Source organism: Brienomyrus brachyistius, chromosome 15, assembly GCF_023856365.1.
Source record: "Brienomyrus brachyistius isolate T26 chromosome 15, BBRACH_0.4, whole genome shotgun sequence".
Lineage (NCBI taxonomy): Eukaryota > Metazoa > Chordata > Actinopteri > Osteoglossiformes > Mormyridae > Brienomyrus > Brienomyrus brachyistius.
In genome coordinates, this window is record NC_064547.1 from 2,305,833 (window position 1) to 2,427,728 (window position 121,896).

Below are 121,896 nucleotides of genomic sequence, written 5' to 3' on the forward strand. Positions count from 1 at the left end.
TAGAATTTGTGTTTCAGTTTTACTATTTGGAGTGTTTTACTTAAAGCTACTGATGGTTTCTAATGTGTTTTTTTTTTTTGCTGAATGATAAAACATTGATTTTGTTATAAAAACCAATAAATGTGCAATATTTTTGCTGAAACAAGCAAGTGTCCCAAGCCTTTGTGACCACTGTATGATAAACTATTCCAGTTATTTGAAATCCCCCTCTTGATTTTTCGTATTCCTTCAATCAAGTTCCATGAGAATGAGAAAACAGCCCTGATGTGTGTCCTTAGCTTCTTGAAGGAAATCCTTTCAAAACTTGATTTTTGTGTCGTAATTTTGCTCCTGTTAGACTGCAGCCTCACAGAGGGTACCGAGAGACAGAATATGGCTTAGAGCCTCTTCTTTCATGCCCTTATTGCCTACCATTAGCTTCCTGGTAAATAAGCACCAGGGCACAGTTTTCAGTTAGCTACACAGCATATGAACCTGAACTGGAGCACTGCGGTCAGCTGCAGCTGCACTGCATTCTGGGAGTTGGCCCAGGAGCTCAGACTGCGCTGTGTGCCTTTATCGCTGTGTCTGCGTCGCCGGTTCTGGCCCTGAAATGTGTATCGGCTGGGGGCAGGCATTCTCAGGAAGCATTACTGGGCGTAGATTTTTAAAAAGATACATTTCAAAGGAAGAGCGGAGTGAAGAGCTGCCGCTCTCTGCGTATGGTGCAAAACATGCGTAGGTTTATCCATTTGGCTGCAGTATCCCACTGAATGCAGTAGGAATTTCCTGTTTTATGAATGACATAATGCAAACATACAAGGCTGTGGTGAAACACAAACAGGGAAAGTACAAGGCATGTTTACATTCCACCCTGTGTATTAATCCATACCATACATCAGTCCTGGGGCATTTGTACTTTATACTAAACAATAGTAATTCAGCAGTGTTTAATAGTGTTACTTTTTATTACCTACACAACATTCTGGTGCGTTGTGAAATAACTGTATTGTTTTGGTAGCCATGAACAAACAGCACTTGTGTTTGTTACAATAAATGAGACTTAATATGGTGGATAGAAATGACAGAGCTTATTTTTAAATATAGGTAAACAGTTTTACCACTGCAGAATTGGGCTGATATTTTGCATTTAGTCTTCCTGTTAGCTGTTCTCCTCTCTCATTAACAAGGTGTCTTTTGTCACAAAAGTGATATTTACTTGCCATTCATGTTTTTTGCTTGTCACACCATTTTTTATTATTATTTTATTTTTTTGTAATCTCCAGGCACTGTACTAAATGAAATTCCCAGGTGGGAAGCTGTTTCTGGGATGCCGGAGCCACCGGGAATCACACCAACAATCATATGCTCAAAACCGTTTAGATTAGGCGTCTTGTAGGGCTTAGCTTGCTGGTTGTATTCAGTTGCTGTTTAGGGTGGCAAACTGTTTGCATTAGCAAGCAGGTGTAGCTAATAAATTGGCCACTGAGTGTAGGCCTACATTACACAACATGATGTGAAAAATGAAAACCTCCAGCCAGATGTCATCTCATTGTCCGCTAGCAGACCGCGCCTCCGCTCTGTTTTCTCGGGGATCCAACAGCAACACCGTTCCTGCTCGCAGCGCCTTTTATCAATGGGGGGTGTTAGTGAAACAAGGGGGGGAGTCACTCGTTTTCGACGGTGCGATCGGCCGCCGGACTATAATCCCACTGGGAAACCTCTGTGGCTGCAAATGATTCTCCCTTTAATCCCAGAAAGGCGCGTAAAACAAAATGATAATTTTAAGCAATTCTGATTGCTTATATATGTATATATGAGAAAATACATGCTACTTAAGACTTGTATTGCGTGCCATATTTTTGTATTCACACGATTTAGTAGAAGCGGAAAAAATATTTAAATTAGAGCAAAGTGCTTTTAAATGTCAAAAGTTAAGACTACGTCGTTTTTTTTTTTTTTTTTTTTTACAAATGCAATGTAATCCTATAATTCCATGACGTTCTTCATACAACAAAATACAAATTAAATATACAGCTACGAACTACAGAGAAAATGCAAACAAATTGTCCCTGTCAGTAATGAAAAATAGCAGTAACTTCTCTGGTATTTACAATCACGACGTTTTTGTATTTAAATGGAGTATTGCATTATTGTAGGATAAAGCACTGTTTAAACATTTTTGTTGCTAACATTATTATTGATGGGTTTGGGGGGGGGTAATTAAATCCTTTAAGGGGTAAATTATTTTTTATAGTAGTAATTTGAGGTCGCTGAGAGTTAGATGTGCGGAGATTTGTATGCCATATACAGACATACTGTCCCCGGATTTCCATTGCTCCCATTTAGGAGTCCACTCCACACTTTCCATGACACCCTTCATCTGACCCAGCTGACTGGCAGTACTTGTTTACTGGTGGATAGAGACAGAAAGAGACGGAAAGGGGGGGAACCTGAGAGTGAGGAACCATAGACAGTCGGTATATAACTTTTTCGCTTTTAATAGTGTCGCGCTGTCGATTGCAGGCTATTTATCGTACATTGGAGATATTTCCTAAAACAAAAACCGAAACATCAAGACACCTTCCGGACTGGGATTAGTTTTCTGGCTAATCCCAATGAAACAGATTATGCTCCTTGGACTTTTCCGATTTCGAGGCACTGCGTCGGAGGCTGTACCTTTTTAATTTTATTTTTAAGTGATCCACGATTGGATTTCTCGTGCTGATCTTTCCCCCTTCGTATTACTGCGGCACCCTAGCGAATGACTTGAGTTAGCATTAAACCGAAAAGGAAAGGCATTTGCGGGATATTTCCCCCCTTAGCCGACTCTAAGGACTTCCTATCGTGTGCTTATTTTTTTTCCTTGGCGATCTGTACCGTGGAATAACTTCATGTGATATGCAAACCAAGGAGAAAGCTAAAAAACGGCGACCTGTGGAATTAAATTAAATGCATTCTACCTTTGTTCGGCGTACTGGGGATTTCGAAAGAAAAGCAAGACTGAATAACATTATAACGCAGGTTTTCCGAGATATTCTGAATAATTGCATGGATGTGCGTTGTCTCCCGAATTGTTGAATGAAATTGGGATCATTATTATAGAGGAGGATTCGGCTGGGAAGGAGCGCATGAGCGAGACACCGCCACCCCTTCGAGCACCTCCTTACTGGCGGTGTGGGGTTTCTTTTTTGTCGACTCCAGAAGGATTTTGTCAAACAAACTTTAACAGATTAAAGTGGAAGACGACGCCTTATAACTGATTTGAATATGGGACTGTTCAGCGTCGCCGGAACCCGGGGTCTCGCCATTTAATGCAGGATTTATTCTGCCGGAGATGAGAAGTTGAGGCGCTGGGAATATTGCAAACAACCACGTTGGACTCCTCGGCCCCTTTTTTCTGGGGGGTGGGGGATAGGTGACAGATCGCGTCATTTTTAATCAAACGTACTTTGTATAATTAATTAGCCAGGTATACAAAACTCAAGTGTGAATTGAACTTTAAGTATTTATATAGGTTACGGTGTCTACGTTTCCGTGGATAACAAACGCTAAGGACATAATCGGATTCAAGATGCAGATGGGGACTTCGGCGATTGTTTTGGTCGCTTTTATCCACGTCCTATGCAATTGCGGGCTGACGAATGGAGAAAGTAAGTACTCGGATAATACATTATTTTCCACAGCAGGGCTAAAAGTCACGTTTTGGTTCTCGCTTGCTGCGGCAGTTCGTATTGGGGAAAATGAGAAACAATAACCAAATATATTTCTAATAATGTATTGCTTGGTGTGTTGTCTCGTCACTGATATCCGTGTGAATTTATTATCTTCTGGAAAGCTATTGTGATTGAAATGCAAATGTATTTTTGGCACGATTTCATGATAGGATTCTTATTAAGCTGTGGTGATCATATTTTTGCAGGCAGCAGCCAGAAACGCGCACCCAGGCACGCATGCATGTAATATTAAGCTACGGGGCCTTGTGTATTTACGTCAGCCTGAAGGTTAGATTAGTTGTGATTACTGAGCTGGGGTGGTCTGATGCAGTGTGACTAAAGCGAAAATTGCGGGATCCGTTTGCACACCGAGGCCTCTTCCCAATCCTGCCTGGACGGCATGTAAACAGCTTTTTACCCGATTCCCCCTCCGCATCTCTGCTGCATTAAGCCGCGCGCTCTCCCTCGCGCTGCAGCCCCGCTAGCCTGCTAGCCGCCTGCTAACGCGTGCTTCCTTAGGGCTGCTGCCTGGCATGGCATGGGATGGCATGGCATGGCATGGGATGGGCGCTTTATTTGGTTACAGTAGCGTCAAATTTAACGACGTGTTTTACATTTTGTAGAGGGAATCCCTGTAACGTCGACACAGTAAATATCAGTTTTCTCACCAATCAATGGAAGCACTTATGGCTGGCTGGCTGGCTGTTTCTTCTTAGGTTTTGTACCATCATGTTATTTGAAATATTTTAAATTGTATGATCATGATAATCTCAATAATCTATACACACATAATTCACGGATGCACATGAATTGTCCAGCAGTACTTAAGGGTGGTGCGTTTTTGGTATAAAACTCATTCTTACGTGGCATTCCTAACAAAACTTTGATGACCTGGGTGCAATAATGCTTTGGATAGACAATAGAATAGCCCTTAAAGCGGTCACCAGTAATGAACAATAATCTGAAGAGTGTTTGTTTTTGTCTGAATTACGCTTGGTAGTGACTAAGAGTCTGTAAGTGGGAGAGTCAATTAACTTTAGACTATTTGAAAATGAATTCATTTTGTATACTTTGTTAAACTTCATGAGCGCTTACCCACATAAACCGCATTAATGTTTTCTTTGTAAGTATGGACTCCTTGCTCAATATATTGTTACCACACTTTACGGTTCCGTAATCTGCAAATCGGTTTGAATTATCATTAGACCTGTTTCCAGCTAGCATTAAACCACAGGGAGCATGGCTGATTTTTATGATTAAACCTGTACCGTGAGCATTACTTTCAATGTGCTTGTTATTTCTGCCTCTTGTATGTGAAATGTTGCGCAGGTGTGTGTCTGAGCCGTAAGTGGCTATGGATCAGCGGCTGAACACGGGAAGATGTTTGCACGCACACATATACCAGCCAGCTATATTTTCAATCATTCAGCTGCGAGAGGAGCCGTGTAAAACATTGAAGAAAGCCAGTCCATCTCGCTGGATTTCTTTTTCATGTAGTACCAGTTGGTTGTTGGTAATTTTAGTGTGTCTGGCCTCAGCTAGTGATCATATCGTCACTTTTTTTTAGTTTGACATATTCTGATTTGTTAATTGTATATGCGTCTGGAGTCTGCATCTAAAAAAATGTTAAGGGGGCGTCTGTTATGGCATCAATTTTCAGACTGTTTTCGTTTTCAAATGTTTTTCAGCACTTTGACTTTTCTTTTTTTCCATTTCACATGATTTTTGTCAGAAATGGTAAAAAAAAATGTGCATGTGTTTGTTGACACCAGGCGTTTTGGTCACCCAGAAGTAGAATGTTTTCCACTGCTTTTTAATTAGATGTTTGTCTGTGTATGTGAGGTGACCAATCAGAAAACAATGTGGATTTTCATGAGATCTGATTGGTTGCTTTGTACAGGAAAGGGTGAGTTAAACTATTCTGCTAACTGAATCCCAAAGCCATTTTAACTTGTGTAATCTGAATTCATAACATCATCTCTCTTCAGGGTCTGGTGCGGTCGCTTTAATGTCTAGTTTATTTTTCCTGCTCGGATATTTAATTTAACATTGATAATATTCAATGGGCAGTTTTCCACCTGCTGCTATACAAAGTCCCATGTGGGGGGGGGGGGCACATAATTGTTATTTATATTGCCAAAGTATGATTACAGATTTAAAATGTGTTATGGCCAGTTAGGGGTTCTGTTATAAATTGAGCCGTATCACTGTATTTGCCACACAATGTGAACTGCGGCACTGCAGACGTGTTAAGAGATGCTGATTGACTCGGAAGCAGAGGTCAGTCCTGTTCGTTTGAGGGTTGTCATCGCTCCTCCTGGTTTTCAAGCGGTGTGACATGGTTTAACCTGCGTTTTTGGATGTATAATATCGAGGGCCATTCATTTCAAATGTCTTTACAGTCTGTTTTCTGAATGGAAAAGGTCAGTCTGCAGAACGCACTCAATGCCCCCCCCCCACTTTTCACTGAGGTTTGCTTTTTTTTCTTACATTTTTGCCCGGCCGCCTTACACTTGGCTGCCTTTCAGTTTGGTGCCCGCGATGCCAGCGGAGAGCCCATTGTGGGGGTCTGGGCGCTGTGGTAGATCCTAATGTGACCGTTAAGCTTGGTGGAGCTTTAATTGAAGCGCAGTGTCTCTAAGCCACTGCACTCATCGTGCTGCTTCTGAGCATAATGGCTTGTGAGCTGAGATCGGCTGCGGTCGGGGGCCTCCCGCGATTAGCTGTGCTTTTCCTTTTTCCTTCCCCTGCCCCTCCTCTTCAGCCACTCCTCCTTTCTGTTGCTCATCAGTTAGTAATTTGTTTTTCGGTCCTGGGCTGTGGACAGGGAGACTGCAGAATTTGCTGGCATGTCTTACAGCGGTGGGTCGTACCGTGAGACTCATCGGGTGGGTTCGAGTTTCAGGTGCTGTCCTTGGATTATTATTATTATTTATTTTTATTTTTTGATCTTGCACGCTTTCGTTAATGTGTTGTGATTGTTTGCATTCGTAATTATTCAAGTCAAATGAATCGTAATTGTCATACTATCCATATACAAGTATATGAAATAAAGTTTCTCCAGCTTAACAGTGCGAAACAGGGCGGCTGGACACAAGGGTTTATGTACTTGGTGTCGTTTTGTTGTGTTGCTGACCTGATTTGTAAGAGTGGCCACGCTGGTTTGTAAGTCGTGACGATGATGGGCTGTGTTGACCTCCCATGGACAGGCGGGTTCTACACTCAGGCGATAAACGCACCAATGGGATGTGCCCGCTTTGGGCCGTGTATGATGCGATATCCTGCCCAGTGTAACTGGAGAGCGGGACGCCATGCATGTTCGTGGTGAGTTCAGTCAGCGGTAACAGGAGTTGTCCTGGCACCTACATGCATCTCTCAGAAGATGAGCTTCGGGAAGGAGGTGGCCTGGCCCTCTAAAGAGGCTAAATGTATTAACACGAATTTTAAGCTCTGCTTTGTTTAGCGATTGCTGCACTATTTATACTACCTGAGGTATATGGGCCAGAGCTGCTGGGTATAACCTTGTTATTGTTGTCATCATCATCCTCATCATCCTCATCATCTTCATCTTGCGTAGATGGGTCATTGAAGTAGCTGAGTATTTTTGTGGGTCAGTTACCTCAGGCGAAGATTGAATGATATTGATGCCATTGACTTCCAATGGCAACTGAACTTGTTAGGTAAAACCTATCCCGTTTCAAAAATATGTGTATGATGGAGTGTAATTGTATCGGCCTATCAGGATCTGCTTTGAAGGTTTTACGGGACTGCATAAGATGTGTAACAGGTAGAGTGTAACATGAATAACGCAGAACTTTTTAGATTTTTCGGTTTTGGATGCTGCATGGACCCCAAGCACTTTGACTGTGATGGCAGATATCTATGTTAAGAAACTTTTTTCTTTTTCTTTTTCATTTGAACCCCAAACATGAGTAGAGTCTACTGAGCTGTTTGTTTACGATTGTCGTCGTCCGTTCCACTCCTTGTGCTGACGAGCGTAAATCCCTTGGCCGTCAAAACAAAATCGTGAGCGGGATTAAGATGTCACGGTGATGAGAGGGGGCGCCGAGGAGCAGTTAAATTTATGGAAGTGCTGTGTGAGGTAACTGTGTGGCCTCGCGCTTTTATATGGGAGTTAAAATTCATGAGCCGCTAACAGGAGGCTTCCCACATTGGCCGAACGCGCCTTGCAGATCTCTCTCCCTCTCTCTCTCTCTCTCATTTTTTTTCTCAGCACAGCAAAAACGCATCACGGTGAATTGCAAATAAACCTGACCTGCTCCCCACTGTGGAAGAGCGGAGAGAGGGGGCTGTCTCTCCACAGAACACTATTTATCTTTACTTAGTTAGTGTTTGTATTTATGCTGTTGGTCGCTTTGCTCTCGTAGGAAATGCAGGCTGGAGACCGATTATAAAGGAGGATTAGAAGAGGTCGACTCAGGTGGACCGTCGCTGACTTGCTCTCCCCTTGCAGCCCCCCAGCTTCTCCTCTTCTTAATTTATACTCTCCAGAATGAATATTTACAAGTCAAATTATAATGTGTAATTAGAATGTATTTTTGTTGTGAATCAAACCTCTAGATGATTAAATTATTGAATGTGTGTTATGCTCATAGACTGCCTTGTCTGTGTAAGTACATATCTTATGCTGCTCTGAGTAGTTTGTTAAGGGTAAAATTACTTGCATGCATGTTCGGGTCTGAACTGAAAGCGTTTAATAATTACATCATGGTTTGGCTTTGTGTCTCCATTAGCCCTCCTTAGATTTCTCACTATTAATAGTTAATATTAACATATTAAAATTAACTGTGGTCGATAACTACAATAAACAGTGGTTTGTGTTAAGGCTTTTACTTAGTTGAGTGTTTGTTCTTGCGTGTAATTAAAGAATGGAAAAGCGTGATATCTTGCCAGGGAAGGGTTTCGTCAATATTTATTTTTGTTTTTTATTTATATGTATTGTTTGTGAAATTCATGCTGTTGTGTGTAAAGTTAGCCGTTTTACAATTTATGTAGTTAATACTGACATCTGCCCAGGTGGATTGTCACGGCAGCATAAGGGAGTGAACATTGGGACCTTTTAGTCCAGTTACTAACCATGTTGCGGTTGGTATGGCGACAGTTTTGCGTTCAGTTTGACGCTGTGAACTCCATGGAGTGCATTTTTAAAGACGTATTACAGCTGAAACCCGACACAGTGTTTCAGGAGATGGTTGTGAGTGTGTAAGGGGAGGGAAGAGAGTGAGGAGAAATGTATTTATTTACTTTTTTTTTTTTTTAAATGTAGCGAATGGGAAGTCGGGCCCCCTCTGTGAATCGGCGTCTGTGAGGAAGGCAGAAAAGGGTTCTTTACAGATCGGGAATGGGGAAAAAAAAACCGTCCTCTAGGATGGACGCTGTGGCCAGAATGCAGCCATTGAGGCTGAATGCTGAGTGAGGTCGGCCGCTGCCTGCGGGGGGGCCCGAGTGCCGCGCTCCGCCCGACCGGCCGCTGCGTGCGGGGGGGCCCACCTCTGAAAGCAGGAGTGCACTCCAACAACAAAACATTGACGAGCATGTCCTGGGTGTGAAGACCCCAGGGAATGTGTTTGAAAGCTTCCTGATAAAATGTGACATGGACGTTGCCTTAACATGGCGTTTAAGCTGTGTGTGCGTCTGTGTGGGGTTTTTTTGTGCTGCATGGAATACTAAGGCACTCTGCAGCAATCGGGGAATTGTGGGAAAATACCACTGATTGTGGAATGTGTTTGAAGTGGCCCACCCTGTAGGTGTGGGGGTGGGGTGGGGTTTTAGTGCACTGTCTACTGACTGCAGTGGTAGTCGCAACTGACAAACCCCCCCCACCCCTCCCCCCTGGTCACATTAAATGTAGCAGTCTGGGCAACGTGCGCCAGTAACATTAGCAATTGCAGTATTGCATTAATACTCGACTGCAACTTTACATGAAGTCAGCATTTAAGTGAGCTGGTTTTTAATAACTGACCAGTACAACACAATGGTGTTAGCCTGCCATTTCAAAAAACGAATTTGTTTAGCTTTTTTTGCGTTTATTTTTTACTTTCAAACTGAAACGCCGCTAGATCTGCTCTGGATTGAGTTCTCTAAGGACTCTGTAGGCGCTGTCGGGTCCTTTGAACGCTTACTTCTGTTATCGTTTTTTTTTTTTTATTTTGTTTTTCCCTTGAATAGCAAGGCCCACATCTGTCTGAAGCCCTCAGTGTGCTATAGGGTCCGTCATATGACTAGAGACTGAACCTTTTGTCTCCAAAATGGCTTCCAGTTATTTATCAGGCACTGCCAGAAGGCCTGTAGCCTGGCATGATTAATTACAGCGGTAAAACATGCTAAAACTTCTCTAAACTGAATAATGAAATGAGTGTAGAAAACAAATCATTTTCAGGTATATTTTAGAGGCCTGTACCAAATACGGTTTTAAAGCCATTGTAACCGGCCTTTCCTGTGCCGTTTTTGATGGTTTTGATGTTGGTCATCAGACTACAAATTATTATTAATGAAGACTGCATCTGTGCAAATCACCCGAATGCCAAAGCTCTGCAGAATCCGCATGCAGATGGCCCAGGCTCGGCGCGAGCTGCATTCGCTCTCAAGCCTCCGCGGGGGTTAGAAGCTGATATCTCTGTATTGATTTTCTTTGGTTAGTGGTGATGTTCTGGTTTTTGGTGTCCAGAGGAAAGCGGAAGGAGAACTTAAAACTGCAGCGCTTGTGCTGTGTAACCAGCAGGGGTTACAAAATGTAAAATGTAGGTGACTCCTTCCCTTCTTGCTTTCTTTCTTTTTATTGCTCACGTGGAGCTCTGCTTGGAATAAAATTTTTTCTCTCTTAAACATCTTGCTTTTTCTGTAACGCTCCAGAAATCGCCTTCTCATGCACTGTCAGTGTCCATGCTGTGTAGTTGTAGCTTTTGAGTGTTTTAGAAAATGCTGTCTCTCCCCCCTCCAGCCTCTAATACAGTCAGGTTTGACTAAGTCTCCTGAACTAGTAGAGAACAGCCGTCTATTGTGCGTTTGGCCCTATTGATTCTGGTAATACAATATGAGCATTGAAGGAGACTACCTTCGGTGGAACGTTTGTTCAGGGCATTCCTGGAAATCAGTGTTTATTAATAAAACAATAGCCTGAAAAAGCACTAAAGGAGAATCAAAGCATAGTGGGGAAAAAAAGACGACAGTTTTTACTTGTTTAGCAGCTTCTGGGCCCAGTTCTGGACGTCCGAGTCCAGGTGGATGTAATAAACGGGAGGCGCTTTCGAGGTTTGGCCTGCATAAACGGTAGGGAATATGAGCACTGGAGTGGCTGGGAATGGTCTCCAAATGGCACTATTTACGAGAGCGTTCAGGGCACGTCAATGGCGCGCTGCCGGGCCCTGGGGACCTTTTAAAAATGGGGTTTGCACACAGTGTTGCTGGCCCACACTTGACCCTGGCCTCAGTGGCACTGGAGTTTGCTGCTTGACGGTGTGCCCCTCCGGGGGGGGAGGGGGGGTGCTGTCCAGAGCCAGACTTTAACCGCGTTTTACAACGCCGGTGCCAAACCTGTAAATCTATCATTAATTACTCAAAGTGCTTCAGATCTTGCCTCATTTCCATTCTGTGTCCCATTCGTACTGAAAATCCGAACTGGTCTTTTAATGTGAGGTGCCGTCAGGGGAGCGCGTGCGTGTTTACAGAAGTGTGTTGCCGTGGTGATAAAGGAAGTGTTCCCTGTAATACCCGCGGAACACGTCCCAGGAACTGGGCGATAAAATCGATGGTTCCTGCAGCGTATGCAGCAGGATGGATGGTAGTTATGGGGGGGGGTGGGTGTGGCACAGTGGGTTAGGGATCCGTGCCAGCGATCAGAAGATCACTGGTTCAAATCCTGTGGTTTGCAGAGTGGGATCTTGATCGTGGCCCGTAACCTTCATCGTCCCAAGGACTGCATGACCATGCTCAAAAAAATTAAATAAATAAATAAAGCATCGTTTTGAATAAAACTCTCACCACGACTCGCTCAGTCCGGACGTAGTCCAATGAAGAATTGTTCTTAAATTTCCAAATTACTCACTGAACAGAACTACATGCAGACACAAAAGTCACATCACCACAATCGCAATAGTCAGCTGGGTTTAGATTAGGAAACTGGAACTGGTCACCGAAAGACATTAATCTTCTGCTGTATGTAAATATTCTGTATTCATTAGGGTGAATATCGAACAAAAGCAGGTGTTGTGCTGACAAAACACGCAGCATCCGCGCCCACTTACTCGAGGGACTCTCTGGTAGATCAGTTTTGTTTGGTTCTAGTTTTGTTTGAGGTAAATTTTCAACTTCTTTTTTGCTATATAAATACTGTTCTATTTATCCCAAATCAAAAATCACATTTTGATAATTGAAAATCTTCCAATATTGCGCAGCCCTGTCACTTGCTCCGCGCAAATGTTCTCAAATTTATCCGATGAACTGTGAGTTTTGGAAATTTGCTCTTCGGTTATTGGTGCTTAAGCACCTTGGAGTCTGATCAATAGTCCTGGATCGTCCCAAAGTCTGAGTCCCTTCGAGCTCTGCTGCTTTAACCACGAGCCGGAAGCCAGCAGTGAAGGTCTCTGCCCTGAAGCTCCACTGCATCAGGTACCGTATTACAGAAAAGTACCATGAATCATGTTTGTGTTTCACTGGTGTAAACACTGGTACCGGCGCTGAATGATATCGAAAGGCATAACTTTGGGGTGAACATCGGGGGGGGGGGGGGGGAGAAACAGGGTTGTGGTTGAGGTCTCCACCCATTTAGGTGGGTCCAGGGGAGTTGTATTGGCCAGGTTTGATTATTAGAGGTGGGTTTCAACCTACCCACCCCACCGGAAGTTCACATCCATGATGATACCCGGCCTCGCATTAAGATGATATCTTGTACCGATTTTGAAAAATGGCTGCAGTGAGCATGGCTGGGTCATGTGCGATGTTGGTATTAATATCGCATGTCATGCACATGCAGTCGACCATCGCAAGGACCGAGAGCTGGTTTCCCATCAGGCTTATTTCATGCTGTACGGACACTATAGCACAGCGGAAGTTTTGCCAACATGTTTTTAATCTGTTATAGGAAACAAAACTTAGCAAGTTACTTTTCATCATTTTATCTCGCATACGTTTTAAAAGTCAATGTAAATGTTAGTTGCTGCTTTTGCATGAGCTCTGCATGTGTATTGAGCCAGTTGTTTTCATTCTTTCTGTTTAAATCATTCCTAGATGGCTTTGTGAGAAATGTATTTTTAACGTCTTTTTTGCTTTGTAAATCTGATGCATTGCAACAAAATTGCATTGCAAATGTGCAATATTTGAAATTGTACCAATACCGTGCTGTATTATAATTGAAGATGTTACTCTAACCCAGTCTCTTCATTTGTCCAAGCGTCCATTATTACTGCCTATTTATTTCTACATCATTTATCATTGTTTTCAGGGTTTGTAACTAGATAGCAGATGTATTTTGTCTTTCCGAGGAAGGTCATTTGCATAAACAGAAGACATTAAATGCATCTGCAGGTCCCAATACCAAAAACTACCCCGGCTGCTTTGAAACTCCTGGTGCTCGACCGGAAGTCAAAGGGAAAGTACCGAATTTTTTTAACCAAAAGTACAGTGACTTGTGCAGTGGAAAAACACCGTAAGTGTGCTCTCTGTAAGCAAAGCTACACTTCCTGCTCCTCGACAAGGTACTCCCCCTGGCCTGTGCTTCCGGGTGGGGGGGGAGCGTGCTGGTTCCCGGTCTCCAGTGGCTGCCAGAGGGATTGATTTTCTGACAGACAAATTGTCTCCTAAAAGTTTGATGTAGCACTTTTTTCATCTTAGGTAGACTTTTTATTGTCAATTTTAATTTAATCAATAATGTTGATTAAATTTGTCACGTATCGAGTGAGGCTGCGGACACAATTTCCGTTTTTTTTTTTTTCTCCCTCTTCTGAATTCTTCTAGGTTTTGTGCTATTCAAGCCAACTCTTCGGGGCAGTTCGGTTATTCACTGATAAAAGCTCGCCTGTTAATCCATGTCAGCTGCTCCACCCTGTCGTACGCAGCCTCAGCTGGTGTAGCGTGCTGTCCCGCCGCTGTCTTACGGTGTGCCTCTATTCTCTCTCTTTCCTCAACTTCTTGGGCTATGTCAGGAATGCCAGTTTGTCCTGGAGTCATCTACTGATGGGAGTTTGGCAAACGCTTGCTCCAGGAGGCTGTGCTTGATGCGTCCAAGATGGGTGGTGCCTTTAAATCAGGATTTTTTTTTTCAAGTTCAATATTGAAAGTGCAGAAGCGGTCAGGTGGACACGGCCCAGTTAAACCCGTTAATTTACGTATTAAGATTTCCGCAGCCTGAGTTTTTCCTCTCGACAGCTCTGACGATACTGATTTTACATCTTTTTGACTTTTTTTTTCTTCCGCCAACCAGTCTCGTCAATCGTATGGAAGAGAAATCGCCCCAAAGCTGCTCTGACTGTGATCCTTCAGCACCCTTTGTTTGGGTGTGTAAAGTAGCCCGGTGGTTAAAGACCTGTGTGCTGGCCCCCCCTTTATCTGTAAGGCTGGTGTCCCAAACAGTAACCCGAGTCTAATTATAAATAGGCCCTCTTTTGAATGGTTGAGTGAGTCAACCGCAAAGCCAGGTTGGAGGGATCTTATTGGTCGTCCCGGGGATAATTGATGTCAGTAAAACTGAAGGGGCAGTGAATTTTTCGGCCTGTACATGACGCTTAATCTGACTGAATACAGCATTTAAAATATTAGCAGTAAGTTACCCCTCCACAACAAAAAAACAATGGATGTTTTATTGTTATTAGCTTAATTATTCACATACATTCTTGGTACTTTGTGATACAGGGGTGTAGGAGAACGTACGTGTGCTTAGAGAGTGTAGTGACGGTGGCGTGTGTGTCCTCAGGACGCTCTCCGGCCCCCGCGCTGTGACAATCCCGCCGTCGTCGTGCCGGTCTTGGGCGGCCCTTTCAGGGCCTCAGCGTTCCAGTTTCCGAGTGCTGCTCACTGTCGGAGTCGTATTAAATTCTCTGCTGGGAATGTGGGGCTAAAAATAACACGGGGGGGTGAAGCGTGTACACAGCACGGGGGGGGGGGGCAGAGCTTTGCTTCTGACTCCCGAATTAACCCGGCAGCCAGCGTCTCCAGTACAGCCCCCCCGCGCCCGTCTGCTTTAAAAGGCATTCTACGCTCTGCTGACACCGGGCTATCAGCAGTCTCATTCATGCATGTGACGTCCTGGAAGCTTTACGTCACCCACACGGGGCGGGGGGCGGGGGGTGGGGGGGGAGGCTCATGTTATTTCAGAAAAGTCTCCTTAAGCTGCCCTCAGCTTTTTTTTTTTTTTTTTAAATAAATGAAACGCACTGTCCAGTCCCTCTCAGAAAGACCCATTGTACTTTTCCCACAATGCCTTGCCTGGCCTCAGCTGTTGCTTTCGGTGCTACCTCCCTGAGGCTGCAGTTCACTGCAGGACCTCTGGGGCTGTCCTACTTCACGCCTGTGTGTTTGTCGGCTGCTGGAGCCCCTTGAGGTTCGGCATGTGGAGAGCTGGTCACCACACCGGCCGCTGCTGACCGTACTGTGTGTGTGTGTGTGTGTGTGTGTGTGTGTGTGTGTGTGTGTGTGTGTGTGTGTGTGTGTGTGTGTGTGTGTGTGTGCGCCCTGCGATGGGCTGCCAGCCTGCCTGGGGTGTCCCCTGCCTTGTGCCCTGTGCTTCCTGGGATGGGCTGTCAATTATGGAAGATGGATGGATAATGTGGTATTGAAGTAAGAACACTGTGGTTACCGTGTTTGTCTGCTGCAGTGCTGCTTCTGATCAGTCATGCACAGTGAACTCCCCTCCTCATCCTCTTCATTTTAATGTAAACAGGCTTTATTAAAAATGAAAATCCTTCTTGGAAGAAATGATCTTGGCAACCGAAAATTCTGCATCAGGCAGCATTTGGCCCGTTGACTCGTCTCGGTCTTCGTCTGGGTTTGGCCGCATTCTGCGCGGGTTATTTGCCGAAAAATTAAAGAGGGTCATTCTGCTGCCGTTCTGCTTCGTTCACCGGCGAGCGGGAGGCTTTCGGCCTGTTCGTGTGGCGGCTAAAGCGCGGTTTCACAGGCATTACAGCGAGCAGCTTCTGGCTGCGGTGTCTCTGAAGATTACATGGAGGATTTTTTTTTGTTGGAGAAGGTCTTCAAGTGGTGCTCGGCGAACGCTGGTCGGTTAAGCCAGACGCACGGTGATGGAAACCTCTTCCGTTTCAGGCTGGCTGTCGATTTCCTCACCTGTGTTTGTTTTTTTTTTTTTGGTTTGTTTTGGAAAGAGATGTTTAAGTGGCTTGCGATATGTACTTGTGATGATGCAGTACAATGAGCTGTAATTGTGACTTAGCAGGTCGTTTAGTGGGGTGGGGGGGGTGTCCCTCCATCCTGGGTGTTAATGCATCAGTGCTGGCCATGGGGAGGGGGTTTGTTACTCTGTGTTCTTGGAATCGTCTCGTCTCGCTTGTGGCAGGTTATGTATATTTTCTACTCCGTTTTGCTTTAATGTGAGAAGTCGCGCCAAAACGAAAGCTTAGCGCTCGGGCTGTACGTGGTGGCTGAAGCAGATTCTGGTTCTGCTGTCGGTGTTACTCTGCGTTTCCCGGGAAAGTGCTTCTAAGTGCTGGTGCCCCCTCAGCCGACACGGTGGCACAGCTGTCCGCGCTCGGGAACCCGCCGGCCCCCGGGGAGGCGAAGGTATTCCTCCGGGAAGCCGTGACCTCTGATCACGTTGGTGTGGCCGAAAGGGGGGCCGACGGCAACGCTGCTCCCGAAAGATAGAAAACGGCGAATAGCAGAGCAGCGCGGGCAGGGGTCGGTCAGCTTTAGAGGTGACCACAAAGAGAAGTCGCGTGTCGGTCAAACGCGATCCTCCGATTCCGCATAGAGAGATCGTGTCGTAAAGCCACCCTCCATCTTTCTCATGGAAAGTATTGCATTAGTAACATACTCGACTTGGACAGAGTAACAGTAACTTTTTTGTTTTAAAATGTAATGTTTGGCGAAGGAACAATAACAGTGACAATGGTACATTGTTTTAAATGCTTAAAGGCATGTAAATGCATTGAAAGTAGCTATATCAAATGGCTCATTATTAAACTTTGAATTATAATTTTAAATACAGTTCTGATGGTACTGAGTTTCCGATCTTGGCCCTGCGAGGTGGATGGAAAGTAGTTGTGTCTTACGAGCAGAACCTGGTGGTTTCTGATCATCTCGGGATTCTGGGATGTATCGGGCAGTATCATGCCGATTTTTATTTCACTTGTTAATCATGTTAGCATCTCGCTAATTATGGTTGTGGTAATCAATCAGTGGACCTCTCTGATACATTCAGGTCACTGCTTCCTATTGGTATCAGGTGAAGCTGTAGTTTTGCGCTTTTGTGTCTTTCATTTTGCCTAGATGAAAAATCTCTTCCAGGATATTCGCACGTTTGACAGTTTTAAGCCAGGCATGTTTTAACAGATCCTGAGGAGGTCCGTCTCGGAAACAACGTTTCGCCATAAAAAGACGGTGAAAATGGAGCTTTGTGATGCAGTCATGTTCAAGGGCTGAACACACAGCCGATGGCTTGCTGGCACGACTCTCCACTCCACTACAATGGCCTCTTTAAATGGCCCGTCAGTGTCTAAGAGACTGATCCGTTTGCGTTTGTTGATGCCGGTTGCTATAGCGAGGCAATGATTTATTATGTTGGCTCTTAAGGCCAGAGGGACGTGATGTAACACTTTCTTTATCTCGCTTTTTCGTGCTCATCCCTGGACTGAGTTGAGGCCTCTGCTTTGGCAGCTCGGAGTCTGTCGCAGGTATTGTTTCACGGTGACGGATCTAGTTTAAGCACCGCTGGACGCTGATAATCACTAGCGACTCCGTGAAGGTTGGTTTCCTGTTGGGAAGGTGTCGATGGCCCCAGGCCGTGTGCGTTGGTGAAACTCTACCCTCGGCGTGTGTTTCTGCCAGCTCGAAGGCATAAAGTGCATTGGAACATAGCTTTGGTATTATATTGCTTTTAATTAAAATCATGCAAGTCCCATTACAGACCCCTTAATGGCTTCCAAAGTTGGATACACCCAGACTAAGTGGCTGGATATTGAATATTTATTTTGTTACTATTATAAGATTGTTGAACTGGTTGAAAAGTTGTATCATTGTGTCAATGGCATAAAATGGTCTTAATGACAATATCATTTATCGCAGTTATTTCTGGGACAGTATATAGTCCAACAAAAAGCCGTTATCATGACAGGCCTTATGAAATTGATTGGGGCTGCATTGTGGCTGAGGTTCAAATCCAAATATGGAGTCCCATGTTCTGGTTGTGGCTCCCTAGTCGCTGTCCAGATCCTCCGGTCGCCTCCCATTGTCCAGCGCCGTGCAGGGAGGTTATTTGGCATCTGGAACAAGGTGTCCCCATACCCTGGACCTCCTAGAATAATCTGTTTGCCAAGTTACTGTATAAGCAGTTAGAGAAGACGGACAACAATCATTATGTCATCCGTTATCTTTATATTGTCGTTTCTAAACTAGGCGTAGCTTAAAATAGCGAAGCAATGATGGATCTGATGAGGAACTGACTTTTACCTCTAACTGGTAGTTTTTTTTTATTCCTAATCCTGACTCCTCTTCTCTCCAGTCTGCCCCAGCAAAGACATTCGGAACAACGTGACCAACCTGAGGACGCTGGAGAACTGCACCGTGATCGAAGGCCACCTGAAAATCCTGCTGATGTTCAAGACGCGGCCGCAGGACTTCCGCGGCTTGAGTTTCCCGCGGTTGGCGGTCATCACCGACTACCTGCTGCTCTTCCGCGTCTATGGCCTGTCGAGCCTGAGCGAGCTCTTCCCCAACCTCACCGTCATCCGTGGCAACAACCTCTTCTTCAACTATGCCCTGGTTCTCTTTGAGATGCTCCAGCTGAGAGACGTGGGCCTGCGCAGCCTGACCAACATCACGCGCGGCGCCGTGCGTATCGAGAAAAACCAGGACCTCTGCTACCTGTCCACCCTGGACTGGTCCAAGATCCTGGACTCCGTGGAGGACAACTACATCATCGCCAACAAGAACGAGCGTGAGTGCGGCGATGTCTGTCCCGGAGCAGCTAAGGGCAAGACCACGTGTACGCAGACCACCCTTAACGGGCACTTCGGGGAGCGATGCTGGACCCAGGAAGACTGCCAGAAGAGTGAGTATCACACCAAGGGTTTGTCTGCGAGCCGTTACCCCCCGAGACGACAATCTGAGTGGTTACGGGGAGCAAGAACCACGTAACCCGGGGGGGTGGGGGGCATGTTATCCTGTTTCTCCTGGCAAAGCTATAATGCAGAGCAGAGAATGTGTTTATACTCAAGATCAGAAACACTCTGTAGGTTGGTTAGCTGGGTAAGTCTACAAGGGCTACTCGACTTCACGAGTCATTTTGTTGGCTCTGTTGCGAGGAGGTCAGTCGGATATTATGAGAGCTATGCATATTTTTTAAATCGTTACCTAGCAGATAGCTATTTTGTTCCTAAACAGTCTGCATGAAAACGCCGCGGAGGGTGACAGGAATGTTTAGAGCAGAGATGTGCGCTGGACTCGCTGTTCCTGCAGCCTGGCACGTGGCAGCCTGGCATCCAGGTGGCTCGGAACACACGGTGCCCACAGCTGTCAGGGAACGAAGCTGCTGTTTGACCTTTAGGGGACGAGCCTCACGCGCCTCTCACGGTCAGCAGGCAACACCGGTGTAGGTGAAGGGTGCCCCCTGTGGGCGGCGTCTGCACTGCAATCTGAGGGAGACCCAGGCAAGAAAAGCTGGGGAACTTTTGGGTGCCGCGAGCTTTTGAAACCCACAGCCGGGTGTGTCCGGTTTGCAGAGTGAGGAGGGAAGGGCGACTCCCCAGGATCTGAGCAGGGGCATTCAGAAAGAGCGTTGTGGAGTGTTAACTAACCCGCCGGGTTAAGGGTGATCTCTAAGGCGGGTAGCTGGTTGCGCTTCAGCAGCCGGCTTTGATGATTAAATCCCGGCTGATTTGCTGTGCCGACGTCTTTGATGCCTGGGATGACTTCCACCCAAAACTCGTTATCAGTTGTTAGGGGGGAGGTGCCTGCGATCGAAAGGTTGTTAGTTCGAGCCCAAGTTTTTGCAGAATAGTCACTTGCCCCCTGAGCAAGGCCCTTAACCCCTCGAAATGCTCCATGGGGGGGCGCTAGATAAACAGCTGCCCCTGCAATCTCGGACCTAAAGCTGTGTGTGTGTGTGTGTGTGTGTGTGTGTGTGTGTGTTGCAGTTTAGATTGTTTTAAAAGTGCAGGCTTGTGTAGTGACCGGAAGGTTACTGGTTCACATCCCAGGTGGATCATCTGAGGGATGCTGTAATGATCTGCTATCCAGACTGCCTTGTGAAAAACGAAACCCTCATTACTGTAGCAGGTGCTGGGATGGAGGAATTAACTTGCGTCAGACTGGAGCACACGAGTGTAGCTTAAACCTCACGCGGTGTTTGGAAGCTGCTCTGCTGCTTCACTTTTTTATTAGTAAATATGCTTCCTGGTTTGTAATGTTTTAATGGGGCATTGTGTGGCTCAGCAGGATATGACACTGTGCCTGTGATCTGAAGGTTGTTGGTTCAAATCCCTGGGTTGGCAGAGTGATGTCACTGTTGGACCCCTAAGCGAGATCCTTCACCCCCAGCTGCAGCTAAAACTGTCTGATCCTGCGTTGTCATTTTGGATAAATAATTGTTAATTATAATTCATACTCGTCTAGAGAAAACACCCTATACTCTGATCCTGAATATGAACATTTCGAGCCGCCTGATGGATGGCGGGCTTCTCCGAAGGTGGGGGCCTTGGCAGAGAGAAAATGTCACTGCCAGAGATTCTGATTTCCGATTTTCACTGGCCAATACTGATTTTTTATTTTTTTTACCCATTCCAGTTTTCTTTCCAAGAACTATAATTGACTGCATATACAAAAATCGTTTTTTTTTTTTCGATGCAGATTTCTATCTTCATAGTAAAAGGGATTGTTAAACTTTACTTAAACAAGCCTCAAAATACAAAGTGCTGGAAAGATGCAAATAAGAATTAACTGGAAATGAGCTGCTGTTATGCCCAACTGTATCAGATGATTTAATTTGCCAAAGAAGAGCAGGTGCAACAGATTTAAATAACAAAACAAATGTCAGTTACTTACATCATTTTCCAGTATCATTAAATTCACCAGAAAACCACATTGACCGTTTCCCCTCTTCTTAAAATGAAGAAGTCCATCGGTTACTCCGCCTCCAAATAACACTGAAGTTTACTATACTCTCTCAAATAATAGGTGCAGGGCGATATTATTAATACCAACATCGCATGTTATGCACATACAATTCTTACATCGCTAGAAGGCTGGATTAAGATCAGCCTTTTCCTTACCTTCATAGTGAACGGACATCATAACGCAGGGGGTTAAAGTTTCACTAAACCATTTTTACTCTGTCATAGGAAAAAACCTAGCTAGCTTTGCAATTTTAATGATTATTCCTTTTCAAGATTTATCTAGTTTATGTGTAATAATCAGTTTAAAGTTTACCTCAAACGTTTTACCATGTTTTTATGGTGTTTCCCCCCACGGTTTCCATGTTTTCAGTGTGCTCGGTCTCCAGTCCGCACTGGAACATGCTAAAAACCGGACGATTCTGCTCCCTGGCCAGTTGATCGGTGCATCTCTAGTCTCCGCCTCACTGGGGAGAAAGTTCCAGTGTCTGGGGGCTCGCAGTGCCCTTGGTTCCAGTGTCTGGGGGCTCGCAGTGCCCTTGGTTCCAGTGTCTGGGGGCTCGCAGTGCCCTTCGCGAGTCACCAATGCAAAAATAAGGAACTCCTGGTGGTTTGAGAAACGCTGCCTTACTGAGTTCCAATCGGTGACGTTCTCCTTTCTTACAATCCACAAATATGATGCAATACGGGAATCTGCTGTGTCTGACGGAGTATCAGACTGAGCCTGTTAGCAGTGAGCCGCGTCTGTCTGTCTGTGTGGGTGTCTGTCTGTCTCTGTCTGTGTGGCTGTCTGTCTGTGTGTCTGTCTGTGTGGGTGCCTGTCTGTCTCTGTCTGTGTGGCTGTCTGTCTGTGTGTCTGTCTGTGTGGGTGCCTGTCTGTGTGTCTGTCTGTGTGGGTGCCTGTCTGTCTCTGTCTGTGTGGGTGTCTGTGATATTGGAAGGGAGTCAGATCCATCTCGACAGCCCGACCTTCAAGCCCAGGTTACCTACGATGTTCGTGGACCTCATGATGTATCAGATTTGAATTTTTGTGCGTTTCCCATGTTATAATACATTTTTCTTCCTCTGATACTCGTGCTAAGAAACCATAGGAAGCATCTTTGATCACAAATGGGTCCGAACTGCTGCATTTGTCTCAGGATCCAATGAATGGTGGCAAGTGGGGTTATTTTAGATCCAGTTTCACTGTAATTTTATTGGTCTTGGTGCATCAGTCGCCGATGAAGACGGCCGTGTGGTTTCGATTTGAGGAAGCTGCCAGAACGAGCCGGGTGCTCCCGCGCCCGTCCGCTAGCCCCTGTGCCCGCCCGCTAGCCCCTGTGCCCGCCCGCTAGCCCCTGTGCCCGCCCGCTAGCCCCTGTGCCCGTCCGCTAGCCCCTGTGCCCGTCCGCTAGCCCCTGTGCCCGCCCGCTAGCCCCTGTGCCCGCTGGCAAGGCGCTTCGAGTCTCATACAGTGTCGGACAGAACTAATTTTAGCGCCAAGTTTTCTGTACTTTTCAGAATAGTTCTGGCCTTCTTCCATCCTGGACAAAGCAAACTTAATTCTTTCAGCCCTTTCCTGGAATTTTGGGCTTCTTGCTGTATTCAGAACTTCGATTCCCCCACCACCCCCCCCCCCCCGTCACCCTGAGCAGCGTGGGTGCACTTGCCCCGCCCCTCTCCCCCCAGGCTCCTGCCCTGTCAGAGGCACAGACCTGTATTTCCTGCGAGCTCCTGCCCGCTGACTGTTTCCGCCTCCTCCTACCCCCCCCCCCCCCCCCCTTCATGGAATGGTGGTGTGGGGGGATGAGGCGGCAGACGGCCGCTGCTTGGAAACTGTTTCTGGGCACGTAATGGATGCCAGATGGCCGTCGACAAGTGGCTAATCCCGACAGGGCGTCCGCGGCTCTGCCCTGCGGCCTTCTGGGGGATTTCTCGGACTCACGGTCACGGCTTGACCTCGACCCTCTTCTTCCAATTCCCACCAACCGCCCCCACCAACCCCCACCAAAGGTCATAGTGACCGTAGACATGCTGATATGATGTTTCTGTATCCAGGGAGAATTTTTGTCACAACCTGAAACGCCCTCCCTTTAGCGAGCCTCTGGATGTAATGTTGAAACGATGCCATAATGAACGTTCCGGAACCACGCACAGCCTTTCTCTCCTCTTGCTTTGCTTTAGGGCCAGCGGTCGGCTCCCTGATTTGGTGATCCCCCCCAGCCCGTAGGCTTACAGCAGCCTGCTAGCGGGAGTGATTATGTGTATTATCACTCGCGTTGTGCTACATTAAACATCTTTGCGATGATGCCCATTGTACGTGTATTTGAAAGGTAAACTTTGTGTTCTGTCTACTTGCTGCCCCCCCCCCCCCGTCCATTAAAATCAGAGGTGGCCAGATGAAAGACTTGGAACACAAACAGCCGATCTCCCGTGTCGATAAGTGATATCTCTTCCCTCTTCCTCTGGCACACGGTGTGCCGCCCTGCGTGTTTGCCTCTGCTTCTTATTGCCGCGCTGCGACACGTTTCGCAACCTTGTTTTTCTGGGTCAGAGTTCAGCGGCGCGGCTCTCTGGTTTGAGCCGCCGTGGGCATTGACTCCGCACCCCCCAGGCGACATGCCCGCCGATGCTGCTGGCTTACTGGGGCTGATGGTAGTGCCAGTTCGAAGTGCCTTTTTTTTTAATAATGGAAAACTTGAGGTGGGTATCAGCTGGTGGGGGGGTCACAGAGGGTCACGGGGTGTAAATGGATCCTGTTGAAATGCATCATGAGCCCTGAGCCTGTAGGCCCCCACCTGCTCCCTCAGGTTCCCACCCTGCACAGGGTCCACTCTGCCCCCCCCACTCTGCCCTCCTCTTCCTCCATTCTGCTTGTTTTTCCCTGTTACCAGTCACTCACCTATCGCTCAGATTAATGTTTGCCCCCACTGCAGGGATACGGGAGGGGGTGCAGTGACATTCAGGGACCCCCCCCCACTGCATGTTGGCACCCATGCTAAGCTGGTCGTCTTCGGCTGTCCGTCTGGCTTTTCCCCATTTCTGCTCCGGCTCACTCCTTCCCTGCTTGGAAGGGGCCCTTTCTGGCCAGAACGGGGGGAAACTGGAAGAATGGCTCTTTTTTTCTTTCTTTCTCGTGCTGAAGGTGTATAAAGCATTATGTCGCATGTCCTCCGCGCCTCCTCAGGCTGTTGGGAGTCTCGGCTCCTCCTGGTCCTGTCCCTCCCCAGCCCCCGCATCCAGGCCTCAGCAGGTGTAAACTGCCGCTGAATCCCACCAACCCCCCCCCACCCCGGCCCGCCTCGTTCTCGCAGGGTCGTGGTGGAGTGGGGTTGATGGAGCCTCTGAGGGGGGGTCCTGTTCATGCCCACCCTCTACTGGTGGAGACTCTGTCTCAGTCTTGGCTCCATTCAGCTCTCCTGCTGCGAGTGTTTAAAATGTTAAAAATGATTTTTTTTTAAGCACGTGGACCACAAAAAAGCTCTCGATCTGCTTTATATAAATCAGCGTCTTTTAATAATAATCTAAATGTCAGAAGAACTGGTTGCTGCATTAGCCGCCAGTCACTAAGCTAGCCCTCTTCTTGTTCCAACGGTGTTTAAATAGCCTTATTTATTACAAAAATACTGACCAAGATCAAGTCCTGGCATTTAATGCTGGTACAGATTAAAGCGATTGTTTAATTAGATGCTCAGTTACTGTTGCTTGGTGGCTTGTTTAATTATGTTACTTAGTTGATTCAGAAGAGCTTTAATTAGAAGCTGCAGGACTGAGTCCCCTTGCATTGCTTGTCCTCTGGCCATGATCTGTGTACAAGATGCCCCCACGGTGTGGGGTGGCAGCATGGTGCCCTGGTGACGGCAGGACAAATGGGACCCCGGGAGTGTGGTAACCTGCAGGTGGGATGGAAGTTGGAGGGGGATTGTTGGCGGGTTGAGGCTGCTTGCCCTCCCCCAGGGGCTGAGACCAGCAGACAACCGCACTGGGACTCTGGGAGGGGAGGGGGTTAAAGATGGCCTTTTTGTTAAACTGTTACACTGACTGATTTAACTAAATATTTAGAGTCATCTTTATGTAATGGGTGTATTTGCTTAGTTTGTGTCAGAGGTGTGCTGGATTGCAGCTTTGATTGTCTCAAATAATATTAATTTTATAGTGATAAAGAGCCCCCAAAAACCCCCCCACACACACGGGCATACACGAAGAGTGTAACCTTTGATGCACCCCCCCCCCTCTAGGGGGCGCTCTTCCAGGCATGGGGGACACTGCTTGGCTTGTTTAGTATCGTTACTTCATGCCGTGTGGAGATGAGACATGTAACTGATCGGCCGCGTTCTGCTGTCACTGGAGCCCCCCTTTCCTAGCTAGAGAGACCCCCCCAGGAGGCGGTGCCGCGGTCTGGGGGAGCCTCTGTCCTCCGCCTGCTCTCTCATGTGTCTGTTTGGGCTGCTGCCGTGGTATAGTGTGAGAAATGAAAGCGTCCTAGAAGGTCGGTGCTTCAGGACCCGAGCGGCAGCTCCTTCAGCCATCTGCCAGAGCTTCTCAAGTCTCTGGGCAGGTGCCGCTCGTCCTTTCACCTGCTCCCATTAGTTCGCCCCCATTGTTCCGTCTTTGAAATGTTGTGTGAATTAAGTTTGCATCGTTTATTTAGGAATTATTCGACATTTATTCGACAGCCGAGTGCATATCTGAAGTCTGCGATATCTAAGAACGCCTACCAACTTGACGACTGGAAGTACTTTAAGGAGTCAAAAACAGCGACTCCACCCTAAAGGAACCTCGCGTCATGAGAAGGTGGCCAGTTTCGTCCTCATTATGTCACCTCCTGTCACATTGGTTCGTAATTCCGCTTGGCGTCACTCTTCCTCGCTGCAATTTTGCCTGTTGACTGCCAGTCTTGAGCTGACGGGGGGCTCTGTGGCCAAAGGGGGGCGCAGTAGCTGACCGCTTGCGAAAGAGCGCTTTTGCAGATGAGGTATTGTGGACGTTCCCCTGAAAGAACGCGGATCTCGAACAGAAATAACACTCTGGGAGATGTCTGGCAAACTGGGCGTGAAACTACTGATTTGGAGTGTCCTGCCAAGTGTTGACCGTGGCTTCCTGAAACTCCATGTGTGTGTTTATTCAAAGGCTATACGGTTAGATTAACGAACTTCCTCTTCCTCTGGCGGCATCCGTTGGCTCGCGGAGACCCCTCCGCTCCTCATTGTTGTGGTTGCGACACCCCCTTTGTGTCACCAGCTCTGCTGCGGGGGCCACACTCTTCTCTTGGACTCAGATGGAAGAACCTTCTGAAACATTTGAGTCTTTCATTCGATAAAGATTATAATTATATTGAAGAACTATAATTGTAATTATCCCATTTTTCTCTCAACCTAGATGTCTTTGGGCTACTATTGCCTTTAATAAACCCTTATTAAGTTGTAGGAATGGTGTTCCCCACAGTGCTGTTGATAGTTTTAAATAATAAAATTAGATGTCTTATACCTTGAATGTATTGTTTGGCTTAAATTTACAACAGCGGGACAAAATGAAATTGAATAAAATATCTAAAGTAGATTAGTGGCTTGATGGTGGTTTGTTCTGTTTGGCTTGTTTTTTATCGTGTTTGATCTTGGGGGCTGTAGACCCAGGACAGCCTTAAACCCGGCATCATCATTGTCTCTGTGTCCAAGCTGTGACCTCCTGTCCTGTAACGTCGTCTGCGTCTTGGCAGCTCACGTTTACGGCCTTTCCCCGAGGCCTCGTCTTTCAGGCCCGACTGACCTCCAGCTCTACATGCACCCATAGCCAGCCGTATCCCGAGGAGTCCGTGAAAACCAGCATAACCACGCTGAAGTTAGCCAATATTTTTACGGTGAACCTTTAACCCTCTTGAGTGCAGGAGGTAACGAGGGGGGGGCTGGACTTGTGTAACTGGACGAGGACCGGCTTCCTTCACAAGCTTCACCCATCCGTTCCCAAAGATTAGAGCCTTGGATGCTGGGGGGGGGGGATGTGGGGGGGGTTGTTGTGCAGGCAGACAGAGGTACATATGAACTGCAGGGAGGTGTCTTGTGGACTGGTCTTGTTTTTCCGTGCTGCTAGGTAACAGAGAGCAACTGTGCTTGTGGGAGTGTGTGTACATAGGTCATTCCCAGCTGAAGAGCTGGTCACCCCAGGGAGTCTGTCCGACTGAAGTCCCGCGTCTCCGTGCTAAAGGAAGCTCTGGCGCCAAATCAATCTTGGCGGAGGCGAGCCCTCATCCAGAAGGTACTCTGAGTGCTCTTCCCGATTATTTCCTCCAATTATGAACCAGCTTCCTCCTTGAAAGTTATGAATGGACCCTCTGGGACAGGCGTTGGATTCCACTGCAGAGTCACGTGACCAAGAGCGCGCGGTGGGGCTGGCGGACTGTGTGAAGCTGCGTTGCACCTGCTTGACCAAAATCTTTTGCGTTAACGTTAGTTGGTTAAGTGGTTAGTACGAGGTGAAGATCGGTTTGTTGAGTCGGAGTATAGGAGAAGAGCAAGACTGCGAGCCAGAAGAACGAAAGGCTTGTGTTGGATTCATGAGCAGCTACGAATCTTGGTTTCCCTAGAACCCTATTCTCCCTTCCTATCAAAAGGCTAACTTGTGCCTTCTCTAGGCTGTGTGCCACATACTTTCTTTGACTTTGGTCCTGTGGTTCTCTTAAGTCCCAAATTTTTCTATTTCAGAAACAGCTTGTCATTTGTTGTGGTATTCCGCGTGCTTTCCTCCTAGGAAGCACGCCAAGCATTTTTCTTAGTTCACCGTACTTTTAACACAAATCGCCCCTTCTGCTTGCCTGTTTGAAAATGTTTGTGTCTGTCAGTTTGCCTGACGAATTATGGGAAGGTGAATAAGGGGCCGAGGTGGAGCAGGAGTCCTGTTACTTTGCCAGAAGTGGTACAAACACCGCCGTCTCTACCAGGATTTGTACCAGTGTTCTGTGTGCTCCTGTGTTTTCCCACCACACAGTGCTGGCCTTCAGTGAAAAGGCTTCCAGCTGTTTTCTGAAAGACGTTTCCATAAAATAACCATTAGGAAAAAAAAGCGCCTTTAACTCGCTCAGCAGCATTTCTGTGATCTAAACAACATCCAGGTGCACGAAGGCATCCGCGCAGTTCGACTGATAAGACATCCGGGCAGTAACGTCGTCAGCTGCATTTCGATACGCATCAGAAATGTGCAACAGTGTTGTCAGCAAAAAAATGGTGCACGTGCATCGTACGGATATGAACTTAAAAGTGCATGATGGCAAAGATCTCCAGAATGTGCCAGTGTGATACCTGAAGGTCCACACTGAAGATGGGACACTCTGGAGAAGTTCGCTTTATACGGTCATGAGCATCAACCTCAACTTGACGGTTACCCAATAATATTAATGAGGATCTCGATTTGAGCGCGGACATCTTTGTCCATGCGGATCTGGGACCTGGCTTCCTCCGTTCCGTTTTGGGATGTGTGTAGGGTAAACTCTTCCATATATAGAAATCGATACTATGGAAGATGAGACTATATGACTTGAGCCTTTGGCTGACTGCAGCTGCTGACGTCCAGTGTTGGGTAGATCCGTGCCGCACAGATGTGAGCTTCCTCACGTCTTCCGTCCGCTGCTGGCACATGGAGAGATGTCGCAGGAAATGACTGCTCTGGGCGATCTCTGAATTGCTCTGAATGCAGCATTCACCATGCTGACGGTCTAGGCTATCTTCTCCTCATTTGTCCTTTTCGTATTTCTTTTAAAGTATTGTTTGCCGCAGCTGTGATGCCTGGTATGTGCAGAAGTGCGGAATGCGATGTTTATATCATCGTTCAGTAGTGTGATCGGGGGCTTCGGAGGTGAGAATCCACTGGGAGAATCTCCAGGTAATTACACAAGAATGCTTCAGAAGGACTGTCTGAACTTGCCAGCTCATGCCCTTGAAGAGCTTGAAGAGCTTGAAGTCTTGACAGCGGAGCAGCAGCTGTTTTCCTGCCCACCTCTGTCGTTCGCCGTAACTCAAGGCTAGGCCCCCCGTTTTCCCCTCTTTTTCAAGACGAGATCATTCCGACATTCTGTAGGAGTCGACAAGTGCATAGCAGGCAGGTTCAACGACTATGAGGAAGCTGCTGTAAATGTGGCCAAAGGCCGACGTCACGTCAGTCATTCAGATGAAGTCGCTTGTAAAGACGGGATTGCAGGTCATGTAGGAAACGACAGAAATCGGTTCGTGCACAAAATTGAATGTGTGCATTTTTTTTTTTTTTTTTTAGAATTTGTGTTTGAATTTGAGGTGGAGAAACATTGCAGTTCCTCCCTAATCCTACAGGTGGCGAGCTTTAATTCCCACATTGACAGGCAGCACAGAATCCCATGTAGTAGGGGCCAGTTGTTTTCTAACTTCGTTTAGCAATAACAATGGTGGACGACATAGCGGAGATTTGTGCTGCTCCTGCAGTTGAAATCCAATGTATGGAGGAACTTTTTGCTTTCAAAAAGTTCAGCATTGTGGTTATGCGAACATCGGCGTATCCTGCTAGACGTCATCCTGAACCGGTCAAGGCAGCGGAGAAGCATAAAAGCTCAGTGTAGTTTATGCTACGACGGCAGCAAATGTAACGTTTTGTTAGCGTCTAATTTTAAGTTAAAATTCACACAATTGTTTGTTTTTGTTTTTTTTTTTTTTTTTGCTGTTTTGCATTGTTTAAATGCTGCCTTTGGTTTTTTGAGGAGAAAAGCTATTAGGAGTGTGTGATGTTTATTCATGTTCAATACAGCTGTGCAGCTATTGAATAACACTGTATGATGTAACTCGGAATCGCAATATGTATCGATTAAGCAGATAGATATCGCGATAATATCGTATTGGCAGGTCACTGCTGATTCCCATCCCTACTGAATGGTGCCGTAACTCATGGTGAGCTTCTGTTGTCTTGGTGTCTTAAGGATCTTTAGATGTTTGTAAGTCTGCTTGGGCCCAGCTACTGCCCTACTTGCGTTTGGCTCTGGTTTCTGACTCTCATGGATTGTCGTGGAAGATGTTGAATTGGGTCAAAAACCGGAAACGCCTGAATACAATCAAGGGGTTGAGTCTTTGCGTTTTAGGGGGTTAAGAACTGGGTCACAATCTTGGCAGGAAGCCAACCAACAGATCAACACACCTCTGCTTCCCCATCTGTCACCAGAAAGGGCGCTAAGGTCCGTCAGACGGATCGGTTCAGTGAGGTTGCGATCTTGCTGTCGCGCTCGCCGTTGAAGCTGATGTCGTAAACTTAGCCCGTGCTAAACATAAATTTCCGATATCGTAAAACACAACAAAATGTGCAGTGAGAATGTCCGTTAGTATATTTGCATAATACCACATGGTAAGAAACCTCAGGCTGTCCGAAAATCGTGGGGTTGGGGCTGGGAAGGTTTGCTTCTCTAGCTGCCGAACCCACCCAATGCCAGTATAGCTCATGGGTTTTACCTCCCTGTGCCCCCCCTTTCTGAGCGGGATAAAGTGGGGAAAGTTCAGTTGGGGGGTTCGTGCTGCTTTTCACTTCAACTTTTTGGGGGGCGTGACAGTTTTACTTTTATTATTTATTTTTATTATTAATAACGATAATTTTCCTCAGGAAGAGAATGAGCTGTTTATCATCCATGCTGTACCAGAGTAAATACAGTAAAGCTGGAAATAACCCAGCAGGCACCTTTCAGCCGTGAAGCAGGCGGCGAACCTCGCCCATCTGCAACAGCCTCCCGTTAACTGAGCGCTTATCATTTAGTACCTCCAGTGTTATAAAATGTTAATGAGTTGTGTGCTTCAGATTTTTATTGTGTGTATATTCCCTGTAACAGATAGTCTGATGTAATAATGGCAGCGATAAAAACCTTATGAGTGTATCTGCAGCAGGAGGGAAAGACGCTGTGTGATGGGAGCCGCATTAAACATCAGTGTAAATGTTTCCTCTGACTTGTTTTGTTTGTAAAAAATATGCTTTCAAGTGAGAAGGTTTCTTCCCCTTTTCTAAGCCCTGCCTCCTGCCCCTTCCACCCCCCCGGAGGTATGCAGACACCCTGGAATTTCTGGGCTTCCAAATGATGGACCAGACTTGTCAGCCCTGACTCGTGTTACTTGGGAAAGATGGTGTGTGTTTGTTTGGGAGGTAATCCTGTGGGGGGGGAGAGCCGGTGAGTTTCATGCATGTCTCTTAATGGGATATTTAATTGTTTTTTAGAATTTCATGATCAGTGGTCATTGTTAACACACCACAGCGCAACAATGAAATGTGTCCTCTGCATCTAACCCATATGTGACATAACAGGGGGCAGCTAATTCAGCGCCCGGGGAGCAGTGCGTGGGGGCGACACCTTGCTGGTCGGGGATTCGAACCTGCAATCTTTTGATTACATGTGCGCTTCCCTAACCATTAAGCCACCACTGTGCACCTGTGTTTCATGTTATATACTGTACAGAGACGAGGCCAAAGTGTACGTTTGATTTTCAATATTCTACACTGGAATTTGTTTGAAAAGTTAGTTGCTGTTTTAATGTCTATCAGAATTGCTTAATTTTTTCATGCATTAAATTTTTAGTTGTATACTTCCTAACTTAAAAACAAGTATTTGTGTCCAATATCAACAAAACCGTTGTGGTTATGATGTCATCCTTTTGCCATCAAATTGATCTGAGCTAGTTGTATATTAGCAAGCAGTCATTCATGTAGTAATATACAATGTAGTTTTGTTACCAGCCTAATATATGGACATTCTCACAAGCACCACCTCACGTGGGGGTGGCGGCCTGCATGCGGCGTGGCCTTCTGGTTGGGGGGGGGGGCCATAGCTGATCTTACTGTCTGCTTTCAACCTGACCTGCATCAGGCAGTGTTGTCAAAACACGTTTTACAGCCCGTCTTTGAAATTATCATCTTGAATCTGACCCCCCCCCCCGAAAATCGCTGGGGCCGCTCTTTACTGTTGGGTGAGTAAATGTTACTGCTCTCCCGGCTCCAGAGGTGGGAATTTTAATGGCCTGCCCACGCGCTTCCACGTCCCCATTGGTGTATGAAGGCCTCCTGTCTGTCCTTAGCACTAAATAATTTCAGCCAGTGACGTTCTTAGCGTTTGCCAACAATCTGAACAGAGGAAGCTCCCAAATCCGTTGCGGGCCGGCAATCGGGGGCCAGCCTTTGCAGCATTTCATTTGTCTGTCTATTTGTCTCTCTGTCTGTATTTGTCTCTCTGTCTGTCTATTTGTCTCTCTGTCTGTCTATGTCTGTGTATGTCTGTCTATCCTATCTTCCCTCGTGCCCTCACAGGCGTTCAGAAGTGGCAGCTTACCCACTAGCTGAGCTATTCAAAGGCATCGCGATGTCTCTCCCCCCCCCCCCCCCCCGCCCGCCACTTAATATTTTGAATACTTGGATCTCACTTGCTGTATCTAAATAAGGTTCTGCTGGTTTGTTTTTTCCCTTCCCGCCGATACTCTTGCTGTTGACATATAAAGTCTTGAATGCCGCCTCGTCTCTGCTCACGCCTTTGCGATGCAGACACACACACTCACACACACCCCGAAAGGCTTTTCTTACTGTATGTACCTCCCTGGAGTTTCCTGTTTGTGGAATTGTTGTCCTGCTTTGTGTACACCCCCGCCTCTGCTGTTTATCACAGTCTCCATGCAGCCTGTCACGTGAGCCAGCATGACTGACATGAATAGGCAGCGTGAGGTCTGACGGGCTTGAGGCCTGGCTGCCACCGGTGTGTTATTGAAGACCGTTACCTTAAAGTGAGGATCTCTCCAGCTACGTGAGCTTTCAGTTGCTGACAGGCTTGTGTTTTTTGAGGCATTAGCCAAACAGATAAATGTAGATTTTGGTTTTTTGTTCCTAAACATTAACCTTCTGTTTTGAGAGTAGTGTCATGAACTGAGGGAAAAACAGACCTGGTGGATGTTTTTTTTTTTTTTTTTTTTTTTTGACCCATGCAACATTTATTATTTTTGTCTTTATTTTTAGACTTCTGTTTGAATACATATTATATGGACTACAAAATCTTCTATTTGAAATAGATATTACATTATTTTGTGTGAAATAAAACGGTGCATGCTGGATTTGGCTGGCGTTTCTTAATTTTGTCCAATTCCGTCTTTGACTCTTTGATTAGTTAAGTGAGATTATATGTTGTATTAAAATCGTCAGAAAAAATCCCTCAGGACACTGAAGGTTTTGGGAAATGCAATACAATCTCTCACAAGCAGGCCGGTGCGCTCGGCGTGACAGTTTTTGCTTATTTACATATTTACATTTATATGTTTTGTTTGTTTTTTTTAGAGCTGTTGTTTTTAGTCTGTGTGCAGACAAAACGGCAGCGGACACCTTCGTCTGGCTCATGGGGGGGCCTGTGAGGTGGTGCCTGCGAGAATCGTGGTGCGTGCGTGGTGCCGGTATCCTCCTCGGGGCACCTTCTCGGCCCGGGCCCAGACGCGATTCTGCGGGATGATGATGGGTGGCCTAAATAACAGAAGATGAGTGATGAGGGAGACTCTCTCGGTATCATACCAGACTCCCATGCTGCTAAAAATTTATAACTGAAAGATTTATTTGTTATTTGATTTACTAGGAATTGCTATTTTCAAGGTCTTGGAATCGCTCCTTTATGTTCGTCATGATGCTCTTGCTCCAAGATGGTAAACAAATAAGATGGAAGAGAGCCAGCTTTTTTCATCCTGTTTTTTTTGCAGGGGGAGGAGTGCAGCGGCCGGAGGTCTCAAGGCGGTGGGGAGGGGGGGTGTCCGAGGTGTTGGGAGCCCGAACTCTCAGGGTTGTGGGGGTGGAGCCGGTTGTGTTTTCTTGGCCCGACCTGGAGTTCTTCCAGAGGGCTGTTAAGGATTTTGGGGGGCGCTGTTTGTTGGATTCTTCAGAAGGTCATTGGTTCGAATCTCGGGAGCCGACAGACTGATGCCGCCATCGGGGCCCTGAGCAGGGCCTTTGGCCCCCCAGCTTCAGGGGTGCTGTACACAGACTGACCCTGTGCTCACCTTCTTGTCGGTCTGTGTGTTAGACCTAGACGGCGTAGGCGAAAAGAGAATTCACCCATGTGAATTGATTAAGTATCACTGTTCTTTTCCATAGTGTTTTACTCCATTAATTCTCACGCTTGGCCTGTCTCATAGGCCTATATGTCTGTTTATTTGGAATAACTGCAAATCCTGCTGGCATCGTGTATTTAATCCCGTCTCTGTACTCCTGCTCGAGTTCCTGCAGTGCCTTTCGTGGGGCCACAGATAGTGGCCTCCTGTGTAGTTCCTCCAGGAACCGAACTGGAACTTGGGCCGGTGTGGTTCCAGGACCCCGGAATTTTATAGGCCTGCTCCTTCTGAGCAGTGACTGTATTGCCTGGCTTGGTCTGGATTCAAAGCGTATCATGTCTGACCGTCTATCTGAGGTTCTCCTAGTTTCATAATGGCTCAGTCGCTCCTTCACTGCTTCAGAATGAAATCGCAGGCAGAAGTACCAACATTCAGCTTGTAGGCACGCCGATAGGCTCTGATTGAAGACGGGCCCAGAGGAACGAGCTGGTTTGGGTCCTAACAGCGTAATGACCAGTGCTGCCTCTAGGCAGAATAAACGTTGTCAAAGAACAGCCCTTTTAATTTCAGAAAACAAACAAAATGTCAGCCTGGGGGAGGTAAACCAGGACCTAGGATGACAAAAAAGTCCCTGTAAAACTGTAATTTCACATCATGGCTGAGTGTGGACGTGTGCGGCGCAGCTTTCAGGGGTGTGATGTGCAGCTAAAAATTGGGGGTAAGGTGTCACCCATCGGGTTGCGTGAAAGTCCTTACATTGCATTCTCCATCTCTCCCCCCCCCTCTCTGTGGGGAAAGCTACTATTTGCTTTTATCAGGAATATTTAAAGTGGCAGAGGATTATATCATGGCCAGCTGGGAAATGAAGTTCACACAATGTACAGAGGGTTCCCCTAATCCCCACTGCCATCAGCGCCCTATCAAAGCCCTATTCACTGCTTGCACGCAAAGCCTGATGGGTAAATGTCTGCCTTTCAGAATGCAGCTGTTTGAGGACAGATTCTGCTTTTTCTGGTGTCTGCTGGATCCGTGCGCCTCCGATATTCCTTTTGTTTTTGCAGTTCCAACTTCGTACAGCGTAAAATCAGTGCGAGCTGTTCCTCGGATGTTCTTCATCGGACGCAGCCAAGAATGTTTCGGGATGTCCTTTGAGGCGTGACCGGCCGCGGACGCGCTCTGTGCCCCCGGCTTGATCATTTGCGATAACTTAGCACTGACCAGTGACAGCGGACGTCCTTCCTGCATCCTCTGCAGGTCTTTCCCACAACCCTGGGAAATAAAAAGGTGTAAAAACAATGTGCAGACTGGCCGGTGAAAAGACCCCAATGTATCGCCAGCAAGTTGTTTGTCAGTCTCTGGTCAAGTTTACACGCTGTACCCCCAAGTAGGAGCTGATGCACTCCCCAAGAAATTGTCATTTGTTTGTGAAATTTAGCTTCTGCCGTCATATATGTGCATATGTGTGTGTGTGTGTGTGTGTGTGTGTGTGTGTGTGTATTTCTTCCTCCCATTAAACTGTTGAGTGTGTGCTGTGACTAGATTGGGCAGATTGATGGACGTCCAATTAGACACGGAGGACCTTCGTGGCTGTAAGCATTGTATCAAACACAAAGTCAGGTGCCAGTGAATCTCCCTGCAGCTGTCGCCAGTCTTACCTTTTGTCATTTAGGATTTATTATACATCACTATCTCTGTAAATGGGAGATCCACAGGGTGGGTCAAATTTCACTGACTTCTGAGACTGTACCATTGAACAGTGGGGGGGTTATAGTTTGTGGTAATCCCTGTGTTTCTAGGATGACTCATGTTTTTCCAGGGGGTGCTGTTGCTCATTCTGACGTACCACATGTTCATTCAGGGCTTATCCGTGTATTAAGGCTGCGTTGGCCATGGAGAACCGACCCAGGAGCTCAGCACTGACCGAGTCCCTGGCTTCCGTCTCCATGAGTCTTCAGGCAGTGATCTTTGAGAGGGAGACCCGTTTGACCGATCAGACACGCAGCTCAGCCCCCTCCTTTCATTTCGGGTAAATCCCACGATCTGTATCAGGATGACGGCGTCTAAGCCCTGCGATCTCCTGCGACTGCTGGCCCCAGGTGGCCTCCGCGCAGGCGTGAGGCGCGAGGCGCACGCTTATAAACGTGCCAGTTATCGGGACCTGACTGAGTGCCGAGTCTCCTTCAGGTTGCTGTTGTTATTGAAACACTCCGTGTTGGTAATTAGGCAGCGTATTTGAAGCCGAGATCTTAATTTGCATCGGAGCTGTGGTCTGATCCCTGGGTGTGGGTTGGGCAAAAATAAGGGGATGGGAGGATGGATGGATGAGAGGATGGGAGGATCCTGAATGTCGGTCCTGGCCTGTGTCTGGATCATGTGCATCTTACGTTGTAGGGACCAACTTTCTCTACAATGTGATTAAAAACCTGTTGTTTTAACAGTGTGGGGGCAATTTTTTGGTCCCCACAAGGGGAAACTCAATTTTATAAAAATCTGTAACTGCAACCAAAAAGCTAAAAATGCCAAAAGACTTGTATTGTGTTTGGTTACTTGTGGTTAAGGTTAGGGCTGTTTGTGTGTGTGTGTGTGTGTGTGTGTGTGTGTGTGTGTGCGCCCATGAGCAGGATGGAATAAGAGCAGGTGGGGGGGGGCACCAGGTCCCCCCTCCCCCCCCCCCCCCCCCAGTCACCTGTCTTTGGCTGATAGCTCCAGTGCTTCACATTTATGAGTCCTTGGGGGACTCCAGGCTTCTACCCTGATGGAGGAGCTCTCTGCCAGGACCAACGTGTGCTGAGGGCGCATGGACACACACAGACACAGACGGACACACAGACACAGACGGACACACAGACACAGACGGACACACAGACACAGACGGACACACAGACACACAGACACACAGACGGACACAGACACACAGACGGACACAGACACACAGACGCAGACACAAATTCTAATTTGCTGCACATAATTATGTTAACCACCCCCCCCCCCCCTCCCGATCTGACACACAGACACATGAAAGGACTCGCATGCTTAGAAACGCATCACGCATCATAAGTAAACTCATCGACTGTCTGTCGCCGGAACCTGTGGTTCTCTGCTCACGGTTCTCCTCTAACCTAGAGCTCGTAACTGATCGGCAGTATGAGTGTGATGGAGGCAAATAGATAAATAACAAACAGGCTTCCGTCTGCCTTGGCAGGTATTCATTCTTGGCAAAACAGAAAATTTACAGTCCTGCTTATTCCTTTAGTGCTGCCTGGTGCATTGAGCGGCGTGACTGTCTGGTTCAGCTGGAATTCCGTCACTCGCTTGCTGGAATATTCCAGCGTCGTTCCCAGGCTTTGCGTCCTGCCTGTTTGGGGATTATCGCATATCCATGTCGGGAGATGTCATTTTGGCTCCTAACTTAATGTGTGGATGGAATCCACACATTCTTATGAAGAACCACTGAAGTTCGGGTCTCCGTTCTTTGTGGAAAGATGTCATCTGGCAGACTATTCAAGCCATTGATTTAGCGCTGAAGCGCTTCTAGATGTTAAATTTTATTTATTTTTTTGTTTTGGACTTATGGTATGTTTCAGTGCTTCAGGTTATGACATTTTACCCGTTTTGTTATTCTCCTGCATTACATATGTAAGTGTTTTTAGGGTAAATTAAGCTGCATGGACACTTCCGTCTTTGCTTGGTTCGGAAGGTGATGGAGGGCGTCCCTCTTTAATGGCCAAGAAAGTCGGCTTCTCTTCTTTCCTTGACCTCCTCCCAGCCCCCGAGGCTGAAGTCATTGGTTTCATGCCCTATTCCCCTCTGCTGAGGCCAAGACAGTCTTGGCTTGGATGAGAGCAGAGTAGGACAACTGTGTTGCCTGTCCTTTCGCTTCCCACTGTCTGTAACCAAAACACACCCAGAATCCTTCTGTTTGATTAAACTTGACGGAACATCTTCCGAACTTCTTCCCAACGTTTTTCCTAGAAACACGACGAGGCATTGATGTATGTGCGGGAGGTGATTTGTTGATGGTCCCTGAAGGGGGGGGGGAATGAAAGGGGTGCAGCTGAGCTGGCTGTAGCGGAGGCCCGGGTCGGACGGGCTCTCGGGACGGATCTCGAGGAAAATCTGCAGCCATTGGCCAGAGGGTGCCGCTGGTCACACCTCCTCTGGCTGGAGCTCTGCTGCAAACCCAGGCAGTGAGTAGGAGGATGTGGCAGGTCCGCCGTCTTCTCCGGCTTCTCAGACTCTCGGAAAAGATCACTTGCCTCAGTAATTAGTTTAAAGTTGAACAAATGGGTGGCTGAACCAAAGTTTGTCTATGAACTCTCTGAACGTGAGTCATGGGCCTCTGGTGCAGCCTCCCAGCAGCTGAACTCGCTCAGTCTTAAGGACCCTGGGTTTCAGGAAGGGCAGTTTGCTAATAGGGTGCTTCCTGTACACTCACTCATTCCGTGTTTGCCAGTAGGCTGGAGGGGCCCTATGGCTGCTACCGGCTGGGAGTGGGCGGAGCCTTCGGTAATGGGGGTCAGGGCCGGAGCCGTCCTCTCCATGTCAGACCCACGGCTTCTGGGACGTCGTTTTCCTTTCCGACGTCGCTGCTCGTTCAGTAAGGAATAGAGCCTGTGTGGCCATAACCGTCAGTAGCCATAAAAAGCTGTAGGATTTTTGCTTCTTTGAGGGTCGTTTTCTGAAACCTTACAAGGGCCTACAGGCAGTTCGGGCAAAAATAGATCTGCATCCGGGCCGAGGGGCGGCGTGATCGTTTTAGGAATAGCTTCTCTTGGCCGATTGAGGCTATTTCTGGTGGCACAAACGTTTGTTTTGAAGCCGCCGACACTGCTGTGGGAGGGAGGAGCAGAGCCTTGCAGCCGAGGGCCCACAGCTCGAGGCGGGACGAGTAAACCGACCGCTATCTGCCTGGGTACCGCCGAGCTGCCCGCCTGCCCCTGGAGGCAGCTGGCAAACAACGGCAAAAGGAGACGGAGACGCGAGCTCCGTCTCTGCCACTCCCCCAGGCCTGCGGCGAGGTCCCCTCTCCGACCTCTGGGAGCCCGGCTTATGCCCTGTGCCGTTTCACCCGGCCCTGAGTCTCCCTGCCCGCGCCGCAAGCCTCCTCGTGCCGAGAAAAACCTCCCCAGCTTTCCAGCTGAGCGAGCGTTTATGTAAAAACCGGGTCTGTTGTGAAATACCGGCACTATATTTGGCCAATTTCCTCTTGAGGATTTTGCTTTGTCTGAAAACATTTGTCTGCTACCAGAATTAGGACTTCGAAGAAGTTCTGAGAAGGATCTGCGTGTGGTTCCTATTTGGCACAGTCTTCTTCCATGCTGCTCCCTAACTGCTGGGAAATGGTATGGGGTCATTAAGCAGAGAGGGCCCCTCCCCCACTGGATTTTCTATGAATTTCGACCCCCCCCCCCCCCGACCCCCCCACACTAATGGATCTACCACTCCTGTGGAAATATTCATGCATTGGCTCGGTCGGCTGCTTCATCGCTGCTGTTTGTCATCGATGCATCGACGGCACACTGGGCATGACACTGTGACCCATTTCGGTCCCAGAAAAATGACATCATTTGGGCAGTGTCTTACCTGGTAGTGATGTGGGTGGAACCGCGAGGGCCGTCCTGGACAGATAGGCAGCGGTGTTTTACGGATTAAGTGCTGCTGTTCCGGATTAATTTGGGCAAGGGTATCAGGCAGAGGGTCATTGTGTACGTCCGTGCCCACCCAGCGCATGCAGCAGCGAGGGTGAGAATACTCTAAGGTCACTCCACCCCTCCGCTTTCATTTCGTTGTGTCAACAGTGCATTCAAGTCCTTGCATGTGAGCGGCACGCAGGCTTAGGTGGGGCTCTTTTTTTGATGGGGTGGGATTCTGCCTGTGCTGTAGCCCCGCCTCCTGCCTCGCGCTTGTTGGAATACGCTTCTGCTTCATAGAGATGCTGTGCTGGGTCAGCGGTTATGAAAGTAGGTACCGGCAGGACCTGCCTGGAGGGAAAGTGTCAAAACTGGCCCGAAAACCTATACCTTGTCGTCATTTCTGTCGACAGCCAAGCTGATATTATCCATTGAAATGAAAGAAGCTTAGAAAAATCCAGGTGAACTTGGTACAGAAATAACGCTTGAAAAACAAGGTGCTTCAGGAGATTCGTAGTGAAATTCCACAATCAAAGGCATGGAAATAAGTGGGAAACCCTCACTCGTCAGGTCAGGGGGCAGCATCTCGCAAAAACCCTTAAAGATAGATTTATTTTGAAACCAAAAACACAAAAAATACTATCTTACTAAATCTAACATGGGCCTATTTTCAGTATTTTGCCAGCACGACGAAAGGTCCGGCTTGTTTTATTCCACTGCTTCCATGCTCTCGTGTGCGTTCGCTGCAGGGTTTGTGTTCCTCTCCAGGTTCAGCAGGGGCACACAGACTGATAACAGTAGTGTGTGTTTTTTTATTTTTTTCTCCCAGAAAAGCCTCCTAAAATAGCAGGGAGCCAGAGGCCAGCATCCTGTGGTCTGTCCGGCAGACATTTGGCCCGCCTGTCTGTGGTTCTGCTGCGGTACCAGCGTATGTTATGCGCTGCCTGCACTCCCCTTATGTTGGTAGATGGGGGGGGAGGCATGCGTCATCGCAGGCCGGCGGGAGGCGGGCGAGCTGGTGCCTGCGCCGGCAGGTGTGCTGCCAGGTAGCATGCTCCAGGTCGAAGGTCACTCGCTGTGTTTCCCTGGGAGCCTGCAGTCGGATCACAGTCTGGGCGCAGGGCCGTGTGGTCGGGGGCTTCCTGTTCCTGCTTTGTCTCTCCGGGTCTCGCTGGGGGCTCCGTTCGTCACCCCCGGGAAAAGCTGGGCCACAGCTTCCTGGGTTCGAGCCGGCAACCCGTAGAAGATGACGGCCGTGATCTTGGTGTTCGAATCTCTCGAAGAAAAGCACTACAGAAACAGCCATTAATACTTAATGTCAGGTGACTGAGCTCTGCTGCGTAATTGCTGTACCTTGGCTGGATGGCAGCTAAGGGTGACCTTTACATGCCTGGTGTGGTACTCTACACTGTGAGGTTTATTAAATCCCATCCCGACCTTCTGCCTCTGGGGACGTTCACTGGAGAAGGTGCTTAAAAGAGGGATGGACAGATTTATTTTTTAAGGTGTGGATGGTAGATGAATACGTTCCAAATGTTCTTGTCTCTCCGGTGAGTGGGAAGGTGACATCGTGCCGCTTACACTCCCCCTCACCCCCCAGCACAGTGATGCCGCAGAACGGAACCCAGGATTGGCCAGTCCAGTTAAAGCATAGACACCCTGGCGCCAAGCAGCCTATTGTGCAGCCACCGGCCCCTTAAATCCACCTGATTCACTCTCCATTAACACACGCCGCACTTGCCAGGGGTGAGCTGCAGAGGGCGCACCCAGGGGCCTGCCTAAGCCAGCCCCCCCCGTAATCCCCCATTAATTGGGGGCTGTGCCATTCAACTGCGCTCTGCGTGGAACACCATGGTTTCAGCCTATTTTGTGTCGCACCCCCCCACTAATTCCTTATTAATGAGCTGTGACTCACACGAGGTACGATTCTGCTTGGCCTGTACGCTTCTCAGTCGCCGTTAACGTGTCCCATTGTTTGATTGTCGGGTTGTGGAGTCACATCCACCAAATGAAAAGGTTCTACCTCCTACAAGTCAGAATCTTTTCTAATATTTTCAGATATTGTTGCAAGGGTGGCTGGGTTCATGTTTTCCCCAAACAGTCCCAAAAACATCTCCATTTGGCATCTCCAAAGCCCAGCTTGTGTGTTGCTGCATCTGTGCTGCATTTGTCTGTGCGTACAGATGGTTGCAGTCGGTGCATGCGTGCAGCAGTGATACTCCACAAGGTAAGAGGACTGTCAGTTCATTGCATGTGCACAGTTGACGTGCAGCAAGTCCCCAGAATCAGGGCACCACGTGCCCAGTCTGCATGACATTCGAGTCCCTCACCCTGCCCAGAGCATGATAGAGCACAGAACAGTTATGAACAGCACAGAAATGGGCAAAAATCATCTCTTCTGTTTGATTCGAGCATGTCGGGGGTGTAGTGTATCTGGTGACCTGGCACTCCACCCAGGGGGGGGGGGGGGGTCCAGTCTCTTATGCCATGTTCTTCCAGGCCTGTACTGGGTAAGAGGTGGACAGTCTGGATTGTACTGGTACAGAATGTTATGCCAGTTTCCCCGGGCAGTGTGTAGCTGTTGTTTATATCATCGATGTTATGCTGATTTGCTGTGTCACTGCGAGCATAACTTTTTCGTTTCACACTGGCCGTCCTCGTCGAAGCCACCTCTGGCTAACTTTAAAACAAACAAGCAAACAAACAAAACAGCAGCCTTGCTGTGTGCTGCCCCCGATCTCCCCGGATTACAGTAACAAGCCGTCACCTTTGTGAACGCGTCCGTCACACACACATCGCATTTCCTAAGCGGACCTAAACTGCGCCTGTCGGTGCTGTCGGTCCACTCCGGCCGCAAACGCGGCACGCCATGCCGATCTGCGTATGCGGCTGTGGAAGGCGGCCTCCTTTCACAGGCCGCCGGGAATCGCGCTGAGCTCCGCCATCCAGCTTTTCAGTGGGTCGTTTGTTTCATTTGCTTGTTTGTTGTGTTTGTATGTTTGCATCAGCGCCTGTTCCTTTTGCCGTTTTAAGCTCCCGTTTGTGACTGGAGGCTTGCTGACCTCCTCATATTTCATTGCTATAAATGTATGTTGTGCTGAACAAATCAGATGCTGTCTCGGGGGGGGGGGGGATAGCACACACATCATCAGCAGCAGCACCAGTACTGGACGTCGGATTTTGTTTTTTTTTTTTTTGTAAAACCTGTCACATGAGTGGGCATGAATGAAAGTGGGAGTGGTTGAAGGATAAACAACGTGACACCCCCCCCCCCCCCCCCCAATGGAATAATGAGAGCAGTGCTGTTGCTATCTTCTGCACTACAGCCTCAGCTAGCCTCTTAGCTTAGCGCCATCCGCCGTCTGGCTTTAGAGGCACGGGGCTGTCGCTTCTTGCCCCTATTTGGCACCCCGCGCGCATGTTCCCGCCGGCGGGCCTCGTCATATGCCTGCCCCCGGAGACGGGCCCCACGGTGGGAAGGTTTAACGGCTGCGAGGGCTAGCGAGCGGCTGCCTTCCGCGGCCAGCATGCGCATTGGTTTAGGGTGAGGGCGGATCTCCTGCTCGCCCTGCTCTCTGGCATGGACTTGGAGCGGAGCAGGAGTGCCTGAGCGCAGCGTGAGCGCAGTATACATGCAGCCGTGACCAGCGGGGAGGTGGGGGGATAGAAGGGGAGGGTGGGGCCTCGCAGAGGTGTTGTATTTTTTAAGCGTGCCCAGGCAGAGGAGAGGGAAGCTGGCTTGTTCGTTCGTTCATGTTTCACTCTGTGGTACCTGTTTGTTTTTATCTTGTTCCTCTTTCGGGCGTACGTGCATTTCTCTGTCCCCCCCCCTCCCTCCCCGTTTACACATGTCTCTCCCTCCCAATTTCGCGCAGGCAGAGTAGCGTCCTCCCTGCAATGCTCGGGGAGGAAGGAGAGGGGTCCTTGTTGTTTTTGCTTCTGTGGGAATGACAGTGTCACATGACGGGGGGTTGCTGGGGGGTGGGGGGCGGGGAGTTCAGCCCAAATGTCAAACAGATTTGTCGCTGCGCTGCCTTCACTGGGCCCCCCGAGTGGGGATGCGGTCAGGTGACCTCCCGCGCTGTCATCTTTCATGTTACGCTGCGGCGTGTCCTGCCTGAATATTCATGCTCTTCTCTGTTCAGCTGCGACCTGCTGAGCCGGCTGTAGTCCCTCTGTTTGCACTTCCTTGCTCCCTCTATCACGCCTTAGAGTCTCGCGTCTCCCGGAATAATAAACGCCACCTTTGAATGTTTGCCTTCCTTCGTTCCCTTTACCGCGTTTAAAGAGCTAGCTTATCCTGATGTCGCTCTTCGTGATCTTTGGCTGAATCTGTGGCTCTAGTGCTGGGCTGTTTCTCTTCCAAAAGCCGATGGACTGAATCAGAGTTGGAGCTGAAGCCCTCGTCAGACATGATGGGCACACTGTCCTGCAGGGCTTGGGAATGCGAGTGGCTGCTGACCAAACCTGCCTGCCAGTGCAGGCCCCCGCTTACCGGCCAGTGCAGGCCCCCGCTTACCGGCCAGTGCAGGCCCCCGCTTACCGGCCAGTGCGGCCCCCCTCCTACCGGCCAGTGCGGCCCCCGCTTATCGGCCAGTGTGCGCTCTGCGCCAGCTATGTTATTTTTAACTTTCTTGCGGAGTGGAACATTCCCATCTGAATGAAGTCAGCTGGTGGGAACGACACTGTCCCAAGTTGCAAGCGTTCGGTGTGGTGGTCACATGGGCCCCTCGATTGTGGATTGAAGTCTTTAACTGCACTTTGGTGTTAAAATGAGGGCCGGGCTGCCTGTCTGCCTATTGGGCCGGCTTGCCTGCATGTGGCCTGCCTGTCTGTTGGGCCTGCCTATGGTCTGCCTGTCTAGCTGTCGGGCTGGCCGGCCTGCCTGTCTGTTGGGCTGGCCGGCCTGCCTGTCTGTTGGGCTGGCCGGCCTGCCTGTCTGTTGGGCTGGCCGGCCTGTCAGGGCGGCCTGCTTGTCTGCTTTTTGGGCTGGTCTTCCTGCCTGTGGCCGGCCTGCCTTCCTGCCTGGTGCCTGCTTGCCTGTGGCCGGCCTGCCTGCTCTACAGAGGGCATGGAAATAGTTTTACCCAGCAGTTCAGTTCCAAACAAAAGCACCTTCTGTTTTTATTTGAATTATTGTTGTTGTGAATTACTTTATTGTGTTCCACCCACAGACCATCTTGTTATTCTCAGGTTTCTGAGAGACGTTTGATAGATTAAATTTTTTTTTTCCTGTCATCTAGGCCTGTGCGATATAACGATGCATGACAAACATTGAACGGTAATACAGCAGGATTTAAACGTTAAGCATGACACCGCAGTAGTGGCATAGATCCGCATATCCCCACATACATTACCAAGCGAGAATACCAGGGAGGTGTACCCAAAAGTGGGTTTGGGTTTAATCGTTAACCATGGCACCACGGTAATGTTGGCTTCATATTCAGTTTTCCGGCTGTAATATCTTTCAGCAAAAGCTAGCAACAGCCCTTCGTTTTCCAGGTTTCTTTACGGGCGAATTATTTACATTTCAGTGTCTGTGTGCTCACTCCACCTTCGATAGCCCAGCTGGCTTGTTTACAATCAGTTTTTTCTATCATTATTTTTTTAATGCAGGGATCTTATCGAGTTCTTATTTACAATATAAATGGTCCATAAATCCTGGTGTCCTGAATGATTTGTGCTTGGTTGCCCTGTGGGTCTCCGTTGGGCTCCTTCACACAGCCGCTTGACGGCCTTGGCACTCGCTCTCTTTCCTGTGCCTGTACACTGTGGGAGCTCTGTCCCGGTGCACTGCCCCTGGTGAGTCTCAGCTGAGACTGAACTAACGCCCACATCATTATTTTTTCTATCTTTTCCTTCCCAAAGTGCTCACAGGCAGCTCCGGGAGGAAAGTACAGCTCCTGATTTCTCCTCTCTTTTTTTTTTTAATGAATTTTTCTCTTTCCCGGATTGATGTACCTGCATTTGGGACTATCCGTAGGTAGATGGGTTTTAGTCATATTTCACTCCCTATAAACATAAATACATTTTTTTTTTTAGCTTTGATATTGCAGAAGTGTTTAATGCAGAATTCATCCCCAGTGATTGAATCTCGATGCCATATTATAATGACAGTCACGTAATTCATGGAAAGCATTCATGTAAATTATGGTTGTGTGTTTGTTTCTATGTTTGTACGTCTCTGCTTGCTTGTGTCCTGTGATGCACTGGCCTCCCATCCAGGGCGTCTCATGCCTTCTTTCTTAGGCTGCCTGTAATAGGTTCACTGTCACCCTGTTCCAGATAAGTGGGAAAATATGTATGAAAATACATTGCTGACTGGTTAAATCGAATGGTCATTTCTAATACTGCGATGCTGTAGCCAGTGTACGTCTCCTGGAAATGCGTGGGAATGTTCCATAAACATGCAGCCATGGTCACTTTGAGTTGGAGGCTCAGCCTGTGGTTTGTGGTGGATGATTGTAACTGTCATCAGTGTAGTGCAGTGCAGAGATCTGGCTCGACACTCAGCATGCCACTGCACAAGGAGCCTGGTGTGGGGGCACATGTGCGAAGAGACTGGTGCATCTCTACATGTTGTTATGCGGGTCTCGTGTTCAGCTTTTCCTTTGCTGGCTGCACGGTGAATAAACTAAAGTGCAAATTAACAATTTGGCCAGCAAATGAATGTGCTAACATCCAATTGAACGGATGTGAGAATGGGCAAATGAATGAATGTGTGAACCCCTGAGCAAACAAATGTGCAAATAAACAAATTGACAACGAGTGCAAACAAGTGAACGAATGTGCAAACATCCAAACAAATAAATGTGAGAGCGGGCTAGTGAATGTGCGGGTGGGCAACCAAACGAATGTGCAAATCACCAAATTGGCGAATGTGAAATTGAATGAATGTGTGGGCAATCGAACGAATATGCGAATGGCCAATTGAAGAGATATACAAATGGGCAAGTGAATGAACACATTTGCGATTGTGCAGACCGTGAGTGAACAAATGTGAGATTGGGCAAGCGAACGAAAATGGGAATGGGCAAGTGAACGGATGTGTGAATGGACAGTCGAACAATTGGTGGAGCATACAAGTAAATGATTGAACAAATGGGTGAACAAACAGATGAACGTAGCCACTAACCTATTCTCTCCTTCCGGCAGTTTGCCCGGCAGCCTGCAAACACCGCGCCTGCACCATGGACAACCGGTGCTGCCACGAGCAGTGCCTGGGCGGCTGCCTGGAGCCACACAGTCCCAGTCGGTGCGTGGCCTGCCGCAACTTCCTGCACGAGGGCGTGTGCGTGGAGCGCTGCCCGCTGGGCTACTACACTTTCAAGGGCTGGCGCTGCGTCTCCCTGGAGTTTTGCCAGAACCTCCACTTCCAGTGTAAGCAGAGCAAGGCGGGCGACTGCCACGAGTACGTCATTCACAACGGGGCCTGCATCCCTGAGTGCCCATCCGGCTACACCACCATGAACTCCACCACGTGAGTACCACTGCCCGTCTGGGCATCCTCCTCTGCTGCCGTGGGAGCATAAACCCCACAGTGCAGTTGGGCAGTTGTCATTTCTGCTTACTCTCCTGACATGATATGATGCATTATTCACACAAATTGGAATACTTCTTTTCATACATCTTGCTGCTTTCCTTTGAGTCAGACATACACACACAGTGTTAATATTAATGTCTTTGTGGGGACTCTCCATTCATTTCTATGGGCAGAACCCTAATCCCAACAATGAAAACCTTGACCCCCACCCAGCCCCAACCTTAACCATAGGTAACCAAATAAAATACAAGACTTTTTTTTAGCAGTGACAATAGGTTGTTGTAAAATTGAGGTTAAGGGAAAAAGGTTTTTATCACATTGTGGGGGGCATGTACTAATTACAAACACACACACACACATACATACATACACACACACAGACACACATGTTCTTGTTGTTTATCTGGTGGGGGCACAGAGCCCTAACCTGAATCCCCCCCCCTGTACAAGTAGGAATGTGCTAGTCCATATCTGGAGTGAGATGGAGGTGCTGAATGAGGCCTGTCCCTCACCACACCCCCCAACTTCCATCTGCTTGATGAACGTTAACGTCACACATTAATACGTACAATATGATAGCAAGTTTTTTTTTTTTGTAGATTTGAAAGAACTTCATATCCGGAGTTTGAAAAACAGACCAGTGGTTGAAATAATTGTAAAAAATTAACAGTGCGAATGATATGGGCCTGACTGCCAGTGATACGTCTGCCGTAATTCAGCAGCTGAGCTTAACTGCCGGCCTTCACAGCAGACGGAGAATTTACTTGTAGTGGTGTACGTTGCTCGAGAAATGACAAAAACATGGGATTGGACCAAAAAATAAACAGGGGGGGGGGTGTGTATCTGTGTGGGGTTGGTGGGAGCGGAGGCCACACTTAATGTCTTTGCCAGTACCGTGAGAGGCCACACACTGCACTGTTGCACTCGGATGGTTAGACGGGAAGCATTCGGCGTCTTTTCGAAACTGCTGCAGCCCGCATGTGTTTTACCTTCAGGAGGCCAGCAGGGGTCACTGGGGTTGTCCCATGGACAGTAGCAGCTCAGTGCCACTGACCATAAAGCCCTCGGGGGACGAGTAAGATCAAGGAGGCGGTTGCATTACCAGTTAGCGGGCAAGGGCCCGTCATTCATACCGTGTTGTAAAATCCCGCCACCATGTCATGCACCCTGATGCTCCTGGACACAGAATCCACGGCCCGCTCCTGCTCCTTGTGCATTGGAAATGTCCTGAGGTGCCCTGCTGTAGACCAGGGTCACTGGCATTTCTTGAGGACGATTTCTCTGCGAAACGCTCAAGGAATCTGGCGACGAGCTCCTGCCAGCCAGCTTTCCCAGCGGGCCGTTCGAACATCTCGGCCGTCTCCCAGTCTTCGGGAACATCCATAAACTCGGCGAACCCCTCCGACCTTCCACGCACCGCCGCTGTCCGTCCAGTTCCTCTCGCAGGTGGCCAGGCTCCAGACATCGGCTTTAGCCTGATGATCCCATTTAGCCTCACCTGACCACTTCTCTTTTCCCTCCAGGTTTTATAAAAAAGTAGAAGTAAAAAGAAAACACACGTGTGCTGGAGCCTGAGTGCTGAAGACGCTCGTGTCTGTCGTGGTTCTCTGACCCGGCCCTTGGCTGTTAAGCTGCTGCTGTTGCTTCTGACTGAATGTGGGGGTTGTGTTTGGTCATATAATGAAGAAACAAGAGTGTAATTGAGAAAATGAGGTCGCGAATGGCGCTTTGGGTGTAGAGTGACGCCGGCTGCGGGGAAGGTCTCTCACAGCTTTCCGATGCGGTTATTGCTGATGTGCTCGTAAAACGGGAATGAACCCAGCACACAGGAGGTCGCTGTGGTTTACCACAGACACACGGGACTTTGCTGCCCTTTGTCTGACCCCGGCTGGATTCATCCGTCCCCAACGGCAGGATGGAAAAATAAACTCGCAGTGACTTTGTATTCCCCGCGCCGAGGCCGCTGCTGTCAGGGAGCGATTAGACCCTTACCGGCTTCCAGGAATATTTCATTTGCGCTTGGGTGTAATTCGTCCCTTGATGTGATTTCGCATGTTGTGCGTGAGCTCGCATGTGCGGCTGCGCGTCTGCATGCCTCTTGAAGCCACGTGAAGGCAGCGGTCCGGGAAAAGGCAGCGGTCCCTCCTCCCTTTCAAGCCTCATTCGCGAGCCACATGACCGGCCAATGGGTGAAGAAAACCTCACGTAGCGTTTGAGGAATGAGAAGGAGCAGGAAGTGACTGGATGCAGATAAAAGGCTGGAAAAATCTGTAGACACATGGTGTGTGGGGGGGGGGGGGGGTGGAGAGAACAGCCGCCAGCAAATGTAGTCACTCGTCTTTCCTGAAGCCCGTCAGACGTGAGAATCCCGACTGATTATGACGGTTTGCTGGTCGGCACTGGTCAGTAACTCAAGTTACAATTACGTTGTTTATTTAAAGTTGATTTATTTCGCTGACGTTTTCCCAGCACAGGAAAATTGATTATATTTAGGGAGGCAGCTAATATGGCTGCAGGTGCTAGAGCTGATTTCATACCTCTTCCGATTTTGCCCCGTAATGTATCAACAGGTTAGTTTTGTAATGGTCATGAAACCACCATTTTCCTACTGTAACAGATATTTCCAAATATTTTCTTTGGTAACATTGGGCACAAAGTAAGTTTAAAAAAACACTCAAAAAAAAGTTAAGATTTTCGTATGTTTTTTTTTAAATTCCCTGCTTATGCTGGCACTATGGAAAATTCAGACTCAAATTAGGCTGTTGAATTAAGAGAATTAGGGAGCTAAGAGTTTGGCTTGGGCGATCATTTCAGACAGGCTATACTCCTGATGTTCACCAAAGCCCCTTGCGGCAGGTAAGTCGCTGTTTGTTGTCGTTGACAGTGTTACTTAGGCTGATTTCAAGAATTCCAGAGTCTCCTCCAGTAAAATTCCACCCTTGTGGAAGAATACAGTTGGCCCTGCTTGTTAGAGCAGCCGAAGTATTCATGGAATTTTGTTGAACTCCACAAAACCTTCAATAATTTTTTTTCTTTTTTTTTCTTTTTCCTCCCTTTCATCAACCCAAAAAAATCAATGTTGCTGTCCTTCTGGAGTGACTACCAGTAATGCACCTTTTGGTTCAGCGTTTGTTGCAAGTGAAACTGGGCGAAAAGAACATAAAGATCACTGCCTAAAGCTTAAGCTTTTGTTAGTCAGCAATGAGTAGCATTTTTGTTTGTCATCTGGTATGTTTCGGGAATCCTTCACAGTGTCCTCCACAATTACACACCACACCCACCAGCAGTCTCTTCCTTTCATCTTTCGTTTTTTAGTCTCTGCAATGTATTAAGAAATACCGCCTGTACGCTACGCTTCTTGCTGGACCTGGGGCCCTTGTGGGACTCCGCGGCAAATATTTGGTTCCAGCTGCTGTTTGTTTAAGCCGTGGTGCGGAATTCTGTCCTGACCTGGATTCTGGCTGCAGGTTGAACTGCACACCCTGTGAGGGCCTCTGCCCGAAAGTGTGCGTGGGCTCCAAGGTCGTGGATTCCGTCACCGCCGCCCAGGCTCTCCGCGGCTGCACCATCCTCAACGGCAGCATGGTCATCAAAATCCGCGGTGGGAGTAAGTGCGTCTTCCCTTATCACCACTCGTCTCGCCAGAGCTTTTCCCGAGTGAAGTCATCCTATAGTCGTGGTTGAGTATTAGTGCCGGGAAGCCAAAGAAAGGCCTTGTTAGGCATCTCATTGCTGTTTGAGTGGTGCCTGACATCAAGCCCTCAGCTGACTCCTGTCCACACCTGTAACTCCTGGTCTTTCTCCAGACAACATCGCCGCAGAACTGGAGACCAGCCTTGGTCAACTGGAGGAGATCACCGGCCACCTCATCATCCGCCGCTCTTACGCCCTCGTGTCCCTGTCCTTCCTTCGCAAGCTCCGGCTCATCCGTGGGGAGACGCTGGAAGTTGGGTACGAAAGCCAATAACTGGTTGCTTTCGTTCTTCGATGGCAGTCAGACATGCCCAGTATTAAGGATGTGTGTCCAAAACCGAACCTGGCTGCTTTCTAAATAAAGAATGATCTGCTGAAAAGGTCTGGGTCATAGTTACTTCTTAATGCGAGTTCATGCTTCATGGGGTAAGACGATAATTCTCAGGCTAACCTATTCATTTATGCTTTGGTTAATCCTAAAGGAACTTCTCATTCTACGCCTTGGATAACCAAAACTTGCGTGAGTTGTGGGACTGGTCCAAACACAACCTAACAATCCTACAAGGTCGGTTGTTCTTCCACTACAACTCAAAGTTATGCCTGTCGGAGATCCGGAAAATGGAGGAGGTGACGGGAACCAAGCAACGGGAAGTCAAGAATGACATTGCCCATAAGACTAATGGAGACCAGGCCTCATGTAAGGCTTAGGATATATGCTTTCACACATTCTTTGCCGATGTGTAGTAAAATGAAGTACACAAGATGGTAAAGCTACCATATTTACCCATTGTTGTCACCCTCTTGTCTCCTTCCTCACTCCTCAGGTGAAAACCAAGTGCTAAAATTCACCCAGATCCGCACTTCGTATGACAAGATCATCATTAAATGGCATCCCTTCTGGCCTCCTGATTTCCGAGACTTGCTGGGATTCGTGGTCCTTTATAAGGAAGCGTAAGTGGCGGGGCGAATGGATGAGGCCTCCTTCAGATGTGCTAGATGGTTCTGACCCATGAAACTTGACCTTGTTGACTTGTTGACTGAGTCATCTCCCCAGTGATGAGCACTTGAGCTGTGTCCATATGCTAGTACTTCTTCTCACGTCTGTGTACGTCACTGTTGTTGTTCAGGCCATACAGGAACGTCACGGAGTTTGACGGTCAGGACGCATGTGGCTCCAACAGCTGGGTGATCGCCGACGTGGACCCACCGCCACGTTCCACCGACAGCAAGGAGCAACAGGAGCCCGGCTTCCTCATCCACCCGCTCAAGCCCTGGACACAGTATGCTATCTTTGTTAAAACCCTGCTCTCCGCCTCAGATGACCGTCAAGTCCACGGAGCCAAAAGCGAGATCATTTACGTCCGCACCAATGCCACTAGTAAGTCTTACTACAAACTGAGCGGTACCTTTTTGTGCCTGGTGGTAGCAGCCCTGTGTAATTGATGTGTGTGAGTTTTAGGAGTGATGTTATGGACCTGTTAAAGTTGGGGATTTGGATCTGAGTGCTGGAAAACCCGCTTATAGTGCCGGTCTTCGGAAATAGCTCGGAGGACGGCTGCCAGTAGGGCCCAGCCCATCAGTCAGACTTGCTATAATTTTATCAAGTATAATAACATTTAGTGAACTGTGTAAATCATTTCCTGGGAATGTTTTTATTCTGAAATCTGCTTGTTGTCTCTCTATGCTGCCCAAGGTGTACGAAGACCGTTATTTATGTTGACATTCTGAAGCACTAGATACTGAAGATGTAAATGAATGCAGTTGTGCATCACGCTTTGCCTGCTTGCCAGTTTATGTCCGAAAACAATCACATTTCCTGGAATATTTCATTGAAAACAACTTTGATTGGCAGGTGTCTAAACTTGTTCTGTAAAACAATTGAATAGCTGTTTTTTTTAATGATCTCATTCTCAGCCCTTGGGCCTTTAGCATTTTTAACAGCCCTGTCTTGCGGGCAGCTGGCCGGTATATGCAGACAGCTGGCCGTACTCCCATAATGCAGTGCAGCACCAGACCTGTTCCCGCCGGTGTGGCTGTCCTAGTGACGTTAATTATAGGCATGAGGTGCCGCGAGATGTCAGCATGCTTCTGTCTTATTCTGATGTGTTTTAACAGCAGAAGGCGGTGCTCCTTAAGTTGTGGTATTCAGCCTCTTCAGTGAGCTAAATATTCATTGGCTGTGTCTCCTCTCAGAGCCCTCGGTGCCCCTGGACCCAATCTCCTCCTCCAACTCGTCTTCTCAGATTAGCCTGAAGTGGAAACCCCCCTCTGACCCCAATGGAAATATTACCCACTACCTGGTCTTCTGCCAGAAGCAGAAAGAGGACGGTGACCTTTACAAGATTGACTACTGTCAGAAAGGTGAGTGCGTTACGCTCCTGCTCCCAAATCCCCAGGCGGTGATCTCATCCGGCCCGGTCTGTGCTTTCCCGCGTCACCGCTAAGTGCCCGCCCGGACTGGAACCCCCGGGCTGGTTCGGACTGGCGTGACCCGTTTTTTTTCCCCGTGTGAACTCAGGGATGAAACTGCCATCGCAGACTCCTACACACCTGGACACCGACGAGGAGCAGAAGTGGAACCAGACGGACGAGCCCGGCCAGGGGGGGCGCTGTTGCGCTTGCCCCAAGACGGAGACACAGCTGAAGAAGGAGGCGGAGGAGTCCGAGTACCGCAAGACCTTCGAGAACTACCTGCACAACGAGGTCTTCGAGATCAGGTGCCAGGCCCCCCCCCCCCCTTTTAAGTTTCAATGGTGTCAGAGATCGTTTCACAAGATTAAAAACAGAGAGAAGGTCTTTGGAAGATGCGGCCTTGCTTTAAGCTTCCTAATGGAAACTAGTTTTCCATTTTTTGAAGAATATTTCTGCGAAACAGATTTACAGATTCAGTGATGGGAAAGGTGACCGGTCTGTGGGCCACATGAAGTCGGATGTTTCATGAATTTATTTAGTCGTCATTATTTTTGTTGTTTGTGCGTCAGTCCTGCTGCTTTCTGCACCTGATCTGTCAGTGCAGTTTTTGCTTGTGCTGCTAGAGCTTAAAAAGCTCACTGGGAGTTTGGGGGAGTGCTGAGATTTTGGGCAGGCAGTGACAGATGCATCCTCATAACTGGCCCCAGTAATTCCCAGCCCCGGTGCCCTCGCACAGCACCTCATCACCCCTTTTGACACACGGCACTGTGCTGGGTGTCTTACTTCACTGCGACACTCTGGAAGCGGTCCACATCTTTGCTGACCCACCCCCATGAAAGATCCAGAAGGTTAACAGTCTGTTAAGAGCTAGTGATGCATGTCAATGCATAACTAAGTAGCATTAAACTGACGCAACAAGAAAGTAAGGAGGAGACTTGACTGTTTCTATGGAGTCAGTTTTGTCAACTATGGGATGTTTTGCAGGGTGACCGGAGCGTATCTACGGCCGACAGCTAGGGTGGACTCGCGCCATCGTTCAGTTGTAGGTGTGACATGGCAGAAGGTCCCTCGACCCAGACCGCCGCCTTCCACACCATTAGGTAGCAGAAGTGAGCCTGTGGTATGGTGCTCCCTTCCAGTAAGGCGGCTGAATTGGCGTGGAGGTGTTGCCCGCCGGCAGTACGCTCCTTTGTTGCTGGGTGTCCCGTTGGCATGGCGAGTGGCGCAGCCGCCAAGTGCTTGGCAGTCATTCGGCAAGAACAAGAGAGAGTCACCTCACCGAGCCTTTGGTCAGCGCGTGCCCCCTGGATTATAAAGGCTGGCTAGGGCACCCTCCTGGACAGCCCTTTTGTGGCCGGGTCCTTTCACGGCGTGTGTTCTGGAACGCCGCCATTGCCGGGGTTGATGGGCTCCTGTCTGGGGACCTGAGAGCTGCAGGGCACTGTGGCTGTGACTCTTGTTGAGTCTGCCGGTGCCAGGTGGGCATGCAGATGTTCGTGCTGCAGTTGGTTCTCCTGCAGTCCTGGGGCTTTATTTATTTATTCATTTATTCATTCATTTTAAGTTTATTCTGGTCTGGAGCAGAACAGGGACCAGAAAACACCGCCGCTGATGCCGCTCTTGCCAGCCTCCCTCCCGTGTGGAAGGACCCGTCTAGCGCGCATTGGAAGGCTTCCCGGCCCTTCGCTTAATATCTTTTGCAGAAATTGTCGGCGCCTTGTGGAGTCCTCGCCGAAACGATATCTTCTGTAGACGCCTCGTAGACACTAAACAGTTCATGACCTCGGCCCGCTGGTGTGCGTGTATCTCCACAGCCGTGGCGTTTTTGCTGAAGTTACTGTTCCCGTGATATTCCAAACAGAGGAGTCTTAGGGCCAGAATCTTCTAGAACAACAGCACTCCTTTTGCTTTTGCCTGCCCTGTTGCAAAATGTGCTCAAGCTCCTTCTCTGCCTTTGCTTCGTTGAGGCTTGTTGTGAAAACACAGGTGTGTCTTTTCTTTATGGTTTTACTGTATTAGTTTACCGGTCCGCTCATCTGAATGGCTCATGATCGCCATCTACTGTTGGCCACAGAAAATGCAAGTTGAAGGTTTTTAACATCTGTGGTCTGATATTTACCCCATGACGAGAGCTGGATACTGGATAACTACCGATTTGTACATTCAATGTAGATTTTTTATAATTTTTTTTGTACTCTTTGTCTTTATGAAGGTTGCCTGACCTTTCATTTTTCTCTCTCTTGGTCATAATATAATCTCTCATTTCTCTTTCAGACCCTCTCGACGGCGTAGGTCTGCAGTGGGCGTGGCCAACGCGACCTTCCCACGCTTTGCTACGCCGCTGCCCAGCCTCCCCAATGCTTCTTCCACCAATAACCCGGAAGAGGACGGAAGCAAGATGGTCTTCAAAGTGTCCTCAAAGGAGTCTGCTGTCATCCCCAACCTGCAGCACTTCACCAGCTACCAGATCGAGATCCATGCATGCAACCACCCCATGGAACCGGGGCGGTGCAGCATGGCCGCCTTCGTCAGCGCGCGGACCATGCCGGAGGGTACGCCTCTCTGCCATGCCTCCCATGCTCCCCGCCTCGCAGGCTCCTCCCACGTGCCCCGCCTCGCAGGCTCCTCCCACGCGCCCCGCCTCGCAGGCTCCTCCCACGCGCCCCGCCTCGCAGGCTCCTCCCACGCGCCCCGCCTCGCAGGCTCCTCCCACGCGCCCCGCCTCGCAGGCTCCTCCCATGCTCCCCGCCTCGCAGGCTCCTCCCACGCGCCCCGCCTCGCAGGCTCCTCCCACGCTCCCCGCCTCGCAGGCTCCTCCCACGCGCCCCGCCTCGCAGGCTCCTCCCACGCGCCCCGCCTCGCAGGCTCCTCCCACGCGCCCCGCCTCGCAGGCTCCTCCCACGCGCCCCGCCTCGCAGGCTCCTCCCACGCGCCCCGCCTCGCAGGCTCCTCCCACGCGCCCCGCCTCGCAGGCTCCTCCCACGCGCCCCGCCTCGCAGGCTCCTCCCACGCGCCCCGCCTCGCAGGCTCCTCCCACGCACCCCGCCTCGCAGGCTCCTCCCACGCGCCTCGCAGGCTCCTCCCACGCGCCTCGCAGGCTCCTCCCACGCGCCCCGCCTCGCAGGCTCCTCCCACGCGCCCCGCCTCGCAGGCTCCTCCCACGCGCCCCGCCTCGCAGGCTCCTCCCACGCGCCCCGTCTGGACCACTTCATAGGAGTTTTGGTGGAGGCTGCCTAATAGAGTTTAGACACAATAAGAAGATGTTTTAGTGGGGTGGTAAGGATGGGCAGGGACTGGTGTCTAGGGTTGCCATCTCAGGTCCATGACATCCTGGACAGCCAATCACTGACCAGAAATATTGCCCATAGCAACGACGTTTCAAAGGCTTGTATGTCTCTGCTTGATAGGGGCATTGATAGAGACATTTGTAGGGACATTCCATGTACATTGATGGTCCCAGGAAATCCTGGACAGGTGGCCACCCTAGTGGTGCCTGAGCTCATGACTCGCCTGCATTTCGTTGACATTCGTGTCCCTCCCCCACAGAAAAAGCCGATGACATCGTGGGCCTCGTCACCCATGAAATGGACCAGTACGCGAACGTGGTCTATGTGAAATGGCAGGAGCCGAAAGCGCCCAATGGCCTCATCATCCTGTATGATGTCATCTACAAGAGACTGGGAGACTCTGAGGTAGCCGACACACTCTGACTTTCACTTGCGCTCCGCCTGCAGACCTGAATGCGCCTTTATTTATTACACCTGGAAACTGTGTGGTGTCGTCTCTACAGAAGCCTGCTGGGGCCTCGTTTTTGTCCTAATCGCGAGGCAGGCAGCGTTGCAGGCCGCCTCTGTTTTCTCCCCACGTTTGTTTTCGTTTCATTTGTGGGTGGTGCTTTGCTTCTGCCCTGTTCTGCTGAGGCGCTTGTAGTATTTCAGTTGCCATGGTGACTCCACTAAATCAGCTGGAATCTGGCAGATCCCAGAATAGATCTACCCAGACCGGGTCCTCGAGCTCCGGAGTAGAAACCTGCAGCAGTTATTGATGTTCGGATCTGCGCGTTTAGACACACAGGTGTAGCAGATTGTTTGTTAGTTTTATAACCACTGCCTCACCCTGGGGTCAAAAACCACTTAAAGTTTTTGTGTCGTTTTAGGACATGAATATTTTGAGCCAGGTTCCTCATGTATGTGGTCGTTATACACTGGAAAATTTACCCATAAATAATAATACAGTTCAGGTCTGTTTGTACTTGTGGCTGAGTTCGAACAGAATTGCATCCAAAAGTCTGTGATCACATCAACTTCATGATTCGATTAATTATTAATTGAAAATAATTCTGACAACCTAAATTCAAGAATTATTTTTTTTTTTTTACTTCACTGAAAATTTTCACAAAGATTATCAATTCCACGCTGTTAATGGAATACAAGGAAAGTAGAATCTCAGGACATTCATTTTCCATTGTTTGCATCAAAACGGGCAAACGCGAGTATAAGATTGTCGTCAAACTGTACAGAAAAAAATCTAACATTAAAGGAAGTCCTATCTGATTCGGGGGGCAGAGACTTGGCGAGCTTTTGCAGATTAGCGGAATGACATTATATAATTTTTTTTTTATTCAGTGGAAAACAAGAAATCGATCTGCAGCCCAGATTTAATTATGAATTATAAACATGTCGCAGGCTGTTCTTCTAAGTGATGAATGAGCCGATAAAATCACTCATTTTCACTCATCTCTGTCGATCCGAAGTTACCCAGGACGGGGGTCACTGAGGGTCTCCAAAGCAACGTATCGGGGGCCCCCAGCCGGTCCTCATGTTTGCTTGTAGTTGGTCTGGGGGTCCTCGAGGAGCGGGCTGAGAAACACTGATGCAAAGTCATACCCTCCTTGTTAGGTTGTGCTGGTACTGGGACCCTTGAGGATAACTTTTCCACTTATGTCCAGGAACTGCATCAGTGCGTGTCCCGAAAAAGCTACGTGGTCATAGGGGGCTGTAAGCTGAGAGTGATTCACCCCGGGAACTACACCGTAAGGGTCCGGGCCACGTCGCTGGCTGGCAACGGCTCCTGGACTGAGCCGGCCTACTTCTACGTACCGGACCGTGAGTTTCCCACAACCTCTCCTTGGAATTTGCCGTCACTGTGATGCAATATTGCCCATTGGTTAATTTAAAAGTTATCCGTGGTGCTTCCTGCTGTAGGGAGGGACCCGAACAACGTAATGAAGATTGTGATTGGCCCAGTCATCTGTGTTATCCTGCTGCTATTGGTGGGACTCGGGGTGTTTGTGGTTTTCAAAAAGAAGTAAGTATCCGGGCTGCATCTCGCCCTTGGAGGTAACTTCGTCTTTCTGCCATCATACTGACGTGTTCTGCCTCCTCGCAGGCAAACTGCTGGACCCACTGGACCTCTCTATGCATCCTCGAACCCGGAGTATGTCAGTGCCAATGACGGTAAGGAGACCAGTCTGTCACTGCGTGTTTTGGGCGTTTGTTGATAAAGTGGTTGGCGTGCTGTATTGCTGACGGAGCGGATGTCTCCCCTGTTCAGTGTACGTGCCTGACGAGTGGGAGGTGGCCCGAGAGAAGATCACCGTGCTCAGGGAGCTGGGCCAAGGCAGCTTTGGCATGGTGTATGAGGGCATCGGCAAGGACATCGTGAAGGGCGAGCCCGAGACGCGGGTGGCCGTGAAGACCGTCAACGAGTCTGCCAGCTTGCGGGAGAGGATCGAGTTCCTGAATGAGGCCTCTGTGATGAAGGCCTTCAGCTGCCACCATGTGGTGAGTGGATCAGCCGTGGCTCGACGAGGGCCACCGTGGGTGGGGGGGGGGGCTCTCAGTGGCTGGGCTGCTGTTTGGACACGGAGGGAGATCGTGGGTGTTCCACATCTTACATTTGTCAGTCTTTGTCCAGATCTGTATTGATCAAAGGCATAAACAGCATGTCCTTGCTTATGAGTCACGACCTTATTGGTCATTGGCGTCTTGTCAGTTTGAGAGGATGAGTGTGTCTCACCCTTTCTTCGTGTTTGCCGAATCCTGCCGAACCCTGACACACTTCTTCCGGTTTCCTGCCTCCCCAGGTACGCCTCCTGGGCGTAGTGTCGAAGGGCCAGCCCACGCTCGTGGTGATGGAGCTGATGACCCACGGAGATCTGAAGAGCTACCTGCGTTCGCTTCGGCCGGATGCGGAGGTGCGAGCATTTGTGTCCTTGGGGGGGTGGAGGTCTAGGTCCCCCCCAGTCTAGGTCCCCCCCAGTCTAGGTCCCCCCCAGTCTAGGTCCCCCCCAGTCTAGGTCCTCCTCCTTTTCTTGGGTGTGGGAGTCGCCACAGAGAGTGTCCCTGTTGTGCTGGGTGCGCCTTTCTGCTGAGCTGCGTCTCTCTTGCGGCCCATACAGATTAACCCCGGCCGCCCCCCTCCCAGTCTGAGCGAGATGATCCAGATGGCGGCGGAGATCGCAGATGGCATGGCCTACCTTAATGCCAAGAAGTTCGTCCACAGAGACCTGGCTGCCAGGAACTGCATGGTCGCCGAAGATTTCACTGTCAAAATCGGAGGTATGATGTTTTCTGTGGTAAAAGGCTTTTGTCTAATTCCTGAGGCAGCGGTCCGTTAATGTGAACCTGAACTTCACAGCTGATTGGTTGGAAGCAGATGTGAATTTGTGGCTGTGTTTGATTTGTCTTTGTAATTTTCTGATAAATGGAGACTTTCTGAGGGGGTGTGCGGATGCTTACAGGCTTGTTTACACTGAGTCAAGTCGGCTTCCAGTTTGACTTGTTTATCATTTTATGGTGCTCTGCTTTTCTTTGCTCCCTAAAATAAATAGAGGGATTTCAGTCAGATGACTGTCAGGAGCTAAATTTAGTACCGCTGTTGCACAGACTGAATCAGTGGGAGGAAATTCATGGATCGGTCTATCACAACATCATCATCATCTTTTTGGCTTGGTTTTGTCTGGCCGCTGCTGACATGATTAATCCTCGCAGACTTCGGCATGACGAGGGACATCTATGAGACTGATTACTACCGGAAAGGAGGGAAGGGCCTTCTCCCTGTCAGGTGGATGGCCCCCGAGTCCCTGAAGGACGGTGTCTTCACTGCGCACTCCGACTGTTGGTCAGTGCTGCCCACGGTGCTACCGCATTCACCTCGCCATCATCGTCCCGGCGTTTGGCTTCCCCGGAATCTCGGGCCTCCAGGCGACCGGGACAGCCTGCGCTCCGGCTCATCTGCTCTTCTCATTGCAGGTCATTTGGTGTGGTCCTGTGGGAGATCAGCACCTTGGCGGAACAGCCCTACCAGGGCCTATCTAACGAGCAGGTCCTGAAGTTCGTCATGGACGGGGGCTTCCTGGAGAGGCCGGAGAACTGCGCCGATGAGATGTAAGTGATTAATTCATCAAAAAGTAGCCAGCAAGCCAGGTCGGTATGTTGTGAAGGTGACTTACAGAACCCTCACAGCTGAACTTTAACTGAGCCGTCCCCAGGTGTGGGATGTTAGCAATGCGGTGTGGCCCTACAGCCTGTCGTCCTCTCGCTCTCTCTCAGGCACGAACTCATGCAGATGTGCTGGCGGTACAACCCCAAGATGCGGCCCACCTTCCACGACATCATCGAGAGGATCAAACAGCACCTGCATCCCAGCTTCCGGGAGCTCTCCTTCTTCCACAGCGAGGAGAACAGGCCCCCTGAAAGCGAGGAGTTCGAAATGGATTTCGAGAACATGGAGAGCATCCCACTAGACCCTTCGTCCTACTGCCAACAGGAGGAAAGTCTGGGGAGAGACAATGGGCCCTCTGGGGGTCGTCGGGGGAACTACGAGGAGCACGTGCCGTACACTCACATGAACGGTGGCAAGAAGAATGGCCGGATCCTGTCCTTATCCAGATCCAGCCCTTCCTAACGTTTCCTCACTTTCGTTTTATAATTTTCATTTTTTTTGCAACGGCCCTAGAAAAACAGATCTCAGGACTTTTTTTTTCCTCTTCAAAGCTGCCACAGTTAAATGACACAGAATGCAAACACTTATATATTTAAAAAAAAAAAAACTGTAACTGTCATCCGAATCATTTTCTTCTCTTATTTTTATTGTTGCCAAGTTTCCAAAAAATTAGAACTGTGATCACAAACCATAGACAACCAGAAGGCTGCTTTTGCGTCGTTTCGGACCGTCCTGTCTCCCCTGCGTTTTGTCTTTCGTGTGTTCAATGGTGTTTAAAAGTGGCCTTTTTATCTGTGGCATTCAAACTGAGAAACATGTCATTATGGGTAATTAATTCTTTTAATCAACAGCAGAACAGGATCGGATGTTGGATGTCATATCCTCTCACCTTCTTAGAACAAAAGTCTCGTAAAAGAACCTTTTTATTTTTGCATCGCAAATTCCATACTTCACCTCGAGTCAGTAGGTCGTTTTGGTTGTTAATTCTAATTTATATGCTTTTTCTTTTCCCTGTCTTTCAGTTTAGGTCCTGTGTGAGCACAGTATAACTGAAGAATATTTAAACAGTTAATATGTTGGGTTCCTCAGATTGACCAATAGCTGCTGCTTTATAGTGTGTGTGTGTGTGTGTGTGTGTGTGTGTGTGTGTGTGTGTGTGTGTGTGTGTGTGTGTAACATTTTTGTCAGAGGCTATGGTAACGTACAGATATTACATATATATATATATAATATATATATGTATGTGTATATATATGTATGTATGTATGTGTTATAATTTTTTTTTTTTACATTTCAGTCTCTCCCAAATATGACACTAATTTCCCTTTAAAAATAGATTTTTTTTTCTTCTTCAGACCACAACACTAATGTGTTCCTCTCCGGATGTGTTCTCTGTACTCTATCGACTTCCAATGTTGGCATGAAACGTTAAGACCAAATGCGGTCCCTCTGTGGATCGACGGGTAATGGGCTTCCCTGGATGCGAGGTCAGTCTGTCTCGTCTTCTGCACGAAGGTGGGCCTCTGGCATCTCGCCGTGGTTGTGATCTCCTCGCATGGACGCTGCGTCACGTGGCGGCTGAGGAGCTAATGGCTTTGTGTCCCAGCTAGCCTTCCAGCCTCCAGACGTTCGCTCGAGGGTTGAAAGCCAAGCTTTTTTGAGATTTTGAATTTTAGTTTGAAGCTAGATTGTTGAGCGTTTGCCACCACCTTGGGGGGGTGTAGTTTGGTAGGGTAGGGGTTAAATTAAGTCTGTCTTGTTGGTGGTGGGCTTGGGGGGCTTTCTCACACCTCCATCTGTATGTTTTGTGGTTCCATATCCCCCCCCCCCCCCCCCCCCCACCGATCCAACTGTATTTCATGACAAAGTAAAAACTCCCCAGTTAGAATGTGCCGCATCACGGGTGGCTCCATGTGACCCGCGACACTCCCCTGAAGGACATCCGACGTGCGCGTCCTTCCACCAGCGCCTGCCGCAGTTCGCCGCTTGCTGGTTGGCTGACAGAGAAGCCCAAGGTCGGGGAGGGCCGGGCGGAATTTTCCAGGGCCGATTGTGCACCCCCACCAGCCTGCCCCCGCAGCTGGCTGGGGAAAGGTGCGGATGGGGTCCTGTGACTGCTGTCCACGTGAGACTCCCCGCGTGATGTACACTGCCTGAACTAGGACACACTGCACAAGCAGCCATTTATCAGAAATCTGACATTCCGGTTACATTGCTGTGGTCTCCCGCTCCGCCTGTATGTACCTAATATTGCCGTTGCAGTGGGGGTACAGGGGACAGGGGGGCTCCATGTATCAGTGGCATATTTTTCTTTGCTTTGTTTTTTTTTTTTTAATATCCCTTTTCCACCCACCCCTCCCCGTTTAGTTTTTCGGAGACTGACGTTTGCCAGCTGCCCCCTTATCTGGTGCCATTATTGTGTAGATTTCCAGCAGCTGGTCTCCATCTCAGCTCTTGTGTGGGATGAATGGAACTGCCCCTGATCCGCCTTTGAACCTGGCAGAGTAGCCAGTGGCCTCCTGGCCCCGAATCTTCCAAAGTGTTTAATTTTTGGTCAGGTGTTAGTTTTGGGAGCTTCAGGCCTTGCAGGGTGGGATGGACTCCACACCTGTCTTCATGCTTCTTAATCCCATAATGCATCAGGAGAAGGGCACGGTCATTTCGTCTGGCCCGTGCCTGTCTTTGGGAAGCTGGGGCCCATTTCCCCGGCACTTGTCATTGGACTGAATAAGAGGCGGAGCTTTGGGACCTGAAAGAAACATGAAGAGGCCCACTTCCTGTTGACGGTGGCGTGAGGATCGCTCGCTCATTCTCGAAGATGCTGCCCTCAGGCTTAGTTATGACCTCGCCGAAGCTTTCTCAGCAAGTGCACCAGTTGTGGGATCGTACCTTTTCCACGGAAGCCACTGTCGCCGCCGTCAGTAGATACGAGGACCATGACTGGCGTTTTCTCCCTCGATTTGAGGACCATGCCCGCGTAGCAGCCTCTTGCCCAAGTGGTATGTCTCCCAAGAGGGCAGCAAGGAAACGCAAAAGCCCTCGGAGATGATCTTAATTAAGCAGGCAAGCCGGACGAGACATTCTCTCCCGCTCTGACTGCGTCGGTTGAACTTTGACGGTGAGCTGTTGCGACTCCTGGCCTCAGCATGGTGACCGGCTGGGAAGAACGCAGCTGTTCATACCACAGCAAAGGGTCACAACTGCACCCTGACCCACAGTCTGCATTCTCTCTTCTTGTCTGTAAATATTGTAAAGAATAATGTGATGGCCTCAGTTTTTTTTCCACAGAATCGTCAGTGTAAGGAACTGCTTCCGGCTGCATGTGCTGTCGGCAGGAGAGTCAGGGGAAAATAAATCTATTTTAAAATGCAAAATAATCTGTTTTGTAATTCAAAGGATTATACAGATATTAGAATAACAGATATATTAATATCTTATTTATTTTAATATGGTGGTAGTTGTACGAATCCCAATTAGATTTTTAAATGCTTTTTTAATACAAGAGGTTTAGTTAAAAAAATATATAAAATAAATAAATTAATTAAAAAAAAAAAAAAAAAGATGAGAAACATTTTGAGGAAGGGAGACACCAGGAAGGAGCCGATGGCTTTGTGTGGGCGGAGTCTACCTCAGCGTGTTGCGCAAATTCAGTGTGAGCCTAACACGCCTCATCGTGGCTGTGTTGTGGTCCTGGTCTTTCTCTGGTGGGGTGTCTGTCTCGGACAGTGACACCCAGTGCCTCTCCCTGCCAGCCGCATGCTCGTCCGGCTGCGAGCGCAGTAGCTCACTGCACCCGTCACCCGCCTGAGTGCTCTGCTCAGGAAAGCCAGCCGAATTCACCCCCTTTTTCCTACCTTCTGTGGTTCCTGCTTATTATACCAGAGCCCCACTGCCCTTATCGGAGAGCGAAATTCAGTTAGAGCCGTGTTTCCCAATCCAGTCCTTGGAGACTCGCAGACGGTCCACGTTTTCCCTCCCTCCCAGCTCCTGCCGAGGACTGGATTGGGAAACGCAGAGTTAGTTTAATATGTCCAGCCTCTTGTCTACAGTAATAGCCTGTCGTCTAGCAATGCGTTAATAATGAATTCTCTGTACGCTCAAAGCCGGACAATAGTGTCTCCGTACTTCTCACGAATGTGCCATAACGTAGCGGATTCCTCTGAAAGTCAGTCTCAGTCGTGGTTCCTAATCGTAACTCTTCATACTGTACGTATGTATCTCAGGATGTGGAAGCTTCGCTGTCTACATGACAAATACTTGATATTCACATTGGTGTTCTGAGCCCTGTATTCCTAATTTATTGTCATGCACGTTCAAGCAAACAGTACATATTATCTTTGTTTAATTGAAACTCTTCTATATTCTGTGGCCTAGCACGGCTAACCCTCACCGCTTTTATTGATCAAATAGAGTTTTGAAATGTACATGTAAGGAAAAAGCATCATTTGTTAAAACTTGCTGAGAGACATGTGCTTGCAGAGGACATATTTGCAGTGATTTTATTTTTTTGTATCCTAACTCTTCTAAGGAGTGGCAGTTTGCTGTGCTATCAAGCGAGTTGTGCAAACCTTTTGGGATGGTAACATGTTATCTTCTGTCTTTTGTTTTGTTGCCAGAATAAATCCAGGCTATGCTTTTTTTCTTTTTCCTAAAATGAGTATGAAATCATATCCAGTCGGGCACCAGGTTGGCATAAGGTGACTCCTTTTGCGGTCGTTCACTTCTGGGCCGGCCTGCTTCCTGCATGTCGACTCCTGTTGATGACTTTAAAGTTGAGCTTTGGGGAATCGCTTTGCGTGACAGCCGGCATCACTGCTGCTGCGTCGTCATAGCTAGTGCTAAATGCACCCCCCCCCCCCCCCCCAAAAAAAAAAAATGATGAATGATGACCTCCCTTTTTTATTTTGTTCTCCGAAGCATCATTCAATAGCAACTTTCATGCTGTACTTTTTTTAGTATTAAGTCTGCAAACCGACTATTCCCAAAGAGAGCTGTAATAGGACAATCTTATATGCCAAACGGAAAGAAAAAAACAAAAAGCAATGAAAACAGAACAAATCCAAGCTGGAAGGGGCGAAATTCTCCGAACAACCTCCCCCTGTAGGGGAATCTGTGTTGCCTGTTCCTCACCTGCCTTCATAAATCAGGTTTCCCAGGAAAATGTGTTCTGTTGTTTATTGGTCAATGGGTAACGACATGTGACCGCGGAAGGGAGCCCCTGGTGAATGGCCTGCTGTGCCCTTTGCAGACTGACGCGATCTCTCATACGCTTCCGGAACCGGAGCGTACTGTTCACTTCTAACGGGAAATAGAATTGAAGAAAAAAAAATGTATTTAAACAAAAAATGCATTTTCCCCAAACGGCAGTTTTAGGCGCCTCCGCCCACTAGACCTGGCTTGTTTTGTGCATGAGATGTACCATCCCAGAATGATCAGTTTCTACCCTCAGTTTAAATTTACATTACTGTCCTTAACTTTTTTTTATTGCGTTACTGGATCGGAGGGTATTTGAAATACATAATTTACTCAATCTGAGTATGTAACAATGTGCTTTGAAAACAATGATTAGCCAGCGTCAGTGTGCGGGTCGCGAACCTGCGTTTGGCTGAGGCTCGCAGTGCTGCATAGGTCGAGACTGCGGTGTTCTGTCCCTATAAAGAAAGAGTATTACCTTTTACAGATCTGTGTTTTTTTCCTTTAAATACCAGCCTGGGGAGAGTGATTTTTTTTTTTCCTGTTGTTTTTCAACAGCAAATCTTGTATTACAGATCTGATCACTGTTTGTGTGCATAGCTGTCAAAAAGGAACGACATGTCACCCAATTTGGAAAAGCAGACATCAACCTTTCTGCAGTCTTTTCTGGATCAGCTAGATTAACGCTGAATGTTACCTGTGTACAAAAAACTGTCTAGTTTTCCATCCCTGTCCATGCACTTTTTATTTTTATTTTTTTTTTTTTTTACTTTTTCATTTGCTGTTCTACGGATTCACATTCCCTGTTAGGTAATGCTTCTCGTTTTCTAACACCTTCGCATTACCACCGTTTTGACTGTGTATGTCAACGAAGAGCTTAAGGAGACCAGGGCAAACAAGGAAGCATTAATGAAACCAACGAAAGGAGACGTCAGCGTGATGTCCGACGGTCTCGTGTTTCCGTTTAATGACTCCCTGTCCTTTCCACGTAGTATGAATAATTCAACCTACGCATTGGCGTCGGGCACCTTAGTAAATTTGTTGCAGGAAAAGGTTCAGAATCCTGATATTAAGGCGACAGTCAACATCGGTGAAGCTGCCCGACTGGAACCCGCTAACTGTCCAGCGCTTAGTCACAGTGTCCTCTAAGCGATCTTCCCCAGTTTACACCGCTTCAGACGAGGTCTTTCAACCCTGTGTTCCCCCAATGGAGATCTGTGATTTTTTTTTTTTTTTTTTTTTGTCTGTTTAGTCTAGTTTTATTTGTGTTTAATTGCTGCTCCTTGTCTCTATGTGCACATAGACGGTCCCAGGATCCTGTCTGTAGTTTTGTCGGATCCCTCCCAATCTCAGTATGTCAATGTATTTGACATAGATATTTATACATAAAATTTACAATTTCTTATTCATATTTTATTAACATGCATATTTACATGTAAATATGTATTTTCCACACACACAGCAGACCACACTGGATCAAAATGTGCCATTGTCCAGGTATATAACATATGACTATATATGCACAGTCTCTCTCTCTCTCTCTCTCTCTCTCTCTCTCTCTCTTTCACACACACACACACACACACAAAGTCACATAAAAATAAATGTACAGGATCAAAATGTGCCATGACGAAATGCTCGATTTATTTTTTCTATGTTTTCAAGTAGAGCCAAGCAGCGACATGTACAGAAAATGTTGGAATGATATGAATATAAATCTTGCTGTGTGTAAATTATTCAACAATTAACTGTTTATATTAAAATTGTGAATAAAATTATTGCAGAGAGAGTGTCCTGTGCTGCTTATCACCATTGAAATGCACAGATGCTGATTTACGTCAATATCACTCTGCTTAGGTCTCATTCATGTTTTACAGCGGCTGAGCTGGAAGGCAGAGCTTTCGGTTTACCGGTCGATCTACCTTCCTGCCCTCACCTACGGTCATGAGCACTGACCGAAAGAATGAGATGGTGGATACAAGGGGCTGGAATGAGCTTCCTCCTCAGGGTGTCTGGGCTCAGCCTTAGAGGTAGGGGGAGGAGCCCGTTGAGGTGGTTCGGGCATTGATGTAGGATGCCCCCTGGGGAGGTGTTTCGGGCATGTCCAACCGGGTGGGGCTCCTGAGGCAGACCCAGGACATGCCAGAGAGATTATATCTCTTGGCTGGCTGAGGAACACCTTGGTATTCCCCCCCAGAGAAGCCAGAGGGGGTATTTAGGGAAAGAGGTTGTGGCCCTGTGATAGATAGATGGATGGATAGATAGATAGATGGATGGATGATTTTTACTTTGTTTTGTTCAGTCTCATAGCAACTGCATCAATATGTCTGCATGCAGCTTTTTTCAAGTTGGGGGAAAATCCACAGGCAGAGGCGGTTCTAAGAATTTTATTTTTTTTACCTGGGGTGGCCCATGGGTGGCAAATATGTGTCTGGAAGTGACCTCAACAAACCGCGCTGACATTTTTTAATATGCATTTGTATTCTACTAATAACAGGCTAAAACATAAATAGCTTAAATGCACACATAATTGTGGATGATCAGTCTCCTGTTTTGCGTACCCTTTAACAATGACAAATAAGTCAGACCTCTTTCTGAGTTCATTTACAAAATTTAAGGCTAAGTAGTCACATACTCTAAGGAAACCAACAAGCCATACAATTTGTGCTGTATAAATGATGCATCCCTACATGTGAAAGGGGTTATATAAAAATTAACTGAACAGTCAAGTATTTTGCCTGCTTCTAATATCAACATGAGATGAATTAATCTCAGATCAGCTTTTTATTTACTTTTACAATGCATACAATATTTACATGTCCATTTATTTAATGTTGGAAACTTGTCTTCCCGTCTTAATATGTGTCTTTTTAAATATTCAAAGGTCTGTGATTAAAAACTGTCTGGTTCGCTTGTTGAAAAATATTACAGCCGAAAGACACAATATCGAATATACAGCTAACTTTACTGTGGTCACAGGATTCTCTGGGTCAATGTACCTTTAACACCTCTCATGACCATGGAATGACACAGTGCTATGGAAATTCCATGCATTTCCCTCATTGGCCACTCGGGGGAGCTGTTATCCAGGTGTAGCAATTTGGGAAAATTAGTGGTTGTAGATATAGTATTCTTTAATCCCTCGGGATTTAATATCCCTTAAGGATATAAGGGTAGTGTACATGAAACTAATTTCACTAAATTTCGCTCTCTTTTTTTGCACATCTTATGCTTTAACACTTTAAATGTTATAGCTTTTTAAAAACGTTTTAAAAGCATATACTTTCAGCTTTGGTACTTCAGAGTCGCAGCTTCTCTCCATCAGATGACGCAAGTGTCCTTCTTCCTCCGCATGACACTACAGCATCATCTGTGCTGTTAATATGTGGGTTTCACCATAAAAACCTTTTCAGTTCATCATGGAATAGCGCAGCCGTCCAACTGGGTGTAATTCAAAAGCGATGTGGTATTATAAGTGTGTGATGTGTAAATGAGAGACTTCATATTTCTCGCTAAACTTCGACACGATTTTCCATTGAAACGTATTGAAAGACAGAAACCCTGAAGGTCTTATTCTCTGTCACCCAGAAAAACACGGAAACAAAATTTCTTGCATTGTCTTGTGCTTCCATATTTAAGAAGTATTTTCTTTTTGTTTCCTTTTTATTCATTCAGGATTTCAAGTGAACCACGTTACTTGTTTGTCGTTTGTGAATATATGGGAAACTCTGACCCCCCCCCCCCCCAAGAGGAACCAGTAGCCGGAAGTCGGCTTTCTGTCTAGGCACCATCGTAACTGCGGGGCTGCCGACTCGTGCGTCTGCCGTGACTCTCATGCTTTCAGACTCGCACGCATGAAATCTTATAGCAAATCTGTATTATTCCAGTTTGTTATATGACTCTTCCTTTGATAATTTCAAAAATTCAAGTACAAATCCAGGAAAAAACTTGTTCAGGCATTATTTGTCCTCCCTGTTTGAGTGATTATCAGGTCTCCTGGTTTCGTCCCAGTTGTCCTCCTCTAATGGGTTTTTACTGGGTTTTTCTGAGATCGCCACTATGGTTGAGGTTGGTCTTATGATTTCCACTACTCCCGTCATGCTTTCTGTAGTCATTTTGATCAACTGACCTGGACGCTTGTGCACATGGGAAGATTCTGATTGGGACGAGCTCCTGACGCATCACGCCAGTCATGGCTTATCTGACTTTCTCGTGCCATTATACTCTCATTACATTTTATGTATATGCAAAAAAAAGTTTATTTCTTGATCAGAAACCAAACACTAAACTAAATAAAGGGTTTATCTTTGTCCATCCATCCGTGTATCTTTCGTTTGCTTGTCCAGTGAAGTGTGGCAGTGAGCCTGAAAGCAGTCATAGGCGGCATCAGGCACAAAACAGGTTCAGCAGAGAGGAGATGTCAGTCCATCACAGGGAACACAATCACACATGGTTATTGTTATTTAACCGCTCTTTTTTTCTTGTGACTATGCCCTGATTTTCTGAGATAAAGTATATTCTGCTTTTCACTGTTACAAAGACAGTAATTTGGTGAAGCGGGGAAAAAAAAGGAAATGAAATGCTGAAAAACAACACAAATTGGATCATACACTCCCGGCTGCATACATGCATGTAGCCTGCACTTGCATGAGCTACACATTGGCTCAGCCAGCTAACCACAACCCAGTTCTGCTTAACCAAAGCATGAAGACATCGAGTGGTCTGCAGAGAAATGACACAGACGTGAAGAACACAAGGACCTGTTACACAATCCTGGGGGCTTGTATTTGTGTACAGGCTTACTGGAAAAACCTTGAACCCCCAGCTGAACACTTCATAAGCTATTGTGTTGAGTGTTATGGGCCTTGCATTTTTTACACTAGAATATTGTGATATATATATATATACACACACACATGTTGGGTAAACATATCTTTATGGGGTTCGCTCATTCATTTCAATAGGAAAAATGTTAACACCAAATAGGCTAATGGTTTTTGCATTTTTAGTTTTTTCATTGCAGTCACAGATTTTTATTAAATTGAGTTTGGCCCCCCATGAGGGAAAAAAAACGGGTATTCATAATTTGTAAGTAAGGTATACCCACTCTTTCTGTCTCACACACACACACACACATATAGCTCTGGAAAACATTAAGAAAACTGCTCCATATTTTTTAAGAATCTACATTGTTTAATCTTGGTAATGCTGGTTCTGCTGGCAGAGGGTTACACTGAGTGGCAGGTTCTACCCTGGGGGCAGCTTACGGCTCAGTGGGTTAGGCTTTTCTCTTTGTGATGAGAATGTTACCGGTTTGAGCCCGGCCTCGGTACAGCTGTAGCTCCTATAGCAAGGCCCTTAACCCCCCAGCTCCCAGAGTGCTGCTGTGGGTGGCTGCCCTTCACAGCCAGCTGGGAGAGGCAAAAAGAGAATTTCCCCATGGGGATCAATACAGCATCATATTAGGTTGCACACAAGAACAATATATATATGAAGAAAATTAAGATACCACAGCAATTTATATATATAATCTGTGCGTAAATTGTGTGTGTATGTGTGTGTGTATATATATATATAAATAAATAAATAAAATGAGCATAATGTTCTGTGCCTGTTTTATGCCATTTCTATCTGTGTAACCTGCTGACAAAGACCAGAGATCTTGAAAAGAGGAAGCCACGTTAAGATCCTGTACAAAAACTTGTGGGTAGCTGCTTTTGCACCCGGCTCCAGTGCTCATTTAAGGATCTCCACAGCAGCACTCTTACACAGTTCAACCGTGGCTGGAAGGCACATACAGGGCCTGCACTTTTCCTGATTCCATTCAAGAGCTGCTGGTAAGTTCATTTTTGTTTGTTCGCTTGTAACATTGTTCTGTTCGCCAAAGATGAAATACCAGGGAACTGTATGCATGTTATGAATTTGTTCCACTTGCTGTTGTTTTGGCTGGTGAGATTCTTAGTCACATCAGGTTTTTAGTATATTGCTATGGATGCCAGCTACCTCACATAAGGCAAAGCAGAACAGCAGGCATTCTGCATTTCCTGTGCCTGGCACTAGGTGGCACTGTGCTTGTCGTTCTTACACTCGATTTAGGATCAAATGGTTTATCACAAAGTGACACCCTAAACATCGCATTTCTTAATGGTAAGAAGTTACAGGTCCGTACAGAAAGCCGTTGCCGGTGTGTTTATGCCACTTCCCATTGGCTGCTGCCTCATGCCATCATATATCGTCATCATCCCTCCCCGGCTTTTTCCTGTTTCCTTTCCAACTCTCAAATCTGTGGATGTCCTGTGCCCCCTCTGTCGTTTTCAGTGGGCATCTCTTCCCGTCCCTCCCCCTCTGCTTCCTCCCTGCCCCCGATTCCTGGGTGCTTTCATGACGGACTCCATGAACAGCTCCTGATCTCCTTCCCCCAAGCTGTGGATGAAGCGTGGTCCTAAAAAAGGGGTTTTTCTCCCCCCTTCCTTTGAATCCACCTCTTCTTGGCAGCAAAAGTACTTGGAATATCTTTTTAATCTAGCTATGTAACATCGTAACTAATATTTTTCTTAGAAGGGAAGTGAGTCATTTTGTTTAAAACATGACATCATATATGGAACTGCAGCATATTTATGAAAACGGACACACAGTCATTTATCTTTATTTAGCCCTGTAAAGTACTGTTATGTATAAAATGTAGCATTGTTATAAATGTCATATAGCAAAGACTGATAAGAGGTAGTCAGAAATAACGGGATTCACTTGCCTGATATTAGCAATGGCCTGGAATGGAATTCATCAAGACATTCATCTGCATATTAGTCCTTTGAACTCTTTGCTTTTCAGAGGCCGATTCTAACTAGGTGGAGTCAGTCAAATTTCACACAATTATTCTCATAAATGTGACATGTAAAAAGGATGAAATATGCTGTGTTCTAGGAAAACGTAGAAGCCAAACAAATAATTAATTAGTCTGTAACATTATCTTGTGTTCACATATTGTTAGTTGTAGTTATGTTCTGTATATGGCTGGAGAGACCCGAAGCTGTTGCGACTGAGGCAGAGTGCTGAGTGTTGAAATGGAGACACTGACAGCGAGAAACAGAGTGACAGCAGACATGGACAGTTTCTCAAGATCAGGGTGCGGTTCCCTGCCACTCGTCACCTCCTTATTCTTGCTTCTTTGAATTACTGCCCCTACCTAGAGACGGTATGTATTTGTTGTCCAACACACACTGGAACATTCAATTCAATGTATTTTTATATAGCGCCTTTCACAACAGTATCGCCTCAAGGCGCTTTACATGTGAGTGCTGTAATACAGTACAACATCATCAAGAGAGAATGATACAAAACAGGGAAAATGAGAGAGAGAGAGAGTGAAAGAAAGAGAAAGAAAGAAGAATATGGAGAGAGAAAAAACCTCTGGGGGTCAAAGTTCAACTGGCCTTGGGTAGATACTAACATTATTGAAAAAGAGAGTGGGCCTGCTTGCTAAAAGCAAGGTGTGAACTGCAGTCAAGGTCAAAGCCAAAGTCCATCAATGAGTCTACTCCACACCAGCCTGCGTAGGATGGCAGATTGAAGGCTGCATCCACGGTGCTACAGTTCATAAGTCACATCCACGATGTCACCCTTCCATGGGACGGAACCTGCACTCCAGCTCAGATGGTGCCCACCCCTTCACCACGTGTGAAGGAAGGCAGAGAGCAGGGTGGTCAGAACATGCACTGACACATCAATGGACAAGCACAGTAGATCAAAATGGCAGGCACAGCAGCACCATAGTTATGGTGTGTTGTGTGTCAAGTTGTGGGTTAGCGAAACTGAAGTAATAGGTCAGATACTGTTTCTCTGGGAACTAACGATCGGGGGCACGTATTTTAGATAAACATTTGGCACAAGAATGTTTACTAGGCTGTAGGCTGCCCTTCGGAGTGTTCTGGTGGATAAAATCCAGTCTCGTCTTCACTGCTGGGGGATGACATGATGCACTGTCCTTTCTGCCATCTACCTAACGTGTTCTGAGAGCCTCGCAAGCACGCATTTAAATCGGTGGAGATGCACTAGCAATGCGATTGGGTGAGCCGTATAAGGATGTTGTTATAACATTTGAAGCATAATCATTTTACATGCAGCGAGAACATTATTGTCTGCAAACAAGGGATGGGCTGCCCTGGGTTATGCTATGTAAAGGGCTTTTATGAAAATGGGCTGTGTTGCATGTAGCCAGTGGTGCAGGGCTGATTGGCTCACTGATCGCCATGGTAGCCAGCCAGCCATCCGAGCTGGTGTTTAGAAAGCGTTATCTTTACTGTGATTGACTATTCGTTTGTAACAGTGCCTTTCCCTTAATCCTTGGACAAAACCCACGTCCTGATTTAAGGCGGGTTGTTACCAGGCTCACTGGGCAGAGGTATCTTCCCACCCACTGCTGTTTTAAAGCCATACTATGGATTGATGTATATAGTGAAGAGACAGGTAGTTGAGGGTCTTAGGAATTTGTCACGTGAAGAGATGACAGCAGTAGCACCTCACCAAAATAAAGAGCAGACCCAACACAACTTATGGGATTCCTCTGCCCCACTGAAACTGGCAGGGAAGTACATGCTGTGGGAAAATCACAAAGTTGGTTCCTCTTTTCTGCTGGGGAGTCTGAGGTTTCTGTGTGGAAGCCATGGGCCGCAGCCCGGGACCTGCTCCCGTCTCCTCCGTGTATCACGTAGAATTCCTGAGGAGGAGGTGAGGGGCGCCCGGGTTCCCTCAGGCCAGTGGTTCGGAGTGGTCTTGGAGGTGACAAAATTTCAACCATGACATCAGCTGCTTCTCATAACCATGGACTCGTGACAGTGATGATGTTTCCTGACGTCCATGTGGGCGGTATGTTAGGTAACACTGGATTGTAACTTCCAGGACAGCTACTACGGGCAGGACGTAGAAGGAGGACCGCAGATCTGACGGAGACTGCAGAGGACGACTCTGGGCTCGGCTTGTCCCTGAGGGACACACATTTCTTCACGCACCCGGAGGCAGCGGACTCTGCCTGCACTTCCCTTGGCTCCCACTTCTCTATCCGCAGTTCTCTTGTCAGCACAGACAGCCACACCCCAGGGTTGTATGTCTGCCACTTGGGTGGCTTCTCCCCCCCCCCCCCTCCGAGGAGACTCCCATTTCTCTGTCCCTCAGCAAGGCCATGGAGGCTCAGTTCTGCCAAACAAGAAGCATCACCCCCCCTGCCAGCAGTGTGGCGACGCTGAAGGACCCGCGGCAAGCTGAGAGCATGGAGTCAGACAGCGAGATGTTCCCCATTTTGGTGAGGTCCATGGCAATGTCAGGAAGACACAGATGGGAGGCCTCCTCATCAGCTACCGAATCAAGGAGGAGGTAGGTGATCATGCTGGGACTATGCAGTGATGATTCCCACAGATGTGCTGATTACACAGCTATATTGGTGTAAATAAATCAGCATAAAACAACAGAGAACGGCATGTGAAATTAAATGATCATCTTCTGCTTCTGTTCTGTTTTGGTTCTGTGTGTGTGTGTGTTAAAGGCTGAGCTTAGACACCCCAGCAATGGACGGTGATTGGGGCAGAGAAGACCTACAGCTGTCATCCCACCTTCATCAGTCTGCTCACCCAGAATGCTCCAGTAAATCACAGGGGAAGCCCAATGGGAAAAATGAAAAAGAGGCTAAAATTAACCAGAAGAAACTGGTAAACCTACTTTTTGTTTTGCTCACATTTACTTTTAATTGTGTTAGACGCAGTATTCTGGTTATCACACAGTATCATGTGATAATAACTGTATGTTTGAAAAGCATGTTGCAAAAACAATTAATACACATACGGAAGGCTGTACACCTGCTGTGGAGAAATAGGAAGCATAGGCATAGATGTTGATTGGGTCTTGGATTTGTTTACACCAGGAGCTGGGGTCGAGCTCGTACTCAGGGTCTGAGGTCCTGGTGTCAGACTGTCCTGTGCTCGTGTTGCTGGAAACTTCCAGGAGTGTTTCCAGAGCGGCAGGAGGTTGGTGCTAATGGAACAAGCTGTGTTCCTCCCTTCTGACTGCAAGCCGACTTCTACTCGCGAGACACTGCGAGTGGCGGGGCAGTCAGCGAATGCCGTGGCTAGGATAGCGATGGGCGGGATGTCGGGAGGGATTGTAATATGGCCTGTGCTGCTCCTGTGTTGCAGAGGACCCAGATGAGACGTTGTACACCAAGGAAGCACAGAGTCACATGTGAGTCTGACGTCCTCTGAGAGCAGCTCTCCGCGGCGCAATGCCTCACCTCAGCAGGGTTCAGTAGTCCGCCTGACGTCAGTAACTCTACACCACATATGCAGCTTTTCCCCATATTTCACATTAGTTATTAAACTGAAAATAACCAATAAGCCTACTAGTAAAATTTCCTTTCTCGGGGATGTCGGAGAGTTTGATATTGGGGGAGGGGTCACACAATAATATATAAATGAAGGTCTGTTTACAGGATTGCATATATCTTTAGCTAATGAACTTGTCTAATGTGATACACAAACAAGGCAGACTGTATGGTATATGAGGACAGCTCTCAAGAGACAGTGGCATCAGGTCAGCTAGGCCAAGCTTCCAGTGAATGACCGGTTGTCAGCGTAAGTCATGACAGAACAAGGGCTCTACGACACCAAAAATGGTGCTCATGGTCGGCCTGAAGTCTTCCCCCGGTATTAGAAATGCACAGGGTTGGGGAAAAGGGGCAGCATTTCACAAAGCACTAAAATCTGATGGCACCTATATTCCTGATTAGAAGCTTACCGCAAACGCATAAAGGCGTTTTCCGATCCGAGCTGAGAGGGGAGTGAGAGCTTTCAGTGGGAGTAACTGAGAGCTGTGGGCTGTTGGGCAGACGCTGAAGGGAGGGATGCAGAACCACCTCCGTGCGCTTGTGAGCCCCCCAGACTGGGGAGCAGCACTTAGCCCTTGCTCTGTTTATCTTTAGGCTGATGGCACAGAGCGTCCTTCAGGAGCTAAAGCAGTACCACGGGTAAGTAGGGTAAACAGCGCTCCCGTCGTGCTCACTGGCCCCTAACACAGCTCTGCTTGGGCCCCAGCCAACAGCTACTTGCTTGGCGCATAAGACAATCGCAGTGTGGAGCGAGCAGAGCTTAGCGATGATCTGTTTGACGCAAGTGCAGTTAGGGACAGAGCTGTGAATGCATGAATTAGCTTCAGTTGCAAACATCACCTGCCACTCGAGACAGTGGGTACTCCCCCCTCACTGCCCCCACCCTGCACGCTGTCTCTCCCACAGAGCCAAGACAAGAACTGGGTCCAGGGAAGCCAAAGAACCATCAGGGAATGTCACCTGGTATGAGTTTCTCTCCAATGAGTGAGTTGCTCGTTAAAACTCCCAGCCATTGCTCCCCCAATTACTGCTTTTTTTAAAGGTCAACACACATGACTGCCTCGCTTTTCCAAGATAAAAGCCTGAATTGTATCGTATTTGTCACGTTTAATTTTAGGGCTAAGAAAACTGGCGTTATGTTTACGATAGTGATCACCATGGCTTTGGCGTACTAATGAAGGCAGTATTCCGACAGAAACGGCGATGAGGACGACCATGCGGAGAAAATGGAGGGTGGCAATGCAAAGGTCAAGCGTACCCTTAGCTCTCTGAGGAACAGAGTGGCCGGATCCTTCACTAAAGATAAGGTCCGTGATAGGAGCATCCTGCAGCAAGACGGGTCATTCAGATCTTTGTGTGACCAGGCAGCAAACAGATCACAGTGAATGAGTATTCTGCATATCACGTACCATGTTTTTTAAGTTATAGAGTGTCTATGTAGTGTCATATTATCTCCATGCACAATTAATTTGCACTGTTGGTGGTGTGATATTAACTGTGGATGAATGTAAACCATTAGCAGTACATTCAAAATGCAGCTGTGAACCTGGTTAATTAAATGATTTAAAGGATAATCGGTGCATTTTGGGATTACCAGGGTAAGAACAGAGAGAAAGAGAAGGGGAGAGAAATGGATTCAAAGGAGGATTCCAAGGAAGAACCCAAGGAGAAACACTCAAAGGAGAAGGATCCCAAGGAGAAGCATTCTAAGGAGAAGGATTCCAAGGAAAAGGATCCCAAGGAGAAGCATTCTAAGGAGAAGGATTCCAAGGAAAAGGATCCCAAGGAGAAGCATTCTAAGGAGAAGGATTCCAAGGAAAAGGATCCCAAGGAGAAGCATTCTAAGGAGAAGGATTCCAAGGAAAAGGATCCCAAGGAGAAGCATTCTAAGGAGAAGGATTCCAAGGAGAAGGAATTGAGTAATGGGCACCAACTGGTCCCAGCCACCGTCCCCAGTGGTGCCACCTGCACTCTGTGCAACAAACCACCGCAGAGGAGAGATGGGCTGCAGTGTCACAGTGAGTACAGTGCCACAGTCCACCACCAGGCCGCGCTCTCTGCACAGTTGCGGGGTTCACAGTGAGTACAGCGCCACAGCCTGCCACTGGGCCAAACTTTATACCCAACTGTGGGGCTCACAGTGAGTGCAGTGCCGCAATCTGCCACCAGGCTGCGCTATTCACATGGCTGTGAGACTTACAGTGAGTGCAGTGCCACAGCCTGCCACTGGGTTGTCCTCTCCACACTGCTCACAGGGGGACCTTTGATTTATTTGATGGGTCCAAACTGGGAGACTTTTTCTTTAAAAAATAAGGAAGGACATTTTCCATTTTCTGTTATATTATGAAACAATTTCCTGCCAAACCTCCTGCTTCTCTCAGTCCTCAGCTTTGGGTGATGTAATTTCATTTTAAGTGTGCAGCTTAAAAATGTTAAACTTAATTGAGATTCAGTGCTGAGATGACTGCAGTGTTTGTGTCTGGCCTTTGGCATCCATGCCCTTAAAAGGTACTTCAGTTCAAAGGGAAATAACCTATTGATATTAAAATAGTTTAGTCTCTTATTAAAACACATTTTGTGCAAAAGGCCAAGACAAATCCTTACTAGCCTTAACTGCCATCTTAAATTTACAAATCGGCTAAGTGGTTTCTTGTTGCTTTTTCAGCCACGGTAATTTACTGCACTTTGGCACACAAGTTGCCAAAATCCTGCTGATTTTCCTTTATTATTAAAATCTAATAAGCTCAACCCTCATTTTTTTGCACTTTTGCAATCGCTTGATATTCTTCTACCTCCACCTGGACTGCTTCTGGAGCAGTGTTTCCCAACCTGGTCCTCAAGGACCCATGGACAATATATGTTTCTGCTTCCTCCCAACTCCGACCTGGGATGGAGCAAAAATGTGGGATGTCTGCAGGTCTCCAAGGGCCAGACTGGGAAATGCTGCTCTAGGGGACAGTAATGAGGTGGGGGGGCCTTCCTGAATTAACTGCATTTATGGCTTCTATACATCACTTGACGATCACCCACCAAAAAAAAAAAACTGATGTTTTTTGCTTTGATATTCGGTTTTGTTCATCCTGATAGCTTATCACTAAACTGCTGTTACCTTTACATTTGGGGATCATGTGATCTGGCGCTGTCCTCAGCTGGGTTTCAGGGACATTTTTATTTCTCTTTTGAGTCACTCCTCTACTTGTACCTGTACTTCCCCGTCCCATAAAGGAGAAGGCTTGAGGGCTCTTGACAGTTTTATTACCATAGTTTACAATAACAGGGAAGTATTCACAGTGCTAATATTTTTGCTTTTTGCATTGGAGGTTCAGCATGTAAACTTCCTAACCTTTCAATGACAAAAATGTAAACGGACATCACTATAGAGGGGGAGGGATCTAGTTTTGACCTTTATGATGAAATTTTATTCTGCCGTTTGTAGAAGTACAGGAATTCTTTAGGGGGCTACGTGTGACTCAGAGGGCTAAGCCTGTGTGCTTGTAATTACAAAGTCACCGGTTCAGCCTCAGCATGTCTGTGGGTCCTTGAGCAAGACCCTTAACTGCCAGCTCCCTGGGTGCCCCAACAAGTGGCTGCCCTTCAGACAGCTTACTCTACAAAGAGCAAGTTGAGGGAGGTGTAAAGACAATTTCCCCACAGAGATCTATAGCCTAAATTATTATTGTTAGTTTTCAGGTAACTCTGTCTCCTTTGAGTCACACAAAACAGGGCTTGGCATCGGAGTCGGCCATCTACCCAGCACCTCTAGATTATTTTTGGGGGCTCAATTGCCTTGTTCAAGGGTCCAAGAGATATGATCACTCTGCGAGCCACAGGATACAAATGTGATACCGGTGGTAAGATTCATTAATACAGCAGCATGCTGCAAGGGGAAGTGTATTTATTTAACGCTGACGAATGGTGCTGAGACCTTTCCTTCATAGCCCCTCAGTGTGACTCTGGGAGAAGCTCCAGAGACAGGGATCATGGAGTGATACACCAACAGGGTGTTGTTCAGTAAATTTTTGGTCGATGAGTATAGGATGGACAGCGAGGATACAATGTAGCGTGTTATTAACCGGCTTTGGAGTCCAGCAGGAGTCGGTTTCACTCGTCTATAGCGGACTCCTCAAGTTCACACCTCTTTGATGTTACTGGAAACCTCTGACATGGAGAACACCACAAAAGCCCTAAAGGCACTGTGATGAAAGGTAGCTTTGTCTTCATACTCCTCAACACACCCTGTGCAAATACATGCATTGCGGACTGAACAGCTGTAGTCCTGAAATACACCAAATGAAAGTTTGTTTAAAGCTAAGGCTACGTCTACACTGCTACGTTTTTGTTTAAAAATGCGGCTCCATTTTCGCTTTTTGTACACACTACCCCGGAGTTTTCAGCCCCCAGAAACGGAGACTTTTGATCGGGCTTCGAGCTATATACTGCTGAAAATTCTGTTTTAGCATTGAAGTGCCAATGAGTGGAGAACGCAGCCTCCATTTTGCCCTAACTGATGGCCCTTCCCGCATATGCAGATCTATTACAAGTCCTACTATTAAGTCAGAGAAAATGTTGGTCATATGGCAAAAGAGAAAGTGACGCTACATTTTTCCAGTTGATCCATTCAGTAATTCGAGAAATTGCAGATGTTGCGGTAGATGGGGGAATGCGTTTTCGACAGCATCTTTTCTCGTCTGAGTAAAAGTTTTACATTCTCTCTTCATCATGCTGATCGTGCCTGGGCCTTTTACAGTTTTAGACTCAACTGCCGAATACAAGTCTTTGAACTATTTGAACACGTTAAATGCTTATATTTGCCCTGTATCGTTTAATCCGTTTGTTTCCTTACAAAAAGGTGTTCATAGCGCGTATGACGTCATCATTCTCAGCTTGTGGGCAGATGTTACGGCATTTGCCGTCTGTTTACAGTCGCCCTGATGCGATGAGATTATTTTGTCTGGAGATCAGTGAGGCTGCATTTATACGAATTAAGAAAATACACTTTCACTTGAGGAAGATTTGCCAGATACAGTACCAGATTTACAGGCGCTTTTGTCGGTTATCACATCTGAACCACATAGTGATTTTTATCTGTGAAGTTAAACATTAGCATTTCTTCCCAACTGGAGCGTTATATGTTAACTTGAACAATCATAGCAGGTACCGTTTGCTTCGATTAATTTAACTGTCGTATAAAGAACTTGTCACTGCAAATATTCTAAAACAGTATTTTAAAACTATATAAAGCATATTTTGCTACCTGGATGGCATGGTGGTACAGTGGCACTGTCGCCTCACACCTCAGGGACCAGCGTTCATGTCTGTGTGTGAACTTTGCATATTCTTCCCGTTTGGGTTGGTGCCCGATTCTCTGTCTTATGTCCTTTGGCTCTGGATCCTCCCCGTGACCATGAATAGAACGGCTGATTTCAAAACTGGATGGATGGATTTTGCTGATTTGTTTTTATTCTCTACCAAGAAACAAAAACAAACTTCGGAGTTTCAAATACAGTCTGAATGGCACTGCCCTCTTGCGGTGGGAGCAGTGCAACTATACGTTTTAAAGAGAGGAGATTGATGAGTTGGAACAAAAACATTTGTGATATATGTCCGGGATGCGGTGGGAATTGGGATGGCTTCTCTAACTTGGCAGTACTGTACTGTACGATTTGCAAGAGAGTAATATTTTGTCTAGTTAATAGCTGATTAATGTCTGGAGGGAAAAGTAGCTGTGCCTTTAAATGAGGAGCCGCGCCTGAGGGAATGAGCCTGTGGAATGCGCCGCGTGCTGCCGTGATTGTGTCCCATAATACCCTGCGAGGACACGGCGCACGAGCCGTGACAGTCATCTCTGCGCTTTTGGATCTTCCGCCGGGAAACATCGGTAAACAAGCCAGTGGATTAAAACTTACAAAGGGGGGGAATAAAAGGGCTGGGAGTCAGGTGGTTTTTGGATGAAAGCGGCCGTCCGGAACCGCCGGAGCGTATTCGGGGCTCGGTGTTGACATGCAGGCCCAGCCTGTCACAGTAACTGCAAATCTCGGCTGTCTGATGGAGGCGTTGGTGAGACGCTGCTCCCGGCCTCCGGCTCGCTCGGAGAAACGCTTCTTACCCCAGCAGCACGTTAAAATCATCGTCATCGTCCAGTAGGTTACAGGTAGAGAAGCAGTAGGCTACACATGTTACGGTTGGGTGGACAGGTGGCTGGATAGACGGCTGCGAAGGAGCTCTTGTGTCATACCGGTTTATTGATTTTCGTTTATCGATGGATTTGTTCTTATTCCCTCGGTCTTATTTGTCGACCGAGAGAATAAATATACTTTATTTCAATTTTAGCTACTTGAAGATGTTTCCTCTAATTGCGTGATTTAGCAATTGTTATCTTAGTCGTGCTCTGTTATTGCTAAATAACACTGGTCTTGAATAACTGGTTTGTTAAAATCAAGTGTATAGACGTATAGTTTGGAGAATGTGAGTACTGTAAGGTAATCGGGCGAATGTCTGCTGATTCTGCCGTTCGTTTTGTTGCAAGAGCAAACGTTATTTATGATAACGTCTTGATGTAAGCCCGTTTATGTTCAGGGCATATTGGTCTCTCCTTGCTTATAATATAAACGTACGAGTAATGCGTTTTACGCTTGCCTTCTTGGGGCTTCTTGAACTAAAGTAAATGTTTCTTTTTTTTTAATAAGCCTGGGAATTTGAGGAGTATCTCTCAACTTTTGCAGCAGGACGTTGAATATTTGGGTTACCTGATCTGACTTTCATTTCATAAATCAAGAAAGAAAGCAACTCTATATGTCACCCCAGGGCGTCATTTAGCGGAGAATGTGCACCCAAGGGTGGTCACGTGGTACCATCATCCTCCTTTCATCTAAGGAGCAGGTCCCAGATGTAGGATGGCGAAGTGAAATATTCACTACGGTCGGTGAAGAAGTTAATAAAGATAAATACTGATGTTTAACAGTAGCAAATGTGGTATATGAATGTTATTATTTAGCAAAACTTAAAAAAAATAGTATTTGCTTTAAAAAAAAAAGTATGAATTACTGTGTAGTTATCTGGTAAATATTGTGTTTGGGTTCTAATAGAGGGGCGGCATGGTGGTGCAGTGGTTAGCACTGTCGCCTCACACCTCTGGGACCCGGGTTCGAGTCTCCGCCTGGGTCACATGTGTGCGGAGTTTGCATGTTCTCCCCGTGTCGTCGTGGGGTTTCCTCCGGGTACTCCGGTTTCCCCCCACAGTCCAAAAACATGCTGAGGCTAATTGGAGTTGCTGAATTGCCCGTAGGTGTGCATGTGTGAGTGAATGGTGTGTGAGTGTGCCCTGCGATGGGCTGGCCCCCCATCCTGGGTTGTTCCCTGCCTCGTGCCCATTGATTCCGGGATAGGCTCCGGACCCCCCGCGACCCAATAGGATAAGCGGTTTGGAAAATGGATGGATGGATGGGTTCTAATAGAGGGGCGGCATGGTGGTGCAGTGGTTATCACTGTTGCCTCACACCTCTGAGACCCGGGTTCGAGTCTCCGCCTGGGTCACATGTGTGTGGAGTTTGCATGTTCTCCCCATGTTGTCATAGGGTTTCCTCCGGGTACTCCGGTTTCCCCCCACAGTCCAAAGACATGCTGAGGCTAATTGGAGTTGCTAAATTGCCCGCAGGTGTGCATGTGAGAGTGAATGGTGTGTGAGTGTGCCCTGCGATGGGCTGGCCCCCCATCCTGGGTTGTTCCCTGCCTCGTACCTACTCCGGGATAGGCTCCGGACCCCCCGCGACCCAGTAGGATAAGCGGTTTGGAAAATGGATGGATGGATGTTTGTTTGTAGCTTTTCCTTTTGGTTCAGTTGATTGTGTTATGCTCAGCAGTCTGCAGGGGGCCGTGACAATGAACACTAGTTGATGAGAATAACAGCAGACGGCAGCAGTTGCTGACAGTGATAACAGCAGGAATCATGAATAATATTGTTGATCTATATCACCAAACACTAAAAAACACAAAATAGTTATATGACAAAAACATGTGGCAGTGTGATTGATGCTGATAGAGAGTCCATGTTTAATCTACTTCACCCCTTTGTCTGTTAATTAGCAGCTGTTGGGCAGCCGTATGACTTGAGAGTATATACTGCCTGAGATAAGTGTCTGCGTAGAGTGACTGGATTCTGTCAGGGTGCTGCCTGTTTTCCGAGGCAGTGTGCAGTGAGAATGTCCCGCAGTGACAGCAGATGTGGCACAGTGGCAGCCTGAGTGCTCTGCGCTGCCCCCTGTGGCGCTCTATGCTCCGGAGCTGAGCAGTTGCCGCAGCATAATGTGGCCATGATTATTACTGGCGCTTGTGACTATGCCTATGTATGATGTGCTGAATTGTCGGGTAATACTGCCTGAGCTACTCTCTCTCTCATCCTCATAATTCCGTGCCGAATTCACCATCCTATCTTTCCCATCTCTGTCCCAGACTGCAGCATCGCTGTTCACCGAGGCTGCAGGAGTCTTCTCACCGAGTGCAGCAGCCGAAACAGGGTATGTGTAAATCTCATTTGCTACTTCATCTCTAACCCCGCTCCCCCCCTTTGTTATAATCCTTACAAGGGTGTGTGTTCTGCCTCTGGAAGGTACCAGAACAACCTCAGTCATTATCAATACAGCTCGATGGATGAAATAAACACCTAACATTTGGATAAAATACGTTGAAATGCTTTTTAATAGCTTGTAGAGCACAGTTCTAAAGGTACTAACCAGCTTACCTGCTGAACACTAAGGCATGTAATCTGGCTGGCTGAAACCAGGTTTAATCTTTCGTACTCCAGGCAGAACACACGCTCTTTAGGTGTAAGAGGGTTATCCGGAGCTGCCCTGGGAGATTCATGAAAATCTTTGTCAAGTGCAAATAATTCTGATAATAACGACAGCCCTCACCGGAAGGAGTGAGCAAATGTGATGAGATTTAATAGTTTTGAAAATAGCAGTTGTTTCTGTAAAATCACATGGTATTCTGCCAGGGATGGTCAGCGTATCGACGTTTGGATAACAGTCAGAGTTTGTCCGAGACCCTCTGGTCACCCTGCTTTTGGTGGTAGCATGACAAATGCCGCTGTGGGTCTTGTCTGACCCGCACATTCGAAATCTCCAAATTAACGATATCAAAAGCATTCTGTTGACTTTGTCTTTGTGATTGTGTTGCATCACCTTGGCCACCAGCTGTAGCTAAACACGGTTGTAGCCCTTTAGGAACCTAAGGTGGAGGTGCCTTGGTGGCTCGGTGGGTAGCGTTGCTTCCTCACACCTCCTGGCCTAAATCCCAGGACTAAATTTCAGCCTGGGAATTTCATGCCCAAGACCAGCCCATTTTATCTTTGTTCTGGTGGGACTCTGATAAATGTGCTCCACTTCAAGTCTTATTATCCCGATAAATTTATTACAGACATTTAAAGAAGAAAATAGTAAATAGCATATTGAACCGTTCAAGCAGTTTGACTTCATCATCCCTGTCTGGTCTCTAACATCCATCATTTGTGAAATTTCCAGTAATTAGCAATAGCAAGTGATTAGCTGTGGCACCTCCTCAACCACATGCCATGCTCACTCAGTTCTGAAAGACAAGCGATCAGACAGACAGATGCAGAGCAATCATGGTGTATTTTGTGTGTGTGTGTGTGTGTGTGTGTGTGTGTGTGTGTGTGTGTGTGTGTGTGTGTGTGTGTGTGTGTGTGTGTGTGTGTGCGCGCGCACATACATGTACATGCATGCATGAGAGAATTCGCTGGTTAACATTCTGAAGTGCTGTAGAATTTTAAAGTTGTAAAATTTACTTTATACATGTCTGTCTGTCTCCGTCTATCTGTCCATTCGTGTCCCTTGCTATGTTACTCCTAAGACGGGCTGCAAGCTGTCTGTAACCCTGTACTGGATGGATAGAAGGATGGATAAAGGGAACCATATGGATGTAATGCTGTGCTTTTCTTTCTGCAGTTTAAAGAGCCTCCGACCCAGAGCAGTGGGAAGGTGCGGAGTCGAGTGCAGTACTACAACCTAGGTGGGTGACAGAGGCTCTGAGGATGACGCACATCACCCGGTTGGTTGGGGTTTAATCAGCACTGCCTGGCTCCCCTTCACTCCTCTTTGAGCTTTGGGTCTGGCCGTGTCGCAACGGCCTTCTGGTCTGAGCAGAGGCTCATTATAAACCACAGGGACGCCCCTGTAGTCCACAGGCCATAATGAGTCATCGATTATAAAACAAGCTGCTTGTTTCTGAGCCTGCTGAATGTAATGTAATATTGGTCCCCGGGCAGCAAATTAAAGCCAGCGGGGCCTTGTGCTGGTGGCAGGTTCTGGGCTCGTGTGGAAGGATTAGCGACATCCCCAGCTGTGTTCACATGTCTGGGGAGAGTGTTCCTCCCCTCCTATAATGCAGGTTGTTGTTGATTTAGTTTCAAAAGAAAATGTTTTTGCAGCGTTCTTTAGATTTTTTGTTTCTTTGTTGAGATTATACAAGTCCCTGTTAAAAGATGTTTTCCTGCAAATAGACTGAATTACCTTTCTCTCCAGGACTTTTATTTCCAGCACAGGGCTGCTCAGCCATGAATACGACGCTTCCTGTATCATTGCTGGTCCTGCGCCGGCAGCCGCCGTCGTTCGGTGCTTCTCATAATTGCTGCTAAGTGCCGTGGGCTGGTGATCTTTCTGGTTGCTCCACCCCTCAGCTGTGCACTTTCTGGGCGCTTCGAGCCGACGTCACTCTGCTCCGCACCCGCCAGGCAGTGCGATAAGCGAAGCGGATCCCTGCTGTGTCAGGAAGAGGTCACGCTGTCCGGCTTGGAGACCTTCAGCGGGATCTCAGAGATGCTAATAGCTTTGCAGGCACCCTGGGAGTGAGGGGAGCTTTAGAAATTTCCCGACGCAGCCAGAAGTTTTGTAAGTGCTGGAGGGTGTAAATTCACGCTATGGACACCGGAACAGAGCCTGTCCAGCTTGCCTGCTTTGTAAGATGAGCTGCAGAACTTGGATCACGTGGCGATGCATGTTAGGCCTGCTGTGTCAATATTAATGTCGCATGTTATGCCCATGCAGTTGAGACATCGCAGTTTTTTCCTTTTTGTGTAGTACTAATGTAAATTTATATCACAGCTTTAATCCGTAATTAACAGCTCACGTGTTTGTGCACAAGTCTGATGCTGAGCAGGATCAATGTACCATTTTACTAGAAACCCTTATTTTGCGACCATGTCTTGCCAGAGCAGGCAGTTGCGGGGCTCAGTGTTTAAACCTGCAGCCGTTAAAGGGCAACACGTAGCCGTATATCGATGTGTCAGATGCAGGGAAGTGGGAAGCTGATAACTGGGGGCTGGGGGTGAGCCAAGAGTCTGAGGTACACCAATGTAACCGGGGTGTGTCCATCCCCCTGGTAGCCATGACTACGGCTCGCCATTTCACATGGGGGGGCAGCGATTGAGAGAGTGAGGGGGAGAGAGAGGGAGTGGTTGGCGTGTGGTATAAAGCGGGAGTGCGTCGCCTCCAGGTCCAGCCGTCTGAGTCTCCATGGAGCTGGCTGTGTGTGGGGGTCGGGAACGCCCTCGGGGGGTGGGATGGTGCCGGCCGGCCATGCTCAGTCTCAGCCAGCGGCTGGGCGTGAGAGTCCTGCTGCACCGCGACCTGCTCACGCATAGATTCCTGCGCTCGCTGCACCTCTCGCGGCTGCGGAGCCTCTCTGACCGCCTCTCCCTCTCCGCAGCGCTGAAGGAGTCCGCTGTAGCCGGAGGTAGCCCCCCTGGCATGACCGTCGCCCCGCGAGGACAGAGCCGCCGGCCCGCCGCTGCCTGCAGCCCCGACCTCGCTCACGGCAACAGCTCAGGGTGGGTCTCCCTCTCCCTAATCTGCGAGTCATTTCTGAGTAAAGGTCTGTGTTTTTGGGCGTTCTTTCTTCCGTGGACTCAGAGGTGTTCCACGTTCCCTGCTCCCTGCGTTCCCTTTCAGATCCATTCCAGGAGAGATGGAGGAATCCGACGCGGTGAAGCTGAAGCCTCTCATGGATGATTCAGTCGCCCAGCTCTCCTCTTCTGCAGAGGCCATCGTTCTAGAAGGTGAGCTGCTCGCGTGTTTCCTGTGTCTGGCGCCCCCAAATGGCCGACAGTGAAACTGCCTTTGTTTGGAGGCTCAGCGGTTACGTCCGTTGACGTAGATATTTATTTGGACCTGCTCAGGTGAGCCGACAGCTGTTGTTTTGAATAGTAACTTTTACCGAAAGACTGTTAAACTTGAACGCTTTCCATTTACATACCTGAGATTGGTTTAGATTTCCCACTTGAGTGAACAGTAGAGATGGGCCTCGTGTGTGCAGACCCAGGCTGACTGCGTAACAGCAGTGTCACGTCGCTGAGGTCCGTACATGGCAATGTACGTGCGCAACACACTGGCCGGTATAGACAGGGGGAACTGCCCTTTATTGCATGATAATCTGTTGACAGTGTCAGGGCTGGGTGTCATTTCTAGAGTGGGACTTGGCAGACTGAACATCCCCACTGATGGCTCGCTGACATCGAGCCGCACCGCTCACTCCTCGCATTACTTTCACCGTAGATGCACATTGCTTATCAGTGCAAGCCGATTTGGAGTTCGACGCCCAGGACTTTGAGCTGGAGTCCTGGAGCCTGGCTGTTGACCCGCAGTACGTGAAGAACCACTCAAAGGAAGCTGCTAAGAGGCAAGATGTGATATACGGTAGGTCACCTGCTGTCTGGATCCTCTCTCTGGTCGGTCATTTTCATTTCACGGTCGCACCATGGCAGTGAATAGCCACCGTGCCAATCTCGGCCAGTTTTAAGCAATTTCCAAGTATTCCCGTAAATGGTAAAGCTTAGTAGTGTGATGCAGCTCCAATATGGCTGTGACATGTTTGTACCCTTGGGACAGCTCCTACATTTACCTTACGCTGTTATTTTAAACAACTGTTGTTAAATAAAGGTCAATGAAGGAATGCTCCCTGGGATTCGAACCTACAACCCTTCACGTTGTCGGTGCTTAACTCGCTGAGCTGCAGGAGTCCTGTGCTTTCGCAGAGTTGATCCAGACGGAGATTCATCATGTTCGAACCCTGAAAATCATGCTTTGGGTGTACGCACACAAGATGCGGGAGATGCTGCAGGTGGAGCGGATCTTTCCCCGTCTGGAGCACCTGCTGGAGGTCCATCGGAACTTCCTGTCCCGCCTCAAGGACCGAAGGCGCGAGTCACTGGAGCCTGGCAGCGAGCGCAACTACTCCATCCAGCGCATTGGAGACATCATCACCTCGCAGGTAAACACAGAGTGCTCTCACTGCCTCTGCCAGCGGCCTGATCTGCCTTCCTGTGTGCCCCAGCCCCCGATCTGCCTTCCTGTGTGCCCCGGCCCCCGATCTGCCTTCCTGTGTGCCCCGGCCCCCGATCTGCCTTCCCGTGTGCCCCGGTCCCTGCCAGTCACACTTTCCAGATTCTCCAGATCTGGGTTGGGCGAGCTGATGCTCCCGGGCAGTGCAGCAAAGTCACCCTCATTAGAATCGAAAGAGTTTTCTGCATTGTCCCTGAAAGGAATAATAGAGCTGTGTGTCCGGCATTGTCACATTCTAAAGGATGCCTACGTCCCCCACAGCAACAGTCAAATCATACTTAGGGGCGTGAGAAAAATTCACCATCGGCTTCACTTCACTGTGAATGAAAAGGTGATGGAGCAGACCCCTCCCAGCTGAGGGGGCAGCTTCTTTGTGTGTAAACAGAGCTGGCAGATTCCATCCGTAGCAGCGTGATGCTGGTCCGGGACTTTGAACTGAGCTGGGGACCCAGGTGCACTCTGGGTATTCAGTTTCGGTCCCTCCTTGTATTATACATTGGTGGTTCTCTTCATAACAGACATCAGGAAACTGAGAATGCAGTGGACAGGATTGACAGTGCAGCATGAGATGCCAGTAGCCTGTGCTTCTTCTTCCTGGTGGAATCGTCCGCATTCCTGGATGAAAAGCAACACCATTTATTTCCGACTTAATTCTCTGCCCACGCTGCCGCTTTGTCATTATCCTTTTTCATTAAGTTATTCACTGTCACGTTGCTCCCTCATTTCTGACATGTGGCCCGTTCTAACCAGTCTAAGAATGAAATCTGCCGGTTAGTGACATAGAAATGACGGGGTGTTACTCCTCTGGACAGGCTGGTGATTTCGAAGCGAGTCATATTTTTTTTTTATGGCTAGAGGAATTTCCTCCAGGAAGTGCAGCAAGGTCTTTGAAGTATGTAGGACTCCAGATGAGTTAGACCACACCTATGAGGTGTCTACATCAGTCAGAAAACAGTTAGGTAACAGTGGAGGAGGGTCTTTTTCCTGGTATGTAATCCATGCCATCTGCTAGGTAGGGGTTACGGTCATCATTGTTGGGATTAGGCTCATGCCCATAGATTTTCCCGTTTTCCATGTACAGTTTTCCGGGACCATGGGTGAGCGGTTGAAGGACAACTATAGCGGCTTCTGCTGCCGGCACACAGAGGCTGTCAGCTATTACAAAGACCAGCTTCAGAACAACAAGAAGTTTCAGAACCTCATACGGGTGAGGATGAGACCCATGTGCTGAGTGCTGCCTTTCACTACTTATACCACAGTCTTATGTCTTAATAGAGTTTGCTGAAGTGTAGCTTGTCGCAAACATGTCAGACTTTTTCTTAAAGGATTTATTATTTTTTTTTTTTCTGATGTACTTCAGAAAATCAGCAACCTGCCTATTGTGAAGAGGCAGGGCGTGCAAGAATGTATCCTGCTGGTAACACAGCGCATCACTAAGTACCCTGTGCTGATGGAGCGGCTCCTGCAGAACACTGCTGGTACTGAGTGACTCGACCCACCACCTTTGTTCTCTGACTGCTGCAGACTGACTTCTGTGTGATGCATGTGTCTGCTTCGTGGACAGTGAAATGGTGGCTCCTATCTTTAAACCTCGTGTTAAATTCCTATTTATGTGATTTTCCCCCGCAACCCCACCCAGCGGGCACTGAGGAGCACAGGGAACTGACCGAGGCGCTGGCGCTGATCCGAGCCACCATCACGCAGGTGGACGCCCACGTCAATGACTATGAGAAGGCCACCCGTCTGAGGGAGATCACCAGCAAGATAGAGCCCAAATCCGTGGGCAAGGTGAAGGATGGCCGCGTGCTGAGCAGAGAGGACCTGGGCCGAGGCGGCCGCAAGCTGCTGCACGAGGGCACCGTCACCTGGAAGGCTGCCTCCGGCAGGCTGAAAGGTGCCACTCGGCGCGTTCAGCGTTTTGCCGGTCATTCCGGCAGAGACCTCTAGAGGCCTTAGTGCATTCGTCCCGATGCGTGATGTCAGTTGGTGATGGTTTTCGTGTGTCGTTTCCAGATACCCTTGCTGTGTTGCTGACCGACGTCCTTCTGCTGCTACAAGAGAAGGATCAGAAGTACACTTTCTCCACGGTGGTGGGTGTGACAGGGACCGCCTTGGACCCAGAACCTTGCAAGCGGCTCCCTGTATGAGCCTCACGCCTACCTCTCTGTCCCCCCCCCCCCCCCACCCAGGACAACAAGCCCTCGGTGATCTCCCTGCAGAAGCTGATCGTGCGGGAGGTGGCCCATGAGGAGAGAGGCATGTTCCTCATCTGCGCCTCCTCCAACGAGCCGGAGATGTACGAGATCCACGCGGCCTCCAAGGAGGAGCGGAACCTGTGGATGGGGACTATCCGGCAGGCCGTGGAGAAGTAGGCGGGCCCTGGGGTCGCTGTGGCAACTCTTTTGCGGGGGCCATCCAGTTCCACTAACAGCCCCGTCTGTTTGCTCCCCCCTTATAGTTGCCCACACGTGGGAGAAAACTCCTTTGTTGAGCAGGAGGATGAGCGGCTCAGCAGACTCAAGGAATTCCAGGGTAAGAGCTCGGGGGGGGGGGGGGGGCAGGTACGGGGTACAGGGGGGGCCTGGTCCCAGGAGCTGCTGCTGGCCATCCCCAGGCTAGTGGTGTCCCCTCTGTCTCCACTCGTATGAATGTCTGTATCTGCTTAGCTCTTACCAGCCAGAGCCAAAAGAAGGTTTAGAAGCTGCTAGCCGCACATGTTTGGAATGTTAATAATGCCTGTCTTGTCGGTCTTTGTAGAACCTTTGGGGCTTTTAAAATGTTCTTGAGAATGTCTGGGAGATGCTCTAACGTTCCCATCCTGCTTTCAGTTCTTGTAATTAAGCCTGGCCTCATCGGTGATTGGAGCTCTCGGCTTTGCGGTAATCACATAATGATGTGGTAATGCTGGTGGCCTCGTAGCCTGCGCCGTCTTTCCTCCCCCTAAATTATGCGCGTTTTTCTCGTCTAATCAGAGCGCCTGAGCCTGAAAGACGCCCAGATCACGCAGAGCCTGAATGGGAAACTGCAGATCTTTGCAGACTTGGCTGAGTTTTCCGCCGGCGTGGGGCAGACGGCCTCCCGCGCTCACTTACTGCTACGAGGTGATTCCTCAGATCTCCAGCAGGGGGAGAACCTGCTGAAGGATGCTATTACTGAAGGTAAGTCAAGCAAATCCAGAACTAAGCTTTTTATTTAATTTGGCTTCCTCTGATGACCACAGGCACACATCAGCCATTTCTCATGGGTTTATATAAAGTGTGTATATTTTAGGTATTTTAAACCTGCTTGTTTGAATTACATATCTAATGGTGTGATAGAGCTGACTACAGGGGAGAGGTCATCTGCAGAAAGACCTGAGCTCTGATTCCAGGGCTCCCTGCTCTCTTCCAGTTGAAAGCCTACAAGTGCTGCTGCTGTCGGGCAGGAGAGAGGCGTCTCTAGAGTCAGAGCACAGCCAGAGTCCCGGGGGACTGCCTTGCAGAGCTGAGACCTCGGGGAGCTACGACAGCCTTCCCACCTCCCTCAGCAAAAGTAAGACGGGGGACCATCGCGTGCCACGCTCTGAACGCTGCCATTCTCTGCCTCTGGGGTGGGCCCCTGCAGTGGAATTACTGTATCTTCTGTCCTGTGCCCCTCGCCCCACCACGCAGCGGGCAGCATGAGGAAGCCGGCTGCTGGGCGGGAGAGCAGGTCGAGGGAGAGAAGCCAGAGGGCCCGGTCTGACCCCCAGCTGAGGGAGACCGGCGACAGCCAGCAGTCGGTGGGTCCCCCCGCCCCACAGCAGGAACTTCCTTGTCACATTCCCATACCCTACAGCGTTTCCAGGACGACGGTTTCTGTTTGCCTGTCGGTTACTTTGTGCTTTGCTTGTATGCTGATAAGTGTTTAACCCGTATCTCCCTGTTCCTCAATTCTGCTGATATGATTACACAACATGCTGCCCTGGCATGCGCTCGGCATGCTACACGGCCCGGTTTCCAGGCTTTTCGTGCTTGTTCAGGGAACCTCGCCGCTGTCGGTGAGCCCTGTGTGCGGCAGCGTTTTTGCTGCATTATGCTATATCCAGTTTTTCCACCTGCAGGGTGTCGTGGGCCCTCTGGGAAACGGCAACACCAGGTGCTCGAATTCATTTCCTGAAACAGAGGTGAGGGTCTTAGCATCCGCTTCCCTGCCTTAGTGAATGCCCTCTCGCTTAAATAGTCAACGATTAATAGTACAGCAATTCCGTATCGGCAAACAAAATGCCTCAGAACATAGACAAGCTCTGTTTTGTGTATCTTCATGTCAAGTCTTGGCTTGAATATAGACTAATCCTTGAAATTAACACATCAATTTCCATGTTGAAAATAAACGGCACTTTTTGCCTGGAATCACTTGGCAAGGTAAAGCTTTATACTTTATACTATAACGTTTTTAAGGTTTGTGGGCCACGTGAATGTTCCTGGATGGAGTCAAACATAACCTATGGGACATCTGTTTCACAAATGTGTGCTTTTAAAAATGAAGTTTGATTGCTTTGCTTCCTATCAGTGCCTGGCCCTCTCTCTCGACCTGCAGCAGTGACAGCATGCTCCTTGTCCTTGTGTGCTGTTCGCTGTCGATGTCTCACAGCTTGCCTGTGCTTACAGTTTTTCGCTTCCCTTTTCCTAGTTTCTCGACCGAGTGCTGATGCTGTCGCAGCGGCTGTACAGCCTGCAGGTATCACCCATCTCCTGTTCCTGTTGGGCCCGGCAGTGCGGGAACTGTGGGTTAGCATGTGCCGCTGCCTTCTGCTATGCTCAGTACCCCCTGTGCCCACCTTCCAGGCCATCATCTCCCAGCAGGACGGTCAGGTTGGCCAGCAGAGGGCGTCTTTGGCGAACCGCGAGCAGTCGGGTCGACCGCGGGGGGGCACGCCACTGGAGCAGGAGAAGCAGCGGGAGGAGCTGGCGGACCTGCGGCGGCTGCGGAGCCAGCACCAGCAGGAGCAGGCGCGCTGGCAGCGGGAGCGGCAGCGGGAGCAGTGCGAGGCGGAGGAAGGCGCCGCGCAGCTGCGCCATCGCGAGGAGGCGTGCCGTGCGCTGGAGGAACGGCTGGCCGAGGAGCACCACGAGCTGGAGCTTCACCGCGACAAGTACCGGCAAGACCTGGAGCGGCTGCGCGAGTCCAGTGCCGCCGTGGAGAAGGAGAGGGAGTGGCTGGAGCGGCAGAGGAGCCAAAGGGCCGGCCTGGTTCTGCCCCCAGTGAGTCTGCCCGGCACAATCATCAGACCCTTTGCTTAGTAACTTCTGGAATCCGTCAGCAGGGCGGTGCTCTAGGGCAGGTCCCTTGTGAAGGCAGGGTATGCACACAGATGGAAGGTATTGTGTCGCTGTGTGTAGTGATTCCTGGGGGGTATTCTTCCCCCCTCCAATGTCAGCGTGGTTCATACCTTAATGCTGCCCCCCCCCCCCACTCCAGGAATCCTTCCTGAGTTTCAACGGGATCAGCGGCACGGTGAGCGACCCGGTCTCTGACTACCCCGAGAGGCCCGAGACCCTCCTGCGACGGGACAGCAGCACCTCCATCATGGGGAAGACGGAAGTGCCCATCCACCTGATCAGCACCACCAACCAGCAGCTGCAGCAGCGTGGCGTCTCCCAGCAGATCCCCACCAAGCTGGCCGCCCTCAGCAAGGGCAAGGAGAAGACCGGGAAGGGCAAGGGCTCCCAGCGCACCGACAGCATGGGTCAGCAGCCCGGGGGGCTCGGGGGGGCGGCTTTGGAAATAGTAGAAAATAATCATTATTTAAAAAATTACGCCAATGGGTTGGCATCCCATCCTGGGTTATTCCGTGCCATGCGCCCGTAGCTTCCGGGCTCCAGACCCCTTCAACCCTACATAGGATAATTGGGTATGAAAAGTGGATGATGAAATGATTATTATTAATTATTTGTTTGTTCATTTATTATACAGAAGTGATCAGAATTAGAATGAGTGACATTTCTGTGATTTATAAAGTCGCTGCCTATCCGAATTCAAAGTTATTTTAGCAAGGGAAGTATTTTAATCATATCAGTGAAAACTATTGCACATAACAAAATGAAAGGTATAAATGAAACATTTGACGTAGGTCTGCGATCAGAATTAGAGAACAGCCGCAATGTTATTGCCAAAGCCTGCAGATGGATTTTTTCAGCGTTTTTGATGGTTACAACTTTTGGACATTAGTATGAAGTCTAGAGGCCCTTGCTTTCAATGACTTTGGCACATCAGTGCCCACAGGACATGGGCAGCTTCTCAAAATGCTCTGCCTTTACTTTATTCCACTTGTCTTCCAGTTTCTTCCACAATTCGGTAACTGCAGTGGGTTTGTTTGCAATAACTTTGTCGTCACTTTGCAGTGATTTTTGATAGGGCTCACATCTGAACTCTTGGCTGCCCATTTAATCACTTTAATGTTCTTACTTAGACTTTATTGATCCCCTTGGGGCGGAAATGTCCTTCAATAGAAGTTACAGTAAAGAAAGAAGTATAACAATGTGTAAAATAATATCAATAGGAACTAAAACAGTACATCAGCAGTAGTAAGCAGATGCAATTGCTAATAATATTGTGCTGTGTTATTTGTAATGGGAAAAGGCAGTGCCTTATGATGCAGTGTTATTTGTAATGGGGAAAGGCAGTGCCTTATGATGTAATGGGGAAAGGCAGTGCCTTATGATGTAATGGGGAAAGGCAGTGCCTTATGATGCAGTGTTATTTGTAATGGGGAAAGGCCGTGCCTTATGATGCAGTGTTATTTGTAATGGGGAAAGGCCGTGCCTTATGATGCAGTGTAGATGTTATATTGTACATCCATACTTGACAGTGGGAATTATGAATATGTGGATCAAGTCCATTGTGCATATTTAAATGTATGAATCAGAATTATAAATCGCCTCTTTGGCCAGGTACAACTGCAGGTATTAGGAATTTGTTCTGGCACTGTGGGTGTATGTTGATGTGTATTGGTGTATACACACACAGACAGCAGTATGTACATAACATTACAGGACATAAGCTAAGGAAAATAATATAATAAAGCAGTGTGAATGGTGCAAAGCTGTATAGATATATAGTTAGGGAAGGAACTGCATGTTGCTGAGGGAGGTACTGATATTCCTTAGCATTCACCTTGCCATGTGGCTGCATGAGAAGCCCGACTACTCCTGCTTCATCGCATATGTTTGGTCCCCAACCCATGACCAGAAGGACACTGGTTCAGATCCCATGGCTGGTAGAGGGATGTCACCTTTGGGCCCTTGAGCAAAGCCCCTAACCCCATTTGCTCCAGGGATGATCGCGCAGCTGACTTTTTGGAGAAAGGTGTGAGCTAAGTACTAAAGGGCTTAAATTTCTGTATGCGTACTGTGCCCCCCCCCCCCATACAGCCTCTGCAGACACAAAGCAGACACCATCTGTCAAGCAGTCAGCAAAGGAGGAGGGGGGTCCGAAAGCCAAGGGGCCCGTCACCCCGCCACAGCCACATCAAACAGGTAAAATGCCTGCCCACCCCCCAGGCCACCAGCAGCCTGCCCCAACTGCGGTATAACTGTGCGAACCCCCTTCACTGCACTACAGATCCAGCCAGCATTCTGGACCTGGATGTCGACTCCCTGCCGCCTGGCCCACCTCCCCAGCAGCTTGCTGGCCACGCCCCCAAGGAGGATGTCATTTTCTTCTAGAGCTGCTCTCGGAAGGGGGGGTCAGATGCCTGCAGGATTTTATGCACATACCCCAAAAAAACTATTCATGACAGAACAAACACCTGAAGCCAGTAACCTTCTCATTTCGCCTGGTCCAGTGGAGAAAGATGGTATTTGCTGCATTAACGGTTTCCTTACTGTTCCGCATAAGACCTTCTGGATGTAGAATTAGAGGAATAGAATGTACTGTCTATACAATATCCTCACAGTCTACTAGAGCAGCCACCTCCTGGGTCCCGCTTGTGTTCTTATGCAGGATAACAGCAACACTACTGACATTCGTAATCTTGATATGGAAACGTCGGTTTTGCACATTGTCTCTAGGAATTCCAGCAGCAGCTTCCTGACTTTGCGGGTCACTGATAACCGTGTCTGTGCTGTGTCACTGACCGGACACTGACTTCTGATGTGTGCCGCATCTTCACTGGAATGGCTTTGCGGAGGAAGAATCCCTGAAACGGGACTCTGAAGATGGGGGCCCTGTGGTTTGTTTTATCCGTCCTGAATTTTAAACATCTGAGTGCATGTCTGTTGTTAGTTGCCATGACCATTTTATTTTTGCGAAGTGCTATTTTGAAGTACTTTTAAAGATAGTCGTTCCGAGAATCATCAGACGTCGGGTATAAAAAAAAGAACCTGTGAGATATATAGACGGGGATAATCTGACTGCAACTATAATTTTAGTGCTGTGATCTTCCTGAAATGTGCCAAGCATGAGCGTGTGCAAATATGATCTCCAGCACTCTGTCTGAAGGTACAGCATGTTTTAGAGTGGATTATAATTGGTAATCTGATGTGGGACCAGTTTGCTGTCCTTCACAGAGATGTCACGCCCAGCAACCCTTTGGGTCCCATGGGGCTCTAATCAGTCATGTTTGTATGTGGGATCAAGCCAATCAAATGTCCCGCTATTATGGTCGGTAACTTCAGATGTGTCAAGCTGGACTCATTCCAAATCAAACAGAGAGGACCAATTAAGGCTGAACTGAAAGTTCCCAACCATTCTGTTAGTCTAGGGTGTGTTTGTGTGATTGTGTGTGAGAGAGAGAGAGAGAGAATTGGCCAGGATTGACTGTAAAACTGCACAACAAACAAAGATGCAAGGTGAGAACGTTTGTCTTGGTGCATGCATGTGGAGCTGCATCGTTCGCTCTGTGTCTGTCAGATGTGTATATAAGGGAGTGTCTCGTAACTGCTTAAACCCCCCCAACCTCAAGCTGATGCTCCACAGAACAGCGCAGTGATGTAATAGCTGTGTTCCCAAGTAGACATGCAGAACTTGGACACACTGTGGACGTGCTTTGCGGGTTTGGGTGGAAACAACAGCTCCTGCTGTCCGCTTGGATGTGGACTTTGCTTCATCTCTGCTCCACTCTGGGATTCTCGGGGGGGGGGGTGCAAATTTCCCATTTGGCACTTTGGTCAGTTTCAGCCTTCTGCAGAACAACAACGTCCTGAATCGTGTCTGACCCTCTAAATGGCCGTCAGCCTGTTGCTCTGCCTTATTTAATGAATTTGCAAATAGAGAGTTTCCCATCCCCATTGCTGCGTTAGTCATCCTTATGTCCTTTTAATTGAAATATTAAACCAATGCAATCGGTTGTTTTGGTTTTTTTTATTCTTAATGAATTTACCACTTGAATGAACTGAATTGGCAACGGTCGCCTGATTTATAAGTAAGAATCTCTGTGATTGTGAATATAAGTGTGGAAGGTCCTGGTGTCATTTTGTAGCAGTGTTTTGTTTGTTCATTCATTTGCTCATTCGTTTGTTTCTGTTTGTCTGTCTTCCCCCTGTGTTGTGCCGCTGTAGTGGTGTGAGATGCTGCTTCCTTTGGATAATGTGGCCTTTCTGAATCCCCCAGCTTCTGACATGCGTATGACTAACCATCGGGATTTTACACGTCCCTCGTTATGCAAAACCTGCACTCTATACATGAACTGAGTTAAGATTCATTTCCTTTATTATTTATGGTTGATTTGTGTCTTTCTCCATAAACATCTTGATCTGTCTTTATCTAAATAGCGGTTATAATTGTATGTTGTCGGTTTTACATGTTTGATTATTAGTGATCATGAAGGGGAAATGATTTATTGTATTTGTGTTTAAATTATGTTGTGCTTTTTGTGATACGTTGTTCTATCCGCGTGGAAATCCGTGGGTTTAAGCAATAAAAACATTTGTACCGGGTCTGAGGTCACAATTTCATTCAAAGGAATTAGCACTTTTATAATGATGTATAAGATGATATGTATAAGATAGGCTGGCAGTGTTTTCCACTGTGATATATTCATATGAGTTTAAGTAATTGTGTTATGTCTGTACTGTTAATGACTATTTCCTGTTACAACAGACAAAGTTGACACCCAGTTAGTGCAGCGTACAGGCATCGGTAATGATGGATGCAAAGTCTCTGCTCTTGGGGGAATTAAATGCTGACTTCTGTTAATTTGCATAGCTGTGTAGCCAGCTAGACGATTCCCCCCTTGAAGGAGCTTGACCAGAACTTCGGCTGTGGTAAATGCCAACACATTTCCAATTTTAGGATCACCACGACCCTGGAAGGTTTGGGTCATCAAGCTTAAGGTTCCCTCTAGATAGGAAACGCCTGTCTTGGTTTCATGCTCAGGTGCCACGGTGAATTCGGACAAAGTTCCCAAGCTCCATGTGTCTGGCAAAAACCCCAGGTGAGCATCGTGAGAACATCCGTAGAGCTGGGAACCGATGTGCTTATGCTTCAGTCTGTATGGTGGCTGTGTAACTCCAAAATAACTGCTGTATACAACTCAATCATCCACTAAATAGGAGTTATACTCACAAGATAAATGCATAATTAATCTATAATATGAGCCGCAAGTCCACGTGGAGGCGGGCCCCCCTCAGCAATTTTTGCCAACCTGGGGGTGGGGGCAGTGCAATCGCGCAGTCTGCATTACATTGTCTTTCAGTCTGAATATGGATCCCAGTACGCCATTTGAAAACCCGTAATATAATAGTAATTGATTACTACCTAATTCTTCCTAAATCTAATAACGGCTACAAGCTTCCTGTGATGTTTGTATGAAGCATGTTGGGTAAAGTGAACAACAGTGCCTGAAAATGAAGTCTGAGACCGACTCGGCATGGGGGTCATCCTGCTTCCTGATGCATTCAATGGTCTTTGCAATATTTGTCTAGACCGTTGGATTATGAAAGAACAGACGGACTAAGCAGAAGCTGCCAGTTGTGGGGTTGGGGGCTAGTGTGAAGGATGCCACCATGTGCATTTGTAACATTATATGTAAGAACATCTCCTCTGTCTGTTATAAACCATAAGTGTGCTTCATCCATAAGAGTGATGTGGCACAGAAAAGAAGCCTCACTATGATGTTCTCCTAAAGGGAGCAGAACTTTTTGCTTCTCTGTCCAGGTCCAATTCATAACAGATCTTCTCCCTTCTTCCTTCATGAGAACTTCGGGAGTGTCCCTGTCTTCTTTCCGTAACACTTAATGGGAAACCCAATAATTCTAATGCATTAATTCTCTGCAGTGATGTTTCATCTTACACCGAAAATAACAAGTATGGAAACATTTTGAGGCGAAAACATAAAGTCGGGAAGTAACGAGCACTTAAGCAGCTTAAGGCGGACCCTGCTGCCATCTTTAAATACTTGTGGTTCTCCCCACAGTACCTTGTCTGATACTGAAGTCTGCTGGTTAAGTCCATAGATGATGGCTCCACATGCCAGCCAGCTAATTACCCATGTCTGGTTTTTTGTATTGCAATTTTAAAAAAGGCTGAATTTACATTTTGATAAATACCACTTGATTTATTGCAACCACCCACGGCCATCTTGCGAGGCCGCAGAGTTAAATTAATGGGTTTGTTAATGATGTTTGATTGGAGGGCAGACTTTCTGGAAAAATGTGTTCCACATTCGGTTGATTTGTTTAACGAGCTTAAAGATGCTAAGTAAACAAAGCAAAAAAGATGAGTAAACGATCCTGTATGATTAGCACAGGGCTACATGCAGACGGCTGGTCTCTCTTTAGCGTTTTAACGCAAAGCAAGAGTGAATCAGATGGCCGATGAGGAGGAGCGCAGCTCTGCTGTTTCAGTTTAGCATTTTTTTTAAATAACAGTGTGTTCTGTTCCCTGAGAATATTCTGGATTTTATTTTCAGCTCTTGTAAACAAGGTCATCAGGCAGCTGCTGGGAAACCACGCGCCATACATGAGGCGAACAGAGCTCTGTATACGGGACTCCAGCACTTTGTGACGTCTTACCACTGAAACGCATCTTTCTTTCTCGTGGTTCTCTTGGCGATCTGAATCACAATGGAGTGATTGCTTCCGCTTGGGGGAAGCTTTGATGGGCTTCATGTTTGACCAAAAACATCGAGCTTACTCAATAGGATACGCGAGTATTACAAACACACTGCTTACAAACAGTACTGCGGGCCTGACAAGTAGCTGTTGAATATTTGAACATTCTGAGGCATCTCCATGTGCATGTCCACTGGCATGAATGTCTGTCAGCCAGTGCAGTGGCCTGCCAGTTAGTTAAGCACCGATACTGGGGGAAGATCAGAGCCCTAAACTCCCTGATTTCCTCCGTGACCCCCCCCCCCCAAAACAGCAAAAAAACAATCCTTTGAAATAATGTTTGTAAACAGTAATTTCTAAACAATCTTTCCATCCACGCTCAGCGTCCGCCTGTCTGGGGATTGGTCCCCATGTGAATCACTCTCATATAAATGCATAATCACTTAATTACATACAGTCTATTGTAAGGGGAAGGAGATCCGGGGTTCGTTCTGAAGCTGCGGAGTCATTGCACCACCTGGCATGTTGTTTGGTGAAGAAAAATACAAAAAAAATATAATATTTTCTGTCATTTATTTGCGTTTCCTTTTGCTGTTTTCGTATTATTCTGTCTTAATGATGTCGTAACACCTTTGTAAAGCACCTTGGGATGACTGTGTTGTTAATATATAAAAAGGAATTGAATAATTGAGGAATTGAATAATTAAGTGTGTGTGCTAGTGACACATTTACACATTTCACACTTCCATATTTACAGCTGAACTTTAGCCACTTGGAGCAATTAAATCGGGATTTCGTTCATTTGACTTCCTTTGCAACCCCCTGGAGGACGGGCTCCCCCTTTGGGTCTGGTTAGGGAAAGGGTTTCCTCTGCCGCCCCCTGGAGGACGGGCTCCCCCTTTGAGTCTGGTTCGGGTTAGGGCTGGATGATGGGCTCCCAGATTCCCCCTGTAAAGTACAGATGATGACTGACTGACAGACAGACAATTTAGACATAAACTAGCAGAGAAACCAGCTTGTTTCGCAGCCTTATCCATCCATGCATCTTGTAACTGGTTACCCTGCTCGGCGTCACAGGGGGCCTGGACCCAATCCCAGACTGGGGTACCAGCTCCACCACAAATCCCACTGGTATAGACGAGCATTCAAGGCCATCAGCAGAATAATAATAATATAGAGCTTGGAGGTGATAGAAGTATGTGAAGGATCAAAGCCATGGTGGAACATGTCCTCTGGCACAGAGGAGGGTCCCCTCCAAGCGCCGTCAGCGCGCGGAAACAAAGCCAGAACCATGGGCAGGAGCCGGACTCGGAGCCATGCGAGGGGCAGCTCGGGACCTGCGCTGATTTAAGTCACTTTCCATGGAGCTGGCGGAGCTGCACCTGAATACTAAGCAGGAGAAGCAGCCCAGTGAGGTCTACACTGGAAGCCCAAAAACAGCAGGTGCGTGCACTAGCGACGCTGACCCCGATCCACACGCCCCCGAGAGAGGGGCCCCGTCTGCAGGACTTAAATCAGTGAAACGGCAGCTTCTGTTGTTTAGTGTCGCCGGAGTTTTAGTTAAGAAAACAAACGGCCATTAAGAACCTAAAATAGATCGGCCGCTCTGGTCTGGGACTGCCAGCCATGTTCGAGGAGGTCGCCACACATTCATCCGTATTTTCAGTCTTAGGTGATGCACTATTCCTGAATACTAGAGTATATCTTATAAGCTAAACTGTTTTAGAAAAACCCAGCTGTGGTGACTTCTGCAATTACTGGCGTGGAAGCATCACTTATTTTTTAAATTAATCCCACAATGAAGAATACAGACAAATCATATCTTTAACTGAAGTCAATTTAAGCTGAGAAATAAATTTTAAAAAATCCCTCATTAAGAAATAATTTTTAACAAACCACAAATGCCACAAATAACATATAACTGAAACATTTGCTCCTTTCATAGCTTCCATTCTGAAGTTGATCAGAGATCTGCCGATCGCAGTGATGAAGGAACGGATGCTCTGCGGGTAGTGCCACCCATCCATCCCCGACCCACCGTCCCTTGTAGACCTCATTATAAAGCCCTGGCGGGCGTCGCGACAGCAAAGACAGGAACTGCACCCAGTGGGGTTCGAAGCTGCGATCTGCCGATCGCAAGAATGATGCCAGGAACGGACGCTCTGGGTGTGTAAGAGGTAAATAACTAGAAATTCACCATGGTCATGAAATGCCAGAGTGAAGCTGATCATTTTTATTATTATTGTTACTGCGGGGCAGCATGGTGGTGCAGTGGTTGGCACTGTTGCCTCACACCACTGGGACTCGGGTTCAAGTCTCCACCTGGGTCGCATGTGTGTGGAGTTTGCATGTTCTCCCCATGTCATCATGGGGTTTCCTCCAGGTACTCTGGTTTCCCCCCACAGTCCAAAATAACATGCTGAGGCTAATTGGAGTAGCGAAATTGCCCATAGGAGTGCATGTGTGAGTGATTGGTGTGTGAGTGTCTGACAGGCCCCCCATCCTGGGTTGTTCCCTGGTTTGGAAAATGGATGGATGGATGGATGCTCCAATATGGTCAGGCCTTTGTGTTGTGGGGAGTCCTCGTCCTGGAAGGTCGTCATTTTGCACATGGGGAAGCATGAAGGTTACATGTAGGTATGCATGGACTTGAACATTCCGCTGTGCTATGCTCTTTAATCCCAGCTTTCAGCTCCTGTCCAGCGCTGCCAAAACAAACAGTTACTTTGCCAGCCAAAGTGGAGAATTCCACCTCTTTAGACCACTTCAGCACAGGCAACTGTTTATTTATTCTGCCTGTTTGTACACATGCTTGTCTGTCCTCCTTGTTTAAGAACACTGACTTGTCATAGTTACGTTGAGCAGCAGAGCTGTAGCTGTGAGCTCTGCTGGCTCTCTGCGGAATGGGGATGGTGGGTTCCAGCCAGCGATGGACCACAAGAAAAACTAAATGCTGAATTCTACTTCAACACAAACATTTAACACTTAAAACATTTCACGAGTAGACAGTAAGTAACTCATTGGTGAATAGAATCAGAATCAACTTTAGTTCAAGGATTTTGATTGGTGTAATTAATGTCAAATAAAGCAAATAGAAAACGATAACACAAAGACTGCTAAAAGTTGACCCTCACTCACCTTTTAGTGAAAGGCCCGAGGCAATGAAGTGCTATAAGTTAAATATTGCGACAACCAAGAGATTTTAGCTTCTTCAAAAACAGCTTCTTTTTGCTTCCATGACACGTTCCATGATTGCAGACGCGTACGGGCATTGATTCGGACATGTTACCTCATTAAAAAACATTTTCAGCAAATGTGTCCAGATTTTGACTGCATTTTGAAATACATAGTGAAATAATGAAAATGACAAGGGCTATAAAACCTTTCTGAAGTTTGCATAATAAGAATGTTGAACCTGCTTGCCATGTCAGCGTGCCCCCCCCCCCCCCCCCCGAACCTCTGCTCCAAATAACGGTCTGGGGGGCTGTTTAGCTTCAGACAACCTTCCAGTGCATTCACATAAGATTCACTGGTACACAAGCAGCCCTTTCGAACACGTGCTTTACGGCTGTCTTAATGCCCTCAGACTCCCACAGTGTTGACGAAAATAACTTTGAAGATGAACCTTCAAAGCTTCCTTAGCAGCTCCAAGCCAGAGAAATCAGCCTGTCACCTAAGGAGAGGAATTCCTATGGCGATGCTCACTGCATCCAAAATAACGCCACTGGCACAGCAGCTATGTGGTAGCTAAATGCCTTTCAGTCTTCCTAGTGTAATTTGACTGCTTAACGGCGGGGTAAGGAATACTGTCTCAGCAAAGCGCGGCCTATTATCAAAGCAAATCACCAGCATCATCTCTGCGGGCAGGGTGTCTGTTATCTTACTATAAAAAATAAACATTTGGCATGAGTGTAACAGCCTTTGTGCAGCTCTGAGTCAGCATGGGCATGAGTGTAAGGTTCAGAGTGCAGCATGGCTGGCCCGGCTTTACGCCAAAGCTGTGATATTCTGGAACCTTCGTTAGATATTTATTGAGAGCAGAGTTCCCCACCGAGGCCTCCTGCCAGCTGAGGGATCCATAAACGGCGGCAAACTGACAAAGAGTTCCAAGAACTGGGAGTCGTCTGTCGCTGTTTGTTTTTAATCTATTCCTTTGATTGGCCGCTCTATGATAAGGGGGGGGGGGTCAATGGCCTATAAAAACAGTTTAATGGTTTGGGAGACACCAAGGCCCCTCGTCATTTCCGGCGTCCCATAAAACTTTTGTTGTGCTGCAGTTACAACCGGCAGCTGTCATGCAGAAATGAAATGCATCTGTTTTACACAAACCCTATGGAGCAGGGAACATGCTTAAGGCGACAGAAAAGCATTTCAGGCGACAGGGAGACATTTCAGGTGACAGGGGGGGTTTCAGGTGACAGGGAGGCATTTCAAGTGACAGGGAGGCATTTCAGGCAACAGGGGAGGATTTCAGGTGACAGGGGGGCATTTCAGGCGATAGGGGAGCATTTCAGGCGACAGGGGGCATTTCAGGCGATAGGGGAGCATTTCAGGCGACAGGGGGGCATTTCAGGCAACGGACATTTCAGACTGATTTTCATGCATTGTGTTTGCGCCGAGCTACAGGACAGCGATGTAAAAAGTCACCAGAACAACTTTTTTCTTCTGCCGTTCATTTGCTCAGTGTACCTACCACTTATGCCACCGCCCCCTCCACTTTGGTCTTTAATTACCCTTCCAGCCCCTTTGGGATTTCACATATCAGGCCATCTAGGTTCTACTCTACTTTGTAGTTTGTTTTTTTCCTCCTTAATTAGAAAGCAGCCCAAATGATTAATATTAAAGACATCGTCTTGCATTGTCACCAGCACCAGGCATTAAAGTAGTATATTTAATGTACAATGATAATATAAAAGTACAGTACTATGTGAAAGTTTTAGGCAGTCAAAGAAAATTATATTTAAATGACCTTCACATTTGTGTAAAACTATATCATGTCTGTAAAAGTGTTAGCTAAACCATTTCATACCTTTCCTATAGTCACCCCAGCATTTACAGCAACCACCCAATACGCTCATTTTTGTGGCTCAACCACTAGCTCGTCTCCTATGGCTAATCAGCACGTCACTGACTCTTAAAACCTATTTAGTTCATTAATTGAGCTGGTGGTGAAATTCAACAAATACATGGAATGGCTGGGGTGCCCCTGAGGAGAGCTGAAGCTGTTCATCTTGCTCTCCAGCAAGATATCAGGAACTTTTCGGAGGACAGAAGAAATCCCAGTTTTTATTGCATTATTCTTAATTTGTGTATATTTTAATTTCAAAATGTATTTTTGCTCTGAGCAAATATACACTTACTGTCCTGATCATGAGCTTTCACCATTTCCTTTGACTGTCTGAGACTTTTGCACTGTGCTGTAATATTTAGCACCTAAAGCTACAGAAATAGATGTGATGGAGAATGTAGATGAGGTCATAGCTTTAAGCACCGTCCTTTGACAGTACCTGCTTAATCAGAAGCAGACGCGACTTAATAATTCATATTTTGTGCACATGTGCCAAAATGCCATCTCTGAGAGCACTGCGTGCCCCCTTCCCCCACCCTGGCAGAAGCTTTTGGAAACTCGATCATAATGGCTGTGACATTGGAGCCTGCCTTTGTTTGCTGTACCCTCAGGGCAAAGCCTTCAGCCCCTGTTTCCCACCCCAACTCGGAATTATTTCCTGTTTTACTAATGTGAATCTGCGGAGGAGTGAATGAGCCCACTGTCTTCAAACAAAAGCACATTATTGCTGTATGAACGCATGTTGGGAGGGCGGTCTGGCCGTCTTTAATCCTCCCCCTGGTTTGTATCATCAGGACAAACGTTTTAATTATCCTGGGAATGTCCATAGCTCCATGGCACTCCCTGAACCCCCCCCCCCTCCCCGGCCGGGTCGGGTCAACCTCAGTGTTCAGGTTTTGTCATGTAACACCAACCCCAGCAGAAGGGGGAGCCCCAATTTTGGATTCTTGGGGCTTGGCAGGTTTGTGTTGGGTGCTGAATATCCCAGACCTTCTCCTTTTGTCTCTAGGGCACCGATGAGCTCAGAGACGACAAATCTCTGTAAAATAATGAGCCGATATTTGACTGACAGGTAGCAATTACCCCCCCCCCCCCCCCCCCCCCATAAGTGTATTAGCGGTTGCTGTGCCTGCACCTGAGCTTATTAAGGAGGCGGCGGCACATCAAAGACCTCAGGCCGAGCCAAGTCGGCTACTGCAGCCCCGTTAGCCTACAATGATCCATGCCTGCCTGCTGCAGTTACTGTGCAATTATCCTATTGTGTAAACAGCCATTAAGCTCTCCGTGCCGACCCAGCTGCACGGGCCATTGCGACCGGGTCCCTGACAAACACTTGCTAATTTGTGCGAGCGGCACTTTGCCTGCGAACGCTAAGAATAGGATCCATGTTGCACTCTGCCAAGAAACAGGCCGCTGGAACAGACCGGAGACACCTCAAAGCGGCAGGAAAAGGATTTACGTTCAGTTGTAGGCTAATTGTACAGCCTTTGAGCATTTGTTCTAAAACCAATTTGCCTCTTTATACGACTGGCTTGCACACTGCTGTAGGCATTTACTTTGGCATATAATTTTTGCAGAAAGTGTCTCAAAGAGAAAAGAGGTAGCAGCTGAGCTAGAAGCACATGTGACTGTTCCACCTCCAGAGGATCCTCTGTGGTCAATGTAACACCACCCTATGTTCCAGCCAGGGCTCCCAAGATGATGGGTAATACCTCAGCTTCGTCATGCACTGGAGGTACAAGAGGCACAGAGGAGGTGGAGTCAGAGGGATCGCCATGGCGACGACTGCTAGTGGGCGGAGCCCGATGGCATCTTAGCCTGACCCAGTGGGAGGGCAGCCGAATGTGAGAGGTGCCGCAGATCCAGCCAGTGCTCCAAGGCGCTGGTGGTTTAGCACGTTGTCTGCGATCGCTAGGCACCGATCACGCACCTGTCACTGTCAGGGCCACTGCAGCAGCCAAAGACAAGGGTTAGGGTTAGGGGTTAACTCTATCGTGGTCCGTGGCTCAAACGCTAACGGTGGCATAACCTGCATCACCGAACGTGGTCTGAATCTATGCCCACCCCCCAACTGCCCCCATCCTAGCCTTCATGTAGCCTTTTTCGTTTCAAACATTTATATTATCTACCTGAATAGCAATATGCCACTCAGGGTACTTTTCATGGTGCATTGTTCCAGTGTAATGAAATCTGCCAGTTGTCCTTGTCTGGTTTGAGTAGTTTAAGACCTGAGCTCGCTTTGTTTTTCACTGTAGGCCAGTGCCCCCCTCCCGTGCGCCTTGGAGGGGCTGGCAGAAGGTTGCTGAGCTGATTCAGGGGGAGTTTTGTGTTCCAGGGCAGCTGTGTGTCTCAGCACTGCAGACTCATGCCGCAGTTGGGTAGCTGACCCATTCCACACCCTGGCCTCATTTTCCTCAGGGTCAGAACAAACATGTGACCCCCCCCCCAGTCTGTCTCTCTAGCTCTCTCTCCCACACGCACACAGCACGGAGCACTGCCCCATTTCCTCAGACCCTTTCATCCCTTTCCTTCTGTATGCGTCGCTCTGCTTCTTGTGTTTGTACGACGCTGAAAGCCAAACGGCTGTTTTTTCCTTTTATTGTGCCGCTGGTGGAATCGGTTTGAAACAGCCGGCATGATATTTTCCCGTAACAATGGGTCCATTGAAAAGCTCGTCGTCCTCATAACCTGGCTCCGGATTTCTGTTTGAAAATGAGATGTCTCTCCTTCTTCTGCGTGTTTGAATTGTTATTAAATACAGAGTGTGTGTGAATGGGCTGCATTCACCAAAAATGATGATGTCACTTTTAAGCAGGAAGGGCTCTTTGGACTATTGTCGTGGTGCTTATCAAATTTAAGGGTTTTTACGGTCTTCTTTATTTATGTTGGATGACACTTTTTACCTTTCTGTAGTTTTTCTTTATTTCAGCCTTAATTAGCTACTGCTGCCTGGCACTAAAATCCGGGCCATGGGTTATTTATCAGCAGGGCCGTATATTCTCAGGTGAATTAGCAAATGCGTTCCGGCGTTAAAATACAACAGTTTACGGATTAATGGAAATGTGTTCACCTGTCAGATGCATTTATCAAACAAAATGTGAAATATAGGATGTGCATTTGTGACAATTTTCTTTATAGATAAGTTTCTATACCAGTTGCCTTGTGCTAAGTTATACTAAATACACCATCCCGTGCAGCAGTTATACCAAAAGTAATACACACAACTGAATGTTTACTTAAAAACCAAGGCAAACAGAAGGAGAAGCAGCACGCCGGCCTGCTGTGCCGGATGGCAGGGTAGAGGAGGCCCAGTGTACGCCTCTGGTAAAGGTTATCCATTACTGATAGTCAGAACTGGTTCCACTTTGTCTTCAGATGTCCTCTGGTTACTCCGCCCCCGTACTCTGAGAGCGTGCACAGCTGTGCTCTTTGGCACGGCCTCCCCAGTCTGGCACGGCCAGCAGCACGCCGGCCGCTCAGGGGCCTGCTTCTTATGGCAGGGAGGTGCCATGGCGGAGCAGAGGGGGAAGAGCCTATCTCACCGATAACACAGCAGCCAGAGATGCTCTGGATGCCCTACACTTCCTGTCGTTTTTTTTCCCCCAAGAATCTCGGTGACTGTTTGCGGTTATCAGATACGGTGGCAGAAGGGCAGCTTCACTGACTCATATTGTTCTCCATTTCCTCCGTCTGTCGCCCACCCCCCAGGAGGGATCCAACCCTAACCCCACGCCGTATGCTAGCCAAGGCAGAAAGCGCCGGCAGAAAGAGCAGCTCCTGGTCTCACCTTTCCATGGCAAGGCCAGGCCCGTCTGGCTCCGGAACGTCACCCGGCCTGCCTCTGGAATTCAGCAGGAATGCAACAGAGACACCGTTCCGCTTTGAGGGAAGGAGCATCCTGGCCAGACCCATAGTGAATCCTCAGCGTGAGGCTGGGAGTAATGAGGGGTGTGTCAGATTCCCGGGAAAGCCGAGGTGGATCTCACACATCCACGTGCGATCGCTTCAAGGTCATTCTGGGATTAATAACACTCCTGTATAGACTGTGGTGAACTCGGATGGGATTCCTTACTGTAAGTGAGAAAAGCAGGTCAGATCCTTAGTGGGGGGCCAGACGGACTATGAACTTTGGTGCAAGTCGTGCATTCACAAGGAGTGGGGATCGGGGCTGTGAGGTTTGCTTTTAATTTTAGGCGGTGTGACCGGCTGGCTGCATCCTTTGTTCTAAATTTTTTTTAAAAAGCAAAAAATAGCATAGAACAGCCTTTACTTTGTTTCCTCACTGACATACACCTTATCCATTTCATCTTTTATTTCTATAAAGGCCATTTCGTAACAAAGTTGCCCCAAAGCACTTGAAAAGAATGTGTGCCAATCCATTATTACATCATTTATACAAAATGGTGCATGAAACAGATGGGAGAAGCAAAATGTCACATATGGGTTCGATGCAGAGGACACATTTCGTTATTGTGCACTGTGTGCTGTGGGGAGTCAACAATGATCACTGATCAAATTCTAAAATTCTAATTCTAAAACTCCTGTGTAGGGGAAGAAAACCTCTGCAAGTCGACTGGGTGCCCAACCAACAAACAAATCTTTCGGATACATTTCTGAGCCTGCAGGTACGTGAGGAAGTTTAGATTGACTCAAATTCCAATAGATGTAATGAAATAATCACTCTTTTTTTAAGTCCTCTACAAAAGTTTATTTATGTGACGGGGAAACTATTGCGACACAGGCACCGGACTGCCACCTGAACAGCAAGCAGTAAGATTTCATGTCATCAGACCATCTGGCTCTCGAAACGCCCAGCAACAGGCCATTACTGGGGCAAGACATTCAGTGAGATGTGCAAGATGAGAGAATCATTCATGTTGCTCAAGGGACAAAGTATTAAATATTAAAAGTAAGACTAAGTCTAACTGATGTGCAAAATAAGACTGTACAAGACATGAAGAGGAAAAAGCTAAAATCATAAACAGACAAGTCAACAGGACTTGGACAGACATGCTCCTTACACATTTCCAGAGTACAACAATCTTACTGCTGTAAATATGTCCAGTATTTTTAACCAATAGGGCCAGCTGTCAGACTGCCACAATACAGCAACATACAGCAAATATTTACAGTATTAATTCTGGTTTAACGCAGTAGTCAAGGTGTAAAGAAAAGTGAATAAATGATGGGACAAGAAAAAAAAACCCTGAGGATCCAAACAAAAAACACAGACACACACACACAGACAGACAGACACAGACACACACACACACAAACACAGACACACAAACACACACACATACACACACACACACAGACAGACACACACAGACAGACACACACAGACAAACACAGACACATACACAGACACACACACGCACACATACACACACACACACACAAACACACACAGACAGACACACACACACACACACACACACACACACACACACACACACACAAAACTTCATTCATGTGTCCAACATTCTCTGCATAGCTACTTTAGCAGTGATAGAAGACGAATTTAGACGCCAAAAACAGAAGCCAATTTGTGCCCAGAGATATAAATACCGTTAAGTACGAGAGAGGCTCTGCCTAAAGATGGCGGCCAGTGTTTTACAGCGTGTCTGCTTCACTCAGAAAGGCCAGCGAGTGACAGAAAGAAGCGAAACCCCTCACAAAACGTCAGACCGCTATCGACCCGGCTACCCGCCGGCTGGTTTAACCACTGGCGTCGCCCTCCTGGGCACTGGCGTCGCCCTCCTGGGCACTGGCGTCGCCCTCCTGGGCACTGGTGGACTTCTTAAAGCCATTTGGCTTAAATTAGCTGTCCCCCCCCTCCCTCTATGCAAGCAGGTCTCGTCCAGCACGTCGCGCTCAGCTGAGGGTGGGCAAGGCGCCCCCTGAAGGCTGGAACACCCCCCATGTGTGTCCGCAGTGTGCCTCGCTCCAGGCCAGAGGACCCCCCACAGCCTCAGTGGACCCCATAAACTTCTCTGCATTTTCACCAGCTTCCCTGCTTCCGTTCTGAACCCCCCCCAGAGTCGCTAACGTGGAAACACAGACACATTCAAATAGAGAACAAATATAAAACGGGGGGGGGGGTCCACTGTTTTTCCTCCTGACCAAAGGAGCAAATCTGGCACGAGGTTTGTGTGATCACCAGAGCAGAGGGGTGTTCATCTTTTCAGCTGCAGCTCCACTCACCCCTTAGAATTCCGCAGGCGGTGGGGGGGGGGGGGGGGCTACATAAGCACATTCCATGCAGATTTGCCGATCTGTGGGTGTGAGAAAGAAGAGGGAAGATGGTCAGGAACGAGGAAAACTTTGGGAATTTCCGCTATGAAAAATTCCTTAATTTCTAAGAAATTGGCCACAAGCCCGAATTTCTCACTTAATGTGATTTATTTTTTGTTTATTTGCAACAATTTTGGGTGTATAACAAAAACAAGCAGCTTTTATAAAAAGTATATGAATCACACAACCTGAGAAGGCAGGTTTGAAGAAAACCGTATAATGAATATTTTAATCAAGCAGAAATGTTTCACATTGGTTGTCTTACTTAAATGGCTAAAATCTGTTTAAATGGTCACACCTCAGCTGAAAGCACTCAGGCAGAGCACATTATTTCCATTTAACACTGCACACTGACACTGCACAATAACACTGCACACTGACTACAACATCCAACATCTGATGTGGATCTGAAATATGGAAAGTTTTTATTTAGAGATTAAAGCAATGTGCATTTAACCATTTAGACCACAAATATTCCCACTGAAATGCCTCCTGAGTCCAGAACATCCCGCTTACAACCCAGTGTCAGACATTCCCAAAAATCAGCATGATATTCTGGCAGGTTATCCTGCCTGGGGGGTTTTACATAGCAAAATTAAAAATATCCCCCTCCCCATCAGCACTTCAGGGTTCTTAAGAATTGTAGTTTTAGGCTCCTTTGTCGTGTTCAGCGCAAACACAGGAGGTATGTCGGCGTATTTGCATGTTAGATACCCATCACATATTTTACAACAGCACTGCTGACACACCTTTGAGTTTTACAACACTGTGTTTCCAGTGAAGTCGAGCTTTCGGGCCAATATCTACCACTGCGTGAAAGAGGACTCTCTCACGGTGAGAAGCGGTCCCAGTCGAGAAAAGGAGTGACGCGGTTAAACCGGTTCCCCGTCCTGTCACATCCTTGACCCGCTGCCCAGATTCCAATCGGAACCTGAAATTCGGGTCTGTGCACGGCGGTCACACCCACAGGCGACACGGATCGCTGAGTTAAGGCCCCGCTCGCCCGTTTCAGCGAGGAGCTCGAGGGACACTCACGGCCTCGCCATGGCGTGTGCGGTGACAGCAGCCAGTCACCAGGGCTGTAATTCGTCACCAAAGCTCATCATGCCATCGTCACGGTTGAAAGACAGCTGCCATTTCAGTTACGCTTATCAACCTTATTACTGAATTCGACAGACAGCCCCGGCCCCCCCCAGACGCCACAAGCAGCACCATTGACCCCTCGGCAAGGTCACTTGGCCTCACTTGCAACTAGCCGCTCAGCCGGAATAATCAGGCTTACAGATGGGCGACCCTGAATACATCTGTTTGCCTCCCCCCACCTCACACTTACCCATAACCCCCCACCATTCATCCAAGGCCGCTCAACTTCCCTGTCCCTCACAGGCACCCAAAGCACAGCGATATTAATTAATGAACTTGCCAAATCCAACACGAATCTCCGGACATGTAAATCCAACAGCTGGCTTCCCGAGAGCATGTCAGAGAGTCTCGGGGCGTCAAAGTCTGCCGCCTAAGGTCAAGACACCACAAACGGACCGGCACTGCCAGCTCCCTGAAAGCAAACCATTGTCCTGCTCACACGCTTTCCAAGCCTTATAGCTAAATGGTCCAAACATACAGCAGATCATATACACCGACCGCCCTGGAGGAGGCAGTAACGATGTTAAATGTTAAATGAAGCTGACAGCTCGTTAACTTTTTACTTGTAATCACATTAACGTGACACCACCATTCAGATTTTAAGCAATCTCTCCTCTGGCCACCAGTGGACACAAAGAGGGTAAGAGAGCAATAAAAAAAAACACGATTAGATTTATGCAAATTCAGGCACGCTTAAGGCTATAATCAGGCGAGTTGATTTCTCTGGGGACGCCGAGGCGGAATGGAGCCCTGTGAGTGTCACAGAAGAGCACAGGTGTCATAAAATGGCTCATTCAGCTGCCTTTTGGAGGGGGGCATTAATAAAACATTAGTGCTGAGCGATACGCGTGACGCCCCTCCCCCTCTCGGCGGGGGAGGCAAACCGGCGTGGGCCCGCGACCTCTGACCCCATTCCGCTGTGACTCGCTGCACGCGTCGAGGGCTCTGTTCATTAAAATGCCCCCCCCCCGCCTGCACTCCACATCCCGGGCCAGACGGCAGGAAAGGCGGGAGAGGAAGGCCAGTCAGCATCTCGCCTTACAGCGGCGGGAGAAGCGAGGTCCAGGACGGTCACAGCTCAGCTGCTAATCCGGCCTCCGTTCACGTTCCACCAAGTGAGCCAAACAAATCAAAACAGGAGGCCTGACATCCCCGTCAAACCCTTACAAGGCACACGTTAGAGCAAGGTCCTCCATCGGTTTCATTCGGAAGCCACTGGGATATTTGAGACTCTTTGCAATTGTTTAAGTGTCCTTCTTATTGGACATCCAGGGACAGACCATAACAGGCTTTGCTTTTACTAGAACAAATATTTCTTTTTCAGGCTGCTTATTCTGGTAAGAACTTGGAAGAGGACAACCAATACGCATATGCGCGCAGAGTCCAAAGACCAGGGTTAGATAGAAGAAACAGCCAAATAGGGAATAAAACGCATCTGTACAGTGAACACTCACCAGATGGACGCTCATTTACATTTTCGTCCTCAAGACAGAGGGCATTTTGCTGGGAGTGAAAAGTAACGACTGGCAGGCCGACGACTGCACAGGAAGTCCACGCGGCGCAGGTGAGGCACACCAAGGGGTGACGTGGCGATAAACGGGCTGAGCGAAGCGGCCAGCTTCTCCTCTGACCCCGGCTTGAAAGTTTGAAGCTCTGGGAGCACTGGATATTTTTAGGTTTGCCGCTCTTGGCTGCCAAAGAGTGCAAAATATAGCTTCTCCCTCCCTTCCTCCAACATCTGACATGCAGGACAAACAAGCCTCTGGAACAGGCCCGGCACATGCAGCAGAGGAGGAGAGAGCTTACAGTAGAGCTGCCGAGGACTTTAGGAGGAGCGAAGAGGCAGGGTAAAGCGCCAAAGACTGTCGCAGGGCTTAGAGCATCTCCAGCGAGGCTCCTGCACGGCGAGACTCCCGCACTGCGAGGCTCCCGCACTGCGAGGCTCCCGCACTGCGAGGCTCCCACACTGCGAGGCCCCCGCACGGCGAGGCCCCCGCACTGCGAGGCTCCCGCACGGCGAGGCCCCCGCACTGCGAGGCTCCCGCACTGCGAGGCTCCCACACTGCGAGGCTCCCGCACGGCGCGGCTCCCGCACTGCAAGCAGAGCAGCCGCTTACACCTTCAGCCTGGCTACCAAGCTGCCTGTTCATTAAGGGCCCTGAACGGCGACTCCCGCTAACACACAGCTACAGTAAACAAACAGCTTTGGAAGGTTATTCCCTAAAAACACTGAATGAGAGGCCACACCTGGCAGCTAAAGACACGACGGCAGCCAAATGGGGGGAAAAAAACAAAAAACCGTGTCCATTTCCAAACACCCTCAATATCCCACCGACTCTCTGAGGCTATTTAAGGCTTTATCCCACCCACAAAAAAGATTAAACGAACAAATGCATTCAACTCCTACCAATCAAATGACCAGCTGCCCCTGGAGGATTTCATACACCTAACAGCCTCTACACAAGCAGTGATCCATTAATTCTCCTCCAGAGTCCTATGCTGTAGTATCAGCACTGTAATTACCGGTGTAATTACCTCGCATTCCACACTGTAACTCTAACACCAAACCGCTTGTTCAGTACCCCCTTTCAACATCAAAGGCTTTGTCACCCAGCCAGCCAGCCCCCCCATCTAGGCCGTGCTCGACAGGAAGGCCAGCAGCGCAGATCAGGGCAGCCCACGCGAAAGGTAAACACTACAGCAGCCCCAAGTCCAGCACAACATTCCCAAGATTCCTCCATGATTGGGTGAGAGGGGGAAACATCGTTTTTTTCCCATCTAACTTCCTTTCCCTGTTTTCGCCACACCAAGAGGATTTGGATAACATGATTTAATACTTTGATTTAAATACAAAATGCATTTACACACAGAAGGTTAATTCACTGACAGGCAGTGAAGGCCTCTTTGACACAATTCTCAAAGGTATAAAACGTAACAATGCAACGTTCTACGAAACTACTTACAAGACTGGTGCGGTTTCACTCCTATGCAGAAAGGTACTTCCAAGTACTAACAAACGCTGTTGGGATTAGAGAGTACGGCACGCTGGTAACGCTGTCCCATGTGTCTGTGGACGGGTCGTAGCAGTCCAAGGTCTTACAGCGCTGTGCTCCGAAGTAACCCCCGACCACATACAAGCGATTGCCGGATGCGACAGCGTGACAGCTGATCCTCTTGGCCGTGACGTCCCCGAATTTGGACCACTGGAAGGTCTCGCTGTTGAAGCGGTAGGCGGAGCTGGCGGAGAACTCCGTGTCGCCGCCGATGACGACGACGTGGCTGCCCACCACGGCGGCAGCAGTGTAGCGCCAGAGCTGCGGGCAAATGGAAGGAACTGTCCAGCGGTTCACGCATGGGTCAAAGCACTGGACCTTAGGGAACTTGTCCCGGTTGAGGCTGGTGCCGCCAAACACAAAAAGCTTGTTCTTGGCCCCTACAACGGCAGCGTTGCTCACTCCTTCCCGCAGTGGGGCGACCAAAGTCCACTTGTTCCCCTGTGGGTCATACTGCTCCACTTGCTTGAGGGACACCGACGGGGAAGCCGGGAAGGAGCCAGCCAAAGAAGTATGGCCACCCACGACATATAGGGTGTGATCGAGCTCCGCAGATCCGTGACCAAACCTGGCCACCAGCATGGGTGCGGCTTTTGACCACTCGTCGTGAAGCGTATCGTAAACCCACACGTCCTTGGAGGCCCCGTTCTCGGAGCCCCTGCCACCGGTGACATAAACCTTGCACCCAATGGCGCAGGCGCTGCATTCCTTCCGAGGAGAGGGGATGTCCGTTTTGGGGGTAATCTCCTTGGTCTTATGATCTATCATGTAAACCTTGTCACACATGAACGTCTGGCCGCCCAGCAACAGAAGTGCTTGACTAACCTTTCTGGGTCTGGCACAGAAGCCGGTGACAACACCTTCATTCTGCAGGATCCTCATCTTGCAACGGACCGCATCATCGACTATCTCCCGACCCAGCTTGTGACCCATTACTAGCTCCTCTGACACAACATTCTTAAGCAGGTACGATTCTGGGAGAAGGGCAAGGCGTACAAATCGCAGCAGCTCGGGGATGTGACTATGTCTCCTCTGAATGTCGGCCTTTACCCAGGCAATTACGGCTTCGTACACCAGGCTCTCATCCTCCACCTCGAGCTCCTCGCTGAAAATCAGGGCCTGAACTTTGTCTTTGGGCAAACGGAGGAAATCCTCAGTCCTGAAGAGAGACGCAAAGTTGGCCAGGCACATCCTCCAGGACAGCTCGTACAGCCGCTCGCACTGGTGGGCGTCGGACAGTAGCATCATGCCCAGGCAGTTAGACGGGTGCAGGTTCTTTTCTAGGAACTCGGCCGACGCGTCTCGGATGTCGTGAAACTGGAGCATGTCTCCTGCCTCCAGGAGAGACTCTGCGTTCTCCTCGTTGATGATGAGCCGGGCCGAATAGGCATAGTCCAAGAGGAGCTCCAGCACCTCAGGGTGCAGTGAGTCATGGAAGTTGACCTCAGCATCACGGCTCTCCTTGAGCCCCCCATTGAACATGGCCTCGAAGTAGCGACTGCAAGAGGCCAGCACAGCGCGGTGGCAGGGGAAGGCACGGTTGCCGGCCCGCAGCACCACATCAGTGAAGATGCAGCGCTTCCGCAGGAGGTTTAACTGCGTCAGGAGGCTGTCTGCATGCGACGCCTTGTGGAACAGATAGATGTTCATAGATCCAGAACTTGATCGGGACTTTCGGTTCTCGTGGCTGCTCACGGACATTGTCAATCTAACTGGGGGGGGGGGAAGGAAAAATCAGAAAACTGCATGCCGCGATAATATACATGCACACACCCCTGCCCTACGCCTTATCTTAAAAATAAAAAGACTCTGAGAGCTTGCCAAGGGTGTGGGAAGTCATATTATATTCAAAGGGGAAAAAAGGAAATGCAAGCTCAATAAAGCCCCGTTTTCTGAACATGCAAAAGGTCTTTAACAACAAAGAACAGCTGGTGTAAATTGTTACTCTTTTCCTGTTAGGTCATTCAGTTAACCAGGAAGATCTACACTTCTTGGGAATGCAGTAGCACATGTGGCTTGTAGACTGACCTTTGATCTAGAAGTTACAAAAATAAAAACAAGAACCGTGATTTATATAGTCTGGCCAAATTATGCCCTGAGCAACAGACCCCAGATAACTTTGGTCATAAAGGCTAACGCTGGTTTAGCAGAAGCCACACCCTGATCGATCTATACACACTCTATAGGAACTAAATATCTGCCAGGCGTGCTGTAGGGTCTAGTGTTGATGCGATTTTAATTTAACTATGTGACAAAGCAGTAACCAAAGATCTGTATGTGTGCCGCATTTCCTGCACTTATCAGTATTTTAACAAGACCTCATGTAATACCAATAACTCATGATATCATTTTGGCTCGAGAGGACCGCAAACATCCGCAGTATTTTATGTAAATACGTCCGTCGTATCAAGTTCTTCGCGTTCAAATCTGAATGTTAGCGGATCCCCAGTTAGATCAAAAGACGCACCAATCCTGGAACAGAAATGAAATCTGCACAGGACGTGGTTCGGTTCAATATAACTGAATAGAAGAAATTTACCATGATAACATATTTAGATATTAGAAACTACTAGAAAACACCTAAACACACAAAACACACATTTTTACAAATAAAATGTACAATATTTAAAGCAGGAGTACGTAGGCTATATCGCAGTACGCTAGACAGAAATAATACACTGGAAAGGCAGCTCAATTACTAAATATAATTACAAACTGGGGCTGCATTGCCTCCGGTTATACTCTTTCTGCCTTTACTGTTTTAGTTACGATGTTAATTATGGGGCCGATCTGCGTTTTATTAACGTAGAACATTCCGTATAATATTGTCATTCATAATCAGTCAATAAGATTCTGTCGAACCTAAAATATGACGTTGCGGTATTTTCTACGCAATAATTACCCGCACTCAAGAATCCTATTCATAACTGCATTACACAAAATTAAAAAGTTGCAAAAAGAACGATACTTAAAAGCCAAGGCTTTTACGCGGCCAGTTAACGCTAATGTAACTTGTGTCCACTTCTGATAGCCCGTCCGGACAAGAAGGAGAACCGCTTACAGAAATTCCTCGCAAAATTAAGAGGTTATCTACTTACATCCTTATGCGGCAGATCTCTTCTCAAAGCTAAAGAAATCTGTCAATCCCCTTCTCACAAACGAGACCGAAACCGAGACCGCGACCACGCTCACCTAAACTGCGCTCTGGCTGTAGTGACTTTTCGGAGCGACACAGATGCGCCGCCGCTAGTCGCCCGACCGCCGTCCGTCTTTCGCCCTGCAATAACGCCCAACAGTCCCGATAGCCTCGATCGCAGGATAGACGCTCTTCAGGTGAGTCCGGCGCCGGTTGCGAAAGCCAAAGGGATGCGCTGATAACCCATCAGGTCTTTGCCGATCGGGCTGATTGATAAAGCGAATGCGGCTCACGGTAAGTCCGGGCAGCACGCAGAGCCAGTCGAACGACCTATACTGGGAGGCCAGTGCCAGTGCAAGTTAATGCTCCACAGCGGGCTCCTCCTCCAGCGTGAGGCTCCTGCCAATGGAAGCCAGCTAACAAACCGGAGTTGGGGGATGTGTCGGAATAATGCACTTTTCAAAATGTGCGAGGCTGCTACACGTTCCTGATTTTACTTCTATCCATTCCCGACGTTTAAATCGCCGGTTCATTTACTAGCATCAGTTCCAAACAGGCATCGCACGTTGTCAAATGAAATTGCGCAAGGCTTGGATTCTGGCCGGAGCGTTTAAAAGTAAAATTTAAAATAACTGCAGGCCAAACTACCGCAATACAAAGGAATCTCGTTTGATAAATACCGCACAACGCATTTCATGCTTTATTTCAGTTATAGCTACTGTTGCGACACTCGCCCGAGGACAATATCCTTCCCGGTGGAGCAGCAAAGCGCAGCCAAGGCTTTTGCATAATGTCACTTATTACTACACGTGAATTACAATAATCTATATGCAGTGGCTTGTGACTTAGGTATTTGGCGTGGCTGGTCCGGCCCCACTTGAGGCTGTTCAGTGCCAGTTTAACTGGTTTTTATTTCACACCCATATTACGATATTTTGAAAGTAAGACATTCCCGAGGCTTTCTTTTGACTGGCATATCTAACAATGACACATGATTACTGGGCTGTTTAGTGTGGCTTTCGCAAATTGCAAAAATAATTAAAAACTGGATGAAACTTGGGAGCGGCAGCGAAGCAGGACCAGAAAAGCCGCATTGCCGGCTGCAGGAGGCCGCCTGTCCTCTTTCGGGGGCCGTGCCCACCCCACCTTCTTTCGGAGCATTTCATCACTGACACTCATTTCTCCTCGATTTGTACAAGCTGCTATCCAAAACAATATTTTAATTGTGACATAAATATTTTTGTATTGCAACTGACTGTACGGCATCCATCCACCTTCTAACTGCCCATCTCACTCAGGGTTGCTTTGACGTACATAAGCAGGTCATCATTTTTGGGAGTACTGTTTGTATACGTACTATCAGCAGTCTCGACATTCACGTTGTCTGAATATTTTGCATAACGGAGCTACATTTAATCTGAAATTCATATTCGTTTCATACCGTAAAGCTGTCGTGATAAGCCTTTCACTTAGACTGGTTGCAGACAGTCTCCTTTCTTCATGACCACTATATTACAG

At 48.0% G+C, this 121,896-nt stretch overlaps 3 protein-coding genes and 1 long non-coding RNA gene across 8 annotated transcripts; 2 read left to right on the forward strand and 2 right to left on the reverse strand.

Moving 5' to 3' along the window:
- Nucleotides 1-2,387: 2,387 nt before the first annotated feature.
- LOC125708532 (insulin receptor-like) lies at nt 2,388-67,731 on the forward strand. The gene is made up of 21 exons (XM_048976117.1): nt 2,388-3,632; nt 18,385-18,933; nt 46,815-47,139; nt 50,670-50,809; nt 51,009-51,153; nt 51,378-51,592; nt 51,720-51,846; nt 52,023-52,273; nt 53,089-53,256; nt 53,414-53,612; nt 55,582-55,859; nt 56,854-56,999; nt 58,256-58,412; nt 58,512-58,614; nt 58,696-58,763; nt 58,861-59,090; nt 59,393-59,503; nt 59,708-59,867; nt 60,300-60,429; nt 60,561-60,695; nt 60,861-67,731. The coding sequence occupies exons 1-21, from the start codon at nt 3,554-3,556 to the stop codon at nt 61,213-61,215; spliced, it is 4,071 nt and encodes a 1,356-aa protein (XP_048832074.1). The 5' UTR covers nt 2,388-3,553; the 3' UTR covers nt 61,216-67,731.
- Nucleotides 67,732-71,680: 3,949 nt separating this feature from the next.
- Nucleotides 71,681-99,566, forward strand: LOC125708722 (rho guanine nucleotide exchange factor 18-like). 3 transcript variants are annotated; one of them, XM_048976472.1, is made up of 30 exons: nt 71,681-71,783; nt 74,845-75,315; nt 75,485-75,647; nt 75,860-75,962; nt 76,131-76,176; nt 76,913-76,957; nt 77,225-77,302; nt 77,514-77,625; nt 77,916-78,336; nt 84,767-84,831; nt 86,281-86,344; nt 88,040-88,160; nt 88,282-88,388; nt 88,885-89,025; nt 89,364-89,599; nt 90,752-90,877; nt 91,031-91,148; nt 91,310-91,564; nt 91,684-91,760; nt 91,860-92,038; nt 92,129-92,202; nt 92,643-92,828; nt 93,061-93,201; nt 93,321-93,430; nt 93,752-93,814; nt 94,321-94,368; nt 94,476-94,892; nt 95,110-95,377; nt 97,062-97,166; nt 97,252-99,566. In XM_048976472.1, exons 2-30 carry the CDS (start codon nt 75,125-75,127, stop codon nt 97,353-97,355), a joined length of 4,164 nt encoding a protein of 1,387 aa, XP_048832429.1. In that variant the 5' UTR covers nt 71,681-71,783; nt 74,845-75,124; the 3' UTR covers nt 97,356-99,566. The 3 variants fall into 3 exon arrangements, with proteins under 3 accessions (XP_048832429.1, XP_048832430.1, XP_048832431.1); XM_048976473.1 differs by lacking the exon at nt 71,681-71,783 and having other exon boundaries at nt 94,491-94,892; XM_048976474.1 differs by lacking the exons at nt 71,681-71,783; nt 74,845-75,315; nt 75,485-75,647; ... (4 more) ...; nt 77,514-77,625; nt 77,916-78,336 and adding an exon at nt 81,898-82,196.
- Nucleotides 73,168-81,890, reverse strand: LOC125708723 (uncharacterized). Its single transcript, XR_007382531.1, has 2 exons — nt 81,573-81,890; nt 73,168-73,612 (listed from the first exon to the last, which is right to left on the reverse strand). It is a non-coding gene; the product is annotated as an uncharacterized LOC125708723 (long non-coding RNA).
- Nucleotides 99,567-107,960: 8,394 nt separating the features above from the next.
- On the reverse strand, nt 107,961-121,128 carry enc3 (ectodermal-neural cortex 3). 3 transcript variants are annotated; one of them, XM_048977092.1, is made up of 3 exons: nt 120,435-121,128; nt 117,153-118,950; nt 107,961-113,027 (listed from the first exon to the last, which is right to left on the reverse strand). In XM_048977092.1, the coding sequence occupies exon 2, from the start codon at nt 118,941-118,943 to the stop codon at nt 117,174-117,176; it is 1,770 nt and encodes a 589-aa protein (XP_048833049.1). In that variant the 5' UTR covers nt 118,944-118,950; nt 120,435-121,128; the 3' UTR covers nt 107,961-113,027; nt 117,153-117,173. The 3 variants fall into 3 exon arrangements, with proteins under 3 accessions (XP_048833049.1, XP_048833048.1, XP_048833051.1); XM_048977091.1 differs by having other exon boundaries at nt 117,153-118,954; nt 120,435-121,021; XM_048977094.1 differs by having other exon boundaries at nt 117,153-118,954; nt 120,341-120,480.
- Nucleotides 121,129-121,896: the final 768 nt, after the last annotated feature.

Excerpts from the sequence above, each read along its gene's own strand:
- enc3 (XM_048977092.1), bottom strand. The coding sequence starts at position 118,943 with ATGTCCGTGAGCAGCCACGAGAACCGAAAGTCCCGATCAAGTTCTGGA.
- LOC125708722 (XM_048976472.1), top strand. The coding sequence starts at position 75,125 with ATGGAGGCTCAGTTCTGCCAAACAAGAAGCATCACCCCCCCTGCCAGC. Across the intron at positions 88,389-88,884 it reads AGAGGCCATCGTTCTAGAAG|ATGCACATTGCTTATCAGTG; the intron begins GTGAGCTGCTCG and ends CTTTCACCGTAG. Across the intron at positions 90,878-91,030 it reads AGTTTCAGAACCTCATACGG|AAAATCAGCAACCTGCCTAT; the intron begins GTGAGGATGAGA and ends GATGTACTTCAG.
- LOC125708532 (XM_048976117.1), top strand. The coding sequence starts at position 3,554 with ATGCAGATGGGGACTTCGGCGATTGTTTTGGTCGCTTTTATCCACGTC. Across the intron at positions 52,274-53,088 it reads CGTCCGCACCAATGCCACTA|AGCCCTCGGTGCCCCTGGAC; the intron begins GTAAGTCTTACT and ends GTCTCCTCTCAG. Across the intron at positions 53,613-55,581 it reads AACGAGGTCTTCGAGATCAG|ACCCTCTCGACGGCGTAGGT; the intron begins GTGCCAGGCCCC and ends TTTCTCTTTCAG.